Below are 139,926 nucleotides of genomic sequence, written 5' to 3'. Positions count from 1 at the left end.
TCAGCAGGCTTCAGTTTACAGTAGGTGCCCCACACCATGTGAGTCAAACACACTAAAACACACGTGGTGTTAGTATTGTAGTTAATATTCAGTATTTTCACTAGACATACCCGTGCTCACCTCAACGCCCAGCTCTGGGGTTGGACTCTGTTCTAGTCTGGAGTTGGTGAAAGGCAGTGAGCAGGGTATGCTGCAGGTTTCACTGAGGGATGAGAAGGTTGCTTACAGTTTGGTCAGTGAGTGGGGCAGTGGAGCTGCTTCATCTGGTGACTGTGTTGTTCTTCTGGGAGATTTCTACGCTCACATTGGCAAAGAGACCTGGAGGGGTGTGTTTGGGAGGAGGTTTTCTGTAAAAGCGCGCCACTTTGGGTGTGTATACGTTCCAAGACAAGTTAACTTCTGAAAAAAATTATAATTTCGTGTTGTTTTTTCACAGTATTCACAGCGTGTGAAGGCTATGAGGCTGATAAAGTGTGGATGCACTGTGTCACTCCTAATCAGCACACTCCTCAGGGACAGCAACACTTATAGGGCTTTGGAGCGTGATGTCACAGGGGTGGGCGTGGAAAGGATTTTGGCCTGATGCGCCATTTCCGGTTCCAAACAAAGCGCAAGCGACAAAGGAGCGAAAGCACACACAACAGCCGTGGTTCGTACTTGCTGTGTGGTCGGCTGCAATGTTCGATCGCACAACCGGCACAGGAATACGCTTAAAAAGGGTTTGTGTTTTTATTCTTTGCCAATCTGGAAGCACCATGAGGCAGCTCATATGGCGGCGTTACAAAAAGAAGGCGTCCAGCCTGGATAGCAGCCGTGAGACGAGCTGATATCCAGTTCACTTAACTTACCGGACATTTTCATTCCAGTAAGTTCTACATACTGTATGTGTTCATATCACTCTTTATAGCTTAATAATATTATCGTTGGTGGTTTCGGAGGTCATAGAAATTGCGAACCAACATCGAATGGAGTGACTTTGCAGACATGCGTGTTATGTAACGATTCGCTAATTCTTTCGCACAACTGTAGGGAAGCCTGCCTATGAAATGGATGTAATATGTTGCCCGATTATCAATGTGGGAGTTTGCATCAACTTTACAATTATGGACACATAATATGACAACGAGATTTTAGCAGTTCATTGATTAATGTATAACATCAACTGTGGTGGGGGGTGAACCATGGCTATTACACTCGATGCGCTCCAGCTGACTTACCCTGGTTTGAATGATGACGTACTCACAGTTTGGCGGCTTGAAAATAGCCAAATCTGCACCCAGCCGTTAGTAAATTGGATGTGAGCCTCCAGCGACTTGTAATTACGAAACTGGTTCGCAGTGTAAGCGCGTACTCCACAAACAAGATATGTGAAGGTAGGACAGTGGCGGTAAGTGGTCGGGGTCTTTACTCCACGGCCGTATTTCATACGGGTCCACATTTGCGATGCATTCTATTTTTTTCAAGTAGGGGAGACCGGGGATAGTTGTAACATTTTTGACATTTCTATCTGTAAATTGGAGCTCTTTTAAGGTAGTGGATTCAAAATGTAATGCAAAGTATTTACATGTCTCGGCTATTAAATAGTGCAGCTATTTTCTCTGCAGCACAATTACCCATTGCATGGTATGGCCTCAAACACAAAGAGTGAAATGTTACAATTAACCCCATAGTCTGGGTTAGTTGTAACATATCCTGGGGTGAAATGTAACACAATGAAATAAGGGTACTAACAAAATATTAACATGTACAGTGGGGCAAAAAAGTATTTAGTCAGCCACCGATTGTGCAAGTTCCCCCACCTAAAATGATGACAGAGGTCAGTAATTTGCACCAGAGGTACACTTCAACTGTGAGAGACAGAATGTGAAAAAAAAAATCCATGAATCCACATGGTAGGATTTGTAAAGAATTTATTGGTAAATCAGGGTGGAAAATAAGTATTTGGTCAATAACAAAAATACAACTCAATACTTTGTAACATTGTTATTGCCAACAAAGGTTATGTTACAAAGTATTGAGTTGTATTTTTGTTATTGACCAAATACTTATTTTCCACCCTGATTTACGAATAAATTCGTTACAAATCCTACCATGTGGATTCATGGATTTTTTTTTCACATTCTGTCTCTCACAGTTGAAGTGTACCTCTGGTGCAAATTACTGACCTCTGTCACCATTTTAAGTGGGGGAACTTGCACAATCGGTGGCTGACTAAATACTTTTTTGCCCCACTGTAATCTTTGTTTATTCAACACATGAATGCACTTAGAGCCATTTATGTAGCTCTGTGTGTGTGTGTGTGTGTGTGTGTGTGTGTGTGTGTGTGTGTGTGTGTGTGTGTGTGTGTGTGTGTGACAGAATACAGAAATCTAGCTTTTGAACATATTCCAACCCCCCCAAAAAAGACAAATTATGGAATTTTCTGCAACTGAATATTTCATTAATTTTGGTTGGTCTTCCTTGAGTTTGGCCTCATTGGCTCAGTGGGCATTATAACCTACAACTCTTGCACCAATTTTGAACATAACAATGAAGCTGAAAAAATGTAGTTGTTCACCAGCATCGCAATTCCATTACTTTTTATCATGGCTTACCTTGGTGTGGTTTGCAAAGTGCTTCAGAAAGATGAGGAAATCTGTTTCTTGCACCCATCCTGATTTATTTCCACTACCAGTACTTCCTACTGGTCCATCTCTGACACAGAGGTCTGCATAATGTATGTGTGGGAACACAAACAGTGGAGGAATTGTGTTGCCAATGGCATTAACCGCATATACAAAGGTGACCAGTGAACCTCTCTCTGCTGATGCCGTTGCCCCAACTTGTTTAATGTAAGTTAAAGTAATAGTGCGGTAAGTTGTAACATCTGCATTATTGTTACAACTGACCCAGACTGTTGCTGTTACAACTGACCCAGACTCCTATAGCCATGAACTAGCTAACATTACAGCCAACGGCTAAAACATTAGCACTAAAGACCTACACAGAATATATCCCCATAGACATACAAATAACATAATTTAAGTTTGATGAGTTTAACTGCAAAGCAGATAATGCTATTAGAAATTGAAATAAAGTAGAAAAACTTACTTTTTGGCATACAAATTACTTTTTTTCATGTTAAATTGTCTGTGTTTGACAAAATGTGCTGATTTTTCACCAGTGATAGCAGAACTGAATTGGGCATGCACAGGATGAGTCACATCATTTGAAACTTAGCCCTGATTGGAGAAATTGGAAGTGTTACAACTGACCCACGTTACAACTATCCCCGGTCTCCCCTACCGCCGCTTCGCCTCTGGACGCAGTCGGTCTCTATATCATCTGTTTTCTTTTGAGCTGCTTTTAACCGTGTTTCTTGTCGTCGTCGTTCCAACACAGTGTGTTTGTTTTGATTTGTGGCGCCGCGCTCCCACTATACATTGCGGCGTGACGTCAACTCCAAAGCCCTATAAGGTGTTGAGACCCCACAAGCAGCTGCTAGAACAAAGTCACTTCCCAAACAGAAGCAGAAAAAGCCATCATCCACCCTACACACCACCCATATCCTGGGGACACGACACCTGCGTGTATGGACCTCTGAAGAGTCGCAGCGTGATCTCAACTACCTACAACACTCACTGCCATCACACAAACACTGTGAAGCACAGCAGACCGTGACTAAGTGTGACACCAATGAATAACAATAAATAATATTATTAGCTTCAAAGGTTTTATCTGCTGAATATGATACGACAAAATTACATTCACACTCAATCAAGAAATACTACAGATGAGTTGGCAGTGAACAGTTTTAATTCAGTGTTTTAGTTGGAATAAAGGCGAGAAAAAATGAATGCAACAAACTTAAAATGAACCAGTGTGAACTCACATCAGTTTGGCACAACAATCCACATTTACTATGAAACATAAACTGAGTAAAATTTAATGTCTCAAAATATAAAGTTTTCTTTTTTTCTAATTAAATTCCAAAGCAGTCATCAAAGCCTCATACTGCATATTTTATGTGGGTCCATATGTAAAGGTCCACTTTCATGATTGTTCTGAGTTACAGCAGTTTTTCACATACTGCAGTTCGGTACATGAACACTGAATTTCATGTTCAGGAACATGAACCAGTGGATGAAATTCATTTCATGCTGCTATGAGTCTGTGTTGCTATTTAATATCTCAAACTATAAACCAGCACACTCGTCAAACAGACTCTCCAGATTAAAATAAATGATCAGAGCTGTGGACAGACGATCTCAGGCTTATGTTGTTCGCCAGCCGGCACTGGTTTACTTTTTTAAACTCTTTCTTTGGACAGGTGATTTTGGCCTTCAAGAGTTTGCCAAGTGAGACACCAGATATCTGCTCTGTGACTTTAATAACTGAAAACAGATAAATGTTGAAAAGCTAAAGGAGGCTTGGTGCAGTTCAACCTGTGTCCACTGAGCGGCAGCAGAGGACCAACTGCAGACCGTAAAAGCGACAGAAGCCAAACATTTTATCCAGCTGTCATTTTTCCAAACACACTACGAACTGATTTGAATCGACGTGCATCTGTAACATGCCTGTGACCTTTCTCTCCAAATAAACTAAAACTTGTATTTCTCAATTTAATTCTGGCAAAAAGAGTAAAGTCTAAAAAAAAGGATAAAATAACATTAAAAGGTGATGGAATATTATTAAAACATTTAGTTAACGACAGTAGCAAAACAGTGCAGGTGTGCAGCACAGCACACAGATTGTCTGAACATATGCACTATATACGTGCATGTTGCACTGTGGTGTTGGAGCTGCTCTATGCTACAGTTAGTTTAGCTTTAGATTCTAGCTGTTAATGAAATGGGACCAAACGGAGCAGCAAACTGAGATGAAACATTTATCTCCATAAAACAAACAGTCCAAAGACCACTGGATGACATCACTGTGGTTTCATCCTGTCACGGTTCTGTGTGGTCCCTGCCGGCATCATCATGTACCATTGTCTTCCTTCCTTTATGTTCAGGTTCAGGTTCGTGTTCGTGCTCAGTAGTTTAGTTCTCCGTTTGTCTCTCTTTATTTTCGTGTTCAATAAATCACCTTCACGGCTGCCTGCGTTTGGATCCTCCTTTTCCTTTTCCACACGGCTCTTCTCAATCGCCGTGACACATCCATCTTTTACATACTAAACAAATGAATGTGTGCTGGATTTAAAGTAAGAAATGCACAGAATGAGAAAACCCAAGCAAAGCATACAGAGCCTGTATCTACTGACCCTGCGGCGTTTAACCCCCTTGCGGTCACAAGTGTTGTTCGTCTTTTATAGTTTAGTTCAACCCTTTTATCAGTAACAGATTGGGGTTTTTTATTCAGCTGACTTCATTATGTTGGTACCAGTGTCTTGTATTTTAATCCACGTATGTGCCAGAACCCGATTTTTCTACTTGTGACTAACTTGTTTATCCAGACTGTTTAAAAGGTGTTTCCATGTCTACTGACATGGCCTTAACTGCTGATTATTAGGTCAGGGTTAGAGAATATTTATTTGTGTAATGCAGCGTTGCCCCAATTACAAAGACAGATGGCCTTTGTCTGACTCAGCTGGTCTCACTGAGTCTAAAACACAGCAGGAGGACGACAGAACAAATAATCAGAGTTGGAGAGAGGGGAGCAAAAGCTGGAGTGAAGAGGAAGAACAAGGAAGGTCATTTTAGGGCAGGAATTACAAAAGAAGAAGAAATGTTTGAGAGAAAAACTCAGTTGTACATAATGATGTTAATTTTTAGTTTCACTCATTTGAACTGCAAATATTTTAATAACCAAAAGGCCTCTGTTGGCCAAGAACAAAAAAGTTCTGGTTGATTGAAAATGTGAGAGAAAATGACTCTTTGTAAACACTTTGTCTGCACTTTTGGTCTCAGTCACTAGTTTAAAGTCTTATTGAGTACAGCAATGATCACTTTGTAAGTTATGGTCTGATTGGAGTCAAAAAGGCTGCCAACTGTCCAATGACCATGCAGCGTCCTTCAGTTTCATCTGTGCTTGTGGCGTCTGATTTCAAGCATGGTGACAGGAATAAAGGGGGGGTCATGATTTTAGAAACACTGTTTAATTGGAGCATAATATCAAGCTGGGATATTGATCTGGTCAATGTGTGTGTGTGTGGGGGGGGGGGGGCTAGTTTCAATTCTCCAGGATGGCACATGAATACGTGCCATTGCCTGAAGGTTTGCTGTGTCTCCCAACAGTCTGAGGAGCATGGAGGAGATTCCAGCTGGCAGGCGGTTACCCTACGAGAGCTGGACAGAGCCATAGAAGGCCTTAACCCATCAGTGGGTCTGGTATATACTCTGTACAGGATGAGCATGCCCAGAGCTATAAAAGGAGCTCCAGCAGGCTGCTGGTGTGAATGTCTCTGACCAAACAGATAACTTCATGAGGGTGGCCTGAGGGTCCAATGTGCTCTTATGGCCCCTGTGCTCCTTTTTTGGCACTGTGGAGTCCGAATGGCATTTTGCCATAGAATACCAGAATTGGTGCCCTGTTCTTTTCATAGTGACAGCAGGTTCACCCTGAGCACATTCAGAGAAGCCACGCCTGTAACATCCTTCAGTGTGATCAGCTTGGTGCTGGTCAGTGATGGTCTGGGGAGGCATATCCATGTTGGGAGACACAGACATCCTCAGGCAACAACATCCTGAATGGCATTAGGTATCAGGGATGAAATCCTTGGACTCACTGTAAGACCCTGCGCTGATGGTTCCTGGTTTCCTCCTGGTGCATGAGAACGTCCGGCCTCATGTGACGAGAGTATGCAGGCAGTTCCTGGAGGATGAAGGAATTAATACCACTGACTTTCCCCTGCACTCGCCAGACCTTAATCCAGTCGAACACCTCTGGGACTTTTTAGTTCATCTGTCCAGGAGGTCAACGATGAGCTCTCCCTAAACATCCCTTGTCTCATTAGAAGCATGCCCCAACATTGTCAGGCATGCAAACAAACTGGTACTTTTTGGAGTTGCTTCAATGAAATTTCAGCAAAACGAACTAACCTGCCGTTGATTTTTCGGGTGTCTTTGAATTCAGCCCTCTTGATCATTTTATTTTCCATCAAACGATGTGACGCCCTTTAGTGCCGAACACGTTGCCCAGTCCATTTCAGTAGAGAGATCCTGCCTGATTTTTCTCCCATTGAGATTTTTTGAGCAGTGTATATTTGCTTGGACTACACCCTACTGTCTATTGGGGGCTCAGTGCCATTTCTCTCAATGCCATTGGATGGGAGCATCAATAGGGCCGGAGTTTGACTGTAAGTACAATTTTAATGTCCTTGTGACATAATCAACAGTCAACGGGACAGAAAGCGTACACTACAGACAGGCAGAGCTAAACATAAAAAGCAACATCCAATGGTGGTTAGAAAGTAGTCCAAAGTCCAACAAGCAGATGTAAGAACATCAAGTCTGGGACAAAGGCTATGTAAGCACACAGGATGTCTGTAGTTTCTCACTCCTCCAGGTCATGGTAGTCTCAAGAGCTTGAACAAAGAAAGCAGACGGACGTCTTTAAGTTTGTGGAGATGTTTCATCTTTAGCCTAAGATGCTTCTTTGGTTCTAAAAAAAGAAAAGGTGGAGAGTCAACTTCTTTGTTTGTGTGTCTCTTGTCTTTGGATCTAGACATTTAAGGGTTCTTTCGTGGTTTGTCTGTGTTTATGTCTCAGTCTGATGTCTTTCCCCCTTAAATCTAATCCTTTTTTCTCATTTAAATCGAATTGGTTATGAAACATTAATGGATAAAAAAAAAATTGATCCTGGACAGTAGGCTACTTTACTTTAACTATATTTTTATTCTTCAACATGTCCTTTGTTTCATTTAAACATTTTAAAAATGTTGAACTTTTATCCAGCTCCGCTTTTCATGTGATCCATCCGAGTGCTGGCACAGTGAGGATGAAGAAGTGCTCGGATGTGTTGACCCCGAGCAGCAAGATAACAGGTGAGACTGACGCAAACGGATCTGATTTCCACTTCAGTGTTTGTTCTGCTGAGAGTTTAGATAAAGTGTGTGTGTGTGTGTGTGTGTGTGTGTGTGTGTGTGTGTGTGTGTGTGTGTGTGTGTGTGTGTGTGCTGTAACACACATAAAGTTAATATTTAGTGTTGTGAAATGCATCACAAATGTGCCAGAGACAGAGTGAGAGAGAAACCCGGGAGCAGCCTGCGAGCAGGACGCAGCTGCGAGGCACCGATTCGGCTTCATTCAGCACTGACTTTTTGTTTTCATCTTCATCTTCATCACCACCATCAGCCATGTCAGTTCTTCCTCTGCGGGTGAAAATGCTGCGACAGGTCTGGAGGCTGAAGGGCGTCGTGATTCTCGTCTGCAGCCCGTTCCTCCTGCTGCCGCTCGCCGTCAGCACCACGGTGAGACGCTTCACTGACCAGTTTAACCCACCAGTTTACTGAGAGGTGACCAGTTCACTGAGCACTTTAACTAGTTTTCATGAACAATGACTGGTTAAAGTTACCAGTGAACCAATGTACAGGACAAACTCATTTTAACCTGTTAACTGATAAGTAACCAGTTATACTTCCAACTTTACTGAGTACTAGCTGTCCTGAATAACCATCTCACAGAGAAGTGCTCGGGTTAGTACTAACTGGTGTAAATAACCAGTTTATGGCACAACAAAGAGTCAGTTTGGCAATGCAGCCTAAAAGTCCCAAACAGATCACCTCCAACCTACCAGTGTAACATAAGTGATCTAAATATCAAATTTGAAGAACGATGATTAAAATAATTTAATTACAAAATTATTATTTTCTGTTTTTTTTATTAAACTGAACACTAACCAGCTCTCCTCCATTCTTGCTACTGCTGTAGCTTCTGCCGACTTTGCTATTTGTGAACTAGTGCAGCATAGTTACAGGTTTAATGAGCACTTATTGGTCTAAATATTACCAAGAACAAACTTTCAACCAATCAGCACTCATCTAAGTAATCTGTTTAAATAATCAGTTTTCTGAAACAGTGACCAGTTCAAGTTATTGATTTACACTCCAGAGAACAAACCTGTTTAATGAAGCTGTTAATGAGAACCTGCCAGTTTAAACTGAGCAGCAACCAGTTTAAATAGCCAGTTTTCTGAGAAATTACCAACTCCAGTTAAGAGTTTACTGAGCAGTTTATTAACTAGTACATCCTAAAAGTTTCAGAGCGTGTTTGAGCAACCAGTTTAGTCTAAAGAGATCAAGTTTCCCGAACAATGACCAGTGAAAGTCACCAGTTTATCAGGACAGAGACGAAACTGGTTACATTCACCTGGTTTTGATCACTAACACATCAATAAGTGCTGTTTACAAGCGTTTGAGCACTAACCAGTATGAATGGCCAGTTTACTGAGACTGTAATGCAGCAGTGAACCAGCCTAACTGATGTCATACCCGTGTGTGTTTAAAATGACCAGTTTTCTGTATGATTAGTTAAAGTTAGCAGTTTAGTGAACACGTGAATAAATACCAACATAAACTCAGCGTGTGAAAGAACCTCTACGATCGGACAATCAGCCTTGTGTCGCTGTTTCATCATCGTTTTCTACTTTATTTTGATCTCAGTTTTACACAAGCATAGGTGTCAAACTCTGGCCCGCGGGCCAAATGTGGCCCGCAGCCTAATTACATTTGGCCCTCGAAGCCACACCAAATTACTATCAGAGCTGGCCTACTGCTATACAGCTAATATATATATTGTTTAGTATTAAGCTTTGCTTGTTCCATATTCAGTTTTCCAGCACAACGTGTCCATAAGAAAAGATTCATTCTTATATCAGGAGGAAGATTTTGTTTTTCAGTAAATATTAGCGTCAGCCCGCGACCTTGTTCCAGTTGTGAATTTTGGCCCACTGTGTATTTGAGTTTGACAGCCCTGCACTAAAGAGTTTTTTACTCTTTACTGGGTTTGATTTAGAAACCAAGGTCAAAATGAAGACACGGGAGGTAGCTAATATTTTGCTCTCCTCAGGTGTATTAGTTAACCTTAGTTAGTTAACCTTTGAACCTTTGTTCTGATTTGCGCTCAGCGTGAGCTGAAAAACAACAAACAGCAGATTTTCTGGAAACGCTGAAGTTTTGTAAAAGTGTTCACAGCAGAGGCGTTCCTAATAATCTGCTCTCAGATAAGAGATCATGAAAGTTTGGAATAACTGCAGCTGTGTGTGTAATAGAAACAGTGTCTTTGTTTTCCTGTCACTGGCCGTTGTGAGCTCGATGCTTCGGTGATGAATAACCTGAGCGCTGCGCTGATGTGCAGCCGCTGCGTGTTTGCACAGCAGCTTCTTTCACAGTTTCTTGTCACTGATTGACAAACAGACTGCAGACGGTCTGAAAGGTCACGGAGACGCTCTCTGAAAACACAGAGTGCATTTCTACAAACCTGAGAAGACTTTGGGGGGTTTATTTAAACTCATTTGAAAATGATTTCACACTGTCGTGTATTTCACACTCCAAACATCTCGTCCACTTTGCAGTTTTTAGGCGTTTTCGTGGATTCCTGGTAGTTTTTCGCAGCAGCTCTTCGTCACTCACACAGCAGTCAGTCCGGCCTTTGCACAGGGCAGCTGGACTGTTGGCAGGTCGAAGGCTGCTTGGTGCCCGATGTGATCAGGACTGATGCAATCAGATTATTAGAGATTAGGCCAACCAACAGCAGGGGAGCTGAGGGAGGTGAGAATAGAGCCGACGAGTTGAATCTGTTTTTCAATAGATTCGACACCACAGTGTCTGCTCCCACCCCCACAACCTCACCTGCAGTCAGCCTGGAATCCAGAGCCACACCACTGTGCCAGCCTCTCTCTTCACATGTTGCCTCCTGTGAGATTCCTGACACCCCTCCCCCACCCATCACCTTCACTCAATACCAGGTTGAGATGCAAATGAGGAGACTTCACTCAGGCAAGTCTGCTGGACCAGACGGAGTGAGTCCCCTTGTCCTCAAGACCTGTGCCCCCCAGCTGTGTGGAGTCTTTCATAAACTGTTTATGCTGAGTCTGAGTCTGCAGAGGGTCCCGGTGATGTGGAAGACATCACGCCTCGTCCCTGTACCAAAGACGCCTCGTCCCAGTGGCCCCCAGGATTACAGGCCCATGGCACTGACCTCCCACATCATGAAGACCCTGGAAAGGCTCATCCTGGACCAGCTGCGACCCATAGTAAGACCACATCTGGATCCCCTTCAGTTCGCTTATCAGCCTCGTCTCGGAACTGAGGACGCCATCATCTACCTGCTCAATCGTGTCTACACCCATCTGGACCAGCCGGCGAGCACTGTGAGGGTCATGTTTTTTGACTTTTCCAGTGCTTTCAACACCATCAGGCCGACCCTCCTGGGTGATAAGTTAGCAGCGATGCAGGTGGATGCTTCTCTGGTGTCCTGGATTGTTGATTACCTGACAGGAAGACCACAATATGTACGTCTCCCACAGTGTGTGTCTGACAAGGTGATTAGCAACACAGGGGCACCACAGGGGACTGTCCTCTCCCCCTTCCTCTTCACCCTCTACACCACAGACTTCAGCCACTGCACAGAGACCTGCCATCTTCAGAAGTTTTCTGATGACTCTGCGGTGGTTGGATGCATCAGCAGGGATGATGAGACAGAGTACCGGGCTGTGGTCGACTCCTTTGTCACGTGGTGTGAGCAGAATCATCTGCAGCTCAACGTGGCAAAGACCAAGGAACTGATCGTGGACTTCAGGAAGACCAGGAAACACTTGACCCCTGTTTCAATCCAGGGGGTCAGTGTGGACATTGTGGAGGACTATAAATACCTTGGAGTACACATTGACAATAAACTGGACTGGGCTAAAAACACCACAGCACTTTACAGGAAGGGCCAGAGTCGTCTCTATTTTTTGAGGCGACTGAGGTCCTTCAACATCTGCCAGAAAATGCTGAGGATTTTCTATGAGTCTGTTGTGGCCAGTGCGATCCTCTATGCTGTTGCATGCTGGGGGAGCAGGCTGAGGGTCGCAGATGCCAACAGACTTAATAAACTGATCCGTAAGGCCAGCAATGTTGTGGGGATGGAGCTGGACTCCCTCAAGGTGGTGTCGGAGAGGCGGATGCTGTCCAAGATAAAGACAATGTTGGATAACACCTCCCACCCACTCCATGACATGTTGGTCAGTCACAGGAGCTCGTTCAGTGAGAGACTGAGATTACCGAAAAGCACCACTGAACGACACAGGAAATCTTTCCTGTCTGTGCAACTCATCCACTTAACACACTGTATACTGCAACAGCTACACGTTTCTTTTCCAGCTATTTATTTATGAGTGACTTATGTATGTATGTGTATATATATCTATATATTGTACTATTCTTAGTTAGTGTATTGTCTGTCTTGTCTTAATGTTGGTTTATAATGGCGCACTGTAACAAAAAATTATTTCCCCCAGGGATCAATAAAGTATTCTGATTCTGATGATTCTGATTATAAAATCCCTCCAAAGATTGAATTAAATTGTATTTATATACTGCTAATGTACAACAATGATGTCACCAAACATGATATTATCAGATAAAGAAATATAAAGAAATTACAATATCTGAGAGACATCCTCTATCAGCAGTACGTGGCAAAGGTGAGGAAGAAGAATCCAGTTTTGACAGGAAGAGACGTCCAGCAGAGCCAAGGGGCAGGAGGGGCGGCCGTCTGCAGCTGGAAAGGAGAGAAAAGAGGAGAAAGGCTCAATGCATCATGGGAAGTTCCCAAACAGCTAATAACTGCCAGAGGTTTCTTCCTGTTAAAAGGGAGTTTTTCCTTCCCACTGTTGCCAAAGTGCTTGCTCATAGGGGGTCATATGATTGTTGGGCTGCACCTCCTCAGCACGCCAAAGATCCGGGTCACACGGCACCAAGTTGTTAAAATCTCCCAATTCTTTTAATCTTTGGGCTGAAGGAAGGACAATACTCGGTGTATAAATGCTCAATCAACAATTCTTTATTTCCATACAATTCAACAATCAGAGCATTACAGCGTCCGGACGGGAGAGATGCCTGCAGAGGGTCAACAGCATGTCTCAAAATGGTAGCAACTTTCACAGACTTTTATAGCTAGTAACAGCCCCCCTCCTTGTCCTAAAAGCTGCATCTTCACATGTTTTTCTAATTCTTAGCGAGCCTGGCTCCTGACCTTGCCTCCCTGTCTTTCTGTGTGAAGTAGGAAGGGGGGTAAGGAATGTGGTTTTATCTCTTCTCCCCAGACACCAAGTCCCCTGCTTACAACCTTCTTCATATGATTCAGCAATAAAACATTTCAAGAAAACAGTGTAAGACATTCACAGCCGATCAAGGATACAGAGTAATGCACACTTTATCTAATGAACTACAAAATGATTATGTTTCTTTTATTCAAGAGTATAATAAAGACTAAACTACATACATAGCACACCATCAGAACTAAAGGATAATATATGGCCTACAGCTGTTAACCTAATTTACTACATTGACTACTGGTCATAAAATGGCATATGTTTAACTACTAGTCTCAACACTCTGTATCTATGAAGCGCCTTGAGGCGACTTATGTTGTGATTTGGCGCTATATAAATAAAATTGAATTGAATTGAACAGAATAAATAACGAAGTCACCTGATCACAGGACTAAAACCTTTATGAAAGTTTGGAGGGTGAATGAATGAATCAGTCCTCTGAAATACAACATCTGGATGTAAAGAAATAACATCTGGTGTGGGATGTAAAGCTGCTATTGGGGAAACAAACACAACGAGTTAATGAAAACACAACGAAGGAAATCCTTAACCAGTGACAGCAGGGTCCACGTCTGAGACTTTAGTCACGTTTCCCAGACTTGCTCACAGTGTTATTGCAGGTTTCATTGTCTTTCACTTTGTTTGGACTCAGTGGGTCCTGTCAGCAGACTCCCAGCAGCCTCTGGGGCTCTGCTCATAGAAAGAAATACAATCTTTCCCCTCATCGTCACGCACTCTTCCCCCGTCTCCTCAGAATTACAAGTTTCCACCAGCTCGATGTATGGAGGTGGGTACAGTACTAGTAAATCCTGACACGTGTTGGGTTCAGCACCTTAAGCCCTCTGAGTCCTGATCAACACATCTCCTCTTCTACAACAACAACTTCAACGTGTTTTTACAGTTTTGGGTATCGACAGGCTGGAAAGTGAAAAGAGCGTCACGGTTTAAACCTGACAGCTTAGAGGTGTGTGATCCTGCTCCAAGCCTCAGTTAGACAGAGTTTGGTTAGATTAATAGACTCGAATAGAATAGAATAGAATAGAATAGAATAGCCCTTTATTGTCATTGCCCATGTAACACAGTTGTGGGTGCTCCACACCAACTGTGCCAGATTAAACAATAAATAGTAAAACAGCAAGAATAAATAAAAAACTGAGAAATACATACAAATATATTTAATATTTAAATGTCATTCAGACACAAAAGCAAGAAGAGAGCCGAAACATTTCTATTTGATAATTAAGCCTTTGATTCATCTGCTGACTCTGTGCAGCAGTGTCAGAAACGACTACAGCAAAACCATAGATACTAATTTCCTGTGCGTTTGTTCCAAAAACAAGCAGAGGCTGGAAGTGAGGTCATGTCACAGCACACACTCTATTTTCCAAAATATTTCAGTGTAAAAAAAATAAAAAATTACTGTATTACAAACCATTCCTACCATTTTGTGGCTAAATGGACCTCAGTAAAGAATAGTAAGGTGCTCTGAGAGGTCCCGTGGGGTAGAAGAGCACGTTTACCTTTTAAGTCTGTGTGTTGGAGAGCCAGCCATCCACCCAGACCTCCTCCCTTGGGGGAGGGGGGTGTAAAGTAAGCTTACATAAATATCATCCTTGCTGAGCTCAACATGTGCAGTGAAACTGGACTGGATGTTTTCTGTTGGCAGCAAAGTGCTGGATGAATTTTCTTTTGTCACAACGAAAGACTCAAAAAATGCGAGTAACATTTTACTAATACACAGAGAAGAAAGCTAATTGCAAAAACGTGGTCTGAGCGCTAGCACGCTACTGCGTAACACGTTACACCTGTGAGATCAGTCACGGTTACACGTGTCCGTTTGAAGCATCTGTCTGAAAGTTTTGTCTGTTTGTTTGTTTGTTTGTTTGTTTGTTTAACCATCATTTATTCTGCAGAAGCTTAATAACAGCCACTGGAGCATTAGCGCCCTCTGCTGTATTATACGAACACTACGTTAGTGCATTGAAACACCCATTTGTTCACATCTTGTGGATGTTGTGTTAAAGCTGCAGGTTTCAGGTTACATTTTGACCTGGACGTGTTTTCTGATGTGTGCATAGGAGGCAGCCTGTGCTTATGTCATAGCCCTCATGGCGGTATATTGGTGCACGGAGGTGTTGCCGCTGGCGGTGACAGCGCTGCTGCCAACCATCCTGTTCCCAGTCCTGGGCGTCATGGAGTCCAAAGAAGTAAGACCGTGCACATACACATCGTATACTACATCTGGTACTACAACTTTACATGTACATTTATACAAATAATGATACCGAATTATCAAACTGATTTTTTTTTTGTCCTGCTGCATGCTAACTTTGTATTTCCATTATTTTGTCTCCTCCTTGTTTTTGTCCAGGTGTGTATGCAGTACCTGAAGGACACCAACATGCTGTTTGTCGGGGGCCTGATGGTCGCCGTAGCTGTCGAGCACTGGAACCTCCACAAACGCATCGCGCTCCGGGTGCTGCTGATAGTTGGAGTCCGACCTGCCCTGTGAGTCAGCTGAACCTAATCTGTCCCCACAGGGCTGCAGTGGAAGCCGATCACTTCCCCTGTTTCTCAGGCTTAATCCAATCCCTTCCCCTCACAGGTTGATGCTGGGGTTCATGGGAGTGACGGCCTTCCTGTCCATGTGGATCAGCAACACGGCAACCACCGCCATGATGGTTCCCATCGTCCAGGCCGTCCTGGATCAGCTCCACAGTAACGTAGACCCTGAGCATTCGGCCAAGAGTAAGAACAGGAGTGAGGCACTACCTCAGGAGCATCAGGAGAAAACCATCAGCATCCTTCAAGCTGTTAACCCAAACATGATGGAGATAGGTACGATGTAGGCTTCTGGCATATAGCTACTTTCTAACCACATGGAAGCGATGCCAGAAAAAGCATTCCTCTAAGGTACTGATAAAGTACTAAACGTACTGCATTACAAAGACAGTGGAGCACCTGTCAGGTTGGTCTATCACAGACTACATGCTAGCAGTTTTGTGAGACAGGTTTTAAAGTGGCCTTATTCTGCCTTTCCTTATTTTCTCTCATTTAACAGAACATTGAGGTAGTACAGGTGCTGCCCCTCAGCAGGCTTCCAAAAAGTGAGCTGTTAGAGAGGGTGGCCTTCAAGAGACGCTTATTTCAGACTTACCATAAATTGAGGGGGTGCATGAGTGGTCAGAATAATAACTGTGAATCACGAGGAAACTCTGGTCAAGACCCTGAATACACAGTACAGAATAGGTCCTCGTTCAGGGAAACAGTCAGGCTGAGTCTGATAAAGTTTGCTTGAATGAAAGCATTAAAGAAAGGAAAGAGGAAGAAAAGTCACTTTGGTATTGATGTGAAAACCCTAAACATGTCGTCACTAACACTGCATGAGACAGCTCAAATATTCCTCTGTAGTCTGACCCCGAGGTATTAACTTATAGGTTTGTTTTCAGGTCTGAATCTATCAACCCAAACTCAAGGCAACTCAGAGAAAACCAGAGACCTACAAGACAACATGTTGCCTGAGCATAAAGTGGTGTCACTGGGTCAGATGGATACAAAGGAGATTGTCAAACCAGCACCACAAGACAAACCTCCATCAGACAGCAGCAGCAGTCCCGGTAAGTCCACAGAGGCAAGGAAACCTGACATCTATGGGAAACAGACAGATGAGCAGATACAGAAATCACCTTGAAGAAAAAGCTGTAATCAAACGTTTTTGTTTCTGAGTTAAGTGAGTCACAACCTTTGGACCAACTGTCCAAATGGCTGAAGTAGCCTGAGGGAGGAATGCTTGTTCTGTCACTGTTAAAGAAAAGAAGGTCATCGAAGGAATCGTAGGGCCTCTCAATATTTGCAACTTCAGAATGTTCCAAACAAAATGCTAAAGTTGTGCCGCTGTACAAAACCGGGGATAGACGCCACTTCACAAATTACAGGCCTGTTTCTTTACTACCACAATTCTCCAAAATCCTAGAAAACCTGTTTAATAAACGATTAGACAAATTCTTAGATAAATATAAATTACTCTCTGACAATCAATATGGATTCAGATCAAAAAGATCAACATCTCTGGCATTAATCGAATCAATTGACGAGATTACGAATGCTATAGATCAGAAACAGTATGCAGCTGGAGTATCTGTGGATCTCAAGAAAGCATTCGACACAATCAATCATGACATATTAATTAATAAACTGGAACGGTATGGGATCAGGGGGGTTGTACTGCACTGGTGAAAAATTATTTATGTAACAGGAAACTATTTGTGAAGCTGGGTGTCCATTCCTCATCATGCTTGGACATTGCTTGTGGTGTTCCACAAGGCTCTGTACTGGGTCCAAAGTTATTTATTATTTATATAAATGATATTTGTAAGGCATCTGATATATTAAAATTAGTATTATTTGCAGACAACACAAATATTTTCTGTTCTGGGGGGAAAATAAGGAGCTGCTGGATACAATTACATCAGAAATGTGCAAAACTGAAAAATGGTTTAACAGGAACAAACTTTCGCTAAATCCATCCATCCATCCATCCATCCATCCATCCATTCGCTACCTCTTATCCTTTTCAGGGTCGCGGGGGGCGCTGGAGCCAATCCCAGCTGTCTCGCTAAATCTAAGTAAAACTAAAATAATCTTATTTGGGAATTCCCTTAGAAAGGCACAAGTGCAGATTCATATAGATCAGGGGTCCCCAATCCCAGTCCACGAGGGCCGGTGTCCCTGTAGGTTTTAGATCTCACCCTGGGTCAACACACCTGAATCACATGATTAGTTCATTACCAGGCCTCTGGAGAACTTCAAGACATGTTTAGAAGGTAATTTATCCATTTAAATCAGCTGTGATGGATCAAGGACACATCTAAAACCTGCAGGGACACCGGCCCTCGTGGACTGGGATTGGGGACCCCTGATATAGATGGTGTGGAAATTGAAAGAGTACTTGAACATAAGTTTCTTGGTGTGATTATAGATGATAAATTAAACTGGAAGTCTCATATAAATCATATACATAACAAAATTTCAAGAAGTGTCTCAATCTTGAGTAAAGTAAAACACATTCTGGACCACAAATCACTCCACATTCTCTATTGTTCCCTGATTGCACCGTATTTGAATTACTGTGCAGAGGTTTGGGGCAATACTTACAAATGTTCGCTATCATCAATCTTTATATTACAAAAAAGGGCCATAAGGATAATCCATAAAACTGGTTACAGAGATCATACAAATCCACTATTCTTAAAATCAAAAATTCTAAAATTCACAGATCTGGTTCATTTTCTCACTGCACACATTATGTATAAAGCAATAAATAACCTGCTTCCTGACAATATTCTAAAAATGTTTTCTAAAAGGGAACGGGGACACAATTTGAGGGGGGAATTAAATTGAAAACATTCTCGTATCCGTACAACATTAAAAAGTTTCTGCATCTCTGTGTGTGGAGTGAAGCTGTGGAACAGACTAAGTAAAGATATGAAGCAATGTCCAAGCATGGCGCAGTTTAAACAGCGGTTTAAGGATGTTGGTTTTTACAGCGTACAGGGAGGAGGTGGAGATCTGAGCGGCTGTTCTTGTCCAATACTTTCATGTATCATATCTGTAGGTTGTGTATCCTTTGAGGTGTTACTGGGGTTATTGAAAATGTGTATATAAATGTGTATGTATATATGTATATATGTATGGGATTATATGAGCTTATGCTTCTTCCTGCTCCTTTTTGAACATGAAAGTTATTTGTAGTTGTGGTTGCTCGTTTTCCTTTTGTTTTGCTTTGTTTCTATGTTGTTGTACTTTTTCAACATGTTCACAATAAAGATTTAATCAATCTATCTAAATGAGTCCAAATCAGAAATAAAGAGTCAAACATAACGTGGAGAATACATTCAGATAAATGTGAGTGTTCGCTCAGTAGCTGTTGTGGGTAATAGGTTCATTGGTTAACACTGTTAACTGTTTTCAGCGGTCGTGACCGTGGAGAGCAACTTCTGTCAGATGGAGCTGGAGGAGCTGAGTGACGTGGAGGAGGAGACGAGGAGGATGAGTAAAGGCCTCCTACTGTCGGTCTGCTACGCCGCCAGCATCGGAGGCATCGCTACCCTGACAGGAACCGGGCCAAACCTGGTCCTCATCGGACAGATGAACCAGTACGAACTCACAGCAACGGCACCCACATCATGTGACCACGTGTCCTGTGAGGCCTGACTCTCAACTTCCTGTTTCTTCCTCGCAGGCTCTTCCCTCAGAACGGTGACGTGATCAACTTTGCCTCCTGGTTTGCCTTTGCTTTCCCCACCATGGTGCTAACGCTGACCCTGGCCTGGTTCTGGCTGCAGTTCCTCTACGTGGGCTGCAAGTAAGTCATTCACCAAAACACAACCCCAACATTACTGTGACATCTCCCACAGCTCCCACAGCTCCCACAACTCAACTTTACAGTTACAAACATGATTGGGTTTTTTTGCTTTTGTGCACCACAGCCTGAGGAAGACGTGGGGTTGCGGTGCGGTCAAGTCGCAGAAGGAGCGGGCAGCATACCAGGTCATCAGGGACGAGCATTCCCGTCTGGGACCCATGAGCTACGGAGAGTTCAGCGTTCTGGCACTTTTCATCCTCATGGTGGCGCTGTGGTTCACACGAGACCCGCGCTTCATGGACGGCTGGGCGACGCATATGTTCAACTCCAAAGCTGAGTGAGTACCAGCGAAACCTTCATGAGTGCTCGCTGCTGAAGCTGTTTTAGTGTTTTGGGCGGTTCAGAGAGCGGCGCAGACCAAACCCAAATCAGTCACGTCCTCGTGCGTGGCTCCGCCCAGATCTCCACCGCCATCTCAGCCTTTTAATAAAGCAGACTAACTGAGACTCTGAGGGCCCAGCCTCCTCGGCCAACGAGCTGTGACCGGCAGGTCACTGACACCTGCTCATCCAGTGTTACCCGCTCGGCCGGGTCGGCGAGCTCTCGGCTTTAACAGCGCTCAGGGTCGGAGGGTCTGCTGCAAGCTTTCTGCCAGTGTTACTTTAGCAGCAGGAAGCTGTAACCAGGCGACGAACATCACCCAACAGAATAACATCTGAGTTTCACACAGGAGCCGCTCTATTGGTCAGATAGTGTCATTAAAAAAAGACCAGATTACTTCCTTTTTAAATTACGTCCTGTTTTATTTCCAAGGTGTGTTTTTTTTAAAATGCACTTTTCTTGTTCTGGTTCATGTTTTTAGATGAATCTGCCTCTACACGTTATCGTAACAACTTTCTAAGCTTGTAGTTTATTCATTTGTTTATTGTGTTAAATGAAAATATAAGAATTTGGATTTAAGTCTCATTTTCAAACTGAAAGTAGATCTTTTGTGAAGCACTGGAATGATCCTTTAAAGGGGTGTTTTGAGTTTTTTTGAGCAGAAACTCTGAGGTCCAACTTTCACGTGTTCGTCTCTGTTCCTGCAGTAATGTGAGATGGAAAGAAAGGGCCTGCCTCGGGGCAAACTCCCAGAATAAACAGGACTCAGAGGCGAGGAACAAACACTGGACGTGTCCTGGGTACAAATGCTGGACTTTAGTGTCACAGCTGCAGCTTTGACCCGTGTTACACAAATGCAGGAGGCATGAACTGAGCTCACCTCCACACCGCACATCGGGCCTAGTTAGTCTGATTTTTCTTTCAATTAAATGTTATTATCTCAGCTTTTATTATTCAACCCTTTCAGCAGCATTTGCATGATTAGTTTTTGTGAATTAAATTTTAGTGTATCAGCTGGTGATACTGGACTCACTGGTTTCCAAATTAGGTTAACCATGTATTTAATCCATTAGATTATATTAATAGTTAGAAGCTTTTCCGTGTAGTCGGTTCTTTGCCTGCAGCTGCGACTCTCTGACGCCTGCACAGTGTTCGTGTTGTTGCACTTTGCAGAGTTTCTGCGTTTGAGAAAACGTCCAGAACAAAATCACAGAAACAAGCAGCAGCCTGAGGGTTGTCACGTTTATTTGCTTCACTTCTGCAGTATCAGAAATCATATATGTCTGACTGTATGTGAGTATAGCACAAGCTCATAAATAAGGAAGCAGAGTCTGTCTGTCTGACTCATACAGGAAGATTTTTAATCTGTAAATGTATGTTTTGTAACTCTGAGACGTTAAAGTTGACTTTAAACCCCGACCAGCACCACCACAGCTAAACACACATGCGTATTTAACCATGTGGGAAATTGGCAACACATGACATGACTTTCCTGTTCATTCATAAACTCCCGGTGGGGTCACATGACCAGCGAGAGTAGCGCAGACGTCACGCATCGACCTGTTTGTTTCTGTCGTGTTGTTGTTAAGGCCGAGACGGGAAATAAAAAAATCCTCAGTTTCTGAGAAAAATGTGAGATTTAACACGTAAACAGAAACATTTAGAATATTCAAAAACATCAATAATCAGTTTAACTGAGAAATACAACAGCTTTGGGGGGGTTTTCTTGTCACTGAATTCACAGTTTAGTCCCATCAGAGCGTTTTTCTCTTTGGAGCATGAATGTGGAGACAAAGTCTTGAAGAAGCTTCCAGAAACCGTGAGCTCGTGTTCAGAGCTTTCATCATAAAACACGTTAAAATGAAGAAACAGCTGGATGGCAGATGTTTGCCCTCTGTGGACTGAAGCTTTAGGGTTTTGTTGGAAAGCTTTTTCAGACTTTTTCCGATTTTTCTCCGAGCGGTCGCAGTTCTGGATGTTACTGAGCATCAGTTTGCAGGTTGCTGATGAAGCGAAGGAGCATTAGCCTTCAACTTTTCAGCAAAGATGAAAAATATCAATATGCTCCCAAAGAAACCTGCGAGTCAGCAGGTCTGTGTCCACCGATGAAGGCTGCAGGAAAAGCTCATAATTATTTTTATTATTGTCATTATTTCTTAGACATGAGGACTTTTTAACTCCCTCTTCCGTCTTAAGTGAAAGCCCTTCAGCTGTCATTGACTCTGTTCACCTCCCGTCTAATATCGACCGCTGAGTTCGTGAGAAGGAGTTTCACCACAGCCGGAGGTTTGGTATTTGCACACACTCAGTGACCATGCAACCACTGGGTTTATGTTTCTACATCCACCTCCTGTGAGCTTTGTACTTTTTGACCTTTTAGGGGTTTCAGTTATTTGAAATACTGATTTGGAGACAGGAAGCAGGCCGTGCCCTGTGCCTGGTAACATCTGTGTGGAAGCAGTCAGCTGCAGGCAGACTCTGAGATCTGAATGTCTTGTTTTCACTGAAGGAAAATTCCTTTGTTGCTGCACAGTCATTGATGACGTAGTTCACTGTAGATATTTATTATAGTTATAGTTACTGAAAATAGTTGCTGCTCATGTTATTGTCAGGCTGTGACATCAGCTGAGGGCGACTGCATGTCGACTGTAAACCTGTGTAATCAGGAAACATTTCAAAATCCTCTGTTTGCACAAACCAAAGGTCCAAGGTAACCAAAACTAGACCCCTCCCCCTTCAACACCAGGTCAGGTGATTTGGCTCCTGTGTCTGACCCAGACCTGAGTTCAAAGTATTGGTTATTGTTTATAAGTCATTAAATGACCTGGACCCTGAACACACAGCTGGGATGTTTCATGAATACAACCCTGGGATCAGGCATTCACCTGCTATGCTGTCACATCTTCTCCTCGGCAGATTTTAAACAGAAGCTGAACAGTGTTCCTCTTTCAAAGCCCCGTGACTGACTGTAGTGTTTAGAAGGTGCTAGAACCTGTTGCTTCAGTCGCAGGAAGCAGCAGGAGGCTCCGAGTTTTGTTATTCCTGTTACAGAGAATCTTATTTGCACTTTGACCGTGACATCGCGTAATGAGTCAGTGAATAAGCATAACCATTTTGCAAAAGCTACCATGGTGATCTTGCCAGATTACAGCACAGCCATTAGAGTCCCAGATGTTCGACTCAACATAACTCTTTAAGGCTTTAATCTTCCCGAACCACCTGTGGTCTTTGGAAGTGACAGTATCTAGTTTGTTGTTTGATGCTGAGTGGATGAAAGTAGATCCTGCATTGAGCTCTCTCTCTGTGTCTGCAGGTTCGTCACAGATGCAACCGTTGCCTTGTTTGTTGCTGTTTTGTTGTTTGTTCTTCCCTCCGAGCCGCCGCGATACCTCTGCTTCTGGAGGCGCTCCGACACAGGTACCACAAACACACAACATGTGGATGGGACACAAAGGCAATTTATGTTCGTGATTTAAATTGTTCGTTTGATCCAATTAGAGTCTCAGGTCTCTCGAGGCCCCGCCCCTTCTCTGCTCACCTGGCAGGTGACTCAGAAGAAGATGCCCTGGAATATTGTCCTGCTGCTGGGAGGCGGCTTTGCTTTGGCCAAAGGCAGTGAGGTAAAACCTTTGAAGAGTAAACAAGGACCAATAAGACAAATCGCTCCACCAAGTGCACCACAAGGCTTTTTTACTACATCAGCCTTGATTTATAGTTGCTGACACTTCAAAGACATTTACAGATTCCGGCCTTCTGTTACATTCTTTTATGCAGCCTTAGTTTGTATATTTTTAGAAGGAATAAACTAAAAGTACATTTTGAATAGCCAAGAGAACAACACAACTAAGACTTTGTGAGTAAATGAAAATGACGCTTCTGCTCTGTATGGGCACAGTGCAGATGGTTTGATGAGATTAAGTAAATCTTATATATATTTTGGAAAAGTGAAGACACCAGATGGAGTTTTCATTCAAAGTAAAGACCACAGAGAAACCTTTGCTTTCAGACTCAGACTGAAGTCCGGCTTTTTCTTGTTGGTTTTTCAGGAGTCGGGTTTGTCGCGTTGGCTCGGTGATCAGATGACGCCGCTCCACTCAATCCCTCCATGGGCCATCGCCATCATCCTCTGCCTGCTCGTTGCCACCTTCACTGAATGTGCAAGCAACGTTGCAACAGCAACTCTCTTCCTGCCCATCCTGGCTTCCATGGTACCAAAAACACAGCCAGCACAGACTATATTTGTTATTTGCAGATGTTCCTACAGATGTTTCATATCATAAGGTGACCCTTGAACCACTGACAGACTTTTATTATGATACATCTAAACAGGAAGTGTTGAAATGTAACAGGAAAAAAGCCATTGAAGCCAGCTTATGGGTAAAGTTGATGACTCTGTTGTTTTCCCAACCCAGTCCCAGTCCATCAGCTTGAACCCTCTGTACGTGATGATCCCCTGCACCCTCAGCGCCTCCTTCGCCTTCATGCTGCCAGTGGCCACTCCACCCAATGCCATTGTGTTTTCCTCCGGTTTCCTCAAAGTGTCCGACATGGTGAGTTCTTCATTTCTTCCAGTTGGAAAGAAATAATCATTCTGATTCATTATGTCATCATAGCCCCCCCCCCCCACTGTGCCCCCTACAGGCAAAAACAGGGGTGGTGATGAATATCATCGGCATCGGCTGCATTAGTCTGGCCATCAACAGCTGGGGTCGGGTCATGTTTTCTCTGGACACTTTCCCCTCGTGGGCCAACGTCACTGCACCCGTATAGGAGCAACATCCTCCCACATCTTTATTTATGCACATAAAGACCTTTTCAGATTTGATCTTTCAGCTCCAGCATCTGGCATTTCCCAGCCAGGAGTTTGTTTTTTATATTCGTGTTACACCCACAAGAAACATCATCTCGATTTTGTTGTTTGTGTCATTGTGCGTGTACACGTTCTAGTAAACTGTCTACAAAGTAGTAATAATGGCAATTAATGGACTTCCACACACAAGCAATGTAGTCGACGTTACCTTTGGTGGATTGAAAAACTAGATCTACCTTTATATGTTTGTACAGATGGTGTAAGAGAAATACACACAAACTGAGGTCACAGTATTCGTTCTTAGTGTCTTTAAAGCAATCTTAGGGCCAGACAACAGTGACAATAAGTCCCCAAGTTTTAAATAGATTCTCAAAATGTTTTCTGAGCTGGACTGTGGACTCTAACTACAAACATTCACATTCCTGTTGACCCTTTAATTTAAAAAAAGAACTCTTCAGTGATAATAATAATAATGGATTGCATTTATATAGCGCTTTTCGAGAACCTCAAAGCGCTTTACAATTCCACTATTCATTCACTCTCACATTCACACACTGGTGGAGGCAGCTACAGTTGTAGCCACAGCTGCCCTGGGCAGACTGACAGAAGCGAGGCTGCCATATCGCGCCATCTGGCCAACACCAGTAGGCAAGTAGGGTAAAGTGTCTTGCCCAAGGACACAACGACCCGGACAGAGAGCCCAGGGATCGAACCGGCGACCTTCCGGTTACAGATGCGATTCCCAACCCCCTGACCCACGGTCGCCCTAGCCACGATCTGTCAGTGCGCCCCAGGGCGGCTGTGGCTACAATGTAGCTGCCATCACCAGTGTGTGAATGTGTGTGACTGGGTGGATGACTGGATGTGTAAAGCGCTTTGGGGGCCTTGGGGACTAGTAAAGTGCTATACAAATACAGGCCATTTTTACCATTTTACCATATTGATGAAAATTTAACAGCTGAAAGAAACCTGAATTTCAACAAAAAAAAATCACCGGCTTTTAATTTGAAACATCTGCAGAAAGCTGACTGTCAGTGGTGTAATATTATTTTGTTTAAAGGCAGTGAAACAGAAGAAGCTGTGAAGAATGAGAGGATGAAAGCACAGTGTGAGGAATGCGAGGAAACCACGGAAACATGGAAGAAGTTTAACAGAGGGTGAAAACAGGATGATTATAAAACACTTAGTGTTGTCTGTAAGAACCATGTCATTTAAAATTGTTCTTTTTGTTTGAAGTCCTGATATTTATTTGCTCATCATAAATGTGTGAAACTGCTTGTTAGCAGGCGTGCCACCGGGCTCTGTTCCAGGTCTGCAGTTTATGTTAATGAGACTGATTCTTCTGCAGATGATGCTGTATTAAAACTTTCTTCCAGATTGCTGGTCTTTTATTTTCTTTGTGATTATTTCACTGTTGGAGGACTGACTCTAGCACAGCTGCAGCAGAACTGTACTGACTGGGAAAATTCCCAGTGAAGAAACTATTTTCCCTGTGAACTGGAATTATTTGAGCATAATTACTAAATATGTTTCGCATTTTTAAGGTTCATATTTAAACATAATAACACCATTTTTATGCGAGCTGATGAGTGTTCTGTACATACATGACGTTTCAGAGTTTTGTACCATCTTGTTGACAGTTTTATTTCATATTAATAAAAATTGATCTTTAAATGCAGCTTTTGTAAATTCTGCTGTTTTTTTTTTTAAACAAAAATCTTCCAAAATGAACTAAAGTTAGAACAGAAACAAACAGAAGCTTGGACTTGATGTCCAAAACGTCTGTTTTATATTGAAGTGATATCAGCTGAAGTTTAACTGATGCCAGTGTAGCTGTTGCTGTTCTGAGAGTCTATTGTGCAAGTGGTGTGATATGCCCATGTAGAAAGGACGGCACTGCAACGCTGGACTTGCCCTTACTCTGGGCTCCCTCTTTATTCTGGCAACTGGTACAAAGAAAACAGCACACAGTCTTCATTAACAATCTGCAAAGCAACTGCAACATTCAGTTCACCAGCTTGGGAGTTTTTTTCCTTTTTCCTTTTCCAAACATAACACTTAACAAATGACTAAGATATATTTATACAACACAACATCAACAAAATCTTTCTTTTAAAAGTTCTAGCTGAAACCAAACTTGTGATCGTATAGTAGCAATATTATTTATTTATTTTTCTCCTTTTTCCTAACCAACAACAACAATAACATATAAAAACAGCTTTTCTATTATAAAACAATCATCATTGTTCATCATTTTTTTTCCTATACAACAGCATCAATTAAAACTTATACTTAACAGCGCCTACCTGGTACAAAGAAAACAGCACACAGTCTTCATTAACAATCTGCAAAGCAACTGCAACATTCAGTTCTGTTAAAAAGAATTAGAACAATCACAATCTCATAGAGAAGCATTAGAGCTGAGTGCAAGTCAAAAAGCACCCGACTAGCTAACGAGTATTAGCTTAGCATGCTAACTAAAAATGCTACTCGTGAATAAAGTTACTACCCATGCATCAAAATGCCTGTAACTTTCGGGATACATGCTAGTACTGCTTACAATCAAAATACATGTTGACAATTACCACTATGAGGGTGTTTTCATTAATACAATTACAAAATTGACAACAGTATCGCTCACTAGCACCTACCACCAGCTTGGGAGTTTTTTTCCTTTGCTGAGGCATGCGCTGTGCAGCAATTTGGAACCTTAACAGTTGCAGTTGCTGTGTTTGTCCACCAGGTGGCTCCAACTATTCACAAAGCACATCAATTTTGAGGAAATTCATTAAGCTATTTTCTAACTCTGTTACACCAGGCTGTATGGAGGACCACAAGAGCCACGCGCATCGAAATAAAAAGTTCTGTGCTTAATTAATGAATTGTAGAATAAAATCTGTATTTGTAAATTCATTTTTGAATTCCAATTTAATAAACTGCATTTCAACTCCAGAGAATACCACCTGGTTCAACAATCTTTTCATCTGATAATTGGGAAAACCGTTTTCTTCTGAGAGATGCTGCTAGAGCTGAAATTGAGCCCAAAGAAACAACAAAGTTCAGTTCCTCTGGATTTTCCATGGAAAATTGTTTTTTCACTCATCCAGGTGACTTCTCCGGTGTCAGGGATGAGTGATGAATGTATCTCCTCACCAGTGTTGGGAAGGTTACTTTTAAAATGTATTCCATTACAGATTACAGATTACATGCCCCAAAATGTATTCTGTAACGTATTCCGTTACGTTACTCAATGACAGTAACGTATTCTGAATACTTTGGATTACTTAATATATTATCATGCTTTTTACAACAACATGAATGTACTATTGCTGTGTGATTTATTACTGTTACTGAAGGTCCGCGACTCCGAACTGTAGTAAAGGGACCTCTGACTAATACGGCGGGGTCCCTGTCGGCTCGTAGCCGAAAAATAGCTTTACTTTGTTGTGTGGGTCAACTTTTCTTGCGAGAGACAGAGAGAGGCGTTGAAAGGCTGCTCCAACGGAATTTATTGTTTTCGGAGGAAAACAGGAACACGGCGTACAGTCGAGTCTTAATAGCTTACTTACAACTGGGCTCGTCAGTGGTTATTATTATATTTACATGCTTCCAGCTCCCGTTTTTCCTCGACGACAACTCGTACCTTTCCACTCCCCTTTTTCTCCCTCCTCGCGCTCACAGACACATAACGTGTATGGCAGTCCATTCTCCCTGCAACACGGACTACACTGCCCATGATGCTACATTCTTTAGAGCTATGCTTGTAGCATTCTGCCTGTTAGCTTAGGACAACAACAACAACAACAACGAAAAGGCCTCTCTCACCCAGGAAACACACAGTCGCAGAGAGAGAGAGAGCGTCGCCCTGTAACCATGGCAACCGTAACCCTGCCGCCTGGAACAAAAGAACGTAGCTGTCAAACAAAACCCAAACAGTCCTGACCCGCGACAATATGAAACAGGAAAGTACCGCAGTGTAATACATTTATTTCAACAAAGTAACTGTATTCTGAATACCACCTTTTTAAATGGTAACTGTAACGGAATACAGTTACTCATATTTTGTATTTTAAATACGTAACGGCGGTACATGTATTCCGTTACTCCCCAACACTGCTCCCACTGGAAACCATTGTGTCCAGTTAAAGTCAATCGACTTTTGTAAAGGAGAGTTGTTAGATGCTGTGCTCATGAGGACAATGGTTTTTAACTTGCAGCACAACACAAAGCTGCCGTACTGGATCAACGATCAAAACACTTAATTGAGCAGAATTAGGTCAAAATGTAATATCCTCATATGATGACACATCACACATGACCAGCATTGTTCTAAGAATGCAAACTTTCTTATTGGACGTTTCCACAGCTGCCAGAAAGGGACAGATTTCTGGCTGCTCTTAACGAGTGCTCGTTGCTCTCGTTTTCTTTGGAATTCCTGCACAGAGGATGTAACACCCATGATAAGCACTGAGGTGCGTCCTTGTCAGCAATCAGCCATCCTCAGCTTCCAGGTTAGGAAAAGTGGAACCAGAAGATATTCAAATGCATCTCTCCACAGCTGCCGATGAATTCTACAAAAAACAAAGTTTGTTAAAAACATTTGCAGGTGAATCACCACTGATTTATCACTGACATCCATTTACTCAAAGATTACTGACAAGTGGACAACTAGAATATATAGTTTATAATTTCAACAATGTACTGTAAAAAATGGAACTTTATATGACAAACGTGGTGCTTGTGGAATTTTTAACAAGGACCCTACAAAACTTTACAGTACTCATGCTGCCAAACTTCTGACAGCTAGGTGTGCAGTTCCTGCTTTAAATGCATTCACTGTTAAGATTAAGGAATCTAAGTGATAAGAGGCCAGAAGTGTTTGAACTCGCTTATGAACCTAAATCACTGAGGCCGTCTCTCCTGCATGAAGTCCAGGTGCTGGTTTTCCAGTGTGTGCGTCTGATGCCCCAAAGCTGCCTCAGAGCTGTAACACCATCAATGGCTGCAGTATGGAACAGATGTGGGTGTGTCCTCATCTCCCAGAGTCCAAACCGTCATCAAACAGCCCTACAGACACAAAAACTGTCCCTGTGTGTTGGCCCTGCGACAGACTGGCGACCTGTCCAGGGTGTACCCCGCCTCTCGCCCTATGACCGCTGGGATAGGCTCCAGCGCCCCCCGCGACCCTGAAAAGGAGAAGCGGAAGCGAATGGATGGATGGATTAATTAAATATGTCAATAATTATTAAATGTGCCAATAATTATTGAATTAAATGAGTTGTAAATATTTATTTAATTAATTATTGCCACATTTAATTAATTATTTAATGGTGTATTTATTAATTCATTATGTCAGTCCTGGCGTTCCATATCTGTGGGAGCCTGAAGGCGCTTATCTTTTGCCTGCTGTTGCCTCCCTCTTGAGGCCAAACAACGAACAGCAGGCAGCGTAAAGCGACGTGGATGTCGCGAAGGCGGAAGTTTAACGTTTTACGTTTTAGTCTGCACACGTTTGATGGCGGCGATTAAACCCGAAAAGGGCAAAACCCGGCTTTCTGTTCTTATTTGTGCTTCTTAAGTTTTTATACAGTTTATCTGACATTTAAGTCCTTCATCTACATACTGCTGCCTTCAGGCTGTAGCCATGGAAACAGGTTTGTAGCAGATTGTTTGGTCAATGCTAATCTGCTAGGCTAATATTTCCTGTAAGACAAAACGCCATAAATAAATCCGTAAGTTTTACTTTGTTGGCTTTAAAAGCGTGTCTGTGAGCAGCTGATGGTATTTACATGTGCTCCGTCTTGTTTTTCTACTTTGACTACGAAGCATTCCGCAAACAGACAAAGCGGCGTTAAATTGAATGGAGTCTGGCGGCGCTGGGATTACGAGTTTTATTTAAGGGAGTTAAAGGGAGTAAAGGTTCTGGTTGTTTTTAAATGTAATTGAATGTGTTGTTAAAGACGTTGGTACACTCATGATTAGCTTTAAGTCAGGCTGCAGAGTGTCGGCCTTTTCTGTCCTGATCACAACGTCCCAAGAAATTATTCCGATTGACAACAAACCTGATTTATCAGCTAACGTAAGTGTGTTTGAAGATGACCTGGCATGGACGCTGAAGACTGTACTCCGAGACTCGCTCTTTAATTCGGCTCTCAATAATTCATCCTTATATTAAATTTAATTTCCGAGCTGCCTGTTTAAAGTTTTCAGGTTGAATTAAAACAATGTGCCTCTAAATTGCTTTTTTTCTAATGGAGTCTGGTATAGAAACATGCGTTCTCGTGGGTGTGTTACGTTGGCGTGTGTGTAGTGTGGATTGAATCCTTCGAGATATTATTGAGGTTTAGATTTAATGTAATTAAATAATAGAAGTTAAAAGCATGTGCTCCTGATGATCTCAGGATAATCTGTGCTGTGGGTTTGAATGTCGTGTTGCTGATTAACTCGTGTGCTTCCCGGTGCAGACGAGCAGGCCAGGAACCGTTTCCAGTTGGAGCTCGAGTTCGTCCAGTGTTTGGCGAATCCCAACTACCTGAACTGTGAGTGACTCTGTGATCAGAAACTCGCAGCTTCACATTTGCCAGAGTTTAACGTAGGTTTTGTGTGTTTTTTTCCAGTTCTGGCTCAGAGAGGCATCCTGAGGGACAGATCCTTCATCAACTACCTGAAGTACCTGCTGTACTGGAAGGAGCCTGAGTATGCCAAGTTCCTCAAGTACGGCGACGTGTTTGATCCTCAGTTTAGATGATTTTCTCTTTGAGGATAAAGTTGTGATGTTTGTAAACCCTTCTGTCAGCTGACCTCTGCTCTGTGACTCTGCCCCCTGCAGGTACCCCCACTGCCTGCACATGCTGGAGCTGCTGCAGTACGAGCACTTCAGGAAGGAGCTGGTGAACGCTCAGTGCGCCAAGTTCATCGACGAGCAGCAGCTGCTGCACTGGCAGCACTACTCACGAAAACGCATGCGGCTGCAGCAGGCGCTCGCTGAGCAAACGCAGGCGCAGCCACAGACAGCCCCGCCGCACGGCAATCCTGCCGCAAAATGACGACGGAGTTGGAGTGCTGCTGGGATACCGAGGTTATTTCTCCATTCACGTGAACATTAAAGACCGTGGGGGAGGAACTGAGGTGGGAGCTGATCAGCTGATGGGAAGCATCAAGCTTTCAAGCTAAAATTTCTCCTGGATTTATGGATGTAACTATTTCCTGGAACTTGTCAGTCCTATGGTCTCAGCAGGAACAGACTGAAAACAAAAAGGCAGCAGAGGTTTTCATTTAAAGTCCTGCTGCTCAGCTGCAGAGTGAGCTCCTGCCTGATGGGGGCGTGCTTTTATCTGCGGCGATCACCTGAGTGTGACTGAAGTGTTCCGGGAGAGGGGAGTGGCTCGGCCTGTTTTCATCCTTTGTTCTAATAAAATGTTTGAAATGTGAAGAGTTTGTTTCTGTTTGCGTGTTGATTAAACCAATAAAGTTATGCAGGCTTTCTTTGAGTTAGTCTGCTCAATAACAACAATGACCTACCTCCTTTTCCTAACCACTTTTCCTTGACCTGAAATATCCTGACGTGAGGGAAAGAGGAGGTGCTCTGATGCAGGTCACATGAACAAGATCTCACTTCATCACAAAGTTTCCCTCCATCGTCACTTCTACAGCAGAGCATTAAACAGTGATTCAGTGAGGGTAAATGGTAAATGGCCTGTATTTATATAGCGCTTTACTAGTCCCTAAGGACCCCAAAGCGCTTCACACATCCAGTCATCCACCCATTCACACACTGGTGATGGCAGCTACATTGTAGCCACAGCCACCCTGGGGCGCACTGACAGAGGCGAGGCTGCCGGACACTGGCGCCACCGGGCCCTCTGACCACCACCAGGGTGGCTCATGATGTGCATTTAAAGAGGAAACTCAATATTTCTTTTCTATTTTTAGATCCTGAAAACAGATCCGGTGGAAAAGAGCAGAGCAACAAGACAAAGCATCCCTGGCTGCAGAGCCTTGAGCACAAACACAGACAGAGAGCCCTCCTGGACCCTCTGTTTATTGACTGAGGGTGCGTTGTTACCTGCTGCTCTCACCTGTAAGAGTGTAAGCGCGTGTTTATGACAGGACATCTAAAGCAGCGGGAACCAAAACGGATGAAGGACCGAGGACTGAACGTGCAGTGAGGAGTGCAAACACCATTCTCAGAGGTCAGCTGGCTGATACAGCTAACAAACATTTTATTATAAAATTAACTTCAAAAGAAACCCGGACATGTAGTTTAAGTCATTTTTGTTAAATACTGACACGACAAGCAGCCGTAATAGGATGGTTAATACACTAAAACCTAAACTATCATCGAACTATTTTTTCAAAATAATAAAGTCCGTTTATCTAAAAACAGGAAGCGTTGATCGGAGGACTGTTCAGCTAAAATAAATACACAAATAGTTCGATAGATAAATAAAATAATACCAGCAATAAAATGTAACAGAGGAAACAAAATCATAATAATACATCTGAGTAAAGTAAATCCACTCAGGAAACTAAATGAAGCTAAAATGTATTGAAAATAGAATAAAATAAAATATTATTTTTGCCGTTTTCTGGCGCTAAACGTCCTTATCTGCTTTTATTGTGAAGGACTCCGGAAGTTTTTTGATTACGTTAGCGGAAGACACGGGACCGTTTTCTCCGTAACACCAGGGCCGTTGTGCGGTAACCGAGCGGTGTTGAGACGTGAGTCGTGCCTCGGTACCTGGATGGACGCCCAGCGGTTCAGTTAGCTAACGTTTAAGCGATGTTTTCGCTGATTTCCGCGGACACCGGGACGGGAAACGGTTGAGCGGGACGACGGTAACTCCTTGTTTCTTCATCATCACTGATTAATCGGGGTGTTTTGTTTAAAAGTGCCGACTTTAATGTAGCAACGGAGCGATCTGCACTGACAGGTAGACTTAAAAAGTTTGTGGCCGCCTGGTGTGGGCATGCGCAGTTTGCAATATGGGGTTGAATAAACGTGATTTATGAAACTGGCTGAGTTAGCTTGTTAGCATTCTGATAAGGGAGTTGTTCATATTTGCTCATCTGTGAAGTGTGGAGGAGCGGAGCTAATGGCTCGGACTGTAAAGTGGCAGCCTGCAGGTCCAAGTCCAGGCTGGGTTAAACTGTAAATTAAAGTCACAGCGTCACCTGTGACCTTTAGACTCACATACCTTTTATTCTTTGACTCTAACAGGGTTCAAAATAATCAGAGCTTCAGTTCCGCTAGTTTCAACTCCTGCCTCTTTATGCCAGTTTTCTTCTGATTGGCTGCCCCTCATAAACAGAACATTTAATCAGCAGGTGGGCGGGGCTTCTTCTGGAGCGCAAAGCCAAAACCAGCAAAATGATCATTTTGATGCTCGGAAATATTTCACATTAATCAGTTATCACCTAGTTATCCGTCTGTGTGCTGTGTTTGATGTGAGCACGTAGCACTGGAACATAGATTTACAACAGGAAATGAGGTGGAGCAGATCAGCACGTACTGTATTCATACAGCATGCACACTCATTATTAGCTGTTTACTCACTGTGATAACCAGACCTCATCTCGAGCGTTTGTGTCTCCGTGCTCAGTTCAGGTGGAGTCACCAGCACAGACCTGATGTTGCAGCGGGTGGCGGTGGTCGGTGCCGGAGCAGCCGGACTCTGCGCGGCCAGGCACATCCTGTCCCGTTCAGGCCGCTTCGCTCCTCCGGTGGTGTTCGAGCTCTCTGAAAACGTAGGCGGCACCTGGTGTTACGACGAACGTGTTGGAAAGCTTGATAACGGGCTGCCGGTGCACAGCAGCATGTACAGAGACCTCAGGTAGGCTCACCTGTCTGCACACCATCGATGGGCTCGCTGCGAGGGCCGGCTCCACGTTTCACTAGAGCAGCTTTGCACAATTTATGTTGTAAAGTCATCCTTAACGCTTCAGTCCTGACTCGACTAAAGCCTAAAGTCACAGTTGTTTCTGGTCCTTTCCTGTGGGCTCGTTCTCTCTGCAGTCTCCTACATTGACATGAACATGAGAGAAAGGCTGAGCTGCAGTGAAGTTTCCTTTCTGTGCTCGCAGTTAATGTTTTCTGATATTCCGACAGGACCAACCTGCCCAAGGAGGTGATGATGTTCCCGGACTTCCCCTTTGAACCCCAGCTTAGCAGCTTCCTGCCCCATCAGGAGGTCCAGAGGTACCTGGAGAGGTACTGCCAGAGCCACGGCATCCGGCCTCACATCCGGGTGAGTCGCCCGGGATTCTTCTGAGTCAGATTTAAGCTGCTGGCTCTCATAACACAGTCTGTGATGTCATGTAGTGAAGGGTGCAGGTGGCTGCTTTGTGATACGTGTAGACTTTACGATTCAGTTAAAATCTTTATCGATGGCAGCATTTTGTATTTAATGCCCTTCGAGTGCAGAAAGGAAAATATCGACTCAGTAATGTTTTATTCCTTTCTTTGTTTTATTGTAGAGTCTTTACAGTATAAAGCGCCTGGAGGCAGCTGTTGTTTTAAATAACATTGATTGGATTGAAAATTGAAAAATGTCTGCATCTGTAAAAAGTAAGAGTGTGGAGTTTGTGGGAAAGACCACAGCCGTGACCATGGAGATGTTAACTCCGAGCCACAGTCTGAAGCGAGGCTCCAACCAGCTCGACTGCTTCTTGTATTTAACCAAGAGAGTAAAATCTGGTTCAACAGAGACCTGATCAGGATCACAGACGCACTCTGCAGTAGAAGATCTGAGGTTTCAAGTTTCCCAGCTGGATAAAAGCAGCTTTCGTTCGTTTGAACTTTCTGTTTTAACTCCTGGTACCAGAAACACGAGCGACAATCCTAACAGCTGTTCATAGGCAATAAAGATAATCAAGGCGATTACCCAGCATGCTTTGTACATGAAAATGTACCAGCGGTGTTGCTTCCTCAGGCTTAATGAAAGCTGTTCATAAAGCCTGGTGTGACACACCGAACTCAAAACAAAGTTTTCATTTCCTTTTTCTTTATTCATCATCTCATTTATCTTCCCTCTGCAGGCACACGCTGTATTAAATAAACCATAAAACCCAAATAAAGATCCAGCAGTTACACAAACACTACGTCACAGCACTAAACACAAAGTCCATCCATCCAATAGTAGTCCTGACCTGGTTAATGTTACGTGGCTGGTTATTTTTCAGAATCCCTGAAAGAAACAAGTGTGATTGTGGTTTGTTGTCCTGAGTTTTTTAGTTCTGGTTTATGAAGCCGTGACAGTGATCTGATTGGCTGTAACAGGGTGTTAAACATAAACGTCACTGATGGAGTTTCTAATATGACTAAACTGCTCTCTAGTATAAAGCCAACACCTGAGTACCTGCCACCGGTGTGGACCCCAGGATCATCAGAGACTTGGAGACGATTTCAGCTCCGTCAATAAAAATCTGCTCGCCTTGAATTTTCTAAGAGATCTGATTTGTCTCAAATATGATACAATACAAAAGTAAACCTCCCGCGGCGCCACTTTCCTCACTGTGACTCTTTTTGTCAGTTCAACACTGTCGTGGAAAGCGTGAAGCCCGTCAATGTGACGACAGAGGGCGAGGTGGAGGAGAGGACGGCGTGGGAAGTGACATCATCTGATTCTTCAGGTCATCAGAAAACTGAGACGTTTGACTCTGTCTTCGTCTGCTCGGGGTGAGATCACACACTGCGTTCTAATGACCAGCAGGGGGCGATGGCAAATAAAAGTAATAGTGCAGAAACATATGAATCTGGTTCTGTGACCAACACTTCGCCCATGAGTTGATGGTCTCAGACGTAGTTTAAAGTTTCATTAAATCAAAGGTTAAACTACAGCATCTCATTGGCTAATGAGCCGTAACACCTGGTCAGCGTGTGGCTGCGATTCAACATATTTGCATTCACTAATTATTCCAGAGTGCAACTTTAATACGATGTCTTTTTTTAAAAGTCTTTAAATGTTGACATTTACAAATAAAAGTGTGAATCTTGTGAAGTCTAAGATTTTGTGTTTTGGAAAAAGAAAAAGATTTTATCCAAAAGCAGAAAGTTACAAAGTGTGTATTAAAGCTCTTAATTTGAAGGTGAGCATTTTATTTTGAAATGACTCTGTAGGCTTTACTTCAGAATAAAAGCCTCTGCCCCCTGCTGCCACTTGAGGGTGCCAAAGCTCTGAGTTCACCTGCTTCAGCGGCTCTTATTATTTTGACTCTTATTCTCGTCTGTTTTAAAGGCACTACTCAGACCCTCACATCCCACTCATACCAGGCATCGAGAACTTTAAAGGTAAAACAAACATTTATGCCTTCATAACAAAAACAAAGCTTTTACAACATGCAAGTATTTTAATGAAAAGTTCCTGATATGATAGAAATTAGTTTTTCTGAGGAGATTGAATGAATGCAGTGAACTGCTGATGACTTCATCAGGTTTATTCTTGTGTTTAAGCCTCAGTAACATCTGTAAACACTCAGTCGTGATTAGCATTAATCTGTGTCAGTTTAGTAAATCGAGGTTCGCTGGTGCTAGATTGGATCAGCGGAAGGACTGCGCTCAGAGCTCAGTCCTCTCCTTTCTGTCTGCTGCACACTGAAGGTGTGGACAGTTTTGCGAGTTCACAGCAGATCGTGACACTTCAAACTGAGCCGCATCGGTGTGAGCTTCAGGAATGTTCGTGTGGCTGGTTAGACACACCAGCATTGTTCTCATTTTGTGCTGAATCCCCACAAAGCGTACCTCCGGGTGTGTTCAGACACCTCCGGGAAACCTTCGTGTTTCAGTCAGTTGGTAAAATCAGAGGTTTCAGAGGCTTCTGGACACCAAAGAAGTTTGAATGAAAGCTCAACAGGCAGCTCAGCCAAGTCAGTCAGAGAGACTTTATTTATCTCCAAGGGGCAATTAAGATAGATACCCTGCCGACCGTACATACAATGCACAAACATCACATTGAGGAGACCGGTCAGGCTAGGTAGCTCTGGCCGGTCGACCCCACGAGCAGCCACCCGAACCGAAACCATGGAAAATGCACAACATGAGGAAAGACGAGGAGAAGAAAAGAACTCCTCCCAGACTGAGCTCCAACAGGGAGATCAGTTTGAGAACAGAAAAAAACACCTCAACACACGAATCAGCACATCTCACAACATAAAGACATAAGCTTCGAAGGCGTTTGGAGGGGGTGGAGGTGAGTGTAGGTCTGCATCAGTGTACATGCGTGCGTGTTCCGTGTTCAGCGGAGAGAAAGTGTCCCTTCACCCGGTTAGGCAAAAGTCAGCAATCTTCGGTCGGCGCCGGTGACCTTGAATGAGGAGTCACAGCAGCTGTTTTGTTATCTAACGGAGAGTTGTGTTATTCCCGTCAGCTTTTGCCTTGAGCATCCAGCTGGCGCCAGGGGGGCCGCATCAGATGAAGATGGTAGTTGTTGTGGTTAGTGCGAACAAACTGTCTCCAGTTTTACAGCTGGTCTAACGTCCATCACTGGTCACCAGGTCTCTTAATTCTCGTTGTTCTTCTCCATACTGCGTTCAATAAACACAGTCTTGAGTATTCACAGCCCTGCCCATCGTCTATCATGTCGGCCAGCCTTGTGGGACAACTTTTACCCCGCCTACTCTGGAACAGCTGTCACCGCTGCACAGAGCATCCCTCCCAGTGATCCATTCTAGAACCAGTGTGCCTCTCTGTGTGCAGGGAAAGTGCTCCACAGTCACTCGTATCGATTCGCGGAGCCGTTTGCGGGTCAGTCGGTGGTCGTTCTGGGAGCCAAAGCATCAGGTCTGGATATTTCCCTCGAGTTGGCCAATGTGGGTGCCCAGGTAACAACTAACACCTGCATGCAGATGTATTATTTTTATTATTATTATCTTTATTTCTTGCATATTTTAGTTGACCTACCAGAATGCCTGACGAGCTGGGCACCAGTGGGTTCCTCCTCTGATGGGAGGAAGGTGCCAGGTGATAGACAGAGGGTGCATGTTCCTACATTTGTATTAACTGTTTGACAAAGCCACAGGGAGCCTCTGGTTAGAGAGCAGGAGGAAGAGGAGCGAGAGCAAAGACGTATAATTGTGTCTTTAAAGAAGTTAACAGCAGGTTACGCTGCATAACTGCAGCCTGGGACGAGCAGCGAGTGCAGAAAGCGTGTGACGGAGCTTCAGACTCACGGCGTGTTTTTCTTTCTTCATCTCACAGGTGACTCTGAGTCACCGCCGCCCTCGGATCACCTTCCCTCTGCCTGATGGGATTCAACAGTCCAGCTCAGTAGAGGCCGTCGAGGACGACGGCAGAATTCGCTTCCAGGTGACTGACCTCAACTGTATTAATCCTCCACTGCAGGAAGTCCACCTGAGACAGTGGCTTGTGAAAGTATTCGGCCCCCCAGCTCAGTCAGATTAGTGTTTGTGAACAGCAGTTTTCAGATCTTGCCACAGATTCTCGATTGGATTTAGATCTGGACTTTGACTGGGCCGTTCTAACACATGGATATGTTTTGTTTTAAACCATCCCATTGTTGCCCTGGCTTTATGTTCAGGGTCGTTGTCCTGCTGGAAGCTGAAGCTCCGCCCCAGTCTCAAGTCTTTTGCAGACTCCAAGAGGTTTTCTTCCAAGACTGCCCTGTATTTGGCTCCATCCATCTTCCCATCAACTCTGACCAGCTTCCCTGTCCCTGCTGAAGAGAAGCCCCCCCAGAGCATGATGCTGCCACCACCATATCTGACAGTGGGGATGGTGTGTTCAGAGTGATGAGCAGTGTTAGTTTTCCACACATAGCGTTTTGCATTTTGGTCTCATCTGACCAGAGCAGCTTCTTCCACATGTTTGCTGTGTCCCCACATGGCTTGTGGCAAACTGCAAACGGGACTTCTTCTGGTTTTCTGTTAACAATGGCTTTCTTCTTGCCACTCTTCCATAAAGGCCAACTTTGTGCAGTGCACGACTAATAGTTGTCCTGTGGACAGATTCCCCCACCTGAGCTGTAGATCTCTGCAGCTCGTCCAGAGTCACCATGGGCCTCTTGGCTGCATTTCTGATCGGCGCTCTCCTTGTTCAGCCTGTGAGTTTAGGTGGACGGCCTTGTCTTGGTAGGTTTACAGTTGTGCCATACTCCTTCCCTTTCTGAATGATGGCTTGAACAGTGCTCCGTGGGATGTTCAAGGCTTGGGAAATCTTTTTGTAGCCTAAGCCTGCTTTAAATTTCTCAATAACTTTATCCCTGACCTGTCTGCTGTGTTCTTTGGACTTCATGGTGTTGTTGCTCCCAATATTCTCTCAGACAACCTCTGAGGCCGTCACAGAGCAGCTGTATCTGTACTGACATTAGATTACACACAGGTGCACTCTATTTAGTCATTAGCACTCATCAGGCAACGTCTATGTGCAACTGACTGCACTCAGACCAAAGGGGGCTGAATAATTACACACACCCCACTTTGCAGTTATTTATTTGTAAAAGATGTTTGAATCATGTATGATTTTGGTTCCACTTCTCACGTGTGCACCACTTTGTGTTGGTCTTTCACCTGGAAGTCCAATAAAACTGATTCATGTTTGTGGCTGTAATGTGACAAAATGTGGGAAAGTTCAAGGGGGCCCAATACTTTTGCAAGCCACGGCATATAATAAAGTTCAAGCAGACGCCTCCTGTGATTGGTTGGTTGTATTTGACACTGTGATGGGTTCCAGGACGGCTCGGTGACGGAGGCGGATGTCCTGATGTTCTGCACCGGGTATAACTTCAGGTTTCCGTTCTTGGATGCAGCTCAGCTGGGTGTGGACATCCAGGACCAGATGATGTCACCTCTGTACCGCTTTCTGGTGCCACCCGCCTTCCCCTCGCTCTTTTTCATCGGCATCTGCAAGATCATCTGCCCCTTCCCCAACTTCAACTGCCAGGTGAGCGGCAGTGTACCGTCATACCCACTGTTCTCCACTGCAGCAGTCCCAGTGTCGACTTTCTAAGAAGCAGAGCGGACTTACTCTGGTTTGAATGCCGTTTGTTAGGTAGCTTCGGTTGTTAGGTTCGTTTGTCTTCTATCGCTGCAGGTCCAGTTCGCCCTGGCCGTGTTGGAGGGCTCGGTCACGTTACCCTCTCGAGTTCAGATGGAGGATGAGGTCCGGCGGGAGCTGCAGGAGAAGCTGGAGCGGGGAGTCCAGCATCGCCACCTGCTGATCTTGGACCAGGATCAGTGGGAGTACTGCAACACACTGGCTCGCACCGCTGGCTTCCCACTGCTGCCTACGGTCATACGCAGCCTGTATGAGGAGGTGTGGCGGCAGCGACAGATTCACCCCAAAAACTACCGGAAGCTCAATTACAGGCTGATCAGCGACTTGGAGTGGGAGCTGATCAATTAATCGGTGAAGGGCAGGTGTGCAAAGGAAGCTGAGTCTCTAGCGCCGCATCAGGCTGTACCTGAGAGGCCTGCTCCCTCTGCCCCTCTTCAAATTTACTACACTTGCTTAGATTGAGGACTTCCACCCTCATCCGTAATTATACTTTAATAAACTGATTAGCCAATGAAAACCTTTTATATTTAAACTCCCGCTGCAGCTAATAAAGGCTAATAAGTCATCAAACCAAAATACATCGACACTTCACTTAAAAGCAGCATCATTGAACAAGCAAAGTTTATAGGATGCACAAATCTCGGATGAGCCCCCAATTTAGCTCAGAACAGAAAGAGTGGTCTCAAGAACCACCTTACAAATATTCCAATGCTTCAACTTTTGTGCTTACTGTGTGATAAATGTTCTCGCCTGCTAAAGCCGCTGTTGAAAACACACCTCAGAATTTTATTGGTCTAAAAGTCCAAAGTATTTAATACATATTGATTTGTGAAGGCTGCTTTTACTCCCTGTGAGTCCGTGATGTAAACTGGTGTGACTCCAGAGCTGTCACTAATATATGTGACTGGAGTTTATAACAATGGCACTTTGCTTTTAGTTTTAATTACTATTATAAAGGACAGTTAGTGCTCACAGTTGTCCTGTGAAGAAACAGACACAGGAAGGGCGGTGCTGATTATTTGCAGGTTATAGAGACCTCCAGCACTGATGCTGCTACAGAGATGAGACTGTGAGTCTGTGCAACGAGGTGTTGGCAGGTTTTAGATGACACAAATAGAAGCAAATCTGTGACACCGACAGGCAGAAAGCGAAGCACTGCAGTAGGTTTTACCTCACAGTCTGAAGGTGTGATTAGAGCGCAGAGCGCGGCAGGATCGCAGGCCCCGTTTCCTCTCAGGAGTCGATTCAGCTCATTTTAAATGAGCCAATCAAGCTGATTCTCAGGCCTTCAGAAATCATCTCACAGCATGAATCTAAATGTGTTTGCCCACAGCTGGCAGCAGGCAGAGTGAGCTCTACACAGTGACATTATCACTAACTGCACTTTATATGCTGAGATTTGGACGGTCACTGTGTTTTTAATGGGCTGATCCCTGCAGCGATATCCTATGGATCAGGGCTGACGGGAACTCTCAAAGTGTAATCAGATTACTGTGAAATCATGGTTCCAGCTCCACAGAGGACCAAGCTTTGTAGATTTAATCACCTTCTAGTGCCACCCTCTGCTGTGATTAGCAGAGCTGCCTCTAATAAACATTGTACACTCAAATCTACCTCAATCGTTACAATAAACGTTCATTATTTCAAGGACAAAGACTCGCTGTGGATGAGTCAGAGATTAATAAGCACTAATTATTAAATGCAGAGAGGTGTATAAACACATAGAGTGAAGAAGAAACACCCAGTGCATCATGGGAATCCCCAGCAGCCTACGTCTATTGCAGCATAACTAAGGGAGGATCCAGGGTCACCTGGTCCAGCCCTAACTATATGCTTTAGCAAAAAGGAAAGTTTGAAGCCTAATCTTGAAAGTAGAGATAGTGTCTGTCTCCTGAATCCAAACTGGAAGCTGGTTCCACAGAAGAGGGGCCTGAAAACTGAAGGCTCTGCCTCCCATTCTACTTTTAAATACTCTAGGAACAACAAGTAGGCCTGCAGAGCGAGAGCGAAGTGCTCTAATAGGGTGATATGGTACTACAAGGTCATTAAGATAAGATGGGGCCTGGACAATCACAGAGATTAGTCCGCTGTCAGAGGCCATAAGAGGATCATTTATAATCTTCACTGTTTCTGTTCTGTGATAAGCTTTAAGTTTTTCTTTGGTAATTTAGTTCAATGAGTTCCTTAATTTTCTGATTTTTTGTTGAAGATCTTGGGTGTAGTGAGAGAAGTTATGGAGGCACCACCCTCCTAATAAAATACCTTAATGTTGCATCAGCTCTTGTTTTTAGAGGGAAACTCACTATTTGTCGTCCATCTCGTCATTTTACTTGTTTGTTTTGGTTATTTTTAGTTTAGTAAGTAATAAAAGTGTTCACTGTGTAAAGCTTAGTTTATCTTGGTGGGAGTGAGATCCGTGTTTGTTTTGTGTTAGCTCACCACACATGCTGTAGTCGTGTTGCAGTTTTGTTTCCTTTCTAATCTTAAGGTTTCTTTCTGTCGTGTTTATACAGCACGGCTCCTGTAAATAAACTTAATGAGTCCACACAGACTGTTTTGTGTCTCCAGAATAACTGTCTGCAGTTGGTGTAATATTAATTCTGTCCACTACACAGATATGCTCTAAGTGCAACTCAGGAATGCTTGTCTGCCAGCATGTGTCGGAAAAAGAATCTAATTGTTAGCTCTGAGAAAGCCTGGACAATACAATGTCATTTCTGGTAAAGACGGCTCACTGTATTAGTCAAAAATACACGTGTGTGTGTGTGTGTGTGTGTGTGTGTGTGTGTGTGTGTGTGTGTGTGTGTGTGTGTGTGTGTATTGGAAAACACTAAACATGGCAGCATAGGAACAAACTCTAAGTCCATGGAGGCTGGGGTCTGCCACACCAGACAAGACCCCAGCTGCAGGCTGCACATAACAGCAAGATGCTAGCAGGCAAGGCATACATGGAACGCCATAGCCAAGTGGCCGGCATAGTGTACAGGAACATCTGTGCCGAGTATAACCTGGAAGTCCCGAGGTCAAAATGGGACACGCCCCCTATGGTGGTGGAGAATGACCGAGCTAAGATCCTGTGGGACTTCCAGATACAGACGGACAAACCGGTGGTGGCTAACCAACCGGACAGAGTGGTGGTAGACAAACAGAAGAAGACGGCCGTAGTGATCGATGTAGTGACCCTGAATGACAGCAACATCAGGAAGAAGAAACACGAGAATCTTGAGAATGGTGGTCCCAGTGGTAATCGGAGCACTAGGAGGGTGACTCCAGCAGATCCCGGGAACAACGTCGGAGATCTCTGTCCAGAAGAGCGCAGTCCTGGGAACAGCTAAGATACTGCAGGACCCTCAAGCTCCCAGGCCTCTGGAGAACTTAAAGACATGTTGAGGAGGTAATTTAGCCATTTAGATCAGCTGTGTTGGATCAAGGACACATCTGAACCCTGCAGGACACCGGCCCTCGAGGCCTGGAGTTCGACACCTGTGTGGTGTTAGTTTCTCATGCATGCACCTTAGAAGTAGGTGAAGTTGTGCCAAAGATTTCTGGTGCTATTTAATCTGTGTACAAAAAATAACGTCAGATGTGAGTTTTTTCCACTTTCTTCTGATTTTGGTGATGTGAAGATGTATTTGCAGCACATTTGGAACATGAGTGAAAGATGAACACAGAGAGGGAAACCGCTGCCTCTGATTTAACCTTTGTTTCTCTGATGATAGTTTGAGGTTAACATTTGTTTAACAGTGAAAACACAATTGCTTGATTATGTCTGGGATGTTTTGGAGACGTGTTCCTGTGCAGTGACACCACTCAGCCACCAGTTTAGTATCCTGTCAGCTTCAGCTGGACTTTGTATGAAAGTTTCACCCAGAATCTAAAACTGTGTAATAAATAACAGTGATGACATGAAGGCTGCTTAGTATTAGTTATTGTATGATGTCAGCAGAAGCCCGGCTGATTTGTCTCTGAAAAAGCTGATTAAACATTTCTGAGCAAAGACAGATCCACAAACAAGGCCGCACAGAGAGCTGAGTTCAACAACCCACTTTAATCCAGACAAAGTCCCACAAACACATCAAAGAAATGAGGTGTGATATCACAGAGTGACCCAGGCTGGACAACAACATGACAGGAAGCTGCAGCGCGTGCCTCTGAAGGAGATCCATCCAAACAGCCGGGCCGGCACGGCTGCAGTCAGCAGGTGCAAAAGTCGCAGCATAAAATCATAATGGTCACTTTAAAATGTTAATAACTCAGTGCTGAAAACACAGTGTGTTTCTAAACTGACTAAAACGGACACAGCAGTTTCTACTGATTGGTCAGGACTCCGTGTCCTTGTGATCTGTATGCTTATTGTTTAAAATTCAACATATTTCACAGATATTTAACATGCAGCTTTAATCAAATTTGGCCTTCACTGGATTCATGTACAAATATTTTTCTTCTCTGCCTTTTTTCTGAGAGATTAAAGTACATAAAAAAGGATTCATATGTATTTTCAACATTGCAAACCCATCCATCTGTTTTTTTCTACTTATCCAAAGCAGCGCCGCTGTGGTCACAACCCTATCCCAGCTGTCAAAGGTGACATGCACCTGGGCAGGTGTAGCACAATGAGACAGCCAGGCATACATGTGTTTGGACTGTCGAAGGAAGGCGGAAGGAGAAAGGGAGCCGCCCTCCCTTCAAGCTTTGACGATACAGCTGTGAATTGTTGAAATTCTTGATTTATTCGTTAAAAGCAAAAAATTGTCCCTCCCTCCTGTGTGAAGTGAAATGTTTCTGCTTTGTGAAAGCCACTACAGGGCTCGAGAGCGGCTGCCTGCGAGTCAAAGAAATAAATACAATAAATAAAAACAGATTAATGCAGGTAGCTAATCATTTCAGAATCATCCATACTGAGAGTATCAACGGGCAAATCAACATGGAAAAGCTCCTCTTAATGCACTTAAGGTAAATAGCCTACTATTTTAAAGAAAGGACCTCAACAATTAGATCATCCCATATAAGCACCACTTGGCAACAGTGGGGAGGAACCAAGCTCACTTTGCTGCTGGTCATGAAATCATCAGGAGCTCAAATCACTAAATTAAGAATAAATATATCAGAGTTTCTGTTGTTGGGACTTAACAATTTGTTTACAATTCAGTTACAGAATATTTGAAATAGACACCATCTCCTCCATCAGTTTGTCACTGTTTTCATTTTTACAAACAATTCCAGTGTTCAGACTGACTGGTAACAACGTCTGGCCAGGTATCGCTGCAGTTTTTTCGTATGCTTTAACAAGTTGGAAATGCTTCTTCTTAAGAAATTACCGATGCCATGTGTGGTGCATTGAGGAGTCTGTAGACATCCTCAAATCAAAAACAGCAATCCCACATGGCCTGTAACCCACTGAGGATCTATGGCATCCTAGAAGATAACTCTGGAGGACTTGGACTCGTTCTCTATGTGCACCTCCCTTTCAACCCTCTCGGCCACCTCGTGATCGTCTTCTCCCACTCCATCTCTTTTGAGGATCTTCAGCGGCCACCAGAGGGAGCCGTTCCGGCGGTCTCGATGGATGGTGCGTTCGGCTGGCCAGCAGCTGGGGCCACCTTTATCGCCCGTGAGGAAGTAGAGCAGAGCATTGAGCCATGCGTTGCAGGAGGCCAAAGGTCTGGTGACCTTGTAGCAGATGGAGACGGTCTTCATGGCATTGCAGCCGCCAAGCTGTCCCCGCCGCAGGAGCAGGAAGAGCGTGCGAGTCACATGGAAGGGTAGGAAGCAGAGTGCAAACAGCAGTGTGATAGTGACAATGGTTTTAATGGATTTCCGCCGCCGGCGGATGTAGTGTGAGTACTGTGAGCCAGAAATAGAGACGGAGGTTCTCTCGCGCCCTCGAACTCCTTCCACAGACCCGTCACCCACTGGTCCATCCTCGCCACCCTCTATTGAACTGGGAGGAGAGCGCAGGGTCTGAAATATTGTCCGGACCACGTGGGAGTAGCACCAGGCAATGATGACAAAGGGCACAAAGAAACCTAGAAGGTGGAGAACAATGCCATATGGGACGTAGTCTGCAAACTCCTTATCTATGGCATCATCCCAGCAGTTTATGTACTCCTCGCCGACCTGGTCTCCAGTTCTGTTCCCATAATCGCTCCCTTCTCCAGGCTCAACAGCCTCACCAGCTCTGCGCCTAACGTATCCGGTCTGGGCGAACCTGAAGATGGGGCAGGTGAGAATGAAGACCACCACCCAAACTAATGCGCAGATCCCCTTCACCACCCGCTTACTTTCCAGTGTGATGGTCCTCATTGGATGACAGATCCCCAGATACCTGTGGAGAGACGACTAGTGGTCAGTTCAGTCCATCAGTTTAACCTCTGCTTATTCAGCATTTACACTGAGGTTCATGTAAACTGTTTTCAGCCATCAAACAGAAATAACAGAAAACTCAGAAAGTCAAAAATCCATAGAAGAGTTGATCTGAAAGGAAACAGCTTCTCATCTCAGTTCAGCACCTGATTACTAACGTATAAGCCAACCTTTCACATAAATAGTATTTTTATGCAAATCTGACTGCAACATATCAGGTGATCCCGCTAACAAACTAACAGATAAACCACACCTACCTTAGAGGTAGTGAGCTAATGGAGCAAATGAGAACTAGCCTTTATTTAGTATGGACTGATGACAACGATGTCAGGTTCAGATTATCAGGGGTCGAATTATCAGCTGAAGCTTACCCATTCAAACCTACTGAACAATTATGTGGCTCTTTAACAGAATGGCTTTTGGTTAGGTCGGCAGTTTATTTTGATCACAAGCTTTGAGGTCAAACCCATCAGCTCACCTGTTGCAAACATCTGATCAACTTCCGATGGGCTCAAAGATCAGAAGAATCTGATAGCTTGCTAATTTCCTGTTAGCCAGTCAAAGTTCAAATAGCAAAGATGAGAAATCCATCAAAAATTAACATTACCAGGAAATAATATGAGCAGTAATTATTTGTTTGTAGTGTCGGTGAAAGTGTGCTTCTGGTTATGAGCTGGAAACAAAGGGGGAGGAGCTGGATATTTGAGTTACTAAACCAGTCTCATAATAACAACGATTACAAAACAATTTGATAAACAACAAAAAGCAGCAAGATGCCATCAAGCCGACTTTAACTTGAGCTTTAATGGCACCAACTGAAAATCTGCCACAACCAACTCTTGGTAAACTCTGAGAGTTGGTCGTGACAGGAAACTTAAACTCACAAAGTCTTACATTAAATCCAAATATTCACAAAACCTTCATTTATTTGTATTTATTGTGCAGATTTTCTGGTATTTTGGTTAAAGTTTAGACAACATTTATGCGGAAGATAAACTTTTACATTTTCATTTTGCTGCACTGTTTCTAGGCTGTCCTACCTGTGCACAGAGATGCAGGTAAGGAAGAAGATGGAGCAGTAGAGATTGAAGTAGAACAGGAAGCGTACGAGGCGGCACATGAAGTCCCCAAACACCCAGCAGTCCCTCAGCACATAGCTTGCCACCAGGAAGGGCAGAGACAGGCCGTACATCAGGTCAGTGGTGGCCAAGTTCACCATATAGATCAGGGAAGTGTTCCAACGACGTCCATGATGGCAGCAGGAGCGCAGGAGCACCACTGAGTTGAGGGTAAGGCTGAAAAGGAAGGTCAGCGAGTAGCAGACGGGTAGGAAGACATATTTGTAGGATTCATCGATACTGCATGAAGGCAGAGGGAGTGTCGAGGTGTGCGAGGTGCCTGACGTGTTGAGATGGTTGCTCGCCACAACTGCCGCCAGCAAGCTGATGTCTGGGGTGATGCTTGAGGTTTGACTCAACCCCATGATGAACCGCTGAGGCTATTTGTGGCAGAAGAGGATTAGTTCAGGCTTGTCTGGCATCATCTCAGCTCCTTCCTCTTCAGGTGCTATCTATCTAGCCATCTATCCATCCTCGGTCTTGGCTCAATGTTGACTGATCCATGTCTCTGTGACAAGAGAGGGAAAGAGAGCAAAGAAAACACAGCCTTATTGCCTCATTATTCTCGGGAAAGGTTGTTCAGAATGTACCACCAACGTTATGCTGATGAAGACTCTGTCTCGCTCAATTAGCCCCTCAATCATTAATGAAACTTTCCAGACCGTTCGTACAGCAGGCTGGTGGTCTGTTCTATGTTGGGGTCAGGTTTTTTTAAAGCCCGTGTCACAATAACTGAAGAAGTGCGGGTCAAGACGCCCCGTGCACAGCTGCTCAAATGGCTGAGTCATGTATATGTATGATTAAAGTCAGTATACAGTAGGGTAGAAACTCAGCTGTGAGCTCTACTTTGAATTTATATACTGCACATTATAGTGGCTTCGTGTAAAAACACAAAGTCTCTGAGAGGAAACAGCTGAAGCACAGGGTGTTATTTTTAGAGTATATTCCATGTTTATTAGTTGAGCTATTAATGGTTCCACGTGCAGATTGTTCTCTAACCTCTGAACAGCGATCAGAGTGTCAGTGCACATCTTAGGGTCAAGTTTGTGTTTCGGAATTTTTAACTGTTTAAAATGATCAAATATAAATCTTATAAAAGAAGAAGTGTGAGGTCAAAATAGAAGTGACTTGATTACAAGCTAACATATGAAGATGTTTAGTGTGTTGCACCAGCACAAACGTGGTTTTGCTGAGATTGACAATATTCTGTGTTAGAGGTGGGAACTCTGGGATTTTTGCAACTGACTCTGTTAGATATGGATTTCTGGGACTTCCTTTGTCAAGATCAAAACTATAGAGAGAAGAATACTTCAATCAAGCACACAGTTGGATTTACTAACTTTCACAACACCTGTTTTATTGCTATTTGCAGGGATATTCAATGCCGGAAAAAAGCTTGATGTGATGGCAGTTATTGCTGTGTGGAGGCATTGCAGAGATTAAAGACTGCCTTTGTTTCCATTTGCCTGGTCTCAAATATGGCCTGGTCTCAAATATGGCCTGGTCTCAAATATGGCCTGGTCTCAAATATGGCCTGGTCTCAAATATGGCCTGGTCTCGATGTGACTGACGAGAAGAGTTCAGAGTATGTGTCTTTCTGGGCACGCCCTTTAGCCGGTTCAGCAGGATTCCCATCTTTGGAGTAATTGACAGAACACATGTATTTTTAATTGTCCCATGTGAAACTGAGTGTGGGTTGTGTAATAAGAAGCACACACACTCAGTTTATGTGCAAATAGTCTCCAAATCCGTAAACATTATGTACATTATTACAACACTGTAGCAAAGCATCCAGGGTCTGTTCACAAAGTCTTCATTTTCCAGAATAACAAACATTTTAAAAACCTGCAGGTTAGAAAGTACGGAGATGGTTGGTCTTCAGGTGAGTCCACAGTATTTCACGTGTGGCTTGTTGAGCCACCGATTTTTGCTAAACCAGATGCTGCATGTTAGATTTGTGTTCTCATAAGTAAATATATTAATTTATCTTATTTTGTAAAAGACGTTTTCTGATTGTCATCTTATTTTGGAAATGATTTTATTTTGGTGATTATAGGTGACTTCACTTCCTGTTCCGGATGTTTTGAAGCGCGAACTGCAAAAATGAATGTATGTTTTTTCCCTCCGGTGTTGCTGTCAATAAAGAAAAAGGGAAAAGTAAGCAACAAACCAAGTGTGCGCATTATTGAGAGAACATGGCCGAAGAAGAAGAAAACTCTTCGAGCTCAACACTCTGTAACAGGTAACTCCTGTTACCTGTTCAGATCTGAACCAATGAGTGTTGACTGTTTTGGTACTTCACCCACAGGACCTACAACCGTCTCCTCTGCTGACACCTTGTTGTACAGTTTTTGGTCTTGTGAGTCGCCTCAATCATTCCACCTTTCTTAACGTCTTCAGTGGAGCTGCACTGCATTCACCCTTTCTAAAAAAGAATAGCTCTCTGACAGCCAGACTGAACGCTCAGATTTTCATTAAACATGTTGTTTCGGTCAACTAGGACCTCCAGTTCAGGTGCAGAAAGTTTTTCTTTTCACTGCTTCTCCTTATTTTCATTATTGTGGTCAACATGAGAGCGTCTGTGACCTTTACTTATGTACTTTTCTGATTCCTTTTAACAAACCAAATCATGCAGGTTTTGGCAGATTGGGCATGTCATGCTGAAAACAACTTTAACTGTGTTTAGAAAAAGCAACTTTTGTAAATCATCTGTAAAACCAAGTGCTCCTATTTTTGCCTCACTTAGTAAATCTGGCCCTTTATTCCAAACAGGACCTATCAGATGGGTTATCATGAAATTTAAAAGAGCATTCATGATCCCCAGAAAATAAATGATTTTGGTGATCAGTCTGCTTTTAAAAATTAGTCTGAGTGTATAATGCAAATATTTTTACTGTATTGATCTGATATTTATTTTGCTACACCAGCTGACATAATTATAAGGAGAAGGAGAAGCAAATGAGTCCACTGTACAGCACTCTGATGAATTCATGGTCTCAGTTACCTTTAGAGCTTTACCATTGTCCCATTAGAGTCACAGAAGCCAGGGCAAGTTTTGGGCTGGGCTACCTTGAAGTTATTGCTGCATGAAGTTCTACTCTCATCCTTTAATTATGGATCATCCACAGAGGAAGTGATTTGATTTGCTGATGGGTGGTTACACTATCACGCTGGGCATTCATAGGACATGCTCTGGTTGCCTAGGTAACCATCTAATGTTTGTATTACTCTGACTTATTTCATTTCATTTCATTTCATTTCATTTTTATTTATTTCACACTTGGTACTACAAATCAAACAAAACAACCACATCTTCTGTCAACAAAACACAACAACCATGTGTGAAAAGGAGCAGGAAGAAGAAAATATTCTTATTAAACCCTGCCCCCTATCTACCATCGAACTTATATCACCGGTGGGCACCAAAAATCAGGAACAAACTAATATTGACATTTCTCTCCGGTCGAATCCCAAACCAACATCACATTCATTCGCATTCTTCATACTGAGTTATCGTTTTAAACATATAACACTTTTTAAAACATTGTAAATTTATACAATTCTTTAAATTATAATGAAGTGAATTCCACAGTCTTATACCCCTAACCGTTGTGCTCATTAATCTTTGTGTAGTCCTGGCTAACTGATGTTTAAAATAAAATTTCCTTCTATTCTCTTCTCCCCTTGAACACATCAAAAATACTCTTTGTAACTTAAAAGGCAAAATATTATTTTTAGCCTTAAACATAATTAATAATGTCCGTAATTTCACTAAATCTCCTAATTTTAATAATTTTGATTCTATAAATAATTTGTTTGTATGTTCTCTATATTTAACATTATGAATTATTCGTATAACTTTCTTCTGTAATAGGTTTAAAGGTTTTATGGTATTCTCATATGTATTCCCCCAAACTTCAACACAATAGTTGATATATGAAAAAAACAAAGAAAAATATAAAATACGCATTGTTTTATAATTTAATAAATCTCTTATACTACCCAAAACATAAATACTTTTGACCATTTTCTTTCTAATATGTTCAATATGAGATTTCCATGTCAAATTCTCATCCACTATTACACCCAAAAAACGAAATTCAGTAACTCTTTCAATCAATTCTTCCTCTATAAACATAATGACTTTATCCTCCTTTACACGATTGCCAAATATCATATATTTCGTTTTTGTCAGATTCAAAGATAATTTATTTACATCAAACCATTTTTTTATTCTTAACATCTCAGAAGTCATAATTTCAACCAAGTCTTTCAAATTCTCTCCAGAGCAATAAAAATTTGTGTCATCTGCAAATAAAATCGAATTTAACCTTTTTGATACGTCACAAATATCATTAATATATAAATTAAAGAGTTTAGGTCCCAAAATAGAACCTTGAGGAACACCACATACAATCTTCAGTCTTTCAGAAGTATTGCCAAAATAATAAACATATTGCAACCTATTCTCTAAATAACTCATTAACCAATTCAATGCTACTCCTCTCACTCCATAGTTATACAATTTAGAAATCAAAATAGAATGTTGTATCGTATCAAAAGCTTTTTTTAAATCAACAAATACTCCCACTGTGTATTTATTATTATGTGTTGCAGATGAAATATCTTCAATAAAAGTCAACAACGCTAATGCCGTTGACCTATTTTTACGAAATCCAAATTGGTTTTCATGTATTAGTTGATATTTTTCAATAAAACTATCAAGTCTTTGTGCAAAGAGTTTTTCTAGCAATTTTGAAAACTGTGATAAAAGAGACACTGGCCTATAATTGTTAAAACTATGCTTATCTCCTGATTTATATAATGGTATTACTTTTGCCACTTTCATTCTGTCAGGGAATACTCCTGACTGTAGCGAAAGATTAAAAATATAACAAAGAGGAGTACTTATACAATCTATTGTCTTTTTAATTATGACCATGTCTATACCATCACAATCAGTAGATTTTTTATTTTTACAATTTTTTACGATTGCTACTATTTCTTTTATGGTAGTATCGGCTAAGAATATGGAATTAACCATTCTATTATCACCTATCCAGGCTTCCTCATCTCCTGGATCATCATTTTTCCTGATTAGATTTGCTAAAGTAGGTCCAACATTTACAAAAAAAGAATTGAATTCGTTTGCTACTTCGGTCTTATCTTTAACAACTTGATTATTATTAATAAAATAATTAGGCCGAACTTTGGGTGTGTTCTTATTACCCAATACCTCTTTAAAAATATTCCAAATGCCCTTAATATTATTTTTGTTTTCCTGAAAAACTTTATTATAGTAATCTTTCTTAGCTTTCCTCAATATTAATACCAACTTATTTTTATATAGTTTATATTTCATTTCCGCATTTTTAGTTCTATATATTATATACTCCCTATATAAATTATTTTTCTTTTTACACGCATTTGCAAGACCCTTAGTTATCCAAGGTTTCCTATTTATATTCTTTTTCTTATGCTTAAATGATATCAATGGACAATGTTTATCATACAAGGCCAAATATATATTTAGAAATACTCCGTATGCAATGTTGACCTCATTAACATAAACCTCCTTCCAGTCCGTTTCCATGAGATCTTGTCTAAACCTATTAATTGCTTCATCATTTCTTAACCTTCTATAACTCACAAAACTAGCTTCTTTCTTTCTTTTCATATTTAAATCGAAAATAAAAAAGACTGGTAGATGATCGCTTATATCATTTATGATGAGGCCACTTTCAATATTATTCTCCAAACTATTAATAAAAATATGATCAATTAGTGTTTCTGATTTCTCCGTTATTCTACTCGGCTTTATAATTAAAGGATAAAATCCTTTACCATATAATAATTCAAAAAAATCTGACGAAGCCTTATCATTTGTCACTTTACAAAGATCAATATTGTAATCACCACACAAACATACAGTCTTATTTCCCTTAACCTTACTCAATAAATTTTCTACTGCTTCTGTAAATAACTCAATCTGTGATCCCGGTTTCCTATATATACACGTTACAATTATATTACTTCTCTTTTCTATATCCAATTCTACTGTCACAGACTCCATTAAATCATCCATAACAACAGACATACATTCAACTTTTTTACATTTCAAATCACAATTAACGAAAAGTGCCACCCCTCCTGCCTTTGTCTTAATTCTATTCACAAAGTACAAATCGTATCCTTCAATACAAAAATTACAACCCTTATTCTCATCTAACCATGTTTCAGACAGAGCAATTATTTGAAACTTGCCTCTCAGACTATACAGAAAATCTTCAATCGAAGCAAAACTTCTATAAAGACTTCTGCAGTTAATATGAATTAAAGAAAATGTATTGGCTATATCAACCTTATCCCTGAATTGCTCCTCTGTAAAATAATCACATGTGACATTAATTGTATTAAGCACATTCCTTTCAGGGTCAATACCTACTTCAAAATCATATGATTTATAATCTGTGTCGTCAAACATAATGCATAAATTATTCTAGCGCTATCTATTACCTCATAAGAAAGAGAAGGAAACAAAAAAAGAGAAAAGGAGAAAAAAAAAAAACTGAAAAAGGAAAGAAAAGATCCTAAGCAATCTCACATTCATTTATCAACATATTTTAAAGTCCGTTGATCTTGTTATCTTCCATATCCAATTTTACAATTTCCTTTTGTCCTTTTCCTCCCGAAGTAGCATTTGACCTTGCCAAAAATAAACTAGTTATAGCCATAATTGGTCGCAACCATTTGTCTATCTTAATCATATTATCACGTATAATTGTCCAATTCCTCAAGTTCCTTAATCGTTACAACCTTGGCTTCTTCTGGTGTTCCATTCAGTTTAATCATCACTTTGCAATTCCTGGTCCAGGTTGCTTGAATCTTTTTCTCCTTCCGTAAAATACGAGCTTGTCTTGCAATATCTGCATTTCTTTTTGTAAGATGTTCATTCAGATATACTCCACTTCCTTTCAAAAGGCTGGACCGTCTCAGCAATTCTACTTTGTGTTTTCGATTAACAAATCTCACTACAATTGCTGGAGGAGCATTTTTGTGCCTTCTAGGAAGAGTATAGCATGCACTGTAAAAAAATATTCCGTAGAAAAACAGAAAATGTCCTGGTAATTTTCTGCCAGTACATTTTCTGTTTTTTTACGGAGGTTTGACGGACCTTTCTGTAAATGATAAAACGGAAAATTCTGTAGATTTACAGTATACTCTCTGTACTATTTACGGACATTTCCTTCAGCTATAAAACAGAAAATTCCGTTTATTCACAGTATATTTTCTGTATCATTAACTGATATTTTCCGTTAATAGAAAAATTGAAATTTCTGTTTATATTACTATTTCCAAGCACTTCTTTTCACTGTAACTCATTAAATATAGTTCTTTACATCCTTAAACGTACATTTCTATGCAATTACAACCTAGTACACCATGTACTCAAAAATTCATAAATTAAAACTTAAATTAATTTGTGCTTCGTACACAACAACATTGGTACAATTAATGTTAAATATTCTTTTATTCTCCTTAACTCAAACACTATACTAAAATATAATGACAGCATCCATCTTGTCATAAAACTACTAAACAGCTGATACATGAACAAAATAACTCACAAGCTTTCAAATTTGAGCATTTTTATTTCCTTGAAATCAGGTTGCCCTCATGTAAATGTGTTTATTTACATTCATTCAAGTGGCTACCAAGTGTTTTCTTCAAACAGGACACCTGACAAACAAAAAATGTCATATTTAACGACATGTTCACATTTAATAATATCCAGAGTACCTTTTAGTTAGAATCACTGCCTTGTGGTAGTTTTGCCTCAGCCAAATGGTTAAGGTGTGGTTTACATCCATCTCTGTCCACTTATGATACAGTATACACATGTAGTCAGTTATAGCCAAACACCTTTGATTACTGAATTACATTCACTTCATTAATGAAGTGAATGTAATTCACATTTGTGTGAACATTTGTCTGAGATTAACTCTTTGGGCTCTTTACCTTACAATATAACATACTTGAGTCAAAATTTGTTGACTGTTTAAGTGGTGCCACATGAATACAACTGAACAGATCTAAAGAAGATGTTCCTGAACTTTGGGTTTATTCGAACAGGACTGATGGATAACCACAGGACTTTTCCCCATATGATAACTACAACACATAATAAATTAAGACAGATTACTGTCCCAAACTTAAAGATAAAAGTGTATTTACGGGACTTGTTTTGTCAGTGAGGAGCAAAGTATAATTAGAAGTGCTTGTTCTGATGAAAAGTTAAACTGTAAACAGCAGCATAGTGAATAAGGATCTGTGTCCACGAATCCTCAGCAGTGACAACACTTAAACATCATAGTTCAAAATCCTTAATGCACACCTTTTTCTCCACGGTGTTCAAATTCTCTAAGCTGGTTAAGTAGAGGAAAAAGTCTGACATATTTCATGACCATTAAATGTTAGACAAGGCTCTGAAAACGAGGTTACAGTTACAAACAAAAACCTCTGCTAGTGCGCACAGACCCTAAATCACAAACAATAAGACAATAGTAAGACAAATTACTACAAAGTCTTGTTACCGCTCTTCATATAACAGTGTGACAAAGTCCTGAATGCAGCCTGCATGTTAGTACATCAAGGTCCATCTGAGCTTTAAGTAAAATACACTCAGCTTTTCCTTGGATTTTAAGAGTTGCTCAGTTCATACAGGAACTGCAGCAGTCGGAGTTAACGTGTCGCTGTGTTGCTCCTCCGTGTCAGCCATTGAGACTAGTTGCAATTTATTCTGAGGAAAAAAAGAGAAACAACAAGACATTTTTAAAAAGTTTGTATTTTTATAATTTTTTTTTACCTAGAGCATAAACAACATAAACAAAAAAAGGATTAGGGCTGTGCGATATGACGATATATATCAGATTACGATATAAAAATGTCTATCGTTTCATATTATACACTATTCTTTGTTTTGTGGTGTTGCAAAATAAACTGTTTACGGCAATATTTTTTTCATGGTTTTGATGGTCACTGTAGTTGCTATATTATTTCTTAAAGTTCTCTCTTTCTCTTATACTTAAAATAACCACACTATGGACGGACAAGTGACTGTTTTTACGCGTACTTTCGTTACCAACAATGAGGATAAAACCATCGTGTGGCTCCGCCGTCCGCTTGTTTATTTTCCACATAAACCTTTCACAATAAAGCTCAAGTTTCTGTTGAGACTTTTCAAACTAAACTGAAATTATATACATTATTCTCAAACATAAAATTTCAGAATATGCATCAAACAAATGACCTCAAATAAAAACATCAAGTAACTATAAATGGCGCTTACAGTCACCACGCAGACGAAGGCACAGAGAATACCAGCATGGCCAGCAAGGATGAGGCAGAACCAGAAGGACCAGTCAAAAGAAATCGAGGACCTTATTGTTAAATGAGGGGCTACCTCTGTAGCATGGACATGGTTTGGTTATGAAAAGTCTGACACGCCCCAGAAAACTGTACTATGCAAATTATGCCACAAACTGGTCCCCACCACCACTCGAACACGACAAACCTCTTTAACCACCTACACAAGAATCACATGAAAGAGTTTCGAGAGAGTTTACGAATGAAAAGCAAAAAAGAGTCGTCAGGTGCTCAAATTAATCCTTAGACTCAAACGTTAGAACAGGCTTTTCCTTGCAGCACGCCGTGTAATAAATACTCAGAAAGAAAATGGCGGCCATTTAAACTCATGTCTAAAAATGTATAGTTTCATGCATCGGTCAAAACACTCGACTCCAGGTACACGACGCCCAACTGAAAACATTTCACATAAGTCGAGTTGCCCGAGAATCACAGAATTTACAGAAAATGCACTATTTTGTGATATATATCGTTATCAGGAGAGATACGTCTTATATTGGGATATGAGATTTTGGTCATATCACGCAGCCCTACAAAGGATTATAATTCACGTAGAGTTGCATACACATAACACCATTCTGTTGCAACAAAAGCAGTTTATAATTAAAGTAACATACATACCTTGAAAAACTAAATCAACCACAACATTAAACTCACCTTGTGTTTGTAGAGAAGGTGGTCAGGGTTTTTCTTCATTTCCTGAGACCAGCTGCTCTGGATCATCACCAGCTTGTATCTTCATCTTTTTTTTTCCACTCGGGGAAGTCTTTCCTTTTCTTGGCCATTGCTCTGCACTGGAAAACCAAAGTGTGTGATCAAAGGTGAAATAAGGGATATTTTTCCACTGCAGGACTTAAAGTGCTTCAAGTAGTGATAGCTGTTGATCCATTTCTCAAATAATCTGTAAGGATCTGGATTTTTAAGAAAGATACAAATATCTCTGCTTATATTTGGCTAAAAGCTTGATATAGACAAGGCATATAGAGCCCCTGCACACCAGCACTGCGCTTACATTATAGTTCAATCAAGAAATAGTTATTATTGATTTATTATTGAATTTTTTTAGTAATAATTTTTAGTATTTAATCACATTAGCACAGTGGGGTGACAAAAATATTCCACATACAAGAAATACTGCTCAGCATTTCATAAATTACATTTTCAACAAATGTTGGAGTAAAAACACAGTTACAGGGAAAATGTGTCTGTCTGTAAATATTAACTAAACATTTCTATGTGCTACAAAATAGACATACTGTAATTGTAAATGTGCTGAGGTGAAACTATACTTTCAATAATTTTACCACTACAGTCTGTTAACCACCGAAATAATCTATGCTGGTCAGCTAGCTAAAAGTCTTTACTTTAGCAGCCCAAATCAGAGGCTAACATTAGCATTTGCTAGCGTCAGCCAGGAAGGTCTGAGGCTTAAACTAGGGTTAGTGTAACTTTGCCTGAAACCCTTTAAAGTGTACAGTAGAGCCAACTGTAAAACACAGGTATTGATACAGTACTTATTAGAGTCCTAGAATAATTTCTAGAACCATGAAGTTCTCACTTTCCCAGTTATCCACATCGCTGACTTTCGCTAATTAGCTAGTTAGCAGTCACAGCTGTGTAATACCCAGAGAGACACAGACAGCTAACTATAATATTTATGAAAACTGGTTCAGCCACTGAAGGGCAAAACTGGTGGTATCACAGTAAAAATTATTTTAACATTAACTAAAATAAAGCTTAAGTCATGTTAAACCTAAATAACAATTATTTTAAAAAATGAGTCCGCAAAATATTCCTGACTTGTCTGGAGACAGCCGAAACCAGTTAACAAATAAATTAACAATTCTTTCTAAATAAAAACACGGAGTCTTTTGAAAAACATTATTTTAATAAAACGAAACATGAGTTTTAATACTTACCACAGAAATTTGAAGGCAGTTTCTCCAACTTCAGAATCCAAAATCTAGATGAAGCCTGAAAGAAGCCTAATGGCTGCTCTTGCGCTTACTTTTCCCTCCTTTTCAGGTTCTTTTTCCCACAATGCATTGCAGTAGTTGAGAAATACAGAAAAATACCTGTAAATGACTAATACGGAAAATTCCTTCACGTTTATACAGTAGATTGTACTGTATTTTTACGGATTTTTTTTACAGTGTGCAGATATATTGTTACTATGCAGGGGAAGATTTTTACTCGAAAAGAATTCCACAACCTGCCGTTCCAACGACTGTAGCTCCTCCATCGGGGGCACGTCCTCTCCTCGTTTTGCACCAGTCCCAGATTCGGTAACTCTCGCATATGTTCTGTGTTTAGTTTCCAGACCTGTAATGACCATTTCCTCGAGTCGAGCCTGCTGTTCTAGGTCGTCCACCTTCCTTTCCAAAAAATGGATTGTCTTATCTTTCTCCTTGACCAGATCTTTTAGTTCTTTGATTTGCTCCATCATCGACATTAATATTCCTTGTTGCTTATTTACTTTTTCAATTTCCGACGTCAACGAATTAAGTGAATGCTTAATCTCTTCCAGATCTTCTTCGACTTTCTTCATCTTTGCCATTTTGTCTCTCTTTGATGTCAATTATTAGTACCTTTGTTTGCCCAAACAAAACACGTGACTTAGCCTGAAACAGGTGTGGTGATGACACACCTTATGCGATTTGTGCGAAATCTCTGTGGGCAAGGGCAACTCAAGGGCATAATCTTAGGTATGGTGGCCACAGTAGGGCAAACAGCTGTTCGTCTGTAGTAAGTGTGGGCTGTCAGTCTGCTGTTTACCTCACCTCTCAGTATATGGCCAAATCTAATTACCCTGGAAGAGGCTGTAAAAGTTGTGAAAGCAGCCTGATAAGAGCCGTAAAGACAGTAAAGCTCCCTTCTGTACAATGACAATAATACCGAGGTGAATTGTAGAGAACATCCTTAACTTTTTTTTATCAGTGCTGCTGTTAGCCTCCATTAGCTGCTGTTAGCCTCCATTAGCTGCTGTTAGCCTCTGTTAGATTCCACTGACCTTTGTTAGCTGCTAAACACTGTGTTTAGCCACATATTTTAAAGCATGAACGGATAGAACAGCAATCTATGCATTCATATGCTGCATGCACAATCTATGCATGCAGCCAGGACTGCTGAGCAGCTAGAAACCTCCATCAAACCAGAACAGGACAGCGTTCCTCTGTGAGCCCAGCAGCTGCTGTTAGCTCTCAAACGTTTACAGACTGATGCACAGTGGAAACACGAGTCTGTTCCAACTTTTTACAGATGTGTTGCTGCCATTACATCTTTCATGAAACAGTCTCAGTTTAAACTTTTTATGTTTTCTTTGTTCTGTTGTGAGTAAAATATGGGTTTACCAGCTTTGCAAATCATTGCATTTGTTTGTTATTTACACAACGTTTGTTGGGGTTATATTGTTTTTTTTATTCTTCTTTATAATTAAAAGAAGGAAATGTAAGTTGCTTTATAATTTATCACTCTCATTATGATCAGTTATAGCAATCATTCATTACTAAGTGAGCAAACACACCATCTCATCTGGAGGCAAGCAGAGGATTAAATCCAGTCTGTATGTTTGTGGACTCACCTGTGATGGTATTAACTGACAGAAGCTGACAGCAGCTGTCAGCTGGTGCCTGATTTCCATGAAGACATTCCTGGTCCACGGAAATTTAAGGGTGCGTTTGAAAGATTTGAAGCGAATCTGGCCTGAAATTGATTCTGTTTCTAGTACTTCATCTTCCGAGCATCAGTGGATCAGAGCCTGTCGTCCTTTGAGCTTCCACCTCCGGCTTTTCTTGGTAGACTTGTGGTTAAGAAGTTTCTGTTTCGGGCCCAAAGGGTCTCTCTGGGTCTCTCTCCTGACCTTCAGCTTCTCTGTAAATAATTGATCAGCGTTCATTCAGCCACAGCTGCAGGAATGAAACCCAATACAGGGACTGCAGCGGGCGAGGAGGAAGAGGAGGAGGAGGTGCTCACAGCGCCAATGATTTTACACGAGCAGCCGAGGTTTGAATAATTCAGAGTAGACATAAAATATTTTAATGTCTCAAGTTTAAATGTTGATGCCACCCAATATTTGTTGAATTTATTAGGATGTTTTAATGTCTTTACTTTTTATTGCTGATTGAATGAAGTATTTGGATGCTGGATATACAAATTAGCTCGACGCCAACTCTCCTGTAATTGTGATGAACTGTCCTCCACACGACCCGAGATAAAATCAGTCACACATTTCAACTAATGAGCTCCTCGTCTTCTACAAGCAGCCAGAAAGTCAAAGGTTTATGTTCATAAATCCTCAGAGTCTACACGTTCAAAGGAATTAAAAATAATTTGATCAGAGTGGACTTTAAAAAGCTTCTCGTGTGGAAACAGGATCACTCACCTTCTCATCCGGAGGAGATCCTGAAGCTTTCAGCTCCTCGCTCTGCCTCCAGTTATCTGAGGCTTTAATTAGAGAGAAAAGTGAATGGATCAGCCCCTCCTCCTCCAACCCGTCCGCTCTCTTCTCTCCATCATCACCACCATCAGCTCTGATTCATACAGTAAATACTAAATAAACAGAGAGCTGAGGGGCAGACCAAACACTATCAGCTGTGTTGAGTGTGATCAAACACGGCAGCGGGATCAGTGTTCAAACAGCCGCGGTCTCCTCATTCTTGTCACATCCCCTCCTCCTGTTAAACACGGCCAAAGTTTCTAACACCGAGCTCAGTGTATGACAGTTTATCTCAGTTTTTTCTTCTCCCAGATCTCTGTGATGTCATAGTAAGGAAATACTTCTAATATAGTCATCTCAGACTGAAGAAGTGTGGGCTGGAGCTCGAAACAGCAGCTCCACATCAAACAACCGATGCACTGATCCAGGATCTGACAATACAAGCTGTCTGCTCCCATAACCACCAAGTCTTTGATTCATTTTTTGGGAAGAAGTGGAGCCAGGATTATTATGACCTGCAAATCCCAGAACAAAAATAATAATCATAATAATGATTTTTCTGATTATTTTTTTTACATTACCTGATCCAACCTAACTATAAACTCTATGAATAATAGAAGTGATAAGAACCAAGATGTTTAGGGCTGCATACAATAGCCTGAAGATAAAACACCTAATTTATCCTGCAGGTGTTTATGTGTCTAAAACAGGGGTGGAACTCCAGGATGTGTCCTTGATCCATCGCAGCCGATTTCAATGGCTGGTAATGAACTAATCATGTGATTCAGGTGTGTTGAGCCAGGGTGAGATCTAAAACCTGCAGGACACCGGCCCTCGAGGCCTGGAGGTCCCCACTCCTGCTCGAAGGCATTAAAATTAATAAAAGAAGTGATTTTTGTGTCTTTGCAGATAAACCTGGGTATCATCTGCATAGAAATGCACATATATGAAGAACTACAGCAAAGCACAGTAATATGACATCATTAAGTTTTGCTTTTAAAAATATATTTCAGAATTAATGTTTACATATACAAATATATTTGTAGTTAATTTTATTTACATTTTAAAATACTTCTCCAAATATTCTTAAAGTCACGGTGAAATGATTAACAGCCTTGTATCAGTGTCATAACCTTCCACAACCTCAAAACAGCACATTTCAGTGTGACTTTATATACTTTAAAGCACATTTCTCATTACAGTACATCGCTTTCAATGTAAATGACATTCAGCTTCTTATCACAGGCACGAGAGCACAATGCTAAATATCCTCGACTACTGTTTCAATGACTACTGTGCTCATGAAAACAGATTCAGGGAGTTATTTAAAGCACATGATGGATGAGATGCAAAACATTTAGTTTTAAGAAGAAAATGAAAGTAAGGCAGCAATCATGGCACATAGTTGGTTATATTCAGTGGATTCTTCCCTTACATTTAAAGTAAACAACGATAGCGCGATCACAGACGGTACCTGAAGAGTTTAGCATCAGTTAAAGAGGAATTTCACCACTGTGACAGAAACGCAACTTTGTTAGTCTGAAGTTGTTTCAGTTATTTATTTTCTGCTTTAATGTGATGATGACATCAAGTTTGGGTGAAATTCCCCTTTAATTAAAAAACAAAACAAAAACTAAGTATAATGTCCAATAATCAAGATATCATGTAAGCTCTTTAATTCCACGTGCTTATATCTGTGTGCTGTTCCCTTTTTATAGTAACAGGTAAAAGTGGTTCAGTAAGTAACACAATAAAACTTAAATAAGATAAGTTAGATCCCTTTTGTTGATTATGTCTAATTAGTCTCGCCGCAACTCAGAGAACACAGCGAAAATATGTGAAAATGGGATTTTTTTAGATGAAATTTGATCACCAAACTCCCAAATCTGAACGTAATGTTAGGAGTCAGAAAGTTGACCAATTTGACTTCGATGAGGATGTTTGAACCGATGAGTCACTGAGCTTTCAGCACGGTGTAAAGTAACACCGTTTTACCAAAATGCATCTTCTAAATGAACTGAGTAACATTCGTTGTCTAAGGTCCAAAGTTGGACAGGTCTAGAGACCGGTTGGCAACCACCTACCAACCACCAGGTGCTACAGAAAAATGTGTTTTAACCAACTGTGAGGTTGCTGGAGGTTGGTAGATGAGCTCAGAGGAAGACACCGACAAGCCTCTTTGTGGTTGGTTTGGCAGGCTGTCGCTCCCAGCTGTGATGTGACTTCTCTTCCTGTAAACACTCGACCAACAAGCCGAGTGGTAAAGCAAACAGGAAAGTGCAACACAAACCTGAAACCTCCACAGTAAAAGTTGCACCTTTTGAAATGTGTTGTTTTCAGTAGTAAGGTACAACTTTTACTTTGAAGGAGTTTCCTGTTTGCCTTTCCCGACCGCTTGGCTCAGTGTGAATGTTTGCAGACATGTTGTCTTCAACACAAACGTGGCAACCAAATCAATCACAGGGAGGTTTTTGGGTGCAGCGCTCCCTTTGCAACCCATTTTCACCCAGTGATAACCAGCAACCAATCACCACTTGGTGGGAATATACATGTACTGATAGCAACCGCAGGTTTCCAGGGGGTCGCTCACCACAAACGTTTGACTCGTGGGTTTATCAAAGTCATTGTTTTTGGTCTGCTGACCATGATTATGTCTCCCAAATTTCATCCTGTAGCTTTAAGACCTGTGTCTCAAGGCAAAAACACGGTTACAGGCTGTTTGACGAAGACAATGGATCCTCTGAGGAACATAAAGTCTCCACAAAAATCCTCTTGTAGGACAGAGTGAGGATAATAACACCGTGCTACCACGGTGGCTTAAAATGAGCATTTAGAGGAGCACAGGTATCAAAAAAGATTTGAAAAGCTCCAGCTTTCTCCAAACGTCACAGCAAAATATACTAACCTTTCCCAAAATGTCAGTTTCATTTTCAGAGGCCGAGCCTGTAAATCTGTGGTGCAGATGAAGACCCCTGTCATGCAGTTTTGGAGCAGAACGATTTAGTGATCCTGGAAACATGCTGAGAAAATGCTGCATGAACATGTCACCTGCTGAAAAACATGAAGAAGATTATCTGAGGTTTCCGTACAAGGGACTTAATAGATGACCAATCAGAAGAGAGTGTGCTTATAGAGAGGCGGGCCTTAAAGGAACATGAGCTCCAAGGATTGTTTGAGGCTGAGGATGAACTCGGGGCGTCACATACGGAGCTGCTGTGAGATGAACGAGCTGCTCTAACAACAGAAACATAACAAGCCCGATTGTCAGGAGTCAGAACAACGACCGAGACTTCGGTTTAAACTGTCACAAGCCAGCAGCTGATTGGCCGTCCCGATGAATGAATCTGACTTCACCAAAAAACCCTCCAACATCTGAGCTCTGTTATGAACGTTATTCCTTTCTGTGAATACCGACGTGAGTCCTCCAGGATCATGTCATCGTCGTTTCTCTGGATGGTGCTGATTGGTCAGTTTAGATGAACCGGCAGGTTGTCGCTGACGCAGTAAACAGCTGAGGGGATGACACGCCCGAGCAGTCAGCCTGGTCCCAGAGAGGCTGAAAGAAGGAGCACTGGGCAGAGACTGTGCGAGGTGTCCGCCGTGCCGTTCTGGCGTTAGGTCAGGTCCTGGACGTCCAGCAGCATGGCGTCCTGCTTCGTCCTCAGCTGGTCTCGTACCAGGAGGTGGGCCACCAGCTCGGAGCTCAGAGCTGGAAAACAAGCAAAGCAGAGTGTGGGCTAACACGAGGCGTTTGTCCCCAGAACAAAGTGGAAGAAATTTCTGAGCCCGGTAGAGTCAGATAGAGGCCACAACAAGGTGAGGCTGAGAGATCAATCAGGTCTGATTATTAAAACCAGACAACTGTGATCAAACGCTCCACTTTTCACAGAACAGCTCTGATTTTTGTGTCATAAATGAAACGCACCTGTTTCCTTCACTGCAGCACAAAACAGCCTTCAGTCTACAGGCTCTACAGGAAGTAAAGTCTCAGGGCTGTGGAAAGATTACTGACAGCTGCGATTAGCTTCACATCTTTTCTATTCAAAGTTTTAAAGTCTTCACGACAGAGTAAAAGATTCACTATGAGGCTAATGAGGAATGTCATTACTTAGAAAACCAGCCTGGCTTTTCCTGCAAATGGTAAATGTATTTGTAAAGCGCTTTACTCGTCCCTAAGGACCCCAAAGCGCTTTTAAACTACATCCAGTCATCCACCCATTCACACACTGGTGATGGCAGCTACATTGTAGCCACAGCCACCCTGGGGCGCACTGACAAATGTATAATTAACACAAATATATAAATTTGTTTCTTTATTTTCAAGAACAAATCTGTTGGACGTAAACCTAACAGAGACAAAGTTGTGAAATAAAGATTGACTCTAAATGAAACCCAGATGTGAGGCTGTGAGCAGCACCGTTGTGTTTCCGTTAAAGCTCTGCGTACCGTGAACGTCTCGTTCCAGCGACGCCCTCAAGCTGCCGAGCTGCTGCAGCGAGCGTTCCTGCAGCTCCCAGCGCTCCAGATGTTTCCGCTGGGCCACGCAGCTGCTGCCAGCCAGCCGCTGCAGCAAACACACACACACACACACAGATGAGCTTCAGGTCATCGATCTGCTGGTCGGGCTCGGGCTCGGACTCACCTCCTCCTTCTGTTCGGCCAGCAACTTGTCTCTCAACGTCCTCAGAGCCGTGGCCACTTCCTGTTTCAACCCAGCGGCATGGCAACCATTGTGCCCTGTTCCCTTTGTGACCTGACAGGGTCAGAGGTCAGAGGTCAGACTGTGGATAGCACCTGTTTGTGACTGTGTTTTAACCTGAGCATTAGGAAGTGGTGAGGTAAAGGCGAGCCTGGGTTCAGAAAAACAGCAACAAGACTCGCTGGAGAAACGCTGCCCCCTGCTGGTGACAGCTGCCGTTACGTTCTGCAGCAGATAATCACAAAAAGTAGCTTTAATAACAGTTAGAGTTACACTCCTTGTGCAGCGATGTGTTCAGACAGTGACGAGTGAGAACACGAGTTAGTGCCTGATAATGACTCAGAGACGAAGGAAAGGATTCCCACATGGAGCCCAGAGAACTAATCGTTTAACCCTCAGTGACTTCCAATCAGTGTTTCAGCTTCTTTTTAAAATTTGATCTCTCTGTACAATGGACTCCGAAAACTCTAAGGGTTGACCCCATTTTTCCGCGTGATCGAGCTGTTCTTTATTTTTATTGTTGCCTGGTGATGAACTGATGTTCTCCTGCTCTGGCTGGACTCTCCTGCAGATCTCTGGCAGTAACACTGGCTCGGCTGCTGCTCTCAAATGTTTAGCAGTGTCTAAATATCCTTTGAGAAAAGCTGTGTCCACACCCAGCTTTGCTGCCACTCTGCTAGAGGTTCACAGATCCCAAAAGCTTAAAATGTTCAGTGATTACAAACAGCAACACTGGAAGGTTTCACGAACAGACAAACTCTCCTTTCACTACATGAAACTTCTGAAGCTTAGATTCTGAATCAGTTTGTTGCATTTGCAGTAAAATCTGTCCCTGATCTGTGTCCTGAAACTTGCTGCAGCAAGCAGAGCAGGAAGCACCTTTTTATTGGCCCCCTCCTCCTCCTCTTCACTGTCGCTGTTGTTGATGAAGCACAGCTGCAGGTTTCTGTGGTTGTGAAATCTGTAAACAAATAAAATGCTTTATTTTTTTCACAAATGAGAGGGGAAGAAACGGTCATCAGCTAGCTGGATCTCATGGCCGAATCCACAGACGGTAACGGCACGGCCACGCTCGAATAAAAACAGGACGGCAACCTCCCCGTGACTACGGAAACTCAGTGGTTGCCAGGTGACCAAACTTATAACTTCAGACTGCCAACATGTTGCAGTCAGTCTGTAACAACTGTTATTACAGCACAGCACCACTAGGGGGTGTCATTCTACTATCGTGGTAGGAAGAGAGACCCCCAGAGTGAGTACAGCCCGTAGCCATTACAGTCGAGCTGGCTACTAACTTCTCACCTCTTTGTGAGGAAGACCATATCCCTGCAACGGGCTGACGCCAGCATCTGCCTCACCACAATCATTTATGCGACGCCACACGTTACCGGACGGTAACTTTAGCTGGAATTTACCGTGATTTGAAAACGTTCTGCTGAGTCATCGGATTATCAGAGTTTGGAAGAATTATCCGACCGTATGCATCGATTTGATGCTGGAAACAAAAACATCGCTAATTTCTTGCAAAGATGATGAAAATGCATCTGGAGGCTTCACGGTGGGACCTCGCTAACCAGCAAGTGTTGCTTCCTCCATCCTGCATGATGGAGCACCGGTGTAGGAGCGAGCTGGCCTGCGAGGTCACCGTCATCACTGGGCAACACTTTGACAGATTCAAACCAACAAACACGAACTCAACAAAAAACAGAGATTATCCACGACGCTTCATTACCGTGATGTAACAACTGCCACTCGACACCTCCTGAAGTCTTCCTCCTCCTCTTCCCCCCAGACGTTGCTCCACACTCCATCTGGATTTCCCTCCGTCCTCAGCCCCGCCCCTCTCTGCAGGAAGACAACATAACCTGAGGATAATTCTCCACCGATCACCTGACGACTAACCATCAACATCCAGGACTGAAAAATGAAGCATCAAAAGTTGCAGTTCCCCCGATGACCACTAGATGCTCTAAAGGTGCATCCAGGACTTGGACCGGAAGGTTTAGTCTTATTGGTTGCTGTGTTTGGTTGCCTTAGTTTCAGTATTTTGGTTTAGTTACAGAAGTTGACATTTAGTTGCAGGCATTGCTGGCTTTGCACTGGTTTTGTTGGTTCAGTTGCACAAAAACTTAGTGTAGCACTGTTGCTCTAGTTGCAGCAGTTGGTTTAGTTGCTGAAGCTGAGACTATTTTGTGTTGCTGGTTGCAGGGGTTGGTTTATTAGAAGACGTTGCTGTGTTTAACTGCAGGTGTGAAATAATGTTAAATTGTTATGAAACTACAAATATGGTTCCTACTGGCTTTAAAAACCAACCATGAACTAACGTTGGCCTTTCAAAACTTAGTGAGTGACGCCACAGTGGTCACATCCATCTTTTATATACAGTTTATGTTGACAACAAACCACTCAGACTGGTTTCAGATTTTTCTGTGCAGCAAAGCAAGGGTGAAAGAAAAAAGTACTCCAGCAGCAGCAGATTCTCACCAATCACAGGAAATGTAGTAAAAACTAAAGTGTGATGGGTATCAGCCCAAAAAGCAGCACAGATAAGAGGCTGTCGCCCAGAGCAAACAGGAAACTGATGTTGGGAAGTTCTGAGTGATCGTCGTGTCACCAGAGAACGTATAAACATGCAGCTGTGACACCAGGTCGTTGAACCACCTCCTCCTCCTTGTTTTAGCTCGGTGTGGATTACGGCAGCGGCTCTTCAGACACAACAAACACGATCTCATCCTGTTCAGGATCGAATTAAAAAACAGGGGAAACGGCAAAGACTATCAGGAACAAGCTCCTCAGAGACCTGAAGTAAAGAGCAGAGGGGGGGGCAAACCATGCTGGATACTACATTTCCCACAATGCAACTGAACAGCAGCAAACTAAAAATTTGAAGTGAAGCTTCTCTTTCAACCGGCAATGTTTACAGATGGGCAGTTTCCTGCGCTCAGCTCTGCTGGTTTAATTCTGCTCGTATTCCTGCAGATTCTGCTCTCAGGCTCTAACGCTTAGTTCCAGGTTACAGCCTGAAACTATGGAAACCACAGCTGGCTACGGATTGTGTGTGCTGCCCAACCTGTTGCCCAGTGGCTGCTGAAGGTGGCTGGCTGCTGCTAGGTGGTCGCTAAGAAGGCGATGCACCAAAAACCGCCTTGTTTTTGCTTGTTTTTGTTTTTACTTTAAAATTCGAACTAACTGCTGGAATCTCTCGTGGACATTAGATGAACTGCAGGTTTTGGTGCTTGATTTTTCCTTCTTTGTCCAGCGAAGTGCATCATGGGAAATGTAGTCTTTCCCACTGACTGAGAAACAGAGCCTCAAACTCTGAACATTATCTATAGCTGACCTTTGACCTTTCCCTCCGCTCCTGCTCCTGTTTCTCCAGCTCAGCTATCCGCTGGCTCAGTTCCTCCCAGTGCATGATGGGAAGGTCCTGGTCCAGAGAGGATGCCTCCATGGGGTGATCCTGATGAAGCTCCTTCTCCTCCCCCTCCTCTTCCTCCTCCTTCTCCTCAGACGTCTCTTTCTCTCCCTCCATCCTCCTTGAATGAACCAAAGCAAGATCAACAAAAAGTAAACAATAACATGTGTAAACACAGAAAGCAACAAACAGCGTTGTTTTCATTTTAAAACTCTGAAGACCAAAGTGGAAACTCAAACCTACAGAATGTCTGAGACGATTTATCCACAACACTCATTAACATGTTGCAGTTTTTTCTACTCCTGGATCTGTAAGAAGTCACACAGAGAAATACCTTATATGGTTATCTCAGGCAGCAAAGCCCCACCCATTTGCATTCTGTTTATGAGTGGCAGCCAATAATATGGAAGTGGCTTAAAGAGGGAGGGGCTAAAATGCTGTGCCACCGGTGCATATTTTTGTATCTATTTAATATTAAGCAAATATTGGGCCAGTATTGCCGATACCAATACTAATAATGTGGCAACCTCTCAGTGTGTCATAACATATTTGATAATTCTGGACATAGTTTAATGATCACTAAATCACAGCGAATTTAACTTTCCACAACAAAAGTAGTAGTTGAAGTAGTAGTAGTTTGAAACTGGGATTTTTTAGAGCTGGAATTTGAATGGTCCTGTCAGTGAAGCCCTTTGGCTCAGCTTCTGCTGTTTAAAGGTTTCACAGGCTGTTAATACAATATACAGTCAAAACACAAAGATATTTATCGATACAGTATTAACATCAATGCTATTCTGTACGTTTGATGAACTGAAGGTCCAGTTTAAGATAAAGAGGGCTTATTTTGAACTTTAACTCATGTTAAGCTACTGTAGAAACCCAGGATAAACATCTGGAGCTGGGACTGAGCAGTGGTGTGAGCTAAAGTTATTAATATCATTAATAACCCAGCAATAATCATGTAAAGCTGCACACATGCCAAATACAATCAATAGAGATCAATAATTAAGGAATAGTTTCAACAATCTGGTAACGTTTAAATATGTTTACGGAAGATTTATTGGTTGTAAATGATCTGCCCATGTGGTTGCGGATAGAGGTGAATGATCAGAGTTCTGACTGCTGCTCTCTGAGCCCTCCCGGCGGCTGTGGCTCCGCAGTGTCCCGCTGCTGTCGCGCTGCTCTGGCCGCATGTTGTTTAGGAGCAGCGGGGACACCCCACCTACCAGTCACATCCAGGCGGCTCCGGTTCTCCCCGGCATGTCGCCGTCCGTGTGCGGCCCCCCGGGTGCTCCGTGTGCGCCTCCCGCGAAGCTTCACAGTTTTTTCGGGAACCTCGAGTAAAGCAGCTCAAAGTTTCCTGAAACTATTTTAACTCCGTCTGAGGAAGGAGCACCTCCTCCACCTCCCCTTCCGCTCTCCCAGATTTAACCTCTCGTCTGATCGTTAAAGTGACCGACGGCACGAGCGCTAACGGTAACGGGACGGTACTTGGAGTACTCCGGTGTGCGGGTGCGTGCGTGGGGACTGTTAGGTGCAGTCAGGAGCGCGGTGTGGTTGCTTTAGTTGCAGGAGTTGCCCCATCTTGTTGCTGCTGCGATTAGCTTGGCTGCAGAAGTTGCTGTGTTTAATTGTACACTGTTGTGTCAATGGTTGCCTTGTGTGGTTAAGGTTGCAGCTACTGTTACTATGGCTACTTAGTTGCACCAATTACATAAGCTTGTTTTGCTTTAGTTGCTTTTAGTTTTGGAATATTTGCCATCTTAGTTGCAAATTGTACTAGTTGGTGGTGTTGCTGTGAGTTGCATATGCAGGCATTCTCACTGTGGTTGCTGAGGCTGGTTACAGGTGTTGCTGTAGTCGTGTATGTTGTGCTTAGATATTTGGTTTTGGGGCAGAAGTTGCTGCATGCAGAGGTTGGCCAACTGAGGATGTTGCCGTGGTTGCCTCGATGTGAACCTGAAGGTTTGGGATGTTGAAATGATCTTTGTTGCTGGATGTGGATCAGAGTTGAACGGAGATTCGCTGAAACACACTCTGGGTGCTTTTCAGTAAAATATTGGAATCTTTTAATAACTTCATGTCTGTGTTGGACTCGGTCCAGGTGCGACTCTGGTCCAGGTTCAGGTCCAGCTGATTCTCTCCTCGTGGGAAACATCTGCACAGCGGCAGTGAAGGGGTTACGGTTGCCGGTGTCCAGTTTCACCATATTTTGGAGATGACGACTCAGCGCAGATGAAGAATTCACAACAACAGAGGAAACACCACAACATTCCTGCCATCGAAGCTCCGTCCTGACGCTCCGTGTTACTGAGCTCAGTCATGAGAACTTCCTGTCTGAGCTGATGAGCATTTAAACATAAAATACTAAACACTCAGTTTTTATGACTTTAACTGAGTTTAACTGCTTGAAGACGCCACCCTGGATGTATGACTGCTTCCTGAAAGTTTAGAGACCAGATTACAGATGGTATAAAATGAATAAATGAATGTCCCTCATTTCTTTTCCATCCATCTGTTAAAGTAAACTCAGGAAAAACAGAACTAATGATAATTAATAAAAAGACAAACGTGCTTTGTTTAAACAGTTACACCATTTTTTAAATTCATTTTTAATTTTTTTAAGAAACAAATTTTTAAATTTATTAAGCAAATAAACGTAGCTTACTTTAGCTTCACATTCAAAGTGTGGTTGTCTGGCTGCACCACGGCAGACAAAAAGGCACTTCAGAGGGTCATTAACATCAATCATTGGACATCCTGAAGGACCTGTGCAGCTGTCTCAGTGTACTCAGAGACCAGGTTACATCAAAAAACTCTATTTTCTGCAGTATTCGCTTGATTGTTACACCCCAGTCTACCGTCGTGTTTTTTTTCATTGACCACTGACAAAAAAGCCTCATTTCTGCTGTTCAATAACAAAGAAATGTAAACTTTTACAAATGATTGCTTAGCTGTGTCTCTAATCAAACCTCTGTAACTTTGCTCTGCTTCATCTTCAGCAGCATCAGGTAATGTTCAGATGTTGATTCATGGTTTTCTTCTGTTTTTCATCTTTCTGTGTTACCTCAGTTACTTTGACACAAAGACATCTGCTGTGATGCTCACTCCTCCGAAGTCTCACAAGTGCCAGCTTTGTGTTTATACATGGATATAAAAATATAGACTGTACGGATAAATGACCAGAATTATAATATTTCTCACTGAATCTGAATTGAATCAGTTATAGAAATCGATACCCAGCCCTAGCAATAGCCCTAATCAGTGCTAACAGCTGGCATGACTGCCTCCCTGGACTTTTGGGGGGCAATAATGTGCAACAAACATCCATTCTAGAATTTATTATGTCATACTTTTTTGCACTTTTATCCACTTTAAATTTTACTGCGTTGTGTTTATTTCTGGCGTGGGACAATTTTCCAATGTCATTGTACTATTGTACTAAATATGACTGAAACGACAATAAAGAGTTATCTTAAAATTGTTTTATTTTAAAATCAGAACCAGACAGTAAAGGAAAACTAAATCACTGATCAAAACCAATACCAATGCTTCATTTTACCACTATAAAATTTAAAGTCATCACTGTTAACATTACAGTCATAAATCTTTTAAGAGATAATTTCACACAGAACTCAACTTCAATTTCAACACCCAGTGTGACAAACACTGATATAAACTACAGCTACATGCTATGATGTCACGCGTTGTTCTGTAGATTAGAATAATTAAAAATGATAATAATGATAAATCGGTGTGAGCTGGATTAACCATTGGACAATAAGAAAATGACCAATTCTTCACTAAATTAAAGGCATTTAGATTTTTTAGTGTATTAAATATCGGTGGATCTTATGTTAAAGTGTGGAAACGCTTGTCATGTATGATAATCTCTGAGTTTTGGAGGAAGAAACAGGACAGAACTTTTTATGTATTTGCATGGCAGGCTGCAGTTCCCCCTGTGGCCGGCCGGCGGCGCTGTTTCCACAGTTGGCGAACTGCCTGTATTTGGTTGAAGGACTATGTTGTAAAAATCTTTCAAACTGTTAATTTTCGGAGTTTTCGCGACTCCTCCGCAGGAGTGCTCGGTGGGTTCGGGGCCGGCGTGACCGCCTCTTCCCGGGGACAGGCGGACCGTCCCGCCTAGGACAGTGTGGCGCGGGTGCTTAGCGGTTTTCTGATCTCTGGAGGTTTTTGCTGTTAGCTCCGCAGCTAATCCTAAAAGTCGCATCAGCTGTGCGGATTAAAAGTTTCCCCACAAAGCTGGGCCCAGGAGGAGGCTCTGCTGGGCACATTTAGGGAACTTCATCGCGGCTGTTTCTGCGTATTTTTCGCGGTTTTACGCAGTCGTAAAAAATAACGTTAGCGGCGCAGCAAGTGAAGCCAGCTGTGGGTCATAAATGTCGCCGTGGCCCGCAGTCACACGCGGATAATAAGGTTTTCGTAAGGAGATGCGGTAAAGAGAGGCGAGCTTCGCTGTTCAGCCCGCTGACTCGGCGGCTCTGGGTTTGCTGCTAGCGAGGCCTGCGGGTCGGGCTTCCACCGGGCTCGAGTAGAGCCCGTAGCCGCCGTCAAGCGGTTGAAGGCCGGCAGACGGCGCAGTCGGGCCTGTGGACCAAAGTATGGAACGGATGGAAGTGGACCAGTGCGCAGGCGCAGGAGGCGGGGCACTTCGCAGGTCGAACAGCGCCCCCATGATCACGAGTGTCAGGTTAGTGGTTCTACACCACACGTTGAACTCCGTCCAAAAGAACTTAAATTTTAATGTATTGATCACAGAAAGCTCGAAGGTATTATTTTAATAGATAAAGTAAGTCATCTTAATACAACAGTCCTGGTCTTTTATTCGGCTTAATGCCAGGTGTGATGTAATAAAATTAAATGTTTATTTTACTTGTGCTTATTTTCACTTAGATAATAATAGAACTATACAGAAAGATTGTAAACATGGCCAACTTATTACTGTTTTTATGTTTGTTAATCTCCTGCTGTGAATACTAATGTCTTAGCTTGAAAGTAGCAGCCACTATAGTCCATATAATAATTAGTTTAAACTACAGTTTATTTACACATGAAATAATTTGCAAATCTAAAAAATGTAAATATGAGAAATTTAAAAATTCTGTGGCTACTTGGATAAAAATAAAAAACACTCCTGGCATCCTTTTTGATTTTTGTACTTTGAAAATCATTAAACAGATTTTAAAAATGACACGTACCATGAGGGCAGCAAGAATCAGTTTGAACCCTGAACATACGAGAACAAAATTTTAACATAATTGTTCATAATTGTTTAAGATACTGATGCCAATAAATAGTTATTTATATATTTAAATATCCAAACCTCGGCTCTGTGAAAATTACACGAGAGGTTATTGATTATCTTATTTATCACGTTATTGCTCTCTCTCAGTGACGGGATGACGGTCTTCAGTCCCGTGTCCTCGGCTCGGTACAGACGCAGCAGCATCTCCATCAACCCCAGCTGTCCCTCGCAGGTCAGTAGTGCTGCAAAAACTTTATTTACCGGAAAATGTTCATAAGCAGTGAGATAACACAGTGTTTAAGCACACCTGATCTGAAGCGTCAGGTGTTTCCTTTGAGCTGTAGAGGTCGACCGAAACTTAAACCAGAAGAGACAGAGAGCTGCACAGGAACCAGATGTGACAGCTGCACCAGCTTTGAGAAAAACCCTCTGATCTGGATATTAAAGTTTTTATCGAGGGCTGAAACTGGAAGGTCTCATCAACCAATCACAGCTCCCCTAACTGCACCCCATGCCGATGTTTATGACTGCTCGTACGCTTGCAGAAGGAAACAAGGAGCCAACTGCACTCATGTTTTACTGTTCAACATACTTTTAACTCAAAATGTTCAAGTACTGAGGAGAAATTATAAGATAAGCACCACATTTGACCTTTTAATCTGCCGTTGAAACACAGAGCAGAGCTAGTCTCTAATCTGACGATCATCATAGACGCTGGGCCAAACACCACGTTCTCCTCCGACTTCTCTGTAACTTTGTTTTTGTACTTTTGTCTTCACCACAAAGATCAGCAGCAAATATCCAGTCAGGACTTCCTGCTTGGATCCTTGAAGAACTCAGCAGGACTACAAACAGTGATAAAAGTCAGCCTAAACTGTGATGAGCACTTTGACTGCATCTGTTCTGAAGTTAAAGGATAAACTGTGGAGATCACTCAGAGTTGGAAAAAATCTCGAGACAGTTTTCAGATCTAATAATAAAACGTTTATTCATGTTGCACCTTTTTAACTTAAGTTCAGACAGCAGGGCCAGAAATACACCAGGATGTAACATAGAATAAAAAGGGTCAGACAATCGATTACAAAACGATCAGTGATGATAGAATCAAATCAAATGACCTTCTCTCTCGACTCAGCCTGATGGAAAAGCACAGTTCCAGCCTTCAAACAAAGATGCCAGCACAGCTTACAAACTCACAGCTCGTGACCTCTGACCTGCACAGTCTGAAGCTTGTCCTTTAAATGATGCTCTCTTCATTTCAGCTTCACGTAAACCTTTCAGTCCACTTTTTATCCGTTTTAGCCTCTTTGAGCTCCTGTTTTACACATTTTTCCTCTTTCAGCTCGTCCCTCTGTCTCCTTTCTCTCTGACCGGATACAGACTCGACCACAAGAGGCAGGTGAGGACAGACTTCCTGCAATGCTTCCCGCCAGCACGCCACTTTCTTTCTCTTTTTGCTCAGCATCGTCTACAACATGTTTAAGCTATTTTTAAATCAAAGAGCAGTGCTTCAGTGTCTGTGTTTGCTTCACCTCAGGAGGAGAACACGGAGATGACGCTCAGAGGGACTCTGCAGAGACTCGGGTAATCCAGAAACTCTACTTCTATCTTTGAGGTTTAAACAAGCAGTCGGTAACCCTCTGTCTCTCTTCCAGTCCTTCCAGTCTGGTCCCAGTTCCTCCAGGCAGCCAGTGGCACAACCACACATCAGTGGTGAGCTTCTCCACTTCAGCTTTCATGCTGCCTCACTCTTATTTTGATGGTTTACAACTGCACTTCCTGTCAGGATGCTTTATTCTTTTCTAACCTGCTGAGCCTCATGGGTATTGTAGTTTTTAGACCAATAAGAAAGAGCTTTAGTTTCGAATGTAGTTTGAATCTCCTGACTTGGAGCCCTGAAACTAAACCCGATCAAACAGTGAATGAAGTTCATTTAAACTGGAGCTTTTTTTTCTTCAGTGGTTTCCGTCACACGACAGCGGCGTCACGCCCAACTCGTCCCCGAGTCCTACCAGGAGGTTCAGGTTTGTCTAACGCCTAAGCCTGATTTATTGTGTAGTCATTGCGCCACTGTGCTGACGAATGTGTCGATTGCCCCGCAGACCTGCGGTCAGCACCACGGTGAGGTGGCCGGCGTTGACTCCGCTGAAGAGGAAAGGTAACCAACATTTTACTGTGGATCATTCTTATTCTGCAGTCTTGAAACAAAAGTGTGTAAATCTGTGAAAACTCATCCCTCAGGGGGGGTGGAGTCAGATGGACCCCCAAAGAAGCTCTTTGTTGCTGGGGTGACAGACCCCACCCACCACAGCAGCTACACAGTTAGGTGAGGATGACCTGAGAGATGCATTGTGTTCAAAACCTAAAACGTGAAACCTGATCTTCCTCCTCTCTTCTCAGCGTCTCACAGTCAGCGGCAGACTCTCCTCCTGTGGGAGGGTCCATTCCTCAGTCCCACCCCCTGTCTCTCTCGCCCCCACCCGCCTTCACTCCCTTCACCTCCCACCAGCACCCTGGACACTAAAGACCAGCTCACCTCCCGACCCGTCACAGTGGGCACAGACCGCCCGTCAGCAGCTGGAGGAACTTCAACCTTCATCACATCGTAGATCTGTTCCAGTCATCCACCAGTGTCCCTGTAAGCCCCGCCTCTGTAGATTTCCAGCTGTCCCCATTGGCTGATTGAAGATTCATCTCCACAATCATGTCACTTTGTGGCTCCACCCCACTGCCATCAAACAGTGCCGAGAGGACTCGACATCAGTGTCATCGTGACATCATGAAGTAAACTCGGGAAACTTTGTAGGACTGAAGACACGCTGGTTGTGTAATCGGGTTGAACAAGCGCAGCTTGGAGTGAAGGGGTTTGTGGGTAATCCTTACGTGAACATGGAGCAGAAATTAGGACTGAAGAAGAAAAAGGAAAAGCCAGAGGATGTCCCATTCTTTTGCTTCCTTTCTTTAAAAACGCGTTGAAGACGGATCTCGGCTCGTGGAAGGATGAAACCTGGAGGCTCCTGTCCAAACGGACCAATCAGCTGATGCTGTTCATGTTCAACTTCCTGTTTCTCTGTAGTTTATTATTGAGATAGTTCAAATGAGGTCCTGAGTTGTATTCAGGACTTAAACGCAGACCGCTGTCCGGACGGTCTTCGGAGGCACTTCAGGAACATTTGATTTCCTCTTCAATCGACGGGATCGGAATCAAACTTGGAAACTTCAGCACAACTTTTGTTTCCTGAAGTTGCTTTTGTAAAATCTCAGAAATCTTTCTGTAAGGAAGACATAGAAATGATGAGGTTTATTTAGAGGAATTCATGAGTGTTCATGATCATCTGGACTCACAGCCCTTCATCGAATCAAGGATCATTCCTGATCCCAAAACCACATGAAGGTGGGCTGAAGCTCTGCCTCTGAACAACACTTCAGCCTTCGAAGGCTTTTTGTGTTTTAATGAAAACTTCCAGTTATGGGTGAGACTGGATCCTTCTGGTTTTGTCAGATCTCAGTTGGAGGCCGTTTTTAAGCCGGTCTCCAGTAAGAGGAAAGAGGTGGTTTCTTGTTAATAGTGTATCTATATGTGAATACTTTGAGCAGCTGGTGTGCGCTGACCTTCCTTCGGCCTGCAGAAAGAAGCCGTGCTCTTCCTCCTCTGATATACATTTATGATTGAACTCGTTCAACCCACTAAATGTCTGTGAAGGTTCTCAGTCATCCAGGTCATCGTAGTCAAAGGAGCTTGCAAAGAAAAGCATCTGGACTTCTTTAAGTTGCTTTTCAAGCAACTTAAAGAAGTCCAGACGCTTTTCTTTGCAAGCTCCTTTGACTCAACCCACTAAAGTTAGTTTGCTTGAGTCTGCTCTGATTTATCAGCCACACCTGACCTACAGAGAGTTTAGAGTGTTGAGTGCTTCCTGAGGCCGTTTGACGGGGGAAGCTAGACTGTGCAGGTACAGGCCCCCATAAAGAGAGGGGCCGGTCAGTTCTTCAGCGTTAGCAGCATTTAGTTACATGAAAGCTCACTGACACCAAAGCAACAGTTACCAACATCAGTTGACTTGATGTGGTTTTGGATGTATGTGCCGTGTGGTGTTACCGTGAAGTATTATCCATGTGGTGCATGGTTCAAAGTTCACGCCGCATGTCAGTGAGCAGGTTTGTGCTGTAAGAATATTACAGCAATAAATAAAGGTGATATGGTATTCCTGCTGGAAGCACCAGTTCACCGGTCTGGATATAATGATGTTCCTGTGATGATGTGAGCACAAATCTGAGGTCAGAGGTCGGAGGCGATGCTTTATGTGGACGAGCTGCAGTTCTGCTTCCAGCGTTTGCACAGTGCTGTACAGTTTCCTACGATCACTCATCGTGCCTGAACATGTCTTCATTTGGGAGGAGCAGCGGTCGGGTCAAAGGTCAGGCCTGAGGTTCAGTGAGACATGTTTGTAAATAGTCTCTATAAGCTCTTTGATGAAGTGTCTTTATTCCCAGTTAAAGAGAAAGACCCGCTGAGCGTTGGTCGCCATCGGCGACGCAGACACAAAAGCTTTGTAGTTTTTTTTAGAGGCAGATTATATTTTGCCGTCACCACTTTGCACAGTGTGACCATTTTATCGTCCTTTCATTCAGAGACTGATGACATAACCTCGTGGAAGGATGCTGTCCAGTTCTGCTGCTTTTTCTGTTCTTGCTTTATTGTCACGACTCTGAGTCTGTCCTGTTCCAGACGCTCTCACATGGCGGCTCGGGGTTCGTGAGCAGGCCCACACCAAAGTCTTCACCTGCTAAAATGTCTAAAACAGGGGTGGGCACCTCCAGGCCTCGAGGGCCCCTGTCCCTGCAGGTTTTAGATGTGTCCTTGAAGCAGCACAGCTGATTTAAATGACTAAATTAGCTCCTGCAGTTCTCCAGAGGCCTGGTAACGAACTGATCATGTGATTCAGGTGTGAGATCTGAAACCTGCAGGACACCGGCCCTCGGGGCCTGGAGGTGCCCACCCCTGGTCTAAAAGGAAAAAATAAACTATTATTTAACTTTTTAAAAAAGCAAAACGTGTCAAAAAAGATGTAAATCAGACATTTACTGATTCTTCTGCTGCGTTTTTCATGCAGTTTGTCTGAATCAGGATTCATTTCCAGTTTGAAGCGTCTGAAGCAGGACAGACTTTCCTCAGAGGTCACGACACGCTGCCAAATTCTAGTCGCTGTTCAGACAGACCGTAGCTTTAAGACAACTTCCTGTGTGTGTGTGTGTGTGTGTGTGATAAACTTTGCACAAGCGCCATCCCATGCTGTCAGTAGCTCTGGTGAGAGGTGTTATGTAGCGGGACAGAAATGTGACGGACTCTGGTTTAAACGTCTTTGGTGTTTCGTTGTCGAGACTCTCGTCCTGCAGGTGTCTGAAGTCCAATATCATGTTTTTATTTTTATATGTGATGCACGTGTCCAGTGTGATTGGAGGTTTTCGTGTTGGACATGAAGCTGTTATCCGTTACATCCTGACACGGACGGATTTTTATGCAGAGGCGAGGATGTGAGCGCTGTTCTCAGAGGTATTTGCTTAAAGTTTTTCAGTATTGAAGGAGTATTTCACTCTGGCAGAGCGCCGAGAGTCAAACGTCAGAAATGACCCTGGGGGGGCCCTGTAGTTCCCCCGCCTCCATCACACTGTAGAGCTTCAGTTTGACAGCAGCTCAGGCTTCACCTTCATCTGAGTCTCCATCAGTGGATGGAGTCCTCTGAGTTCCAGCAAACAAAACATCCTGTGTGGGAAATAATGTTTTGGCTCAGCCTGACACCACAGCGCCACCTTCAGGGGCCCACACAAACTACGCCTTACCTACTGGGTTTTCAGACTGCAGAGGCGTCGCCTGTGATCATGTGACCAAGACTTCCCTGTCAGTCACATGGTAACAGCTGGCTGATACCTGTGTTTCAGTAAACAGGCTCCGCCTCCATGAACATCGAGAGCGACCTTCAGCTGGTTTCATAGTTTTTACTCACGCTCATCAGCAACATTAAATATTTAACTTTGTAATGAAGAGAAAAGCCTGTTTTTATTTTTCTGAAATTATGAAAGTCGGCGAAGGACCAGAGTGAGATACGACTTTAACAAAAGGGCTGCTAAGAGTTTTATTGTTGAGGACAAAGGGAACTAAAAGCACATCAGTCACACGTTCACGTGTAAATACTTGGACTTGTCTACGTGGATGAGACGATGTATTTTTATGCAACTGAAACATTAAAGTCTATATTCAAGTGTTCATTCCCTCGAGACGTTCTCACGGCTGTACGAGAAAAAGAACGACTTTAGTGGAAACTGTTCATGTACACACTATAAATATATATAAATATTATATTGTATATGAAAAATACCAATAAAAGAACGTCTGTACCTTCACATCGGCGAGTTTGTTCTCGTCATTGTTACGAGACTCTGGTGTCAACGTGGCAGCGTCACAGAGGGACGATCGCTCAGAGAACCTCTGCTCTGCTCGAGCGACGCACAAAATGAAGCTTTAAAAACAGATTTACTCATTTTATCAGCTTCGATTTCTTCCAGTTTAGACACACTTTAGTAAATATCAGGCGTCTGAAAATCAAGTTATAAACGTTTAAACTTCAGCCTGTCCCAAACCGTCCTCATCAGGTTACGAAACAAACTCGTATCCTCAGATTTGTGTCTGTTGTCCAAAGTTTGCCTCAAAGCAAAGGAAGAAAAACACGTCAAACAGTTGTGAGTCAAGTTTATTCAACATAATTCAAACTGCTTTTACATCAGACCCTCAGCGATGAGGTCACAAAGCTCGCTGCGGATACCGTCGTGGTTGCCATCCACTACCCTAAGGCGACTGAAGGAGACTTCCTGTCACCTGACCCCATGTGCCGAGTCATTTCAAGCCCCTCTGAGCCTTGAAGCTCCACCCACACCACCTCATCAAAAAGCCAGCTGACAGCCGCTCTCCTCTGAACAGGAAGTTGTAAATGCGCGATGATGTCAGCACAATGAGCAGAGCTCAGCAGGACGCCAGCTCGGAGCAAACCGAAGCTTCAGAGCGGTGGTCGCCTTTGTGGGGGGGTCAGAGTCGACCCTCTCAGTGCTTCACACTGAAACGAGCCAATCATGAAAAAAATCACGGCCGCCTTTTTGGTCGGCTTGTTGTCGTAGTGATGATGCTGGTCAGCACTCATAATGCTGGTGTGGGAGGGGCCACGCACTGTGTAGGGGCGTTCACACATCCAGGAGAGCGCTGAACCTCCTACCATCAAATCATGTTTACTCTGAAGGTGGAGGTTGGCCGCTGGCACCACGTCCTGCAGATTCAGGTGGGCGGTGCAGGTCAAAGTCAGGGGTGGGGTCAAATTTGGAGGCTCAGAGGTCAGAGGTGAATCTGCACATGAGTATCTGCAGGCAAACGTCTTCACGATAACGACGCTCACAAACTGACCTGAAACTAAAACTGACTGAAAATAAAAAAAATATCTGCGTCACTACAACAGAAGAAAAGTCCGACTCGAGCTTCATCAGGAAAAAAATAAAATAAAACAAAGTGAGAAAGTGAGGCGGCTCTGGAGAGGTCAGAGGTCAGCGGGACAGGAGGGGGAGGTCACTGGAGTTCATGATGAGGCTGGAGTCCAGGTTGAGGCTCTCTGAGGAGAGAAGAGGAGTTTATGGACAAACTGACGTGAGTCTGCAGGAGCTCCACCCCTTCACACCCGCGCCACACTGACCTTGATCAAAGTTCAGCTTCTTATTGGACGAGCCATCTCCGAGGCCTTCGATGTCCACCAGGTCACTGTTGACGTCCGAGTCGTTCAGAGCGCTGAGCGTCACGTCTGCAGGCAGAAGGACAGCTCGGATTAACAGAGAGAACCTCGGAGCGTCTGAGGCCTCGGGGGTTAAAGGTCAGCACACAGTGGCAGGAAGTCCAGAGGTGCACGGTTCTTTATCTGCTCCTGGGCCTCAGCTGAACCTGTCTAAAACCAGCTGCTTTAGCTCCTCCCCCTCTTTCTAACCATCATCGTCCCCTCTCTGTGACATCACACAGATCAAAGAAAAACGCAGCGGATCTCACCTGCTGTCTTTTGCTTCTTGATGGGCGGGGCCAGGGAGGGGCTGCTCTGCATTCCAGTGGAAGCCACGACTTGCGAGGTCGGCACGGAGATGATGGCGGACGCGGCGGGCGCCGGGGTGGGTGTCATGGCGACTGGAGTTTTCTTGACGCTCTTCTTGGGAGACTCGGAGGAAATGGGCACCCGGCTGTCCTCATACAGCTTCCTCTTCACCGTGCTCTTTATCTGAGCTCTGCAGAGGAAGAGGAGCGGCCGTCAGCCAATCAAAGTTCATTCTGCTTTTACATCCTTAAAGGAAATGCTTGAAATTTTTTAACATAAAATATTCAACAGTGAAGCCTTTAAACGTGTCACGTGAGCATTTATTGGCGGATCTATGAGTTTTACGTCTGCAGTCCTACAACAACAACCCGACACCAAAGAGTCTCACTCGTGTTTCCTACATTCATGTCCTCCGTCCATTTAACACAAACAGCAAACATGAAGTGACCTCCATGCGTTAGCGGAGCCCTCCTTTACTTTTGATTCCCTTCGTGTTGTCACGTTTCCTCCGGCGACCTCGTCTGATTCTCGTTTCCTGTTTTTGTTGAACGATTCTAAAACTAAACGTCTTCATTAATAAAAGGCAAACTGCTCCTTTAACACTCACACTGTGCGCTCTTTGATCACCGTGCTGATGTTGTTGAGGTCGTCTCCAAACCGACGCACAGCCAATCGCAGCATCTCGATCTCTGTCTCCGTCCACTTGGCCCTGAGGACACAAACACGGCATCAGTTCACAGAAAAACTCAAACATGTCGACAAACCGCTCACGTCCAAACACGTGAAACCACGCTGCTCGTTTCCAGCTGTGTTTTATCCCCCCTGCATGTGTGTGAGGCTCACATTCAGTTTATAGTTTACAGTTAGCTGTAGTGTTTGGTCACAACCAACTGACACTGTGTCAGTAATGCAGCCACTTCCTCTGTGTGTTGTGTGTGTCTGTCTCACCCTGCAGGGCTGGAGTCGGACACTGGGTGGAGCTGCATGGTCAGCTCTCCCAGCTTGGTGAAAGCTGCGCCAGCTGCTGAGAAGATCTCGCCCACCTGCAGGAAACACAGCCATCAATGCTCCGATTTAAACGGTGACCGTAGACATGATCTACGCTGCACACCACCTTTAACTGCACACTCAGGTGCTACACCACCAGCTGTGTTTCCCTCGCTGTAAACATGGAGACCTATCACAACCTGCATCAGGTGTGCACCACATACATATACACTCATTCACTGCATTTCTAAACAATCTGAGGAAAAAGTGAAGCACAAAGCAGATTTACTCTGAGCTGAAACAGTGAGCTGATTTATCAGGACTCTCTGCAGTACAGTCAGTGCGATGTGTGGCTGCATCTGAAAGCTGTTTCTGGTTCATCATTTGTCTCTGATAAGAACAACACAGCGTCACTTTTAACACATCTTGCTGTCATAGTGAGGCGATAGTACCGCACTGCTTCTAATCAACTGGATTTCTGCGCAAAAATAAAAAAAAGCTCTGAGTGTTCAGTATGTGCCGAATTTGCCTCTACTTTTTATAATTTAGGGGTGAAAAGATATTAAAGTATATTTCATGAAGCTCTTCTTCATGATGCAGCAACTGAATTAAATTGAGTTATGTGTGCAGCTACATGACCGGTTCTCTACAAGTTGGCTGTTAAGCTCAATTTTTGCACTTACGTAAAAGAAAAAAAAACATAAGCAGGTGAAAGCTTACCTTAGCAGAGGCTGACGTCATTTCTGAGCCTCAGGTGAAAAAAAATATTATTTTGAAACAAACGGTAGCTAGCTGTTAGCTACAATTAGCTCCTATGATCTTAGCTAGCTGACTTCCGTTAGCGGGATTCCCAAGATTTAAGATCCTAAACTCGCGAAGCTGTGCGGGACTCGCGTCCGATGAGAAGTTGCGATTTAATTTGGTCATTTATGAATTACATATTCAGAAAGAAAAATTATAAATATCACAACAAAGACAAACGGGAAACAGAGAATGATGCGCGACTTTGCAACTTAAACGCCATTGGCCAATTTGACAGGAAAAGGCGGAGTGTATGGGCACAGGATATTTCATTGGTCGCTGGCCTGCGGCTTACGAACAGTAGCGACATTCGCCGAATAAAGCCGAGCGGTGAGATCAGCTGACCGAGAGGCTTCGTTCTTCGATGGGTCCTCTTTCAGTTTAGAGTATAATAATAGTAATAATAATAATAATCTTTTGATCGATCAAAGGGACGCGGACATGCCGTCGCTGCTGTTCTGCGGGCCGAAGATGGCCGCGTGCGGGATCGTGATCAGCATCTGGGGCGTCATCATGCTGGTAAGATCACGAAGGGACCGACTATTTCCTGGAAGGCTAAGGAACTACCAGTGGGGACTCTGTATTTGGATTAAATATAATGTTATTATGAGCAATTTCTTGCTGCTAATTTTATTCGAAGTTGGTAAAACTCTCAACGCATTTCAACGCTGACTGGCTAATCACTGAATTCCAGTACTTCTCGGGTACATAGACGGAGCCCACGTAGGCCGATCTGAATGTAGTTCTGCTGGATTCACCCTCCTTGACCTCCTAAGACCCGAACTCTTCCATGGCATGGATTTTTAATTTCTCTTTGAAATTTGGGCTGATTGGGACCTGATGAATGTAAAAACAAAGAATCACGAGATTTGTTTATTTTTTTACCTGAATTTTGTTTCTAAGAAAAATGAGAGCCACATATGAGGATATTCGTTTAAAATTTTGATAAAACAGTAGCACCATAATGTCCTCGTAAGTGGATATCCTCCCAGCCCATTGTTCCTTCAGTGGGCTGGTTTCAGTCATTATGCAAATGTCCTGTTTGTAAGAGTAATGTTTATAACTTTCCTGGATGACTGAGATGCATCAACACATTTTGCGACTCATTTTATTTCTGTCTGATAAGAAAACTATTCAATCAGATATTTCATTCACCACAAATAACTACAGTTACACTTCCAAGCATTTTTAAGCACCACATCTGAAATTCAACCACTTTTCAAACCTTGAAAAGACAATATTAAAATTCAAGCATTTACAAGGATTTCAAGCACCTGTACGAACCCTGTTTAAAGGTTCTGAGGTCTCAGGTCTGTCAGTTAAAATATTTAGCAGATCACTTCCTGCTTTTCTTATCAGAATAAATCCTCGGTTGAAGCAGTGAACAGAAAACATTTAAACTCAGTGACGAGGTTCGATTCGTAGCTGTGGCCCTGACGGGTCCCCGAGCCTCATGTTGACCCCGTGTCTTGCTCTCTTGCAGGCGATGTTGGGAATCTTCTTCAGTGCCAAGTCAGCCGTGCTGATCGAAGACGTCCCGTTCACCGAGGATGACATCCATAACGAGTGAGTTGGGGGTTAAAAGCTGCTCGGTCGGTTCGACCCGAGCTTGAGACGCTGCGACGCGTCATAGATGCGACGGCAAATCAGAGGAAGCAGGGTCAGTCTGACCGATGACAAACAGCAGATAAACTCGTCTTCTCCTTTTTTTCCCCGCAGTAAAAATCCCCCTCAGAACATCTACAGTCTCTACAACCAGGTCGGCATCAACTGCTTCATCGCCGCTGCCGTCTACGTGGTGGTGGGCGCCATCTCGCTCTGCCAGGTCCGACTCAACAAGCGGCAGGAGTACATGGTGACATAAAGACCTGCGGCGATGGCCTGACCTTTGACCTCGAGCACCTGGTTCCTGTCCATAAAGTTTATTTATATCTCAACGCTGGAAAATCTGATTGGCTAAGATTAAAAAGGGGGCGGGGTCAGGTATCACCTGGATTATTTATTTTGTATTTACGTGTTTGTTGTTGTTGTTGTTGTTGTTGTTGTTGGGTGAATTGTTGTTTCATTCCTTTCCGTTGGACATGAAAGTGACCAAAAGTGTGAAACACTCACGTCTGCTCGCCACATTAATCACATTAACAAGGAAACGGGGGGGCGGAGCCCCGAGGATGCCTCCACCATCAGCTGAGGCGGTTTTATCGTGTCACAAGAACAAAGACGAAGGCGTCGCTCGGGCGTCCTCTGCTCGAACAGATCGGAGGACATGAGGCGGTGCTGTGTCTCTGATGTGGGTCTGTGTTTGCTGGAACATCGTTTGCAATAAAGTGTGTGAGTGGAAAACTACAGGGAGTCGTCTTCATTTCAGTTACTGTGGAAAAATGTTCCTCATGGATTTAAATGGGGTTCGTTTTGTTTGGTTTGGTTTTAATTATGAAAGTAACATTTTTAAGAAACTTCTTCTGTGTTGATCTTTAGTTTAAATTATATATTTTTTACTGGAGTATTTTCAGAATTTGCTTCAGAACAATCTTTAGTTGCCATTAGTTCACATTTTTTGATGCTAAGATGGAGACTTGATGTTTTAGAAGATACCTTAGTGTTAATAGCGATAGGAATTTAAGCTTTCCTTTAAAAATAAAATGGTGTCACCTGTCCAGTGTGTTGAAACGAAATTGTGCACAACTAAAAACCAATATGGGGGAAAAGGATGTCATCAATGAATTCCTCTACAAATATTAAACCTGGGTTTTAAATACCCACCAAATCCAAGTTGGGTTAGTGAGTGTGGAATATAAAGTTGTGCTACAATATATCTACTGTTACTCTGTAAACATCTGAAACTAAAATAAGTCTGTTCTTCAAAAACGTCAGGGTAAACCAAAATGAGCCTTGTGAGGGTTTTTTTTTAATAAAACCTGAATGTGAGTCATCAATATTCCAAAGTCCAAAATTGAATTTCATCTTTTTACTAAAGTGAATGCTGGAGTTTTATAACAGCTAGTTTCCAGTATTAGAGAAGTTAGACGGTGAGTTCGGGCTGTGGAGAAGTGCAGTATCCACACTGTCCATATAAACATGTAATAGAAAGGCAGCTGCTTTACTTTGGGTGTATTCCTACACTGAATAATCTAAGCAGTAGTGATGTGTGGATCGATACTGAAATATCGATTCCTCCGATACCAATCATTCATGTTCTAGAATCGATTCTCATATTAAAATATCGATAATTTAGTAATGTAGGGTAAATTTGTAGTTTATCATTAACAGGAACACAGTGGAAAGAAACTATATCATTTGGATTGTCTACATTGGAAGGGACTACTTCCTCTTCTGCCTTTAATAGTCATGTGCGAAATACAGCTGTATGAATGTGTTGCAGCCCCTTGTCGTGCGCACTCACAACAATGGCTGGGTGTAAATGGAGTAATGTGCGGACGTATTTTAGCTCCACAAACAGCCAAGATGCGGTTTGTGATACATGTGGCAAGAAACTGAGGTGTTCTGGCAACACCATTTACCTCGTCAAACACCTCAGAGTAAATCATATCACAGAATATGATGAGCGTATGTTGAGGCGAACTGAAGACGAGGAGAGGGACAGGTGCTGCTGGGGCGAGACAGACGTCTCTCGAGGAGTCCTTTAGTGCTGCAGGCAGGCAACATGCTCAAATGGCACACAACTTCAGTTTTCTGTATGATAATTCTGCATTATTAAGTGATAAGAACAAGTAATCTGAAGTCCTGTAATTATTATGAATCTATAATTTGAGATACAATAAAAGATACAGTTAAAAAAAAGTTTTTGCACAGAGTATCGGATCAGTATCGCCGATACCACCCTGAATTTTACTTGGTATCGGATCGGATGGCAAATCAGTGGTATCGCACATCACTGCTAAGCAGAGCTCTGGTAATAATACTACAATTATTATTATTACTAAGTTTTTTAAAAAGGTAGGCACGCGGACGTTGACTCCGCCCCGGTGCGAAAATACCGCCAAACTCAAATGTACGGAGACCGGGAAGTAGCGACAGCAACAGGAAACAGGCTGTGGACGAAAACAAAGAAAGGTGAGCCTTCTTTCACTACTTTCTGATTGTTTTACTGCTGGAGAATGAACGAGACGACGCTATGTTAGTGCTCGCTTTCGCGAAAGTCTCTTTTTCTACAGTCGTTGCTTTTTACCCGCTAAATCACCGTGTTACCCTGAACACGTCGCGTCGGGAGCAGGTCGGAGTGTCCGTGTCTGTTTTCACGGACTCTGACGGACGGCATGCTTTCCGTGTAGACTCTCTGTAGGCGAACGCGTTTTATGTGTTTGTGTGTTAATGCTGTTACTGGAACACAGAGAAAACATGTTCAACAAAACTTACTTCATTTGATCTGCGATAGAAACCAGAGGCGGAGCCAGACATTTGAAACACCCGGGGCTTAGCCCTAAAGGGTGGTATGCATGTGGGATTTTTTTTTTTTTGGGGGGGGGGGGGGGGGGGGGTTAGAAATGACTGAAAGATTAATTGGCTCTGTTTTGAGTTTTGTTCAAAAAAGAATGACTTCATAGAGGGAAAAATATATATCACATGTGCAGGACACCTTAAACTAGTTTTTTAATTAAGCAGCGAGGCAGAACAAAGTCTGGCTGTATCAAGACACGAGGACTAAACCCCGATTCAACCAGACCCAGAACTGATCCGGAAATAAAACAGGACTACAACAGTTCAAAATCAGGACTACTGAGGACTTAACCAAGACAGAACCAGAATCAGAACTAGATGATAGTAGCACTAAAAATCATCATAGACCTGCACTACACTTGTTTTTTAATAATACCAAAGTACAATATTTAGATTGAGAAAAGTTTATATAATTATTCAGCCTTGTTGTGCAAACAAGCTGCAGAACTTAATAAATATAGAATTTGAAAAATAACAAACCTAAAAAGAAACACGAGGTACGAGATACATGAGGACCTGTGATACGGTGATACTTTTGGCAAACAACCATGTGACTAACAGGTGTGTCTCACCTGCTCTTGTTCCCTCTTTGTGCTGACAATCATCAAATCTACAGTTGAAACCAGATATTTACTCTTCAGATAAAAACACTTTTTTAATTGTAACATCAAATCAGACTAAATGTTTATTTTTTAGATAAATATAAAAACATATTTGTTAACTTTAAGAGTAAAGAGAGAAACTGTCTGTATTTCTTAATTGTAAATGGCACCAAATTGTATTCAAACTGAGCCACACTTATGGAGCTCCACAGTTCTGTTCCTGCTGTTTTGTTGACATCTCTTGATGTTCCCATGTCACAGAAACAGACTCTGTGTTTTGCCTTATATGCATCCACAGCTGTGCCACCAGTTTACTCACATGGACTCTACGAACCAATCAGAAGCTTCTTCAGCTCAGAATGGAATCGTCTGCAGTTTCTTATTAATTAACAAACTTAGTGTATATGTACTCCTACATTTGATCAAAGTGATTAAAATAGAAGCTCTGTCTCTCTTTATTCTGACATTTAACTCATTCAAAAGATGTTTCAATATTTATCTAAAACAAAAGTTTACTCTAAATTGATGTTGTGCAGTAAAAATGTTTTATGTTTTCTCCCTAAAGTGTAAATATCTGGTTACAAATGTGAATATCCTGCTGTGTACTGAAACCCCTCTTGTTTTGCATAGAAATATACTGAACAACATACAAAGCACAATATATAAAATAACATTTACCTGAGTTTTTCTTTGAAAGAAGCCTCTAATGTCCATTCTTATATTTCAGTACATAACTGAAACCGATTTAGTCGGGGAGGGTAAGAACTGAAAATATGAAATAAACACACGTAAGCTAAGACTCTCTATAGAAACAGCTGTTGTTGTTGTTCGGCTTTTCATTTCGCCATTTGTTGATTCACTTGAAGAGCGAGTAACGTAATATTGGTCAAGTGATCAGTTTGATATCAATCTTTGGTGATGCACCGTCATATTTACATTATTTGTACGGTACAAATGATTTGCTTTGGTACCTGGTAGAGCTGCACGATTAATCGTTAGAAAATCGCGATCTCATTTCCAAATGACAACGATTTAAAAAAAAAAAAAAAAAAAAGACGACGATTGTACCGCATTTTGGTCCGGGACGTAATCTGCATGAAAACAAGCGCTCACTCTTCCTGCTCAACAAATGACAAGGGCGGAGCCTTATACCACGTGATACAGAAGCTGTGCCGTGTGATGCTAAAATTAGCAGGAAAAAACAACGGAGAGCACGTCAGGGATGACGAGAAAGTGACAGGAGAAAATCCGTCCCGGTCAACCACCCAAACATCAATAACGGGAACCTTATACAGCGCTTCCCTGTACACGTCGAACTCCCGCAGGCACAAAGACATTACGGAGGCTATCACTTATCACCTGACCAAAGATATGGCTCCCATCAACACTGTGCAAAACGAGGGATTTAGGAAAACGATCAACACCCTAGACAAACGCTACACAGTGCCGTCCCGCAACTATTTTTCTATTGTTGCACTACCTGCTCTATACACACAGCGTCGAGCAACGGTGGAGACGGAATTTCAAGCAGTACAACATTTGGCAACAACAAAACGTGAGACATTTGTTGTTTTTATGTTTATGTATTGTTTTTGTGTTCAGTCTCAACTGTTACGAAGTTGATGTGCAGTTAATAAGTGCAATAAATATTTATACTGGAAAAGAAAATGGTGAGAGAATCGTGATCTCAATTCTAAGCCAAAAAATCGTGATTCTCATTTTATGCAAAATCGTGCAGCCCTAAGTACCTGGTCAAACTTAAGCTCTCCTCTGTCTGCCTGGCTCCGTTTCTCCAACAGCGCACTCACAGGCAGCAGCTGCCCCGCCCCCTCGCTCAGTCGCTTAGTGTCTGAGTTCGGATCATACCAATATCAGGGGGGATTCACGCACAGTCGTAAATTCCCACAGTGTTCACTGTGTGCTTCGAATATTGCTTGCACTTTTTGTTTTATACAGTTGTCAGCCAGGCATCTAACTATGAAAAAATTACACTCCAAAAGACCCCGGGCTTCTGACAAAACAATCCGGGCTTAAGCCCAGTAAGCCCCCCCATGCTCTGCCCCTGCCGGGCAGTATGAAAGCAGCAGTGAGGGTTTTTTACGTGGTTAAAATGTTTAAAACATGTTCCGCGCCATCTTCGGTCAGCGAAGCGTGACGTCATCGGGTCGGCTGGTTGTTGCTAACAGACTTAGTTTTAGTTTTCTTTGTTTTATTTGTCATATGCAAGTTAGCACACGGTCAACATTGCAATAACGTGTTTGATGAGCAGGAGACAGTTACTCAGCAGTATAGCACCGTAATTAACAGTATTAACAGAGTAAATCTATATAAATACACACATGTATAAATAAATGTATCTTGAAGTGGCAGGAGTGAGCAGCACTACATCCTGAGCAGTGCAAGATTTTAGAGTGGCAGACTTAGAATAATAGATTACTTTATGTTAGCTAAATAGTGACAGAATCGATAACTGAGAGGAAAACAAGGACACCAGAACTAAAACTATCAGTTTAAGTCAGTCCTTCTCAAATAGTGTGACCCCTGGGAACAGGCTTTTTTTCCTGTTCTAGAATAAAGTGTAATTGCACATAGAGTACAGTAGGTGGCAGGGTTTGGGTTTTTTTGCACCGGGCATGCACACAGACAGAGCAGGAGATCTGAAGTGCAGTAAACAAACCCTCAAGAAAAATATTTAATAGTGATGAAAAGGCGGAGAGATACGCAGATAATGAAACGAAAGTCTCCCGAAGGCTAAGACGAGGACATATGATGAAGCGTATGTAGCGCTTGTACAAAAGTACAAAGTTGCAAAAGCGAGTGAGAGTTAAAGAATTTGAAGAAAAGCTTTGTGGAGCAGTACAGACTGATATTCATCTTTAACAGGGCTGTCAAACAAAAGAACTGCTGTATAATGTCCTCCGCTATCTCAGTTTAATTGGTCACATGACTGCATCACATGACTAAAATGTGTCATCGTTTTCACAAAGTCTCCGGTTTCGCTGTCCACACTGCAACGCAAAAGCACCGTTTTCAAATGTGTGCGTTTTTGAGAGCGTTTTCAAAACACGGCGTTTTCCTTGAGCGAAAACGCCGTCTCAGTGTGGACAGGAGGCCAAAACGGAGAGAAAATATGCGTTTTCTAAAGAAAACTTATTATTGTGGACGTAGCCTGAGTTTAAGACTGTTGGCAGTGCGCAGCACGAAGCCAAATAAATTAACTTTACTTGAGTAGTTAATGCTGCTGATCGATTTAAATGAGCTCATGAAAGCATCTTTACTTTTCGTTTTAAAATGTTCGTGTAGATTAAGTTGCAGCTCAGATGCTTCATGTTGTTCAAGTTCAGTTCAGGAATCTAGATTACTTTGAGTAGGGATAGTGTGTCTTGAAATCATTGTAATCTCTTCCACTTTGTGTAACTCACCAGATTCAAATTAGAAAATTTCCAAGTTGATGACAAATTTATTTTAATTTGTAGCATTGTTCCTAAACTTGTTACGGTGCTTGACCGGCAGAAACGGCAGATTCATTGTCTGTTTCACATCGACTTCATCATGCTTTTTTTTTTTCCAGAGTTTTTGAGGTACCATAGTACACATGATATATACATACAACATGTATCCACACTACACAGAGTGGAATAAGAAGCATCCAAAATATAGACTACAAAGGCTCTGTGCTAGTCTATATGTTTTTACAAGGTTTTAGAGGCTTTAATATGCTACATACAACAGTATTAGTATGTTTTGCTTAATATTTTCTCTGTGCCTCAGATGTCATCAATTTCAGAGTCAGAGTGGAAAAAGGCACTGACCTTCATCATTGAGGATTTGGATAAGTCACAGCTCAAAAAGATGCTGGGATTTCTGGATATCCCCAAACAGAAGAAGACTATCAAGTGCAGAGAAACCATTCCTCAGACAATCATCGAGTGGTACGGAGTGGAAACGTCTATCCAGATAATCGATAAAGCAATGCTCTGGATACCAAGGAAGGATGAAGCAGTCCAGGGCCAGCTGCGCCCCTTTGTTGAAAAACTGAAGAACAAAGAAAACGAGGGGGGAAAAGGTGAGTTCACTCATTGATATTTCTTTTTTTTTTTGGTCAGGTGTCTACAGGTTTTCCAAAGAATCTCATGTGTAATAGAATAAATCATGTTTAAATATATTCAAATTTGAATCTAACGTTTTATTATAATTGTCTTTATTACTTTGTCCTACCAAACTATTCATTGTAAAGCAGCAATTGAACAAATTCCAAATTAGCAGGAGTGGATCGAGCATTTGTGGAAGTTTTTTGTGTTATTCTGGTCAAAAGTAGTAAAGCATAGTACAAAAAGCAATTGGAGTTAAAAAGAAATCGTGGATCGTTACATGGAGAAACCTTTGGAATGCAAGCGTGCTGATCCACACAGGTGTGCACACAGGTGTTCACAGACGCGGACTACAGCTTTCTTGGCTGCTGCCTCAAAGCACATTGTGCGCTGTCTATCTTGCGTGCTGCACAACATCGTTTATTATTTAGTATCTACTGATATCTACTGCTAGCTAGTTTATTGTGATGGTGCCGTTTTTATTATGTTGCTCTTTGTTGTTTGCTTTCTCTTCTGTTTTTTTTCTCCATACAGGTGACCCAGGTGTTTGTTTTTCTTTCTTCCCCCCTTCTCACCGTCTCTTCTCCCCTTTGGTTTTCTTTCTCTCCCTCTCTTTCTTTCATTCTTTCCCACAGTCATGTCTGTCCCGTTTGTAGCAACTGAAAATAAAATAAATTCATAATTATAATAAAGGTCAATCAAATGGACCAATATGGCAAGGCCATGATGATCCACTTGGTAAAATAAATCCGCTTGGCATCTTTCTTGGCCTTAAGACAACAATTCTGATGCTAAAGATCCAAACGGGACACAAAAAAGAAAGAAATTGTGGAATCAATTCATAGAATAAAATCTATTCTAAACTTCTGACTCATCAGAGTAGCCGCCTTTGGCAGATATAACAGCTGAACACAGCCGTGGCTTCTTTCTACAATAGAAATCAAATCTTCTCCCATATCTGTTACAGAAGTTCATAAATGTGCGGCACTTGTAGGTTGTGTTGTTTTCACTCTCCTGTCTAGTTCATCCCAAACCGCACAGTGGCAAAAGCAGAAATTTTTTTTTTTTAAATATTTATATGTATGTATAAAAAAATTCCCTCTCGCCCCTGTGGGCGGTTTATCCTTCAAGCTCGGGTCCTCTACCAGAGGCCTGGGAGCTTGAGGGTCCTGCAGTATCTTAGCTGTTCCCAGGACTGCGCTCTTCTGGACAGAGATGTCCGATGTTGTCCCCGGGATCTGCTGGAGTCATGTCACTCTCACTCAGACTCTGGGACCACAGTGTTGTTCCTGTGCAGCAGTTTTCCTTGTTGCTGGCTTTCAAAAATGACAGTTTTGATTTTCAAATGACTCATCAACCAGACCAGCCAATCAGTGGCTTGCAATCTGTTGACATCACATTTTCCAGATGGCCTTGGATTGTTTAGAAACCGCGGCGGAGTTGGTACTAAAAGGTACCTGGTACCATAACCTGCAAAATGGAAAACTTAGCGTGCCGAGCCGAGCCAAGTAGGTACTAGTGGAAAAAGGCTGTGAGTGAAGGTGCCTATCAGAGTGTGAACGTTACCATGAAATCTGATCGGGGCTGAAACTGATTCTGTTTTCTAAGGAGCTGTTTTGTTGTAGTCGTGAAGAGAGAGACCACATCAGAGGACACGGTGGTTTCATCTGGGTCCAGTGCAAGTTTGTGGATCTCATTGGTGAAATTATTGGAGGTTTTGATGTGATGGGATGTGTTCTCACAAATGGAAGTAAAGTGATGATAAGGTGCTGGGAAACTTTGTAGGTGACAGAGTTTATACTGTTAACAGTGGGTCTGAGTGGGACCGCTTCTTTGTGGATCTTTGGAAGTCCATATATACGGGGTGTAACCTCTCTCCTTGTAGTTGCTGAAGGCAGATTATGACTCGTTGGTAAGATATTCTTACCAAAGTGCTTAAATTATGTATTATTTATAAAGCTGCTGCAGATGCAGAGTTACATGTGAACAGACTGAACAGTAATCACTGCTAGTGTTTTTACGTTTGCTCTGTGTAGGTATGAAAGAAACCAACTTTATGTTGACTGACTCTTCAGTGAAAACCTGACACACACATGCTCTCACAAGTTGGATTCATTTCTGTTTCAGGAAACAAGAGGAAACGCAGTGAAACTGAATCGGAGTCAGCAGAGAAAACGGCTGAAGCTGGTAGGCAAACACACCCTGAAACTGTGGCAGAGCCACTGAGCTGTGGCCACAATCATGAGAATAAATATTTTATTTGATGTAAGTCTGATGTTGAGCTGTGTGTGTTCAGGCTTTAAGAAGAACAACATTGTGAGTGATTCAAGTTCAGATGAAGAGCGAGAGGCTGAAACTGGTAAGTGCTGGAGGAAACAGTGCTGCTGGATTTTAGTGCTGCTTTCCATCTCAAGAGCTAACTATCCAACACACAGTGATGTCATTTGTTTAAAATGCTCAGTATCAATTTTTTAGATCCATTTCAATTCAGTTTATTTATACAGCACCAAATCACAATGAGTTGTATCAAAGGACTTTATATTGTAGTGTAAAGGCCCTACAATAATACAGAGAAAACCCCAACAATTACATGAAACTCTATGAGCAAGTGGTTGGCAATAGTGGGAAGGAGGGCATCTGCTGAGACCAGTTTGGCTGAGGGGGGAGATTGAGAAACAACACGCTGTGCATGAGGCCAGAGATTAATAAAAACTAATAGTTAAATGCAGAGAGGTCTATTGACACATAGTGAGTGAAGGAAAAACTCAATGCATCATGGGAATCCCCGGCAGCCTGCGTCTATTGCAGCATAACTAAGGGAGGATTCAGGGTCACCTGGTCCAGCCCTAACTATATGCTTTAGCAAAAAGGAAAGTTTGAAGCCTAATCTTGAAAGTAGAGATAGTGTCTGTCTCCTGGTTCCACAGAAGAGGGGCCTGAAAACTGAAGGCTCTGCCTCCCATTCTACTTTTACTGGTACAGGAACCGGTACAAACAGGCTGCAGCCTGACTGTTACCTGTTAAAGTTCGGCTCTGGCTGCTGGACTGGAGTCTGCATACGCTCACCTTTGACGTGACTCTGGGTGTTTGACTAGCTTAGCATTAGCATGCTGTCTGTGCTTGTAAAGAGCTGGCGTTCTGTTAGCAGCATCACGCAGCTGTTTCTGTCCTGGATGCATTTTACACTTTACCTTTGTGCTTTTGTCATTTTACTTTGTTTTACAGATGGACTGAAGAGCCCTCAGCCTGACAAGGTAGAAGTTGTGATTTTTTCAAGTTAATGTAATACTGCATGTCACGTTACACCAAGTTTTACATAATTTTATTAACTTGTGGACATTTATGCTTTCTGTATGATAGAAGTAATTACACCAAAGAGATCAGCTCTGTGGGCTGGTAGGGATTTGATTCCCACATAACTGTTTGCACATTTCTGAAAACAGTTTCTTGAACATTTACAATATTCAGTCTATGAGTGACTTACTGTTTAACTCTTTCTTTTCAGGAGATAAAAATCCCTTCATGGGTGAGTGAATTTTTGAGTTTTCATTGGATGATCACAGCATCTGACTTGTTTTGTGATGTAAGTTTTGTCTGCGAGCTGACTCTCCATCTGCCTGCAGAGGAAATCCATCCATGATGTAAAGATCAGCGGTGACCTTGGAAACAAAGTCATAGCTGGCAAAGTTGTGGCGAAATCTGGTCTGCGTACATACGAAACCAAAAAAAAGGAGAAGAAGTTTTTCTTTTACCTGGGAGTGGCTGATGAAACAGGCAGCATTAAAGTGATGGTGTATGGAAGAGAGCGCTATCAGCGTTTCCAGGAGAAGAGCTGCTACCTGTTCAGAGAGATCATCATGGACGAAAATGTCATGAAAGTGACCAAAAAGAGCGTCATATCAAAGACACCAGCTATTGATGTTCCTGAGAACCTGGAGATGGAAGCTCAGATGTTCGTTTATTCCCAGACTCCAGTTTGCTCCATCGGACAGGCCATCGGATCAGCGGAGAAGACATCAGTGAGTGTTGAAGGAACAGTAAGAAAGGTAAGTGTGACCTGAATATGCTGCAGTGAAGCTGTGAGGGCGCTTGTCATGTTTAGCTTAGTGTCCTGCTGAAGGCTGTGAAACTCTGATGACATCAACCTTTAAACTAACCTTTAATAGTCTTTGAGTGAAATGGACGGAGGTAGGACTGGGTGATATGACCCAAAATTCATATCTCGATATTCTTTAGCTGGATGGCGATATACGATATATCTCGATCTTCTTTTTTTTAAAGCCATAAAGTAAGAACAAACAGAGAGTTTAGTCACAGCTGTGTCCCAGATGTCACACAGGCACTTTTATTAACATACAGCGCAGATGTACATGAAAAATTACTCAAAAATAAATTATGAGCATTTATTAAATAATAATGCTCCATAAATAAAACAATGTTGTTTTTGTGCATAACAAAGAGCTCCCAACTGTGCAGTCAAACTGTAAACTAACAGACGCTGAGCATAAGAACAAAGATTTCACAGCTGCTCTGTTCCCAACTTCTACTGCGTGACTGACAGCCTGGAGTTTGAAATCCTCTTTTATAACGTAACATAGACAATATCGATATAAACGATATTGTCACATCTTATATCTCATAGAAAAATATATCGATATTTTTTAAAAACTCTATATCGCCCAGGCCTAGATGGAGGTTCTTGTTATTACATGAGTCAAACTCTGGCGCCGAGCAATGAAGCCATCACAGTGGCAACAGCTAAAGTTCCTCTAACAGCAGCTTGAGGCTGAATTTGTGATTCCAAACTTCACAGCAGAAATAAACATGCACAGGAGAGTTGTTGGTCTCTGAGTTGTTGTCATGTTGTTGGTTTGTTCAGATCGGCTCCGTTGAAACAGTCAAACTGAAGAACAAACGAAGAAAGAAAGACAAGCGAGAGTTCCAACTTGAGGACAGCACAGGCTCCATCTGGATCACTTTGTGGGGCGAAGACATCAAACAGCTCAGAGGAATATCACCTGGAGACTCTGTCAGGGTGGTCAATGTAAAGACGAGTCGCTACAATGATTCAGTATCGCTGAACTCAACAGATTTCACCAGAATTTTTAAGGTAATTTCTGATTCTGGCTTCAGTTTGAAATGTGTTTTATATTTGGTATTGATTCAAAGCAGAGACTGTCAGCTTTGACCTCCTACTGGAACATTTCCTCACTGTTGTTGAGTCTCTGCTCTCTAGTTAATCCAGCCGTACCTGTTCTAAGTGTCCCCATCAGGTGGTTCACTGTGAGGGTCTCCCTGTGGTCCGACAGACTCATCTCCACCATCTTGGACTCCAGCTGGTGACATCAGTCTTTGCTCTGCTCTGTGAGCTGGAGGGTGACTCCAGAACATGTTCATGTGCTGTTACCTGAGCAGAACCAGGACTGTCTGCTGCAGGACAAGATGGTGGATTTGGAGTTCTTCTGCAGGATGAGACTCACTATGAAATCATCATTGCTCACTTTTTTAAATAACAAGTTCTTCAGTTTTATTGGTTCAACATGATCTCCTGATCTCTACGGTCAATCTGGTGTTTTGCAGGTTCAAAGTGCCACAGTCGAGAACGTCACAATCGAGATCATTGGGATCAAAGACACCAAGAAGACTGAAACAGAGGTGGATGCACAGATCGGCAGCGGAGAGGTGCAGTCCTTTGTGGCGACTTCATCCCTGCTGGCAAAAGCGTTTGGTGTCAGACTGGAGGGCGACTTTGAGGACAGACTGCTGGAGAAAATGCCGTTCTCAGCAGATGTAGAAATAAAGGGAAACAAGATCATGAAGATTGAACAAGCGAAGGAGAAGTAAAGATGAGTTCCAGTGTTCAGGCTGCAGCTGCAGAGTCTGAACTGGATTCATGACATTTGAGTAGATTTTGAGTTTCAATAAAAAAATGTAAATCTCTCTTGAATCAGTTTTATATTCCAAATCATGAAATGTGTGCTGTTTCTTTCTTCTTTCCTAACTGGTTATTCTGATTTTTCTTGTCCTCTTTTTTCCTGTGTGTAAGAACTGTACGTTTATATTCATGTTGTCAGTGCTGTAATGCAGTAGATTCTCATAATCATAACTAATGGCTCTGATGTTGAGGATGATGGAATGTTTATGTTGGAATAAAAAAGGCTCTGATTTAACTGTTTGTTCTGTAAATCTGTTTACAAAATCCTCCTGTGTCTGATTTCCTGTCACAGGAAAAGCAACAGTCAGCAGTAAAGTGACACAGATCCTCGTGCAGACAGAAAGCAGGGCGAGCACTCGTGGGGCTCAGAGGCAGTGAGCTCAGCTCTGTTGTGTGACTCTTTCCCAGCTCTCTGCTTCCATGGAGTCTCCTCATGGGGCCAGCCCACCGTGGATTTTCCACCATGAAATATCATTACCATCCTTTATCTCAGTCCCGCTGTGTGTTAAGCTTCCTCCTTTAGTTGTTTTGAGATTAGTCAGGAAGCAAACACTAAAAAAGACAATATTCAAAATACAAACATGCAGTTATAACGTAAACTGGGACAAACAGTAAAGGAGCAAAACTAGAGGAGAGTGAAGCCGTCAAAGAAATATTCAACCTACAGGGTGGGCCATTTATATGGATACACTGTAATAACATGGGAATGGTTGGTGATGTTAAAGTCCTGTTTGTGGCACATTAGTATATGTGAGGGGCAAACTCCTCAAGATGGGCGGTGACCATGGTGGCCATTTAGAAGTCGGCCATCTTGGATACAACTTTTGTTTTTTTCAATAGGAAGAGGGTCATGTGACACATCACACTTATTGGTAATGTCACAAGAAAAACAATGGTGTGCTTGGTTTCAACGTAACTTTATTGATTGATCAATATTGTCTGTATGGACAGCAATTTCCCCCCCAAAAAGTGCACATGTAAAACTGCGGTGTTAAGCGATGCGGTTGAAAAATTTGGGTGCGCCGAAGAAAAAAAAGTTAGGCGCACCAGTGCAACCGTGGCAAAAAGTTAGTCTAGAGCTTTGTCCTAGAACTCTGTTGCATAATCCTGTCCGCGCCATTCAAGTTCATGTGTCCTGTGTTCACGGTCTGCCGTGTTAACCATAGTTTTCCGTGTTTGTAAACAGTGTTGCCTCATTGTTGTAGATAATTCCCTCACTCACTCCCCTGTAAATAACCAAATCTGTCAGCAGGACAAAACTACAGCAGAAAACAAGTAAAAGTGAGTATTCTGTGAATACTTTATCATCGTTGTACAGCTGGAAAATTCATCTAGTTCAAAGAATTCTTCTTTTGCTCCTTTTTTTAAAAAAAAGTGTAGCTTAGTGTGGTGCGAACAGAGAACTTGAACTGAGATTTAAAATCTGAAAGTCAGTGAGGTAATGGATTACTCACCAAAGAGGGATAATGCAGTCCACAAACACCTGCAGCCCAGCATGGACAGACCAAAATACAGAGAAGATGAGGCCAACAAAGGTAGATAACAGAAAATATAATGTGCAATATTTATATGCATTACAATTAGAATCTATACATTCATTTCTAAATTGCAGAAGTTGGATATGGAAGAAGTGGCTCTTTATGGATCAGAGTGTTGGGTGCCCACCGCAAGGCACGAAGAGGCCCTCCACACAATGGAAATGCAGATGCTACGATGGTGCCTGGGCTTAAGACGATGTGACCACGTCATGAACGTCGACATCCGAAAGCAGCTAGGCATCACGGGGAAGATGCAAGGAGCGTGACTGCGATGGTATGGGCACGTGGTCAGAAGTGACGAGAACTCGATGGCAAGAACAGCGCTGCAACTCAGGCCCCAAGGCTGGCGACCAAGAGGCAGACCAAAAAGGCGATGGATGGACCAAATCAAAGACGACGTAAGGAAGATTGGCGCCAACCTGAACAACGCCCTTAAATGGAGGCGGCTTTGCAGAAAAGCGGACCCCACAGTGCAGGAATAACGCTAGGAGGAAGAAGGAAATTTTAAGGTTTGATGAGCACAAACAATTTTATTCTAAAATGATTTAAGAAAAAATGTAAGACAATGGTTTGAAAATAATTTAAACACTAAATTTAAATAAAAAAAAAAAAGACCCACAGGGGAAAATTGTAAAGAAATTTAAGATCAACATTTACACAAGGCGTGGGGGGCGGAGCCATTAGTGCACATAGCAGAGGTAACGAGGACATCTGTGAAGGCCCCACAGGTCCATCCAGACGACGTCTGCATCACAGCAGCAGCACGCTCTATAGGAAAAGAGACATGAAAACATCTGGAGCAACTACGAGCCTCCAACAAGCAGGAGAGGGGAACACTTGACTGTTCCCAGGACTGCGCTCTCTTCTGGACAGAGATCTCCGGTGTTGTTCCCGGGATCTGCTGGAGCCACTCGCCTAGCTTGGGAGTCACCGCACCTAGTGCTCCGATTACCACGGGGACCACCGTTACCTTCACCCTCCACATCCTCTCGAGCTCTTCTCTGAGCCCTTGGTATTTCTCCAGCTTCTCGTGTTCCTTCTTCCTGATGTTGCTGTCATTCGGAACCGCTACATCGATCACTACGGCCGTCTTCTTCTGTTTGTCTACCACCACTATGTCCGGTTGGTTAGCCACCACCATTTTGTCCGTCTGTATCTGGAAGTCCCACAGGATCTTAGCTCGGTCATTCTCCACCACCCTTGGGGGCATCTCCCATTTTGACCTCGGGACTTCCAGGTTATACTCGGCACAGATGTTCCTGTACACTATGCCGGCCACTTGGTTATGGCGTTCCATGTATGCCTTGCCTGCTAGCATCTTGCACCCTGCTGTTATGTGCTGGATTGTCTCTGGGGCATCTTTACACAGCCTGCACCTGGGGTCTTGCCTGGTGTGATAGACCCCAGCCTCTATGGATCTTGTGCTCAGAGCTTGTTCTTGTGCTGCCATGATTAGTGCCTCTGTGCTGTCTTTCAGTCCAGCTTTGTCCAGCCACTGGTAGGATTTCTGGATATCAGCCACCTCCTCTATCTGCCGGTGGTACATACCGTGCAGGGGCCTGTCCTTCCATGATGGTTCCTCGTCTCCCTCCTCTTTCTTGGGTTTCTGCTGCCTGAGGTATTCACTGAGCACTCGGTCAGTTGGGGCCATCTTCCCAATGTATTCTTGGATGTTCCTTGTCTCATCCTGGACTGTGGTGCTGACACTCACCAGTCCCCGGCCCCCTTCCTTCCGCTTAGCGTACAGCCTCAGGGTGCTGGACTTGGGGTGAAACCCTCCATGCATGGTCAGGAGCTTTCTTGTCTTTATGTCAGTGGCTTCTATCTCCTCCTTTGGCCAGCCTATTACCCCAGCAGGGTACCTGATCACGGGCAGGGCGTACGTGTTGATGGCCCGGATCTTGTTCTTACCGTTCAGCTGACTCCTCAGGACTTGCCTGACCCTCTGCAGGTACTTGGTGGTTGCAGCCTTTCTAGCGGCCTCTTCATGGTTCCCATTTGCCTGCGGGATCCCCAAGTACTTGTAACTGTCCTCTATGTCTGCAATGTTGCCTTCTGGTAGTTCAATCCCCTCAGTTCTGACTACCTTCCCTCTCTTTGTTACCATCCGACTACACTTCTCCAGTCCGAACGACATTCCAATGTCATTGCTGTATAGCCTGGTAGTGTGGATCAGTGAATCGATGTCTCGTTCACTCTTGGCATACAGCTTGATGTCATCCATGTACAGGAGGTTTTTTTTTTGTGTGTGTGTGTGTGAGATATATATATATATATATATATGAAAAAAAAAAAACACCCAGCACGCCCCTGCGGGCGGTTTATCCTTCAAGCTCTGGTCCTCTACCAGAGGCCTGGGAGCTTGAGGGTCCTGCGCAGTATCTTAGCTGTTCCCAGGACTGCGCTCTTCTGGACAGAGATCTCCGATGTTATTCCCGGGATCTGCTGGAGCCACTCGCCTAGCTTGGGAGTCACCGCACCTAGTGCTCCGATTACCACGGGGACCACCGTTACCTTCACCCTCCACATCCTCTCGAGCTCTTCTCTGAGCCCTTGGTATTTCTCCAGCTTCTCGTGTTCCTTCTTCCTGATATTGCTGTCATTCGGAACCGCTACATCGATCACTACGGCCGTCTTCTTCTGTTTGTCTACCACCACTATGTCCGGTTGGTTAGCCACCACCATTTTGTCCGTCTGTATCTGGAAGTCCCACAGGATCTTAGCTCGGTCATTCTCCACCACCCTTGGGGGCATCTCCCATTTTGACCTCGGGACTTCTAGGTTATACTCGGCACAGATGTTCCTGTACACTATGCCGGCCACTTGGTTATGGCGTTCCATGTATGCCTTGCCTGCTAGCATCTTGCACCCTGCTGTTATGTGCTGGATTGTCTCTGGGGCATCTTTACACAGCCTGCACCTGGGGTCTTGCCTGGTGTGATAGACCCCAGCCTCTATGGATCTTGTACTCAGAGCTTGTTCTTGTGCTGCCATGATTAGTGCCTCTGTGCTGTCTTTCAGTCCAGCTTTGTCCAGCCACTGGTAGGATTTCTGGATATCAGCCACCTCCTCTATCTGCCGGTGGTACATACCGTGCAGGGGCCTGTCCTTCCATGATGGTTCCTCGTCTCCCTCCTCTTTCTTGGGTTTCTGCTGCCTGAGGTATTCACTGAGCACTCGGTCAGTTGGGGCCATCTTCCCAATGTATTCTTGGATGTTCCTTGTCTCATCCTGGACTGTGGTGCTGACACTCACCAGTCCCCGGCCCCCTTCCTTCCGCTTAGCGTACAGCCTCAGGGTGCTGGACTTGGGGTGAAACCCTCCATGCATGGTCAGGAGCTTTCTTGTCTTTATGTCAGTGGCTTCTATCTCCTCCTTTGGCCAGCCTATTACCCCAGCAGGGTACCTGATCACGGGCAGGGCGTATGTGTTGATGGCCCGGATCTTGTTCTTACCATTCAGCTGACTCCTCAGGACTTGCCTGACCCTCTGCAGGTACTTGGTGGTTGCAGCCTTTCTAGCGGCCTCTTCATGGTTCCCATTTGCCTGCGGGATCCCCAGGTACTTGTAACTGTCCTCTATGTCTGCAATGTTGCCTTCTGGTAGTTCAATCCCCTCAGTTCTGACTACCTTCCCTCTCTTTGTTACCATCCGACTACACTTCTCCAGTCCGAACGACATTCCAATGTCATTGCTGTATAGCCTGGTAGTGTGGATCAGTGAATCGATGTCTCGTTCACTCTTGGCATACAGCTTGATGTCATCCATGTACAGGAGGTGGCTGACAACTGCTCCGTTCCGTAGTCGGTATCCGTAGCCAGTCTTGTTAATGATCTCACTGAGGGGGTTCAGGCCTATGCAGAACAGCAGTGGGGACAGAGCATCTCCTTGGTAGATCCCGCACTTGATGGTAACTTGTGCTATGGGCTTGGAGTTGGCCTCTATATATATATATATGTATATATATATATATATATATATATATATATATATATATACACAAATATACAAAAACAATGGAAAGTGAAGTGTCTGCTCTATAGAGCATGTAAATGTCATATTTGAATAAAAGTGATATATCAGTAAAGCACGGACCAACAGACATATCTATATCTACATTCATGAACTGCAGCCAAACACGATTGATTATTGAACATGTGACACTGAGCTGCTGCCTGTCTACATCAGTGTTAATGCATTGAGACCTATTTATTATTTAACTAGAACAAGTTCTCGATAAATGGAATAACTTACTCCCTGCACTAATAATAAGCTGTAATAAAATGTCCATACTCCATAAAACATGTAAACTGTGATGATTAATAAAATGAGAACAAATGAAATGAGCAGTGAGGAGGTAACTATGGAAACTCGTCCACTCGTGTTTCGTCTTTTACAGATGAACCAACCAAACCTGACAAGGTAGCAGTTATGAAACATACTTGTTTGGTCATATAACTTATATCATTTTATTTCTTCGTGGACAGTCATACTGTCTGTGTGACAAACATGGATGTTATTCCCTCATAGCTCTTTGTGCATTTATGAAAACAGATGTGGAAACGACACATCTGTAATATTCAGTTTATGAGTACATGCGTGAAAATGTACTAATAAAATCTTTCCTCATGTAAAAGTCAAATTCTTCCAATATTAGTAACTGAGCATTTATCAACTATTTATTTTTTCTTTGTTTTTTAAAAAGGAGATAAAAATCCCTTCATGGGTGAGTGAATTTTTGAGTTTTCATTGGATGATCACAGCATCTGACTTGTTTTGTGATGTAAGTTTGTCTGCGGGCTGACTCTCCATCTGCCTGCAGAGGAAATCCATCCATGATGTAAAGATCAGCGGTGACCTTGGAAACAAAGTCATAGCTGGCAAAGTTGTGGCGAAATCTGGTCTGCGTACATACGAAACCAAAAAGAGGGAGAAGAAGTTTTTCTTTTACCTGGGAGTGGCTGATGAAACAGGCAGCATTAAAGTGATGGTGTATGGAAGAGAGCGCTATCAGCGTTTCCAGGAGAAGAGCTGCTACCTGTTCAGAGAGATCATCATGGACGAAAATGTCATGAAAGTGACCAAAAAGAGCGGCATATCAAAGACAGCAGCTATTGATGTTCCTGAGAACCTGGAGATGGAAGCTCAGATGTTCGTTTATTCCCAGACTCCAGTTTGCTCCATCGGACAGGCCATCGGATCAGCGGAGAAGACATCAGTGAGTGTTCAAGGAAAAGTAAGAGAGGTAAGTGTGACCTGAATATGCTGAAGTACAGTCTCTAAATCAAAATCAAAATATGATGACATTAACCTTTAAATTACTTTAAAACTATTTGAATTGACTAAAGAGCAGCATGATCAGATCCATAGGATCTTATCTATTTACGTATATCTGCTGAGCTTGAACTACTGTGGGTCCATGAAACATAACTGATGTTACCAATAGTCTCAAATCAGTTGTCACGCTGTATGAAAACTACTCCATTCACATCCCATGTTTTGTTTTTTGAAAGTAATAAGACTGTTCTACTGCAACAGTCAGATGGGCTGTAACAGTGATTGTGATGAACTGCCTGCCAGATAAACCCAGATATTTTTCTGCTAATCACAGTTTGTTTATAAAAGACAGAATGTTCGATCGTAAGGGTATTCATACGGCACTGGGACACGCTAGGCTGCATGTTGACGACTGATTTTGTAACCATATCATCAGATCTGTGGCTGCATGTCTTAGACACTGAGGTAAAGAGGGGAGCTTACCACCTGGCAGTAAGATGGATCAGGTGATCAATGAGGATGCTGGAAAAGTCTGGTGCATGATTACACTCATAATTGTCTGAGGAGTCGATGGAGCGTGATGCCTACAATATCTGATAATTCTGCTAGTCTAAAGTTTAACTTTGTCTTCATATCAGATGCTTTCACACAGTTCAACAAATGCTCGTGTGGTCTAGTTTTCAGATAGATGATATTTCTTTCAGAAGAGAGAAGGTTTGATACATCTTCTATTTACTGGGAATTTGTTAGCATCCATTCAGCTATAGGCATAAGACTGACAGCTTTTGTGATAGTTTGGACTGATATGTTTTTCTATTTTGTTCACAAGTAGTCATGAATAGGATGGATCACACTGATGTTTTTTTGCTCCTCACAAGAAATGAATCCGTTTCTCCCTTCACAAATTGTTACCCATTGATCGTGTAGACCACGTAGTAACAAGTAATTGCTGTTTCTTTTCTTTAGATTGGATCAGTTGGAGAAATCAAACTGAAGCTCAAACACAGAAAGAAGAAAATTCAAGCAAGAGTTTGAACTTGTAGACTGCACAGGTGCCATCAGGATCATCCAGCTCAGTGGAATATCACATGGAGACTTTTTCAAGATGGTCAACGCAAAGACCAGTCGCGACTATGGTACAATCAGTGTTGGGAAGGTTACTTTTAAAATGTATTCCATTACAGATTACAGAATACATGCCCCAAAATGTATTCTGTAACGTATTCCGTTACGTTACTCAATGACAGTAACGTATTCTGAATACTTTGGATTACTTAATATATTATCATGCTTTTTACAACTACGTGAATGTACTATTGCTGTGTGATTTATTACTATTACTGAAGGTCCGCGACTCCGAACTGTAGTAAAACTCTGGCTAATACGTTGGTTCCGTGTCGGCTCGTAGCCGAAAAATAGCTTTACTTTGTTGTCTGGGTCAACTTTGCTTGCGAGAGACAGAGAGAGGCGTTGAAAGGCTGCTCCAACAGAACTTATTGTTTCGGAGGAAAACACGAACACGGTGTACAGTCCAGTCTTAAAAGCTTACTTACAACTGGGCTCGTCAGGCTCTCTTCTTGGCTGAAGTGGTTATTATTATATTTACATGCTTCCAGCTCCCGTTTTTCCTCGATGTCAACTCGTACCTTTCCACTCGCCTTTTTCTCCCTCTCTTGCTCACAGACACATAACGTGTATGGCAGTCCATCCTCCCTGCAGCACGGACTACACTGCCCATGATGCTACATTCTTTAGAGCTATGCTTGTAGCATTCTGCCTGTTAGCTTAGCACAACAACAACAATAAAAAGGCCTCTCTCACCCAGGAAACACGCAGAGAGAGAGCGTCACCCTGTAACCATGGTAACCGTAACGCTGCCGCCTGGAACAACAGAACGTAGCTGTCAAACAAAACCCAAACAGGCCTGACCCGCGACAATATGAAACAGGAAAGTACCGCAGTGTAATCCATTTATTTCAACAAAGTAACTGTATTCTGAATACCACCTTTTTAAACGGTAACTGTAACGGAATACAGTTACTCATATTTTGTATTTTAAATACGTAACGCCGGTACATGTATTCCGTTACTCCCCAACACTGGTTACAATATGACTGCACTCAAGTAACTATTTCTACTACAGTTTATGACTATTTGTTATTTTCAATAACCTTTATTTTTATAGAGCATTTTTCTTTCTACTATAACTAAAAAAAGAAAAATGGTAAATGGCCTGTATTTGTATAGCGCTTTACTTAGTCTCTATGGACCCCAAAGCGGTTCACACTACATTCACACACTGGTGATGGCAGCTACATTGTAGCCACAGCCACCCTGGGGCGCACTGACAGAGGCGAGGCTGCCGGACACTGGCGCCACCGGGCCCTCTGACCACCACCAGTAGGCAACGGGTGAAGTGTCTTGCCCAAGGACACAACGACCGAGACTGTCGGAGCCAGGGCTAAAACCAGCAACCTTCCGATTACAAGGCGAACTTCTTGAGCCACGATTGCCCCGTGGCGATGATAAAATCAGAGCTCTGCAGACCTCTCAGGAGAAGATGAGGAAGCTCTACGGCGGCCCTCTGAAAGCTGGCGATGCCTCCAAAGAAGCCTTCTACCAAATCCTCAAGAAACATGAGAAGATGCTCATTGACGACCTCAGCTGAAACAGTACAAAGTAAAGCCAGGGTCTCCTTTATGATCACAGAGTAACTGAGCTGATGTTTGTTAACTTACAGGTCTATCAAACCCGTGGCTGTCAGACTGCATCAACACTGCACCTGTCTTCACACAGGGTGCAGCCAACATCAGAGCACCACACAGAAGGGCCCGCTAACTGAGGAACTGCGGAGTGCTTCGGAGGCATCTACCATCAGCGACCCCCACTCCCAGATCTCACCCACAGTGGAAACGTGTCAGGTGCTGCAAGAGGAAGCAGAAGAGGGGTAAGCGCGGAGGCATCAGGCAGGCTAGCGGCTGAATTTGTTTTTACATTTTTGAACCTTCTACAGAGGCACCATTCAGAGAATCCTCACCAGCTGCATCACTGTGTGGTCTGGCTCCTGCACTGGGTCCTGCCAGAAAAAGTTATTGAGTATTGAGAGCAGCAGAGAGGATCGTGGGTACTTCTCCTCCCTCCCTTCAGAACATCTACAGCACCCGCCTCATCTCTCTGCATTACAGGTGACTCCACTCATCCGTCCAACAGCTTCTTCAGTTTGCTGCCATCAGGAAGGAGACTGAAGAGCCTCGGGGCCGCAGACGGAGAGACAGCTTCATCCATCAGTCAGGATGCTGAATTCACTCCCTGCTCTCGCACACACCGACTCCAGACCTGCATCCACCTCTGAACCCCCCAAACATACAAACTCTGAACTTCAACCATCGCCCTTTCACTGACTGCCCCACCTCCACATGCACATGAACTCTTGCCCACAAACACTGTTGGACTCTGCTGTTTATGTAAGATTGTATTGTAATGTGTTGAACATAAGACTTTTATTTTATTTTCATCTTTAAGTTGTTCATTGTACACTGAGTGCTGTGGGAGCATTGCAACTTCAAATTCCTGTCTATGACTGTACAGATGGTCTTTGACAATAAAGCTGACTTTGAACTGTGTATTCATCCTGTAGTTAATAAGTGTGTGTAAGTAGTGTGATGTAATTCTTATCTCCCAGTGTCCACCTCACCTTACAGTATGAAGCACCTGGAGACACCTGTTGTTGTGATTTGGAGTTATATAAATAAAGTTGAACCAAATCCTCACATGTGTAAACTGTAATCACACTGCTTTAGCTCTGCTTACTTATGTGTGTTACTTTAACAGAAGACAGGAAGTGTGCTGTACAGTTGGAGGGCAGCTGTGGACCAAACCATTATTTATGAGGGTGGGGGTGGATGGGAGCTGTGATTTTGAAACTGCCTGTTAGGAGGATAAAGATTTAACTCTGAACAGTCAGTGCTAAAAATCTGTGTGTGTGTGTGTGTGTGTGTGTGTGTGTGTGTGTGTGTGTGTGTGTGTTATTATCAGTGTGTATGTGGCAAGCAAACGAGAAAAAGATCATTTAAGTTGGTATGTTCCACCTGCACACTGAGGTCACACACACCCTGAATAGTGAAATATGACACTGAGCAGCTTTCCCGCCTTCCTCAAACTACTGGCTGCTTTGAAACTCATAAAGAAACTAAGCTGTGGCTGAAAACCAGCAGAAGTGAGTATTATTTAAATGCTTTTCCCTGAAAGTTGTTAGAAAATGAATGTATTAAAGTTAAGAAAAAACAAAGAAATGTGAGAGCAGATTATCGCCTGTTATGGTTTCTGTTTCCTGTTAGCGCGTGTTATTGGCACAACAGGACTCTGGAGATTTAAACAGTTTTTGCAGCAGCTCTGTCAGTGGTGGTTGCACAAAAATAAATGTAAAATATACACCTATTGTATTCTCACTGGCCACTTTATTAGGTATAACTGGCTGGTACTGGGTTGAACATCCATTTGCCTTGAGACTACTTTGTAGTAAGAGACTTCAGACATTTACAGCTCGTACTTTACTGCTTCAGGTTCATAAAAAATATCTGATGGTATAAAAAAAACAGTTAAGAGATTTCAAAATGATGCAGATTATATTTAAACTAAAAAAACTGTCCAGGATGTTTTCCAGCTGAGATCAACCATTTCTACTTTACGAGGAATATTCCTTTTTCAAAAAACTAAGATAAGTACTAATTATAAAAAACCCCACTTCTTCTGTTGGAGTACATTTATAGACTAACAGCAGTGATGATGTAAAGTTATGCAGCACTTTTGTTACGTTTAAATATTTGTTTAGAAAACGTTAATTAACATGTAACTATATAGACATTTGTATTGTGACATAACAAAACTTCATAATGTGAAATATAGTTGTTTTGCTGTAATCACACAAAAATCAAATAGATTAAACAAATTAATAAAATTTAATTTCTCTTTAAAAAGGAAGAGGACGCAGCTACACAGCCAGAGTGGTTTAATCTTTAACAGTGTATAGTTATTGTTATTTTTACTTTATTTTTTTTCTTTATTATGCTTTTAACATTGAATGTGAAAATATCCAGTAATCACAGCTGTCAGATAAATGCAGTAAAGTAAAAAGGACCATTTCTATCTGTGGCTATCCATAAATCAAAGAAGAAATGGATCAGATGTCATGGGAGGACGATTCACTCCAGGATGAGCTGCTCTCCAAACAGAAGAAGGGTGAGTTCATGTTCAATGATCATATCTTATATAATAGGAGGTTTTCCCAGGTATTTTTCCTGTTTATTTATTTTGGGATAAAAGACTCTGTACTACTTTAAAATGAGTTGAGTTGTAGCTTCAAGAATATTATATATATCGGTGTTATTGTCTCAATATTTTAGTAAGCCAAAGTCTTTTATTCCAAAATAAATCAAACAGAATCCAGTGATTTGGAAACCATTTAAACAGGGTAATATTTTTCAGTACTACGGAAGCAGCTTTTCACTTGTTGAGATAAACAATCTGATCAAAATCCTATCCTGTCTCTAAAAAGAGCGAGTCTTTGAGTGTGAAGGGTTTCCACTCTGTGCAAAGACTGCAGGGGCAAATAGTTCAGCAAGTTAAGAACATAATATCTCAACTTTGATGTTTAATGTTTCATTGCACTCTGAAATAAAAGCATAGTGCAAATAAGCAATTGGAGTGAAAAATGAAATCATGAAATCAATTTATAGACCAAAATGTATTCTAAACTTTTGACTCCTCAAAGTAGCCACTTTTGGCAGATATAACAGCTGAACACACCCGTGGCTTCTTTCTACAATAGCAATCAAATATTCTCCCATATCTGTGTTAGGTGTGGCTGTGTGCAGACAGGAATAGGACCCAAGGTGCAGACTCCGGAGACAGTCGTAAACTTAAAATGGCTTTAATGTGATACTCAAAATATAACATAACTTAAAAAAACTCAAAACAAACTTAAACTGGAGGAATGACAAAACACACAGCTAGGAAAACGGTAGATCACGACACAGACACTAAGAAACACAGGGCTTAAATACACAGAGGGAGCAATCAGGGAATGAGTAACAGGAGGGAAACTCAGCTGGGGCAAATCAGAACTGACGAGACCAAAGAAGCGTAAACTGAACACACTGAGATAAGACAGAGACCTTCAAAGTAAAACAGGAAACACATAACACAGACTGAACAAAGACACAGACTCATATGCAGGCACTACAGAGGGAACAGAGACGTGGGAACAGGGCAGACACAAAACACTGACTGAACACGGGGATATAGGAACTTAAGATACACATAGACGCGAACTAGACAAGGGGATGCAGGTGATAGGGGAGACAGAGCAACTAAAGAAGACAGACATAAGCCATAAGACAGAACTCAAAGAAACCAAAAACTAGACAGTATAAATAATATAATAAACTCAAAAACCCTGGGTCAACGACCCAGGCATCCTAACAATCTGTTGCAGAAGTTCCCATAAATGTGGACCTTTTAGGTTGTTTTGCTTTCACTCTTCTGTCCAGTTCATCCCAGACCAGCTCGATGGGGTTTAAGTCTGGAGGCTGTGCTGGACACTCCGTGTTTTCAAGCTCATCATCTTGTTCTTTGTTCCTGAGGTGGTTCTGGCACAGCTTGGATTCATGTTTTCGGTCATTATCTTGTTGTAGGCTGTAGGATGAACCCCTGACCAACTAGGTCCATACCAGAAGGTACTGCATGGTGCTGCAGAATGCTGTGGTAGCTGTTTTAGTTTAGAGTGCCTCTCACTCTGTACAAGTCACCGACCCTGGATCCAACAAACAGCCCCAGACCATCCCACTTCCTCCTCCATGTTTGATTGTTGATGCCACACACTGTGGAACCATCCTTTCACCTACTCAATGCCGTACAAAGATCCTGCGTGATGAACCAAAGATTTCAAATTTTGATTCATCAGTCCATGATACCTTCTTCCAGTCTTCAGTAGTCCAGTATTGTTGTTTCTGACACCTCGCTTTTGATGTGAGGGGTCATAAAGAAATCTCGGCATATTTTTCCAGTCAAATTCTCTCCATTGTCTAGAGCAAGTGGAAGTTTTGTTGTAACAGGCAGGTCAAACACCAATCATCCACTGATTATTCAATCTACAAATCTGATTCCCATTTTCTGATAGCTTCTTAGATGCCCCAGTAACCATTTCTATTAAGTCACTGCCCTCTTGAGAGAGATAGTTTGTGATCTCAGTGGTCATCCTGCGAAGGATGGTCAAAGGACTATATATATATATATAGATGGATGGATGGATGGATAGACAGACAGACACTGATATACTGAGGATGAAACATTTTGAAAGCAACAGCGTTTGTCCTTCGACACATTTACACTTCAAAATCACCTCAGTCAGTCTGCCTGGGTCTGACTAACTGAGGTCCATTTATAAACTGACTGATCTGTTTCTCCATATTTTTATCTTCAGAGTCTGTCTCCTCAAGTTCAAGGAAAAGGAAGGTGGAGAAGGTAAGGCGACATAATGAGAACAACCTGACAAAGTATTTACTTTATATCATAGTTTACATCCATCAGTGTCAGAATTAAATTAATTAAGCTTAATCAAACCAACAGTTTATTAAGATGTTATTTAACACAGGTTCTTTGTACCACGTGGCTCCTGCAGTACATCAAAATAATCCTGTGTTTAATTACAGTGTAAATTATCTTCTGTTCTCATTTTGTGCTTCTGGTTTCCTCAGACTGAATCAGCTGGATCAGAGATGCCCAAAAAGAAGGAGAACAAACAGAAAGCTAAGAAAAAAGGTGAGTTCACACTGAAGTGTTATTTATGTCATGTTGCGACTTCTTCAGATAATCTGTGAGCTTGAAGTGTGAAGAAAAGCTTTTGGGGTCAAAGGTGATAATAAAAAGATATTTTCCAGTTTAATGTGCAGTATTAGGTCAAACTTATACCACTGTGGTCAGAAATCTTTCTCCACTCTTAATGGGCAAGAACATTCTGGCTCCCGTGTTATGATTTCTGAAAGGTTTTTTTCTGATTTGCAGTACAGGCCTCTGTCTGTAGCATGTGAGTCAGAATACTGTAGCTCCTGTGGAAAATAGAGTCTCAGATCAGAAGGACTTGACTCCCTGCTATAATTCTCAAACATGCATCTTAAAGCAAATAACTCGTAAGCTGGAGAAGAAATGACATGTCACTAATTTAGATGACCGCTAACTTTCTGCTTCTTAATTCAGATCAAACTGAGGTTATTGTACTCGGCCCTGAAAATCTTAGAAATATGGCATCTAACCAATATGTTTCCATTTAGAATAGTATTCTGGTGAACACCAGTAGAAAATGCAGCTCAGCTGGGCTACCTGATAATACTCTCTAACACTCAGAGGAGCCATTTTACCCTCGGTTTTGACCCCTTCCAAATAAATCTACTCACTTGTTTGTTCCATTTGAAAAACGTGGGCATCAGGGATATCCACAGATAGTAAAGGAATAAATACAACAATCTGGGTAATATGTTCATTTATATAACTTCTATTCTCGAACTGAGACCCATGACTAAGGGTGCCTTAGTTTATTCAATCATTTTGTATTGCATTATTAATCCTACTATAATTGATCTCATAAAATGTGCTTAGTTCTCAGGACTCACAAATATTTCTAATTTATGAATCCCATTTAAGTTTGTGTTTCTGTTTGATAAATTCAATTGGCTTATAGTTCATGTACAATATTTGAGTCTTATAAATATTTCATTTATATCCAGATTTTCCTCCAAACTCTTCTAAGATAGTCCAGAGCTTCAAGAAGGTATTATCTGGGTTTTGGGGGTATATTACGTGTCTTTTAGAGACACATACATACCTACAACACTGCTCAAATTCCTACCAATACTTAATGCTTCAATATTAAATATGATCAGCCCAGCAGTCTTAGCTAATTATAGGCCAATCTCCAACCTTCCTTTCATATCAAACATCCTTGAAAGAGTAGTTATCAAACAGCTAACAGATCATCTGCAGAGGTTTATTTGAAGAGTTTCAGTCAGGTTTCAGAGCTCATCACAGCACAGAAACAGCTTTAGTGAAGGTTACAAATGATCTTCTTATGGCCTCTGACAGTGGACTCATCTCTGTGCTTGTCCTGCTAGACCTCAGTGCAGCGTTCGATACTGTCGACCATAATATCCTATTAAAGCGATTAGAACATGCTGTAGGTATTACAGGTACTGCACTGCAGTGGTTTGTATCATATCTATCTAATAGACTCCAGTTTGTGCATGTAAATGGAGAGTCCTCTTCACACACTGAGGTTAATTATGGAGTTCCACAGGGTTCAGTGCTAGGACCAATTCTGTTTACATTATACATGCTTCCCTTAGGCAGCATCATTAGAAGACATAGCATACATTTACACTGCTATGCTGATGACACCCAGCTCTATCTGTCCATGAAGCCAGATAACACACACCAATGAGTTAAACTGCAGGAATGTCTTAAAGACATAAAGACCTGGATGGCCGCTAACTTTCTGCTTCTTAATTCAGATCAAACTGAGGTTATTGTACTCGGCCCTGAAAAGCTTAGAAATATGGTATCTAAGCAGATTCTTACTCTGGATGGCATTACCTTGGCCTCCAGTAACGCTGTGAGGAACCTTGGAGTCATGTTTGACCAGGACATGTCCTTCAACGCACATATTAAACAAATATGTCAGACTGCTTTCTTCCATTTGTGCAACATCTCTAAAGTTAGAAATATCCTGTCTCAGAGTGACGCTGAAAAACTAGTTTTCATTTTCTGCCTCTCTTTATTGAGACTAATAATCCTGAAATTTTTTAAAGTTTTTAAAAAGCCATTAAAATGAGTTTCTGTTTCTTCCTTTTTAGGAAGTAGCTTGTAGAAGAACACTGTGAAAACTCACTGACTCATGTTTGTTTGTTTGTTTGTTTGTTTGTTTGTTTGTTTGTTTGTTTGTTTGTTTGTTTGTTTGTTTGTTTCTGGTTTTACAGATGAGCTGAGGATGAGGTAGCAGTTATGAAATCCTTTTTTTAACATTAAGTAATAATGCACATTGCATTAGACAAAGTCTTACATAGTTTTATTTCTTTGTGGACATTAATGCTGTCTGTATAATAATAATAATAATAATAATAATATATCACTTGTAATGGTCAATGCTTTTCTGAAAGACTTGGTATTACCACCTGTTTATTTTCCTCACCTTCATATGTGAGTGAATTTGAAGATATGATTTGTATTTATATGTATGTCTCTGCATATTGTTTTTTTTTTGTTCTCTTTATTTGTGTCCACAGGAAATTCATCCATGATGTAAAGACCAGCAGTGACCTTGGAAACAAAGTCATAGCTGGCAAAGTTCTGGCGAAATCTGTTCTGCGTACATACCAAAAAGACCAAACCAAAAAGAGGGAGAAGAAGTTTTTCTTTTACCTGGGAGTGGCTGATGAAACAGGCAGCATTAAAGTGGTGGTGTATGGAAGAGAGCACTATCAGCTTTTCCAGGAGAAGAGCTGCTACCTGTTCAGAAATGTCATCATGGACGAACATGTCATGAAAGTGACCACCAAGAGCGTCATATCAAAGATAGCAGCTATCGATGTTCCTGAGAATGTGGAGATGGAAGCTCAGAGGCTCGGTTATTCCCAGACTCCAGTTTGCTCCATCGAACAGGCCATCGGATCAGCGGAGAAGACATCAGTGAGTGTTCAAGGAAAAGTAAGAAAGGTAAGTGTGACCTGAATATGCTGCAGTGAAGCTGTGAGGGCGCTCGTCATGTTTAGCTTAGTGTCCTGCTGAAGGCTGTGCTGTGAAAAAAATGACTTTAACTGTCCCACAAAGATTTTTCTGTGTTAAATATTAAATATATTATAAACAGATATATTTGCTCAGTTTAACCTTTACAGACTATTTTGTATGTTCACAGTGGTCCAGGTCAGTTTTGACTCAGTGTTCATAGCAAATTTGAAGCTTCAGATCTATTTAGAATACAGAATAGTGCATCTGATAGATGATGAATCTTCAATTAATGTTTCAGAGAACATCTTTTAGGTTTTATAGGACACACTGGTCAGATTATCTCAGTGTTCCAGTATCACCCCTGAAGGAGTTGGAGATGATGGCTGAGGGAGTGGGAGGTCTGCACATATCTGCTTAGACTGCTGGCTCGGTGACTCTGGGGTTGAGCAATGAAGCCATCACAGTGGCAACAGCTAAAGTTCCTCTAACAGCAGCTTGAGGCTGAATTTGTGATTCCAAACTTCACAGCAGAAATAAACATGCACAGGAGAGTTGTTGGTCTCTGAGTTGTTGTCATGTTGTGTTGTTGGTTTGTTCAGATTGGCACACTGAAGAAAAAACAGGGATCAGCCAACAGGAAAGAGTTCCAACTTGAGGACAGCACAGACTCCATCTGGATCACTTTGTGGGGCGAAAACATCAAACAGCTCAGAGGAAAATCACCTGGAGACTCTGTCAGGGTGGTCAATGTAGAGACGAGTCGCTACAATGATTCAGTATCGCTGAACTCAACAGATTTCACCAGAATTTTTAAGGTAATTTCTGATTCTGGCTTCAGTTTGAAATGTGTTTTACATTTGGTATTGATTCAAAGCAGAGACTGTCAGCTTTGACCTCCTACTGGAACATTTCCTCACTGTTGTTGAGTCTCTGCTCTCTAGTTAATCCAGCCGTACCTGTTCTAAGTGTCCCCATCAGGTGGTTCACTGTGAGGGTCTCCCTGTGGTCCGACAGACTCATCTCCACCATCTTGGACTTAATCTGTTATTAGACTCAATTGGCTTCTCTCAAAATGTAAAAGAACCCACCCACCACTTTAATCACACTCTAGATCTTGTTTTAACATATGGCATCGAACCTGAACATTTAACAGTGTTTCCTGAAAACCCTCTCCTGTCTGATCATTTCCTGATAACATTTACATTTACAATAATTGATTACACAGCAGAGGAGAGTAGACTTTATCACAGTAGATGTCTTTCTGAAAACGCTGTAACTAAGTTTAAGAATATAATCCACCCACTGTTATCATCTTCAATGCCCTGTACCAACATAGAGCAGAGCAGCTATCTGAACGCTACCCCAACAGAGGTCGATTATCTTGTTAATAATTTCACCTCCTCACTACGTACGACTCTGGATACTGTAGCTCCTGTGAAAACTAAGGTCTCTAATCAGAAGTACCTGACTCCGTGGTATAATTCTCAAACACGTAGCCTAAAGCAGATGACTCGTAATCTGGAGAGGAAATGGCGTGTCACAAATTTAGAGGATCATCATTTAGCCTGGAGAAATAGTTTGCTGCTTTATAAGAAAGCCCTCCACAAAGCCAGAACATCTTACTATTCGTCACTGATTGAAGAAAATAAGAACAACCCCAGGTTTCTCTTCAGCTCTGTAGCCAGGCTGACAAACAGTCAGAGCTCTGTTGAGCCAACCATCCCTTTAACGTTAACTAGTAATGACTTCATGAACTTCTTCACAAATAACATTTTTATCATTAGAGAAAAAATTACCAGTAATCATCCCACAGATGTAATATTATCTACAGCTACTCTTAGTACCATTGATGTTAAGTTAGAATAGAATAGAAAAGAATAGAATAGAATAGCCCTTTACTGTCATTGTACATGTACAACAAAACTGTGAGTACTCCACACCAATTGTGCTGAAACAAAATATAAATAGTTTACAGCAGGAATAAACAGCAAACAGTAGAAATATATACAAAAATAACAGAAAGGCATAGATTACAGAAGTGTTTGGAAGCACTGCAAAGAAAAGACTTGAATAAAGTCTATCTGTGACTGTCTTGACTGATGAGGGTTGCTCAGACCAAGGTTCAGATTGGTGAGGTAAGTGGGCAGAGGTGGAGTTTGGAGGGAAAGAAACTGTTTCTGTGATGGCCCTGGTTTTCCTGAGACAGGAGGATCTGGCAATGGTCTCCAGCGGTCCCAGAGGGCAGCTAGTGATGTTTTGGGCTGTTCTAATGACCCTATGTGCAGCCTTCCTGTTCTCAGTTGTGGCCCCTGAGTACAAAAACCGGACAGGAGGAGCACGCTCTCCACTGAGGAGGGGAGAAGGTCAGCAGCAGCTCCTGGTCCAGGTTCTTCTTCCTCAGGACACGGAGGAGGTGCAGCCGCTGCTGGGTCTTCTTTACCAGGGCGATGGTGGTGTGGGTCCAGGTTAGGTTGGTGGAGGTGGAGACAGATTCCACCCAGGGGAGTGGACCTGTCTGTGCCTCCTGAAGTTCATTATGAGATGTTCAGCTTCAGGTTATTTTCTGAGCATCAGGCGGACAAGTTCTCTACCTCCACCCTTTACGCTGTCTCTTCTCCATCAGAGATGAGCCCACCCACTTGCAAATTTGATGAGTTTCAGTCAAGTTTCAGAGCTCATCACAGCACAGAAACAGCTTTAGAAAAAAAAAACTTCATGTATAAAATAAAAAATCCACCCTGTGGTTTGTGATAACATTCTCAGATAAACTGACATCTCCTGGTTTGGCAGGAGATGAGTGACCATCACCGTACAGACAGAAAAACTCTATGGCGTGCTGACAATATCTAATTACCGGCATCACTTCCTGTGTATCCCTCATTATTAACAAATTAAGTTATGATGAATTTCAGAAATCATCCTGTGAAAATATTCTCATTTGTGACTATTCTTATTCAGGTATGAAAAATGTCTCGAAGGATACCGTATCTATGATAATTTTGAATTTGTCCTGTACTGCCTTGCTGTGTGTCACTGATACACTTCATGAAACAGTAACCTTTTTCTACAAACATACTAGCAGAAACAATCTTGACATGATATTAGGAGTGCTTCTTCTTGAATTATAAATTAAAAAAAACTGTATATTGGAGCAATCAGTTCCACAATGCAACCATCTGCTGTGTATCTTCCTCTAGTTCCCAAACCCTTGCTGTTCCCATCTACGGATGTAACATTTATGTGTCTTATCTTTCTGTCCAGGAGAGGGTGGTCTCCAAACAGAAGAACAAACAGGAAAGTAAGAAAAAGGGTGAGTTTACATCAAGCTATTTTTTTTATGTTCGGCTTGTACAGATGGTCTGTGAGCTCTGAATGTGAAGCTTGTGGTCAATGAAAATTATCATAGAAAAAAAAAGAGTTTTTTTCCACGTGTGTTCTGTTTATCTATGTACTCTGGCCAAAATACCCAGACAGTAATACCAATACAGATAACATTATTGGAGCTACTTTTACAAAGTGGCAACTGAACTATTTCAAAGTAGTACAGAGTTTGTTATTAAATAAATCAAACAATTTCTATGTTCTTAAGTTGATGAACAATTTGCCCCTGCAGTCTTTTCCACAGAGTGGATTTTAGTCCCTAAAATATGGGTCTCATATTATTTATTTATTTATATAGCACTTTTAATTACAACGGAGGTGTTGACCAAAGTGCTGTACAAACATACAAATTACACAATAAAATAACACATAATAAAATAGCAATATAAATTAACACCAATGCCAAATAGCTAATAACAAATAAATAAGTAAATAACGCTCATGCAGTATTAAAAGCCAGTGAGTAGAAATGTGTTTTAAGACAGGATTTAAATAGGTTAAGGGTAGGAGCCTGTCTAATGTGGAGAGGCAAATCATTCCACAATTTGGGCGCCACGACTGCAAATGCACGATTAACTCTAAGAACCAGCCTCGACCTTGGTGTGGCCAAGAGCAAAAGATCACCCGATCTAAGAGCTAGGGGGCAGGCTGCAGTAGGTCTGACAGATACCCTGGGGCCTGTCCATTCAGTGCTTTATAAATCACCAATAAGATTTTATAATTGATTCTAAAACGTACAGGGGGCCAGTGAAGAGAGGCAAGCACCGGGGAGATATGTTCATTTCTCTTCATTCGTGTCAAAAGATGAGCAGCGGCATTTTGAACCAGCTGGAGCCTTGCAAGACAAGTCTGACTAATGCCGACATATAAAGAATTATAATAGTCCATTATAATTGGGATAGGATGGAAGCATGAATTGCCCGTTCTAGGTTTTTAAAAGACAAAAAAGATCTCACCTTGGATAAAAGCCTCAGTTTAAAGAAAGACCGCTGTACAACTAAACTAATCTGTTTCTCAAAGGTGAACTTATTGTCAAATATAACCCTCAAATTTTTAGCATGCAATTTGGTAAAAGGTTCTAAACTGTGCAAATTAAAATGTGAGGTTCTAGAATTGCAACTTGGTCCAAAAACAATCACTTCGGTTTTATTTTTGTTGAAATTGAGGAAATTAGAGGCCATCCAGGCCTTGACTTTGCTGACACACTGAAATAAAGGTTCTAGTGAGGCAGAACTGTTTCTCTTCAGCTGAAGAAAGATCTGTGTCGTCAGCATATGAGTGAAAACTAATATTATATTTCCTGAAAATAAGACCCAGAGGCAACAAATAGATAGAGAGTAGAATTGGCCCCAGTACAGAACTCTGGGGAACACCACAGGTAAAGAGGGCTGTGGAAGAGATAAAATCTCCAATCTTCACTGAGAAAGTCCTGTCAGAGAGGTATGACCTGAACCACTCTAATAGAGTGCCTTTGATGCCGGCAGTGCTCCAACTGAGAGATCAAGATGCTGTGGTCAACAGTATCAAATACAGCGGTCAAATCCAAAAGCAAAAGCACAGCTGAGTTGCCTGAGTCAGTGGCTAGTAAAAACCTTGTTAAACCTCGTTAAAAACCTTTAAAAGTGCAGTTTCAGTGCTATGAAAAGTTTTAAAACCAGACTGAAACCTCTCAGGAACATTGTGACCATGAAGAAAAGATTGCAACTGAACAAATACAACCTTTTCTAACACTTTTGACAGAAAGGGAAGCTGTGAAATAGGCCGGAAGTTTGCGAGAAAAGAGGAATCGAGATTAGGTTTTTTACGCACTGGCTGCACAACAGCATGTTTAAAACAGGCTGGCACAACACCTGATTTAAGACTGCTATTAAAAATTGCTAAAATGTCAGAACTGACAGCCTTAAAAATCCTTTTTTAAGAAATGTGTTGGAACAGCATCATTTGGACAGCATGATGTCTTTATGCCATTACAAAGTTCTTCCACCTGATCAAAACACACAGGCTCAAACTGATCAAAAACAGCAGAGCAGGTGAATTTTGCAAAAAACGTCATGTGAAGGCAGGGCGGCCATAAATCGAAGAGGTTTTATCTTATGGAGCTATTCTCAATAATATTGGCAAAAACTTTGATTTTTCTGCTTTTACAATGTCCTGGTATCTATACAGGCTGTCTCTCAGCATCAGGAAGGACACCTACAACCCATCTTTTTTCCACTTACATTCAGCCTTCCTGTACTCTCGTCTGGCTGAATGAGTGGCCTCATTTATCCATGGGTCTGATTGTATTTTCAAGCTAAAAGTTTTAAACGGGGTAATCTCATTAAGAACGATTTTGCATTTATCATTAAAAGCCGATGCAATCTGCTCGGTACCATCGCTGAAGGGGGATCTTGACACTTTTTTAAAAGCAATAGAAAATTGTTCTGTTGCAGATGGTTTAAATACACAACAACAGCGTATTGGAATAATAGATTTAGGATGGCAATAGGATAAAAGTATGTCAAATACAACAGGACAGTGGTCAGAAAAAAACGTGTCACATATTTCCATGTTTGAGACTGGTAGACCTAGAGACAGCACAAGATCCAGCATGTGACCCTGTTTATGGGTTGGTCCCGACAAAAAACTGGGTAAAACTGGAGTCTATCAAACTCTATCAAACAAGTCTCTGGCCAGTGGATTTGAAGAACAGCACACATGAATATTAAAATCACTAACAATTAAAATTTGGTCATAGCTCGGGGCAATTCCTGCTAAAAAATTTGAAAACTCTTGGATAAAATCTTTATGGAATTTTGGAGATCTGTAGACTGCTGTGACAAGTGTCGGTCGAAGATGCCCCACATCAAACAGCAAAAGTTCATAACTTGAATAAGAGTCAGTTAAAACTTGTTTACATGCGAGCTTCTTCCTAAAAACAGCCGCCACTCCACCACCATGTCTACCCATCCTCGGTAGATTAAGGTATTCACAGTCAGAAGGTAAAAGTTCGGTAAAACAGCTGGACTCACTGGCTCTCAGCCAAGTTTCCGTCACTAGCATAAGATCCAGGTTCCAGTTGGTGAAGAAATCCTTCAGAATGGAATGAAAGTCTTGTTTGCTAGCGAGCGAGGATTAGCAAGACTTATTCTTAATGGTGTCGGAGGCTCAGAGGCTGAAGTAGGAGCCTGACCTATCGGCCGTAAGTTTTGAGGATTTACTCCACTCAAGCGAAGATAGAAGGGGCGCAGGCGCGAGGTTGTTGTGATGATCCCAACAACGGGTGTCAGGTAGGTGTAAGTCATGTCCAGAGAGGGCCAGTAGTTGACGCCGTTGAATCCAGTCGCAGTAGTGTGGGATAATTTTCCAATACATGCGAGGGTGGTCTTCACTCTCACCAATAAGCCACTGTGTTTCCCACGACATCTGCGACACCCTCTCAGCTGGGGTAACACCGAAGCATAGCAGAGACAAGCTGAAAGTGGAACTCTTGGTGTTCTGCCCTCGCACTTAACTAGGCAGACAAGACAACCATCATCCCATGTAGAAAAACCACACCGTTGTTCCTTTCTGGTGGATTTATTTGATTGGATGCATAGCATGGCTTTGTTGAAATACATGAATGGATAAATGGTAAAACTGTAAAAAAAACACAGAATATCCCATGTGAGCTAATATAAACAAACATTCTTACAATTAGAAGATGCTATGACCTGTTACTATGCAAAGCAAAGCAGAACGTAACAAGCTAACGTTAGCGGTTAGCTAGCGCTAATTAGCGTTTAGGCTAATGACTAATAAAGCACATCATTGAGTCAATTTACTTTCTCAAAATATCACAAACAACACACGGCAGTTAGTGCTAAACATTCACCGGTAAAACACAACATTACTGCCAACTTACAGACTGTGGTGGCTTAAGAGGCAGCATAGGCAGGCACAGGAGTAGCAAACTGTCCTTCTCCCGTTAGACAGGACGTAATGAGAAGTAGCACTTCCGGTAGAATGTCAAAATAAAATGAACAGTGTGCCAGACACGAATAAAGATTACATGAACTTGTATAACACTACATAACGTGAGTGGTGACTCTTAAGCAGTGTTGGGGAGTAACGGAATACATGTACCGGCGTTACGTATTTAAAATGCAAAATATGAGTAACTGTATTCCGTTACAGTTACCGTTTAAAAAGGTGGTATTCAGAATACAGTTACTTTGTTGAAATAAATGGATTACACTGCGGTACTTTCCTGTTTCATATTGTCGCGGGTCAGGACTGTTTGGGTTTTGTTTGACAGCTACGGTCTGTTGTTCCAGGCGGCAGGGTTACGGTTGCCATGGTTACAGGGCGACGCTCTCTCTCTCTCTGCGACTGTGTGTTTCCTGGGTGAGAGAGGCCTTTTCGTTGTTGTTGTTGTGCTAAGCTAACAGGCAGAATGCTACAAGCATAGCTCTAAAGAATGTAGCATCATGGGCAGTGTAGTCCGTGTTGCAGGGAGAATGCACTGCCATACACGTTATGTGTCTGTGAGCGCGAGGAGGGAGAAAAAGGCGAGTGGAAAGGTACGAGTTGTCATCGAGGAAAAACGGGAGCTGGAAGCATGTAAATATAATAATAACCACTGCAGCCAAGAAGAGAGCCTGACGAGCCCAGTTGTAAGTAAGCTGTTAAGACTCGACTGTACACCGTGTTCCTGTTTTCCTCCGACAACAATAAGTTCCGTTGGAGCAGCCTTTCAACGCCTCTCTGTCTCTCGCAAGAAAAGTTGACCCACACAACAAAGTAAAGCTATTTTTCGGCTACGAGCCGACAGGGACCCCGCCTATTAGTCAGAGGTCCCTTTACTACAGTTCGGAGTCGTGGACCTTCAGTAATAACAGTAATAAATCACAGCAATAGTACATTCACGTTGTTGTAAAAAGCATGGTAATATATTAAGTAATCCAAAGTATTCAGAATACGTTACTGTCATTGAGTAACGTAACGGAATACGTTACAGAATACATTTTGGGGCATGTAATCTGTATTCTGTAATGGAATACATTTTAAAAGTAACCTTCCCAACACTGCTCTTAAGGAACCAGAACACTTGGCAAGAACGGTGGGGAGAAGGTTCCCTGATATCCAGGATTACCGTATTTTCACGACCATAAGACGCACTGTGCTAAAAGGCGCAGTCTCAGTTATGTGTGCCATTACTGTATTTAACACACACATAAGGCGCACTGGATCATAGGGCGCATACAAGTACCGTATGCGTATTTAAAAATAAAGCGGGAGCAAACCTGAGTTCGGTACCTTACTCACATTTTTATTACCAGTAATCATCATCATCAACAACACACAAGCATACAAGTGTGCGTACTTAAAAATAAAGCAGGAGCAAAACAAAGTTTGGTACTCACATTTTTATCATCAATCAAACCCATCGAAGTCCTCATCCTCTGTGTCTGAATTGAACAGCTGCGCTAAATCGCCATCAAACATGCCAGGTTCACCGTCTTCACTGTCAGAGTCACTTTCCGTGCCGTGCGGCTCCTCGGAAATGATGCCGGCTTTTGCGAAAGCTCGAACAACAGTGCCAGCAGACATGTTAGCCCAAGCATCTACAATCCATTGGCAAATTGTGGCGTAACTCGCCGGCGCTGCCTTCCACTCTTGGTGAAACTGTGGTCTCCATCGGTCATCCATCGCTGGATGTGTTTGCTGCAGTAGGAGCGGAAGATGGCCAGCTTTTCCTTATAATCCGCTGGAAGTTGCTGCGCTACCGTAGTCCTGGTCCGGATGGAAAAATGGCACCGTTTCATAAAAAGTGAAAGTGAAACTGCTTTTAGCTGAATGGTGACCGTCGAAACGCTTCTCCCACTCGTTCTTTGCTCGATGATAAGATAAGATAAGATAAGATAAGATAACCTTTATTAGTCCCACACGTGGGAAATTTGTTTTGTCACAGCAGGAAGTGGACAGTGCAAAAGTTATGAGGCAAAAATTAGAATACAATAAGAATAAATACAGTACACAGCTGTACAGAATAGAATAAAATAAAATACTATATACAGTAGAATAAAATAAAATAAATATACAATAAGATAAAAATAGAATACAAATACAAATACTATATACAACTGAGTAAAAATACAACGATGACAGAAAGGATTATTGCACTTAGTGTTATTGCACATGTGTGGATGTGTGTGCTTGATCAGTTAAAGTCTTTATTATGGAGTCTGACAGCAGTGGGGAGGAAAGACCTGCGAAATCTCTCCGTCCCACACCGTGGGTGCCGCAGTCTCCCACTGAAGGAGCTGCTCAGTGCTGTCACAGTCTGCTGCATGGGGTGGGAGACGTTGTCCATCAGGGATGACAGCTTAGCCGCCGTTCTCCTGTCACTCACCACCTCCACTGGGTCCAGAGGGCATCCTAGAACAGAGCTGGCCCTTCGGATCACCCTGTTCAGTCTCTTCCTGTCCCCAGCAGAGATGCTGCCGCCCCAGCAGACCACACCATAAAAGATAGCAGAAGCCACCACAGAGTCATAGAATTTCTTCACCGCTCGAGTCTTTCCTCCAACTCGGGCCACCTCGCCTTATGTCCGCGGAAACTCAGCTGCGTCTTCTTGACCTGTCGGAGCTTGTTTTCTAGCTTCCTCCACTTGCGAACCATCGATTCATTAATCTTAAATTCTCTCGCCGCTGCTCGATTTCCATGTTCCTCCGCGTAGCTGATGGCCTTCAGTTTAAACTGTGCTTCGTAAGCGTGTCTCTTTGCCATTTTCAGGGTTGTTAAAACAACGATGTCCTGCATAACGCACATACCTGTTCTTTTATACAGGTATGTGCGATAAAGTCAACGCACACACTTCACCCTTTAGCGTTCTCATGGTGTTCTCTACTACGTCCTCCTTACAACACACAGGGCGCACTGCGCTATAGGGCGCGCCGTACTTTTTGAAGAAAATCTAAGACTTTTAAGTGCGCCTTATGGTCGTGAAAATACGGTACAATTAAAAGTTTTAAAATAAGAAGATCTTATCGCCAGAAGCGTTAGGCGGTCATATGCACGCAGAGAGTTACCATTTTTTAAGTCAGATAAAATAAATAACACAAATACGAGCAGAGTCAGACGGCAAGTCGTACACACTGGCGCCATCTTGAATCCAATGAGGGTAACTCGCGCCATCATTGACCTCAATATGTTTCTATTTATAATAGTATTCTGGTGAACACCAGTAGAAAAGGCATCTCTGCGGCGGTACCTGATAATACTCTCTGAAACTCTCGGAAGACCCAGTCCTTCTCTCCCCTTCTCTAGCTGGAGAGTTTTCAATTTTACACTCAGTTTTGACCCCTTCCAAATAAATCTACTCACTTGTTTGTTCCATTTGGAAAATTGGGCATCCAGGATATGGACTGGTAGTCCATATCCCAAGGGATAAATTCAACAATCTGGGTAATATGTTCATTTATATAACTTCTGGTCTCATATAATGTGTTTTGTTCTCTTGTTAGATAGACTGACGCATATTTTTTAATTTTCTGAATCCCATTTAAGTTTGTATTTTTATCTGATATTTAATTTATATCCAGATTTTCCTCCAAACTCTTCAAAGATGTATTATCTGAGTTTTGGAGGTATTACGTGTATTTTAGACCTCATTCCTACAAGACTGCTCAAAGAAGTCCTACTACTTTGAGCAGTCTTGTCTACTTCTACTTTGTCTACTTCTATCTTAAACTTAAATATGATCAACCTATCTCTAATAATCAGCTATGTACCACAGGCCTTCAAGCTGGCTGTAGTTAAACCTTTACTTAAAAAGCCATCTCTAGACCCAGCAGTCTTAGCTAATTATAGGCCAATCTCCAACCTTCCTTTCATTTCAAAAAGTTTCATACCAAAATCATCTGCAGAGGTTTATTTGAAGAGTTTCAGTCAGGTTTCAGAGCTCAGCACAGAAACAGCTTTAGTGAAGGTTACAAATGATCGTCTTATGGCCTCTGACAGTGGACTCATCTCTGTGCTTGTCCTGCTAGACCTCAGTGCACAATCAATTAAGGCGATATGGCCTATAATCCATATTGTGGCATAATTTGAATCATGTGCGGTAACAATAGATATCGCGATATATTCTTTTCTTCTTTATACCGTATTTTCCGCACTATAACGTGCACTTAAAATCCTTTAAATTTCTAAAAGATTGACAGTGCACCTTATAATCCAGTGCACCTTATGTATGAATTCTGGTTGTGCTTACTGACCTTGAACTGATTTTATGTGGTACACTGCACTCAAAAATCTGTCAAAAATGTTTTAGTATGACTTTGGTAAGCTACAAAGCCGCACTGCTTGATGGATTGTCGGAGCATTACGGCTACGATACTCAGGAGCCTCGCGGAGGAATCTGGGTCCAAAACTCTGTCTGCTTCAGGTCCCAAAGTCAAACGAACACTGCGGCATCACTGAGAGCTAAAAACTGTCTAAATTATTTCATCTTTTAAAAAATGATCAGCGTTGCTGCTTTACCAGGTGTAACAAGTTTAACGTCCAGGCATCCATAAAAACAGAATTTATTAAATTTTCAGAGTTGGAAGTTCACAGGAAGTTAGCTCGCTAGTTTCCACCTAAGCATGATGTTGTATATATATATATATATATATATATATATATATATATACAGTGGGGCAAAAAAGTATTTAGTCAGCCACCGATTGTGCAAGTTCCCCCACCTAAAATGATGACAGAGGTCAGTAATTTGCACCAGAGGTACACTTCAACTGTGAGAGACAGAATGTGAAAAAAAAAAATCCATGAATCCACATGGTAGGATTTGTAAAGAATTTATTCGTAAATCAGGGTGGAAAATAAGTATTTGGTCAATAACAAAAATACAACTCAATACTTTGTAACATAACCTTTGTTGGCAATAACAGAGGTCAAACGTTTACTATAGGTCTTTACCAGGTTTGCACACACAGTAGCTGGTATTTTGGCCCATTCCTCCATGCAGATCTTCTCGAGAGCAGTGATGTTTTGGGGCTGTCGCCGAGCAACACGGACTTTCAACTCCCGCCACAGATTTTCTATGGGGTTGAGGTCTGGAGACTGGCTAGGCCACTCCAGGACTTTCAAATGCTTCTTACGGAGCCACTCCTTTGTTGCCCGGGCGGTGTGTTTTGGATCATTGTCATGTTGGAAGACCCAGCCTCGTTTCATCTTCAAAGTTCTCACTGATGGAAGGAGGTTTTGGCTCAAAATCTCACGATACATGGCCCCATTCATTCTGTCCTTAACACGGATCAGTCGTCCTGTCCCCTTGGCAGAAAAACAGCCCCATAGCATGATGTTTCCACCCCCATGCTTCACAGTAGGTATGGTGTTCTTGGGATGCAACTCAGTATTCTTCTTCCTCCAAACACGACGAGTTGAGTTTATACCAAAAAGTTCTACTTTGGTTTCATCTGACCACATGACATTCTCCCAATCCTCTGCTGTATCATCCATGTGCTCTCTGGCAAACTTCAGACGGGCCTGGACATGCACTGGCTTCAGCAGCGGAACACGTCTGGCACTGCGGGATTTGATTCCCTGCCGTTGTAGTGTGTTACTGATGGTGACCTTTGCTACTTTGGTCCCAGCTCTCTGCAGGTCATTCACCAGGTCCCCCCGTGTGGTTCTGGGATCTTTGCTCACCGTTCTCATGATCATTTTGACCCCACGGGATGAGATCTTGCGTGGAGCCCCAGATCGTGGGAGATTATCAGTGGTCTTTTTTTTATTTTATTTTATTTTTTTTATTGACTGTTAGGGAAAATGTTCTAAAACACTTCTTCAGTAAAGACTCAGAGAAGAGAAACACACAGAACTTCTTGCTAGCAAGGGCAGCCTCCACTCTAAGAGACTCCAGTGAGAGAACTGCCCCGGTCTTTATTTATACTCCATTGAGCGTGTGTGTGTGTGTGTGTGTGTGTGTGTGTGTGTGTGTGTGTGTGTGTGTGTTGATCAAAGGGTCATATAACATGAAAGCACAAAAGGTACATCCTTGGTCATAAAGAGGGTAGTCTCCCCCACCCTAGATGGCACGGTGAGGAAGTCCAGCAGTTAAAGCACTTAGACTAAAACAGACATAGCTACGTTAAAACAATAAAACAAGGTACGACCTCTCCCATGCTCCCAGGATGTGGGGTGAACCAAGCCTGCTAAAAATCACACATCCTGTCACTACCAAATAACTACAAACAGCATCCTACCATAAGCAAACTTATATCACTAAAAGATTATACTGACTACTAAATACAATTTTCCATTGACATTGACCTTTATTATAATTATGAATTTATTTTATTTTCATTTGCAAACGGGACAGACATAACTGTGGGATAGGACAGGGGGAGAGAAAGAAAGAAAACCAAAGGGGAGAAGAGACGGTGAGAAGGGGGGGAAGAGAGAAAAAAAAACAAACAAACAACAAAAAAAAACTCCTGGGTCACCTGTATGGAGAAAAAAAAAACAGAGGAGACAGCAAACAACAAAGAGCAACATAATAATAGAAAAAAAAAAGCACCATCACAATAAACTAGCTAGCCATAGATATCAATAGTTACTAAATAATAAACGATATTGTGCAGCACGCAAGATAGACAGCGCACAGTGTGCTTTGAGGCAGCAGCCAAGAAAGCTGTAGTCCGCGTCTGTGAATACCCATGTGTGCATACCTGTGTGGATCAGCATGCTTGCATTCCAAAGGTTTCTCCATGTAATGATCTGCTAGGGAGTGTGGGGGGGCCACAGCCCCGTCCTCTAGGGCATCAAGCAGGTATGGAGGAGATCAAAACTCCAGACATCCAGAGGCCCCCAGAACACAAGAGACCATGGAAGACCAACAGAGGGGCAGCCGCGCCACTGTCCCAGATTATCAGTGGTCTTGTATGGCTTCCATTTTCTGATGATTGCTCCCACAGTTGATTTTTTCACACCAAGCTGCTTGCCTATTGTAGATTCACTCTTCCCAGTCTGGTGCAGGTCTACAATACTTTTCCTGGTGTCCTTCGAAAGCTCTTTGGTCTTGGCCATGGCGGAGTTTGGAGTCTGACTGTTTGAGGCTGTGGACAGGTGTCTTTTATACAGATGATGAGTTCAAACAGGTGCCATTCATACAGGTAACGAGTGGGGGACAGAAAAGCTTCTTACAGAAGACGTTACAGGTCTGTGAGAGCCAGAGATTTTCCATGTTTGAGGTGACCAAATACTTATTTTCCACCCTGATTTACGAATAAATTCTTTACAAATCCTACCATGTGAATTCATGGATTTTTTTCACATTCTGTCTCTCACAGTTGAAGTGTACCTCTGGTGCAAATTACTGACCTCTGTCATCATTTTAGGTGGGGGAACTTACACAATCGGTGGCGGACTAAATACTTTTTTGCCCCACTGTATATATATAGAACCGTCCGTTCGATACAGTGCTTTCGGTTCAGTACGCATATGTATCGAACAATACAGAATTTTTAATTTATTTTATCAACTTTCCTTCTGACGATGCTGTCTGTGTTGAGCGCTCAGTGGATCTGTGCTCGACAGTGCAGCCTAGGCGGAGTAGTCGAATGCAGATTCACTGAGCGCAGGGCAAGCTAGCGAGACAGAAGTTAAGCTCTCCTTCCAACATGGCAAATTGAACCTCCCCCACCCTCATTCAGATCTGGCGTTTGGAATTATTTTGGTTTTCATGTGACGTATGACCCTGAAGGTAAGCGCGTCATGGACTAAAGTAAAACAGTATGTTGGATGTGCCACGCAATGCTCAATTACATGGGTGGGAGCTAGTGTGTTAGCGCAGTTAGCTCGTTAACGTGTTGGCCGTCCAGCCCCACGCACGGGGCGATCCGCGGTAGCTCGTTAATGGAGATTTGCCGTGTTGTGGCGTTAACGTCATTTCAGATTAACGCTGACAGCACTAGTGGGAACACAACGAATATGACTGCACATTTACTCCGACAGCATCCTAGTGCAAAGACAAGTGGAAGCAGACAAAAACAACAAGCAAGCATGCTACTAACTTTAGCCGAGTCATTTAGACAGCCGTTAGCACAGGATTCTCCTTATGGGGACATGGATATGGATATGGGGATATGTTTAACATGCTGCTGAGAATATAGCCCAGAAGAAGCGGATAGTATAGCTTTTATTTTGAAAGAGCCATTTCTCTGTAATAAACTCTCTTTTCCAAAGATGAGGGATTCCTTGATCAGATAGATTTATTATTTTATTACTTTGTTGTTTCAGCAACATTAAATTTAAAAACTATACTTTTGAGTTAAAATATATATATAATTTTAATAAATGACAAATCATTAAAATTTTATATATATATATATATATATATATATATATATATATATATATATATAGAGAGAGAGAGAGAGAGAGAGAGAGAGAGAGAGAGAGAGAGTCTCTGACTAATATCACAGGTCCATTTATAAACTGACTGATCTGTTTCTCCATATTTTTATCTTCAGAGTCTGTCTCCTCAAGTTCAAGGAAAGGGAAGGTGGACAAGGTAAGGTGACATAATGAGAACAACCTGACAAAGTATTTACTTTATATCATAGTTTACATCCATCAGTGTCAGAATTAAATTAATTAAGCTTAATCAAACCAACAGTTTATTAAGATGTTATTTAACACAGGTTCTTTGTACCACGTGGCTCCTGCAGTACATCAAAATAATCCTGTGTTTAATTACAGTGTAAATTATCTTCTGTTCTCATTTTGTGCTTCTGGTTTCCTCAGACTGAATCAGCTGGATCAGTGATGCCCAAAAAGAAGGAGAACAAACAGAAAGCTAAGAAAAAAGGTGAGTTCACACTGAAGTGTTATTTATGTCATGTTGCGACTTCTTCAGATAATCTGTGAGCTTGAAGTGTGAAGAGAAGCTTTTGGGGTCAAAGGTGATAATAAAAAGATATTTTCCAGTTTAATGTGCAGTATTAGGTCAAACTTATACCACTGTGGTCAGAAATCTTTCTCCACTCTTAATGGGCAAGAACATTCTGGCTCCCGTGTTATGATTTCTGAAAGGTTTTTTTCTGATTTGCAGTACAGGCCTCTGTCTGTAGCATGTGAGTCAGAATACTGTAGCTCCTGTGGAAAATAGAGTCTCAGATCAGAAGGACTTGACTCCCTGCTATAATTCTCAAACATGCATCTTAAAGCAAATAACTCGTAAACTGGAGAAGAAATGACATGTCACTAATTTAGATGGCCGCTAACTTTCTGCTTCTTAATTCAGATCAAACTGAGGTTATTGTACTCGGCCCTGAAAAGCTTAGAAATATGGTATCTAAGCAGATTCTTCCTCTGGATGGCATTACCTTGGCCTCCAGTAACGCTGTGAGGAACCTTGGAGTCATTTCTGACCAGGACATGTCCTTCAATGCACGTATTAAACCAGGATATGCAGCAGTTAGATTGAAGGGCGGAGCTCAAGAGAAGAATGTGATTGGTCACTTTACCAGACTAAATTAAAGTGAGAATAATTCTCTGGTTTCATTACCATAGAACCCAAGTGATTCCATGTTTGGCACTGATCACCACCTGCACTCATATATATATCATGTATATATCTATCTAGATTAGCACTTTTAATTCTTAGCACTTTTAATTCTTATTCTTATTTTTATATCTTTATGACAGTATGTTTGCACTGAAGCACCGCAGCAATTTCCTAATGTTGTAAACCTGCTCAACATTTGGCAATAAACCCCATTCTGATTCTGATTACTTCAATATTTCTTTTTGTTTTCAAATTAAAATGAAATACAGTGATCCCTTGCTATAACGCGGCTCTATGGTGCTATTTTTGTGACACTATTCTGAGCGCATGTAAAAAGAATTTTGCAGGTGCAAGTGTTGCATTTTGAGGAGAAATTTATTTTGAGCGCAGAAAAGCTAAATTTGAGTGAACAAAACTCATTGCTGCGTGTAAAAAAATGTATTTCGGTGTTTGCTACACAATAGCAGCCCCTCTCGCTCAGTTTTTGCATTTGCGCTCGCTCGCAATGTGTTGCTTTGTGTAGTCAGACGATTTTTTTGTTCAGCTTGTCAAATTTACATAAATCTTCGATCGCTAGCAGTGTGACTCTGAAGTGCTGTACTGTATGTTTGTTAGTTTTCTCCCCAACAAAAATGTATTCTTGCATTTTGATATGAAAGCAATGAAGCAAGACTCCAATCAGTCGCTGTCATTTTCCCCTCAGGACAAAAACACTTTGTGGATGCACATGAAGCCGACCTGATCCAGAGAGTGAGCAACATCGAACCGATTCTGGATGAGCTAAAAGGAAAAATCATCCAACAAGAGGCTTATGATGAAATCAGAGCTCAGCGGACCTCTCAGAAGAAGATGAGGGCGCTCTACAACGGTCCTCTGAAAGCTGGCGATGCCGCCAAAGAAGCCTTCTACCAAAGCCTCAAGAAACATGAGCCGATGCTCATTGAGGACCTCAGCTGAAAGAACTTTGTGTTTTTAACATTTTATATTTGTGCGTCTATTGTACATCTGTGGCACCTTATGTTGGGCTTCAGTAAATTAAAATTTGTGTGGTAAATCACACACCAGCATGTCAGCGCTTACCTTTCTTTGGTCACAGAAAACAAGTTTCATCCAATAAACACAAACTTCTACTCAACCAGGAAGTTACCAGACAGTTTTCCATGAGCCAGTCACCTGTAATGATTGGCTCATGGTGCGTAATGAGGTAATGCACCTTAAACACAAACAGTTTAGTTGAAATTAACAGAACCAAATAAGACTTTTTTACTTTTACCAAAGTAAAAATTATGAGAAATGTCAGGCAATATGTCAGTGGTGTTGGTGTGTCTGTGTGTGTGGTGAGTGAAACAAAAGGTCGCTTGAAGCGGGTACAGTGGCTGTGTCCCAATTCATGGTCTGCACGCTTGAAGTACGCGTACTACGTACGGTGCGTACGAGAAGTGCGGAAGTGAGAGGCTTGTGAAATGGGACGGTCTAGTCTGCGTCGCGCTGTTCAGGTTGCCTAGCAACCATGATACTAACCGCGAGAAACGTTACATACAACTTCGTGTGACAGAAAGTCATTCATTTTTGTCATGACATCACTTTGATTAGTTGAGTATCTGAGGCTGAGACCACAGGACTGGAAACATATATATATATATATATATATATATATATATATATATATATAAAACACCCAGCACGCCCCTGCGGGCGGTTTATCCTTCAAGCTCGGGTCCTCTACCAGAGGCCTGGGAGCTTGAGGGTCCTGCGCAGTATCGTAGCTGTTCCCAGGACTGCGCTCTTCTGGACAGAGATCTCCGATGTTATTCCCGGGATCTGCTGGAGCCACTCGCCTAGCTTGGGAGTCACCGCACCTAGTGCTCCGATTACCACGGGGACCACCGTTACCTTCACCCTCCACATCCTCTCGAGCTCTTCTCTGAGCCCTTGGTATTTCTCCAGCTTCTCGTGTTCCTTCTTCCTGATATTGCTGTCATTCGGAACCGCTACATCGATCACTACGGCCGTCTTCTTCTGTTTGTCTACCACCACTATGTCCGGTTGGTTAGCCACCACCATTTTGTCCGTCTGTATCTGGAAGTCCCACAGGATCTTAGCTCGGTCATTCTCCACCACCCTTGGGGGCATCTCCCATTTTGACCTCGGGACTTCCAGGTTATACTCGGCACAGATGTTCCTGTACACTATGCCGGCCACTTGGTTATAGCGTTCCTTTTATGCCCTGCCTGCTAGCATCTTGCACCCTGCTGTTATGTGCTGGATTGTCTCTGGGGCATCTTTACACAGCCTGCACCTGGGGTCTTGCCTGGTGTGATAGACCCCAGCCTCTATGGATCTTGTACTCAGAGCTTGTTCTTGTGCTGCCATGATTAGTGCCTCTGTGCTGTCTTTCAGTCCAGCTTTGTCCAGCCACTGGTAGGATTTCTGGATATCAGCCACCTCCTCTATCTGCCGGTGGTACATACCGTGCAGGGGCCTGTCCTTCCATGATGGTTCCTCGTCTCCCTCCTCTTTCTTGGGTTTCTGCTGCCTGAGGTATTCACTGAGCACTCGGTCAGTTGGGGCCATCTTCCCAATGTATTCTTGGATGTTCCTTGTCTCATCCTGGACTGTGGTGCTGACACTCACCAGTCCCCGGCCCCCTTCCTTCCGCTTAGCGTACAGCCTCAGGGTGCTGGACTTGGGGTGAAACCCTCCATGCATGGTAAGGAGCTTTCTTGTCTTTATGTCAGTGGCTTCTATCTCCTCCTTTGGCCAGCCTATTACCCCAGCAGGGTACCTGATCACGGGCAGGGCGTACGTGTTGATGGCCCGGATCTTGTTCTTACCATTCAGCTGACTCCTCAGGACTTGCCTGACCCTCTGCAGGTACTTGGTGGTTGCAGCCTTTCTAGCGGCCTCTTCATGGTTCCCATTCGCCTGCGGGATCCCCAGGTACTTGTAACTGTCCTCTATGTCTGCAATGTTGCCTTCTGGTAGTTCAATCCCCTCAGTTCTGACTACCTTCCCTCTCTTTGTTACCATCCGACTACACTTCTCCAGTCCGAACGACATTCCAATGTCATTGCTGTATAGCCTGGTAGTGTGGATCAGTGAATCGATGTCTCGTTCACTCTTGGCATACAGCTTGATGTCATCCATGTACAGGAGGTGGCTGACAACTGCTCCGTTCCGTAGTCGGTATCCGTAGCCAGTCTTGTTAATGATCTCACTGAGGGGGTTCAGGCCTATGCAGAACAGCAGTGGGGACAGAGCATCTCCTTGGTATCAGAATCAGAATCAGAATCAGAAACTTTATTGTCATTGTCATGAGAACAACGAAATTAAGAATGGTCCCCGATCATTGCATCATCCCTAGCAATATCAAAATATAAATAAAACAATAAAATTCAATAAATAAAATAGATAGAATACTTAAAATACTAATAAGATATAACAGTAAAACATTCACATACATTCCCACACACATGCTTCAGACCGTGCATAGATTAACACAAGAGTGGCATGATGGACATTTTTTTTGAAGTATTCAGATGTGTTATTGCAGTTGGATAACAGCTGTGTTTGAGTCTATTAGTCCTTGCTCTGATTGCCCTGTACCGTCTGCCTGAGGGCAACAGTTCGAACAGGGAGTGGCCAGGATGTGAGGTGTCTTTTATGATGTTTTGGGCCTTTTTAAAACAGTGGGCGTTGTGTAGAACTTCCAGTGTGGGGAGAGGGCAGCCAGTGATCTTTTGGGCGGTGTTAATGATCCCTTGGAGTGCTTTCCTCTGAGCCCCTGTGCAGCTAGTGTACCAGATGCATATGCAGTAAGTTAGAACACTCTCAATGGTGGCTCTGTAGAAGGACACCAGCAGTCTCTGTGTGATGTTATTCTTCCTGAGAATTCTCAGGAAGTACAGTCTCTGTTGGGCCTTTTTCAGCAGCTCGGAGGTGTTCACACTCCAGGAAAGGTTCTCCTCTATATTGACTCCCAGGAAGCGGAAGCTTGCCACCCTTTCTACACAGTCCCCATTTATGAATAGTGGTTGGATCTCTGCCTTTTTCCTTCTGAAGTCTATTATGAGTTCTTTGGTTTTTGAAGTGTTGAGGAGGAGGTTATTGGCCTTACACCATGACGTCAGCTGCTCCACCTCGTCTCTGTACGTAGACTCGTCTCCCTTGGAAATGAGCCCCACCACTGTGGTGTCATCTGCAAATTTCACAAAGATGTTGCTGTGGTGGCGAGGAGTGCAGTCGTGTGTGTAGAGAGAGTAGAGCAGTGGACTGAGCACACAGCCCTGGGGTGAGCCAGTGCTGAGACTCAGGGCTGAGGATGTGTGATGGCCAACTCTGACTCTCTGTCTACGGCCCGAGAGGAAGTTATTGATCCACATGCAGGTGCTGTATGGAAGCCCCAGGTCTTGTAGCTTGGCCACCAGTTTGTGTGGAAGGATGGTGTTAAAAGCTGAGCTTTCCCGCACTTGATGGTGACTTGTGCTATGGGCTTGGAGTTGGCCTCTAATGTTGTACGCCACATCCCCATTGAGTTCCTGATGAAGGCTCTTAGGGTCCCATTGATCTTGTACAATTCTAGGCATTCCAGTATCCAGCTGTGGGGCATTGAGTCATAGGCCTTCTTGTAATCAATCCAGGCAGTGCACAGGTTGGTCAGTCTGGTCTTGCAGTCTCGGCTGATTGTTCTGTCTACCAGTAGCTGGTGTTTTGCGCCTCTGGTATTCTTGCCAATTCCTTTCTGTGTCCCGCTCATGTATTGACCCATGTGCCTGTTCATCTTAGCCGATATGATGCCTGACAGGAGCTTCCATGTAGTACTGAGGCAGGTTATTGGTCGGTAGTTGAAGGGGACCGGTCCCTTCTTGGGGTCCTTGGGGATCAGGACTGTCCGACCTTCGGTTAGCCATTCCGGGTGT

General features: G+C 42.6%; 10 protein-coding genes and 1 long non-coding RNA gene across 21 annotated transcripts; 7 read left to right on the top strand and 4 right to left on the bottom strand.

Moving 5' to 3' along the window:
- Positions 1 to 8,177: 8,177 nt before the first annotated feature.
- Positions 8,178 to 24,834, top strand: slc13a5a (solute carrier family 13 member 5a). Its single transcript, XM_082547762.1, has 13 exons — positions 8,178 to 8,389; positions 15,315 to 15,443; positions 15,608 to 15,744; positions 15,842 to 16,074; positions 16,686 to 16,853; positions 19,208 to 19,391; positions 19,478 to 19,600; positions 19,725 to 19,937; positions 23,295 to 23,398; positions 23,480 to 23,601; positions 24,028 to 24,189; positions 24,394 to 24,531; positions 24,623 to 24,834. Exons 1-13 carry the CDS (start codon positions 8,276 to 8,278, stop codon positions 24,749 to 24,751), a joined length of 1,956 nt encoding a protein of 651 aa, XP_082403888.1. The 5' UTR covers positions 8,178 to 8,275; the 3' UTR covers positions 24,752 to 24,834.
- Positions 24,835 to 30,227: 5,393 nt separating this feature from the next.
- med31 (mediator complex subunit 31) lies at positions 30,228 to 32,223 on the top strand. The gene is made up of 4 exons (XM_082547749.1): positions 30,228 to 30,445; positions 31,256 to 31,330; positions 31,409 to 31,505; positions 31,621 to 32,223. The coding sequence occupies exons 1-4, from the start codon at positions 30,436 to 30,438 to the stop codon at positions 31,835 to 31,837; spliced, it is 399 nt and encodes a 132-aa protein (XP_082403875.1). The 5' UTR covers positions 30,228 to 30,435; the 3' UTR covers positions 31,838 to 32,223.
- A 688-nt stretch (positions 32,224 to 32,911) lies between these two features.
- LOC309715231 (uncharacterized protein) lies at positions 32,912 to 97,324 on the top strand. Of its 4 annotated transcripts, XR_014279167.1 has the most exons (10): positions 33,458 to 33,629; positions 34,394 to 34,624; positions 34,900 to 35,038; positions 36,323 to 36,468; positions 37,028 to 37,080; positions 38,485 to 38,609; positions 38,986 to 39,093; positions 40,477 to 40,686; positions 40,837 to 42,509; positions 97,306 to 97,324. XR_014279167.1 is itself a non-coding variant. In XM_082548194.1 (9 exons), the coding sequence occupies exons 2-9, from the start codon at positions 34,422 to 34,424 to the stop codon at positions 41,146 to 41,148; spliced, it is 1,296 nt and encodes a 431-aa protein (XP_082404320.1). In that variant the 5' UTR covers positions 32,912 to 32,983; positions 34,394 to 34,421; the 3' UTR covers positions 41,149 to 43,345. The 4 variants fall into 4 exon arrangements, 3 of the variants coding, with proteins under 3 accessions (XP_082404320.1, XP_082404319.1, XP_082404318.1); XM_082548194.1 differs by lacking the exons at positions 33,458 to 33,629; positions 97,306 to 97,324 and adding an exon at positions 32,912 to 32,983 and having other exon boundaries at positions 40,837 to 43,345; XM_082548193.1 differs by lacking the exon at positions 97,306 to 97,324 and having other exon boundaries at positions 34,399 to 34,624; positions 40,837 to 43,345.
- Positions 44,830 to 62,860, bottom strand: LOC309715224 (P2Y purinoceptor 3-like). 4 transcript variants are annotated; one of them, XM_082548168.1, is made up of 4 exons: positions 62,724 to 62,860; positions 62,089 to 62,236; positions 48,204 to 48,789; positions 44,830 to 47,125 (listed from the first exon to the last, which is right to left on the bottom strand). In XM_082548168.1, exons 3-4 carry the CDS (start codon positions 48,644 to 48,646, stop codon positions 46,216 to 46,218), a joined length of 1,353 nt encoding a protein of 450 aa, XP_082404294.1. In that variant the 5' UTR covers positions 48,647 to 48,789; positions 62,089 to 62,236; positions 62,724 to 62,860; the 3' UTR covers positions 44,830 to 46,215. The 4 variants fall into 4 exon arrangements, with proteins under 4 accessions (XP_082404294.1, XP_082404293.1, XP_082404292.1 ...); XM_082548167.1 differs by lacking the exon at positions 62,724 to 62,860 and adding an exon at positions 61,288 to 61,577 and having other exon boundaries at positions 62,089 to 62,100; XM_082548166.1 differs by lacking the exons at positions 62,089 to 62,236; positions 62,724 to 62,860 and adding an exon at positions 61,288 to 61,620.
- On the bottom strand, positions 55,914 to 59,836 carry LOC309714991. The gene is made up of 2 exons (XR_014279117.1): positions 58,365 to 59,836; positions 55,914 to 57,081 (listed from the first exon to the last, which is right to left on the bottom strand). It is a non-coding gene; the product is annotated as an uncharacterized lncRNA (long non-coding RNA).
- Positions 63,131 to 71,666, bottom strand: LOC309715273 (uncharacterized protein). Of its 2 annotated transcripts, XM_082548265.1 has the most exons (8): positions 71,483 to 71,666; positions 70,500 to 70,564; positions 70,182 to 70,377; positions 68,574 to 68,686; positions 67,721 to 67,802; positions 66,785 to 66,895; positions 66,589 to 66,706; positions 63,131 to 65,851 (listed from the first exon to the last, which is right to left on the bottom strand). In XM_082548265.1, exons 3-8 carry the CDS (start codon positions 70,371 to 70,373, stop codon positions 65,757 to 65,759), a joined length of 711 nt encoding a protein of 236 aa, XP_082404391.1. In that variant the 5' UTR covers positions 70,374 to 70,377; positions 70,500 to 70,564; positions 71,483 to 71,666; the 3' UTR covers positions 63,131 to 65,756. The 2 variants fall into 2 exon arrangements, with proteins under 2 accessions (XP_082404391.1, XP_082404392.1); XM_082548266.1 differs by lacking the exon at positions 70,500 to 70,564.
- On the top strand, positions 71,696 to 81,921 carry LOC309715276 (P2R1A-PPP2R2A-interacting phosphatase regulator 1). Its single transcript, XM_082548272.1, has 10 exons — positions 71,696 to 71,768; positions 72,361 to 74,967; positions 75,670 to 75,754; positions 76,865 to 76,921; positions 77,060 to 77,106; positions 77,178 to 77,235; positions 77,482 to 77,546; positions 77,625 to 77,680; positions 77,764 to 77,848; positions 77,923 to 81,921. The coding sequence occupies exons 2-10, from the start codon at positions 74,879 to 74,881 to the stop codon at positions 78,044 to 78,046; spliced, it is 666 nt and encodes a 221-aa protein (XP_082404398.1). The 5' UTR covers positions 71,696 to 71,768; positions 72,361 to 74,878; the 3' UTR covers positions 78,047 to 81,921.
- On the bottom strand, positions 82,251 to 85,647 carry LOC309716357 (BPTF-associated chromatin complex component 1-like). Its single transcript, XM_082550102.1, has 6 exons — positions 85,344 to 85,647; positions 84,585 to 84,679; positions 84,244 to 84,345; positions 83,597 to 83,826; positions 83,253 to 83,357; positions 82,251 to 83,171 (listed from the first exon to the last, which is right to left on the bottom strand). The coding sequence occupies exons 1-6, from the start codon at positions 85,362 to 85,364 to the stop codon at positions 83,107 to 83,109; spliced, it is 618 nt and encodes a 205-aa protein (XP_082406228.1). The 5' UTR covers positions 85,365 to 85,647; the 3' UTR covers positions 82,251 to 83,106.
- rnasekb (ribonuclease, RNase K b) lies at positions 85,738 to 87,767 on the top strand. The gene is made up of 3 exons (XM_082550103.1): positions 85,738 to 85,943; positions 86,908 to 86,990; positions 87,144 to 87,767. The coding sequence occupies exons 1-3, from the start codon at positions 85,866 to 85,868 to the stop codon at positions 87,286 to 87,288; spliced, it is 306 nt and encodes a 101-aa protein (XP_082406229.1). The 5' UTR covers positions 85,738 to 85,865; the 3' UTR covers positions 87,289 to 87,767.
- LOC309715223 (uncharacterized protein) lies at positions 88,927 to 100,742 on the top strand. 3 transcript variants are annotated; one of them, XM_082548165.1, is made up of 10 exons: positions 88,927 to 89,495; positions 94,253 to 94,547; positions 96,700 to 96,759; positions 96,869 to 96,931; positions 97,798 to 97,826; positions 98,078 to 98,098; positions 98,196 to 98,618; positions 99,452 to 99,682; positions 100,153 to 100,443; positions 100,481 to 100,742. In XM_082548165.1, the coding sequence occupies exons 2-9, from the start codon at positions 94,253 to 94,255 to the stop codon at positions 100,414 to 100,416; spliced, it is 1,386 nt and encodes a 461-aa protein (XP_082404291.1). In that variant the 5' UTR covers positions 88,927 to 89,495; the 3' UTR covers positions 100,417 to 100,443; positions 100,481 to 100,742. The 3 variants fall into 3 exon arrangements, with proteins under 3 accessions (XP_082404291.1, XP_082404290.1, XP_082404289.1); XM_082548164.1 differs by having other exon boundaries at positions 100,153 to 100,450; positions 100,489 to 100,742; XM_082548163.1 differs by having other exon boundaries at positions 100,153 to 100,742.
- Positions 100,743 to 111,426: 10,684 nt separating this feature from the next.
- LOC309715233 (uncharacterized protein) lies at positions 111,427 to 136,074 on the top strand. Of its 2 annotated transcripts, none has more exons than XM_082548198.1 (11): positions 111,427 to 111,538; positions 112,492 to 112,560; positions 114,803 to 114,843; positions 115,077 to 115,140; positions 117,348 to 117,363; positions 117,654 to 118,083; positions 118,695 to 118,910; positions 121,357 to 121,405; positions 133,971 to 134,011; positions 134,245 to 134,308; positions 135,711 to 136,074. In XM_082548198.1, the coding sequence occupies exons 2-11, from the start codon at positions 112,497 to 112,499 to the stop codon at positions 135,962 to 135,964; spliced, it is 1,239 nt and encodes a 412-aa protein (XP_082404324.1). In that variant the 5' UTR covers positions 111,427 to 111,538; positions 112,492 to 112,496; the 3' UTR covers positions 135,965 to 136,074. The 2 variants fall into 2 exon arrangements, with proteins under 2 accessions (XP_082404324.1, XP_082404323.1); XM_082548197.1 differs by having other exon boundaries at positions 111,474 to 111,538; positions 112,495 to 112,560.
- Positions 136,075 to 139,926: the final 3,852 nt, after the last annotated feature.

The sequence above is a fragment of the Aulonocara stuartgranti genome (genome assembly GCF_965226115.1).
Source record: "Aulonocara stuartgranti genome assembly, chromosome: 10".
Lineage (NCBI taxonomy): Eukaryota > Metazoa > Chordata > Actinopteri > Cichliformes > Cichlidae > Aulonocara > Aulonocara stuartgranti.
The sequence above is the reverse complement of the archived record's forward strand: the minus strand, read 5'-3'. Positions and strand labels throughout refer to the sequence as shown.

Excerpts from the sequence above, each read along its gene's own strand:
- LOC309715276 (XM_082548272.1), top strand. The coding sequence starts at position 74,879 with ATGGAACGGATGGAAGTGGACCAGTGCGCAGGCGCAGGAGGCGGGGCA. Across the intron at positions 77,107-77,177 it reads GGGACTCTGCAGAGACTCGG|TCCTTCCAGTCTGGTCCCAG; the intron begins GTAATCCAGAAA and ends TCTCTCTTCCAG. Across the intron at positions 77,236-77,481 it reads GGCACAACCACACATCAGTG|TGGTTTCCGTCACACGACAG; the intron begins GTGAGCTTCTCC and ends TTTTTTCTTCAG.
- slc13a5a (XM_082547762.1), top strand. The coding sequence starts at position 8,276 with ATGTCAGTTCTTCCTCTGCGGGTGAAAATGCTGCGACAGGTCTGGAGG. Across the intron at positions 15,745-15,841 it reads GTTGGAGTCCGACCTGCCCT|GTTGATGCTGGGGTTCATGG; the intron begins GTGAGTCAGCTG and ends TTCCCCTCACAG. Across the intron at positions 16,854-19,207 it reads AGACAGCAGCAGCAGTCCCG|CGGTCGTGACCGTGGAGAGC; the intron begins GTAAGTCCACAG and ends AACTGTTTTCAG.
- LOC309715273 (XM_082548265.1), bottom strand. The coding sequence starts at position 70,373 with ATGGAGGGAGAGAAAGAGACGTCTGAGGAGAAGGAGGAGGAAGAGGAG. Across the intron at positions 68,687-70,181 it reads AGCGGAGGGAAAGGTCAAAG|AGAGGGGCGGGGCTGAGGAC; the intron begins GTCAGCTATAGA and ends GTCTTCCTGCAG. Across the intron at positions 66,896-67,720 it reads AGGAGGGGGCCAATAAAAAG|GTCACAAAGGGAACAGGGCA; the intron begins GTGCTTCCTGCT and ends TGACCCTGTCAG.
- med31 (XM_082547749.1), top strand. Across the intron at positions 31,331-31,408 it reads GAATCCCAACTACCTGAACT|TTCTGGCTCAGAGAGGCATC; the intron begins GTGAGTGACTCT and ends GTTTTTTTCCAG. Across the intron at positions 31,506-31,620 it reads GAGTATGCCAAGTTCCTCAA|GTACCCCCACTGCCTGCACA; the intron begins GTACGGCGACGT and ends TGCCCCCTGCAG.
- LOC309715223 (XM_082548165.1), top strand. The coding sequence starts at position 94,253 with ATGTCATCAATTTCAGAGTCAGAGTGGAAAAAGGCACTGACCTTCATC. Across the intron at positions 98,619-99,451 it reads TTGAAGGAACAGTAAGAAAG|ATCGGCTCCGTTGAAACAGT; the intron begins GTAAGTGTGACC and ends TGGTTTGTTCAG. Across the intron at positions 99,683-100,152 it reads ATTTCACCAGAATTTTTAAG|GTTCAAAGTGCCACAGTCGA; the intron begins GTAATTTCTGAT and ends GGTGTTTTGCAG.
- rnasekb (XM_082550103.1), top strand. The coding sequence starts at position 85,866 with ATGCCGTCGCTGCTGTTCTGCGGGCCGAAGATGGCCGCGTGCGGGATC. Across the intron at positions 85,944-86,907 it reads TCTGGGGCGTCATCATGCTG|GCGATGTTGGGAATCTTCTT; the intron begins GTAAGATCACGA and ends GCTCTCTTGCAG. Across the intron at positions 86,991-87,143 it reads GAGGATGACATCCATAACGA|TAAAAATCCCCCTCAGAACA; the intron begins GTGAGTTGGGGG and ends TTTTCCCCGCAG.
- LOC309715231 (XM_082548194.1), top strand. The coding sequence starts at position 34,422 with ATGTTGCAGCGGGTGGCGGTGGTCGGTGCCGGAGCAGCCGGACTCTGC. Across the intron at positions 39,094-40,476 it reads ACGGCAGAATTCGCTTCCAG|GACGGCTCGGTGACGGAGGC; the intron begins GTGACTGACCTC and ends GATGGGTTCCAG. Across the intron at positions 40,687-40,836 it reads TCCCCAACTTCAACTGCCAG|GTCCAGTTCGCCCTGGCCGT; the intron begins GTGAGCGGCAGT and ends CTATCGCTGCAG.
- LOC309715233 (XM_082548198.1), top strand. The coding sequence starts at position 112,497 with ATGGATCAGATGTCATGGGAGGACGATTCACTCCAGGATGAGCTGCTC. Across the intron at positions 112,561-114,802 it reads GCTCTCCAAACAGAAGAAGG|AGTCTGTCTCCTCAAGTTCA; the intron begins GTGAGTTCATGT and ends TTTTATCTTCAG. Across the intron at positions 114,844-115,076 it reads GGAAAAGGAAGGTGGAGAAG|ACTGAATCAGCTGGATCAGA; the intron begins GTAAGGCGACAT and ends TGGTTTCCTCAG.
- LOC309715224 (XM_082548168.1), bottom strand. The coding sequence starts at position 48,646 with ATGGGGTTGAGTCAAACCTCAAGCATCACCCCAGACATCAGCTTGCTG. Across the intron at positions 47,126-48,203 it reads ACCTGCATCTCTGTGCACAG|GTATCTGGGGATCTGTCATC; the intron begins GTAGGACAGCCT and ends GTCTCTCCACAG.
- LOC309716357 (XM_082550102.1), bottom strand. The coding sequence starts at position 85,364 with ATGACGTCAGCCTCTGCTAAG. Across the intron at positions 84,346-84,584 it reads TCCGACTCCAGCCCTGCAGG|GGCCAAGTGGACGGAGACAG; the intron begins GTGAGACAGACA and ends TTGTGTCCTCAG. Across the intron at positions 83,358-83,596 it reads CAAGAAGCAAAAGACAGCAG|ACGTGACGCTCAGCGCTCTG; the intron begins GTGAGATCCGCT and ends TTCTGCCTGCAG.